This window comes from Anolis sagrei, chromosome X (assembly GCF_037176765.1).
Source record: "Anolis sagrei isolate rAnoSag1 chromosome X, rAnoSag1.mat, whole genome shotgun sequence".
Classification (NCBI taxonomy): Eukaryota; Metazoa; Chordata; class Lepidosauria; order Squamata; family Dactyloidae; genus Anolis; species Anolis sagrei.
This window is the reverse complement of record NC_090034.1, coordinates 64,460,453-64,604,631: the sequence shown is the minus strand read 5'-3', so window position 1 is coordinate 64,604,631 and position 144,179 is coordinate 64,460,453. Positions and strand designations below refer to the sequence as shown.

General features: G+C 43.2%; 1 protein-coding gene across 1 annotated transcript; it reads right to left on the bottom strand.

Moving 5' to 3' along the window:
• Positions 1-39,573: 39,573 nt before the first annotated feature.
• Positions 39,574-136,165, bottom strand: LOC132780836 (lethal(3)malignant brain tumor-like protein 4). The gene is made up of 21 exons (XM_060784652.2): positions 136,082-136,165; positions 132,872-133,010; positions 130,375-130,467; positions 127,273-127,420; positions 126,077-126,131; positions 124,463-124,551; positions 121,962-122,066; positions 115,567-115,702; positions 105,782-105,873; positions 103,123-103,274; positions 100,220-100,296; positions 98,409-98,494; positions 97,029-97,139; positions 94,171-94,285; positions 93,961-94,060; positions 87,991-88,155; positions 81,759-81,893; positions 81,240-81,301; positions 73,181-73,347; positions 50,743-50,805; positions 39,574-43,974 (listed from the first exon to the last, which is right to left on the bottom strand). The coding sequence occupies exons 3-21, from the start codon at positions 130,413-130,415 to the stop codon at positions 43,846-43,848; spliced, it is 2,028 nt and encodes a 675-aa protein (XP_060640635.2). The 5' UTR covers positions 130,416-130,467; positions 132,872-133,010; positions 136,082-136,165; the 3' UTR covers positions 39,574-43,845.
• Positions 136,166-144,179: the final 8,014 nt, after the last annotated feature.

Genomic DNA, 144,179 nt, shown 5'->3' with positions numbered 1-144,179 from the left:
CTTTCTTTCTTCCTTCCTTCCTTCCCTTCCCTTTCTTCCTCCCTTCTTTTCTTTTCTTCCTCCCTCCCTCCCTCCCTCCCTCCCTTCTTCCTTCCTTCCTTCCTTCCTCCCTTCCCCTCCCTTCTTCCTTCCTTCCTTCCCTTCACTTCCTTCTTTCCTTCCTTCCTCCCTCCCTCCCTCCCTTCTTTTCTTCCTTCCTTCCTTTCTTCCTCCCTCCCCTCTTCCTTCCTTCCTTCCCTCCCCTTCACTTCCTTCTTTTCTTCCTTCCTTCCTTTCTCCCTCCTTCCCTTCCTTCCTCCCTCCCTCCCTTCTTTTCTTCCTTCCTTTCTTCCTCCCTTCCTCCCTTCTTTCTTCCTTCCATCCTTCCCTTCCCTTCACTTCACTTCCTTCTTTTCTTCCTTCCTTCCTTCCTTTCTCCCTCCTTCCCTCCCTCCCTTCTTTTCCCTTCTTCCTTCCTTTCTTCCTCCCTCCCTTCTTCCTTCCTTCCTCCCTTCCCTTCCCCTCCCCTCCCCTCCCTCCCTCCTTCCTTCCCAGAGGAGTGTGTCCAGAGGAGGGCAACTAAAATGATCAAGGGTCTGGAGAACAAGCCCTATGAGGAGCAACTTAAAGAGCTGGGCATGTTTCGCATGAAGAAGAGAAGGCTGGGAGGAGACCTGATGGCCATGTATAAATATATGAGAGGAAGTCATAGGGAGGAGGGAGCAAGCTTGTTTTCTGCTGCTCTGGAGACTAGGATGCAGAACAATGGCTTCAAACTACAAGAAAGGAGATTCCATCTGAACATGAGGAAGAACTTCCTGACTGTGAGAGCCGTTCAGCAGTGGAGCTCTCCTTTGGAAGCTTTTAAACAGAGGCTAAATGGCCATCTGTGGGGGGGGGGGGGGGGGGCTTTGAATGCAATTTTCCTGCTTCTTGGCAGAGGGTTGGACTGGATGGCCCATGAGGTGTCTTCTAACTCTATGATTCCCTTTCCTTCCTTCCTTCCTTCCTTCGCAGACCAGAAAAATACATCCCCGCGCTGCCCACCACACACATGCATGCATACATGCAAACATTCACTTTTCTAAGTTCTTGTGGGTTTTTTCGAGCTATATGGCCATGTTCTAGAGGTATTTCTCCTGACGTTTCGCCTGCATCTATGGCAAGCATCCTCAGAGGTGTGGTCTGTTGGAACTGGGAAAAACGGTGGAATGACTAGGGTGAGACAAAGAACTTTTGTCAGTTGGGCTAGGTATGAATGTTTCAACTGACCACCTTGATTAGCATACAATGGGCTGACTGTGCCTGGAGCCAGCTCTTCTTGAAAGGTAATTAGATGTCCCTGTCTGTTTCCTCTCTGCTGTTTTTGCTGTTGCAATTTTAGAATTTTTTAATACTGGTAGCCAGATCTTGTTCATTTTCATGGATCCTCTCACCTCTGCAGGAGTCTACCGTGTACCATGCATCTGTGGAGAAGTCTACATAGGGACCACCAAATGCAGCCCCCAAACAAGAATCAAGGAACATGAAAGGCACTGCAAACTACTTCAGCCAGAGAAATCAGCCATAGCAGAGCACCTGATAAACCAACCTGGACACTGCATTTTATTTGAGAACACAAAAATGCTGGACCAGTCTCACAACCACCATGTCAGACTACACAGAGAAGCCATTGAAATACACAAACATGTGGACAATTTCAACAGAAAGGAGGAAACCATGAAAATGAACAAGATCTGGCTACCAGTATTAAAAAAATTCTAAAATTGCAACAGCAAAAACAGCAGAGAGGAAACAGGCAGGGACATCTAATTACCTTTCAAGAAGAGTTTGCTCCAGGCACAGTCAGCCCATTGTATGCTAATCAAGGTGGTCAGTTGAAACAGTCACACCTAGCTCCAGCAGACAAGAGTTCTTTGTCTCACCCTGGTCATTCCACAGATATATAAACCCTTTTTCCCAGTTCCAACAGACCTCACTACCTCTGAGGATGCTTGCCATAGATGCAGGCGAAACGTCAGGAGAAATGCCTCTAGAACATGGCCATATAGCCCGAAAAAACCCACAAGAACTGAGTGATTCCAGCCATGAAAGCCTTCGACAATACATATTCACTTTTCTTACTACATACCAGTGGTTCCCAACCTTTTTTTGACCAGGGACCATTCACTCTCCAATATTAGTACCAAAAGGGTTACGAATCAGTTGTTGGTCAACTTTAAATTCGGTTTGAGGTTCTGATTCAGAAAGAGGAAGGAGGGTTGCAGACCAGATTTTCATCCTCTCAGCCCACTGCTGGTCTGCGGCCCACAGGTTAAGAACCACTGCTATAGATAGATATAGACCAGATTCACAGGGTGTCCTAGGTGGTGGGTTCATAGGTGATGGAAAGGAGGGGAAGTGTTTGCTAGGATGCTGCAATGCATACATTTTGCTAGTTCATGTAATTTTTGCTTTTGCTTGTCACTTATATAGAATCTATATAAATAAAAATGTAATGTTTGTTTGTGGGATTAACAGAACTCAAAAACCACTGGACAAATTGACACCAAATTTGGACACAAGACACACCTAACAACCCAATGTATGCCTTTCACTCAAAAAAATTGATTTTGTCATTTGGGAGTTGTAGTTGCTGAGATTTATAGTTCACCTACAATCAAAGAGCATTCTGAACCCTATCAATTATCGAATTGAACCAAACTTGGCACACAGAACTCCCATGACCAACAGAAAATACTGGGTTTGGTGGGCAGTGTCCTTTGATTTTGGAGTTGTAGTTCACCTACATCCAGAGATCACTGTGGACTCAAACAATGATGGATCCGTACCAAACTCTACACGAATACTCAATATGCCCAAATGTGAACACTGGTGGAGTTTGGGGAAAATAGAATCTTGACATTTGGGAGTTATAATTGCTGGGATTTATAGTTCACTTACAATCACAGAGCATTCCGAACACCCCAACGATAGAATTGGACCAAACTTCCCACACAGAACCCCCATGTGGGCCACAGCAACACGTGGCAGGGGACAGATAGTGTTAAATAAAATGAATTTTGGTGGATTGTGGGAGTCCAAAACAGCAGGCACGTCCATACAACTTCCCAAAACCCGCCAACTGAAGCTAGATGCCAAAGAGGGGCCAAAGGGGGGGCAGGAGAATAACTTGGCTCTGGGAATGGATGCAAGCAGCCACTAGTTAGACCACACCTGGAATATTGTGTCTAATTCTGGGCACCGCAATTGAAGAGAGATATTGACAAGCTGGAATGTGTCCAGAGGAGGGCGACTAAAATGATCAGGGGTCTGGAGAACAAGCCCTATGAGGAGCAGCTTAAAGAGCTGGGCATGTTTAACCTGAAAAAGAGAAAGCTGAGATGAGTCATGATAGCCTTGTATAAATATGTGCGAGGAAGTCATAGGGAGAAGGGAGCAAGCTTGTTTTCTGCTGCCCTGGAGACTAGGACACGGAACAATGTCTTCAAACTACAAGAAAGGAGATTCCATCTGAACATGAGGAAGAACTTCCTGACTGTGAGAGCCGTTCAGCAGTGGAACTCTGCCCCAGAGTGTGGTGGAGGCTCCTTCTTTGGAAGCTTTTAAACAGAGGCTGGATGGCCATCTGTTGAGGGTGCTTTGAATGCAATGTTCCTTCTTCTTGGCAGGAGGTTGGACTGGATGACCCATGAGGTCTCTTCCAACTCTATGATTCTATGATTCTAAGAAGAAACATGATTGTCATCTTTAAAAACTTGAAATTTACATCAAATGGAACACAGAGACTCCGAGGCAGCAGAGGCAAGATATATTTCTTCATAAACTCCAGCAGAGCATTGTGGACAAGATCTGGCAAATACACTAATGTATAGTGCATGGGAAATAAACAAGCCCTTTATTGCAAGGACAAAACACATGCACAAAAGCTGTTCCCACCATGCTAACTTTCTCGAGATTATTTTCCAGCATGTAGCTTTCCATATGTATTTCCAAAGTGGAGAAATAGAGCAATTTAAAATGGCTGCAGATAGTGAGATCCAAGCCTCAGAAAACGAGTCCGATAAGCGGCAACCGGCACTGGTGATCAGCCGTCCTTGTGAGCCCATGCACCTGGCAAGTGGGAAGAAGCCGATGTTTTGACATAAAGCTCACCAAGTTGAAGAAAAAACCACCTAGGTAGTTTATTCAATCAGTATATTCAATGCCAGCCTGCAGCAATCCATCAAAGTAAGCTGAGATACATTGCAGAGAGAAACAGACATTTTTATACAGTACAGTACAATTTCAAAATTCCCATTCCTGCCCAGGTGGACCCAGCTTGGCTATGATTGGCTAAGCTCCAATGATGTCAGGGAGGATTCCCTGTAGAGGCAGAACTGCGGTGACAGCTGGCCAATGGGAGAGCTTTCCTCGCCTCCAATAGAGATATAGTGCTCTCCAAGAGGAGCCGGATAGAAACTTTAAACAATTGCTACACAGTATTATGAATGAATAGGTAAAGGTAAAGGTTTTCCCCTGACATTAAGTCCAGTCGTGTCCGACTCTGGGGTGTGGTGCTCATCTCCATTTCTAAGGCAAAGAGCCGGCATTGTCCGTAGATACCTCCAAGGTCATGTGGCCAGCATGACTGCATGGAGCGTCGTTACCTTCCCACCAGAGCAGCACCTATTGATCTACTCACATTTGAATGTTTTTGAACTGCTAGGTTGGCAGAAGCTGGGGCTGACAGCAGAAGCTCACGCCACTCCCCGGATTCAAATCTGCGACCTTTCGGTCAACAAGCTTAACAGCTCAGTGGTTTAACCCACTGCACCACTGGAGCAGTGAATATTGAATGAATACTGTCCCCCAATCAGGACAAACAAAGGGAATTAAGACATCCCTGCGGTTTTATTGTCCTGATGATTGCTTTGTGAACCCTGACCTTTTGCAGGCCGGTGATTCTGCACCAACGTCCTTTGTATTTCCAACAGAAAATATTGTCCATGGTGATAGGATTGTGGGAAAAGGGGAAATGGCATTGTGGAGAATAGAGCATGATCCTCTCCTCATCAGGAACTGCCATGCCAGAGGGTGGATATCTTTTGAAATGTCCATGTGGTTGCAGAACAAACAGGTGGTCCAATTCCAACGCCTGTTGTCTTTGCACAGTTGGTGGTATGGGTCACAGGTGATGGTGATTGAGTCCATTGTTTATCAAGATGAAGCCCAGGAATCCAGCTGGAGGGAGTTCCTGGATCAAGAGGTGAAAGCTCACCAAGGTGGCTTGTTTCTCCTGTCATGAAGACCTGGGCACCCATAGGGAAGGAATTTTGAAATACATACAGAAAAAGAACCTGTGGATAGCGAGGGAACCCAATGGATGGGTTAGATTGGAATCCATGGGAAAGGGGTTCCAACACACACAATGAATCCATGGATAGCAGGGGAAACACAGTGGGTTTCCATATCCATGGGGATTAGTGAACATGCAGATTATGGAACTTAGGGTAAGGTGCAAGTAAGGGAATTATGAATACAAGAGCAGATAGGTAAGAAGGAAGGAGTACAGACTGGTGGATAGCGAGGGGAGGCAGGGGACAGTTCCACCTTGTCTCCTGCCTATGTCATCAGTTGGGGACCCCTCCCCCAGCACCAACTGCTGCTCTGGGCCAGAGTGAAGAGAGAGGAGGCTGATATCAAGCAAGAATTTAGGGATCTTTGCCAGGAGGCAAAGACCAATCAGACTCACCAAGGAGAGTCTGGAGCCCTGGCGAGACAAAGAAAGCACCCAAGATTTTTCCTAATTTTTCCCAATAAAAGTCTCACCAAGTTGAAGAAAAGCCACCGAGTAGTCTTTATTTCGACCCAGCTGGTATGGATGTCAAACTGCAATCTCTTGCCAAAGTTGACATGTTTGGCAAGGGAGAAAAGGGTACATTTTATAGAAAATACAGAGTTGTCAGATTCAAACTTCCCGCCCCCCACCCCTCTGCCAGCTTCGCGCTGATTGGTTGGTGTCATCAACTGGAGGGAGGCGTGGCAGGCTTCGGCACGGCTCAACCGATGGGGAAGCCAGCGCCGCTTCGGCTCCTGAGCCAATAGGAGTCGAGGAGGCGGTACAAGCGGGAAAACAATTAACTGAGAGGAAAAATTAGTGGATTATTGTGACTTAATGTGTTGTCCGATGGCCGGCGATAATCTGGAGATTCCTCAAGCTGGCCTTGTATTGTCCTGAGAGGTTGAAATATGCAAAAGTGGCTGCCACGGCTGCCACGGCTGCCAAGCCTAGATATCCTTCTGTCTCAGATATGGGATTAATTGATGCTATCTGTGTGTTGGTTTCAGTCCAAGGGGCAAAGACAATAAGAGAGGAGGATGGGACATCCTGATCTTCCCTGAAGGCAGGATGTCCCATTGTTTGACAAGTGACCAGGTTCACCATGGGGTGCCTTCTTGGGCGGTCATGCTCCGAGACCCAAGATCCACCATTGTTATTATCATGCAATATGTCCTTGTTGGAATCCCTAAATAAATGGGGAATTCACCTCAGGAAATAGGAAAGACTTTCCCAAGGTTTTTTTGTCATGCTGGGGTCATGAAAGGGTGGCTTTCCATATTTTACACATAAGCACATATATGGGACTCATAAAGCATGCACAAGGGAAAAATGGGGGGAAAGGAAATTCATATAAACCCATCCCACCCACCAAAGTCCACAGAGAGTCCAATACTGTGAAATCATACAGCCCCCAAGTTCATGGGGTTCGGGGAAAGAGTTCCATAAAGTTTTCAAAAGTTTTAAAAAGTTGGCAAAATTGTAAAAGTTGTAAAATCCTTGGGAGACAAGTTGGAAAAGGTGTCCCAGAGTCCATAGAGTTCTTATGAGCCGACTGGAGATCAGCGCTGCCAGCACTGGAGATCAAGATCCACGGAGAGAACTACAGATCTTTCCTCACCAAGGTCCAAGGTGGCTCGCCGACATCTTGGGGATCCTATGGGCTGACCGTGACTGTTTCCCAAGAGCGGCAGGCTCCCTGGGCATCCACAAAATGGTGGCAACAAGGCAGTGTCTTCAGAGAAACAGCTGGACTCCAGGTCGAGATTTGAGAGGCAAAAAGGGTTATTCCTGTGGTGGAGGGGTTAGCAGAGCGAAACTGAGATAGCCATTAGCCTTAGAATTCTCTCAGGAGAAGAATGACACCAATTTCGAAGCAATCCGTTGACTTGCGGATATGAGGCCCCTATGGGTTTCTGTATCCGCGGTTTAAGGGAATGCAGTTTTGGACGCGAAAATCGTATCCCGGGCGAGCCGGCAGCCATCTGCAGCCCGGGAGAGGAAAGGTTCATGCAGAGAGAGGTTAGAGGCAATGAAAGGACACAAAGTAAAACTATGGAGAGGAAAAGGGTTACAATTAATTGATACTTTTATTGGGGGGATTAGTTACAATGTTAGGAGGGGGAAGAAAGCAAAGTAATAAGAAGGCTTCTGAGTTGCAGCTGCTGCTGCGGCCACATTCATGCAGGTTGGCCCAAGTGGGGCAATGTAGAACTGAGGAACTCCCTGCTCTCTTTCCTTCCTTCTCTACCTTTCTTTCTTTCCTTCTCTCCTTCTTTCCCTCCTCCTCTCTTTCCTTCCTTCTCTATCTTCCTTTCTTTCTTTCCTTCTCTCCTTCTTTCCCTCCTCTCCCCTTCCTTCCTTCTCTACCCTGCTTTCTTTCTTTCCTTCCCTCCTTCTTTCCCTCTTTCTCTCCCTCCTTTCTTCTCTACCTTTTTTTCTTTCCTTCTCTCCTTCTTTCCCTCCTCCTCTCTTTCCTTTCTTCTCTATCTTCCTTTCTTTCTTTCCTTCTCTCCTTCTTTCCCTCCTCTACCCTTCCTTCCTTCTCTACCCTGCTTTCTTTCTTTCCTTCCCTCCTTCTTTCCCTCTTTCTCTCCCTCCTTTCTTCTCTATCTTTCTTCTTTCCTTCTTTCTCTCATTCCCTCCTTCTTTCCCTCTTTCTCTCCCTCCCGTTTCATGTCGTTTTAGTAGCGGCCCCCCGCAGCTCCCATGCCCTCCCCGAGCGTGAGTGCTTACATCGGTCTGGTGGGCTTTCTCAGGCTAGGCTCATGTAGAGGGAGGCAGGCAGACGGCAGTGTGCATGCGGAGGGAGATTTGGGCACGGGGGAAGCTGGGAAATGGAGTCCTTCCTCATCGTATTCCTCCCGCGGCAGTGCGCATGCGGAGGGAGATTTGGGCGCGGGGAAAGTTGGGAAATGGAGTCCTTCCTCATCGTTTTCCTTCTGAGGCCTCTGCGCATGCTCCGTGTTTATCGGGTATTGTGCGTTTGTGTTGTTGCGTATTGGTGTTTTGAGGGTTGTTAGTCATACCTTGGGGGAAGAGGTATGAGCAGGCCACTATAGTCTATATATATAAAAAGCTTAAGGGCATCCTTAGGCGTTCAAAAACGGAGAAACCACCGGATGAAATCTCACCAATTTTGGCCTGCTAATACCTCTTCCCCCAAGGTATGACCAACAACCCTCAAAACACCAATATGCAACAACACAAATGCACAATACCCTCAAAACACGGAGCATGCGCAGAGGCCTCGGGAGGAATACGATGAGGAGGAAGGACTCCATTTCCCCGCTTCCCCCGCGCCCAAGTCACCCTTCGCATACGCACTGCCGCCTGTGTGCCTCCCTCTACCCCATCGCTCCCGCCGCTGCCTCAGATAGACAGAAGGAAAAAGACCAGGAGAGATTGCGAGCCCAGCCTGAGAAAGCCCACCAGGCCGATGTAAGCACTAACGGCCGGGGAGGGCATGGAAGCTACGGGGGCTGCCGAGGGCAACAAAAACAACATGAGATGGGAGGCCCGCCGTCTTCTCCTAAGCCGGGGCCTCGATTTCTACCACGGCCCGACGCCCCTCTTGCCTTTGGCGGCCTCCAAACCTGCCTGGTGGGAGGTGGGTCTCTCCCAACTGCTTCTCCTGCCCGCTGCTTTTTCACTTTTATAACAATGTACTCCTCATTTCTGGGATTTACGGATTTGAACCACACTTGGCACACTGGACTCCCATGACCAACAGATAATACTGCAAGGGTTTGGTGGGCATTGACCTTTCGTTTCGGAATTGGAGTACACCTACATCCAGAGAGCACTGTGGACTCGAGCAATGATGGATCTGGACCACACTGGGCACGAATATGAAAACAGATGGACTTTGGGGGAAATACACCTTAACATTTGGGAGTTGTAGTCCCTGCAATTCACTGTTCACCTACAATCAAAGAGCATTCTGAACCCTACAAACGACAGAATGGGGGCAAACTTCCCACACAGAACCCTCAGGACCAACACAAAAAACCTTCACCCATCCACTACAACTCCCTTCACCAGGGCAAGATAATGCAATCACACTCCTCCTGACAAAGAGCCATCCACCCATACATATGGATAGATGCATCTATCTATATATAAATGCTCTGTGCATAAGGAGTACCTTAAAAACAAAATAACCAATGCACGAAATCACACCAAATTTGGCAACAAAACGTCTTACAACACAAGGAGTGACCATCACTAAAAAAAAATAGGATTTTGTCATTTGGGAGTTGTAGCTGCTGGGATTTATAGTTCACCCACAGTTCACCTACAATCAAAGAGCATTCTGAACCGCACGAACGACAGAATTGGGGCAAACTTCCCACACAGAACCCCTATGACCATCAGAAAATACTTAAGGCCATCCAATCCAACTCCCTTCATCACCGCAAGAAAACGTTATCAAAGTCCTCGTGACAAAGAGCCATCCAGCCATAGATAAATAGAGATAGATAGATTGATTGATATGATTCACAGACACACAGATATAGTATCATAGATTTTAAAGGCACCCCTAAAGAAGGACAATAATATGTTGCATGTTCCACAGTAGGCAAACCAGACAATCTCCACATCAACACTGACAAAGAAACAGCAAGAAGTACTGTTTACCCACAAGAAGAAAGAAATTACATATATTAAAAACCAACATTTTCTCATTACTTTATTTTCCAGATCAACACACTGGGCCACAGCAACGCATGGCAGGGCACCGCTAGTAATATATAATACTGATATTGTACTATGCTAATAATATATATATACTGTGTGTGTGTGTGTGTGTATGTATATATCCTCAGAACGGAGGGATCTCGGGTTGGTAGGGGGTGAGGCGGTCCCTCAGGTACATCGGCCCCAGACCATGCAAGGCCTTAAAGGTGAGTACCGTCACTTTGAAAGTGATCCGGTGCTCAATTGGTAACCAGTGCAGCTGTAGAAAGATTGGTGTTATGTGGCATCTCATCGGAATTCACGCAAGAAGCCGAGCAGCTGCATTTTGTACTAGCTTGAGCTTCCAGATCGCCAACAGAGGAAGGCCAATGTAGTGGGTGTTACAATAGTCCAGTCTTAAGATGACCATAGCCTGGATCACCGTAGCTAGGTCGTCCCTGGACAGGTAGGGGGCCAGCCGTCTAGCCTGCCGCAGATGAAAAAAAGCGGTTCTGCTAACGGCGGAGACCTGAGCCTCCATCATCAGCAGAGGGTCCAAAAGGACTCCCAGACCCTTTACCGTCTTTGCTGGATTCATCCTCAACCTGCTGGCACGCAGCCATCCAGTAATAGCCTCGAGGCACTGATGGAAACAATCGGGTACAGAGTCCGGTCGGGCCTTCCATCTTCAGCACCAGCTGAGTGTCATCGGCGTACTGATAACACTCAAGCCCAAAGCCTTGAACCAGCTGAGCAAGTGGTCACATATAGATGTTAAACAACAGAGAGGAGAGAATGGCCCCCTGAGGAACCCCACAAGATAGAGGGGACTTCTCAGAGACCAGGCCTCCCCTCTCCACTCGCTGTCCACGGTTGTGAAGAAAGGAGGGCAGCCAGCAAGGCGGTGGGTCAAACAGCAGCAAGGCGGTGGGTCAAAAGATTGTAGTCGTCTGTGTCAAATGCTGCTGTGAGATCCAATAACACAAGCAGCGCTGACACGCCCTGGTCAAGCTGGCATCAAAGGTGATCTGTGGTGGAGACCAGCACAGTCTCTGTCCCGTGCCCTGCACGGAAGCTGGACTGGAAGGGATTTAGTCCGGCTGTGTCGTCTAGGAATTGCTGCAACTGCTCTGACTCCTTTGGGGTGAGAAGGGCAGCATATAAATGTCATAAATAAATAAATAAAATAGTGAGAGTCTCAGGAGAACCTAGGAAGTTGGAAGTTGGATGAGGGGGTTCAGGTGTTCGAGAGGGAGTGAGGGGCAAGGATTCATGGATACCGGGGAGAAATGGCTGAACTTGGTATCTGTAGGGAAGGCAAATGCAGATTCTGGGTTAGTGGAGCAAAGGTCACGTTAATTGAGAACTAGCAATAGGGAGAATGAATGGTGAAGGGAAAACAGAGGAAAATATGGTTTGGGGGCAAATTGGGGCTCCCATAATGGCTGGAAGGTGGTGAAGGGGTCCGGGAAGGCTGATGGTGCGTTAGTGAGGGGAAGGGTTTAGACTCACTGTGCCTCTTAGCCTCCGCAGGGGTGGTGGACCCATTAGAATGGTCCACCCCAGGAAACTTATGGATCTTAATGGCTTCTTGATGGCTCCTGGGGAGTTTCCCACCTCTTTGGCAAGTGACTCTGTCAATGCTCTGGTCTCGCACTGGGACAGTGAGATGACTAGGGCAATTGATTCAATCGCTCCGGAGTGCCCCCTTTCGAGTAACCGAGCTAAACCTGCTCCTTGGTTCACTGAGGAGCTGGCAGCGATGAAGCGAAAGAAGAGGAGGCTAGAGTGCATGTGGCGTCGGAAACCTTCCAAATCAACCCAAACATGTCTGAATACCTTTTAAAGGTCCTATGACATGGCAATAGCGGTGGCACAGAAATAATTTCTTGCTGCCAATATTGCATCTGCAAAGAACCGTCCAGCTGAACTATTCTGAGTCATCAGAGGACTGTTAAATCCGCCGAAGAGCGAGATCCCTGATGACTTGGTGGCTCGCTGTGAAGCATTTGCTCGATTATTTGCTGATAAAGTTGCGCTGATTCGGTCTGAATTCGACGTCATGTTAACAGCAGTCTCTGAGGATGTAACACGAGCACCTGCTTGTCCGGTTTTATTGGATTCATTTCAATTGGTTCAGCTTGAGGATGTGGACAGGATCCTTGGAGAAGTGAGACCTACCACATGCATCCTAAACCCCTGCCCATCCTGGCTGATAAAAGAAGCCAGAGGGTGTTTGGCAGAGTGGGTAAAGGTGGTGGTTAATGCCTTCCTACAGGAGGGAAAGTTTCCAGTGAGCTTAAAACAAGCTATTATAAAACCACTGTTGAAAAAGCCATCACTGGACCCCACTCAATTAGACAACTTTCGGCCAGTTTCCAATCTCCTCTACTTGGGCAAAGTCATGGAACGTGTTGTGGCAACACAGCTCCAGGGATTTCTGGTAGACACCGATTATCTAGATCTGGCACAGTCTGGTTTTAGGCTGGGACATGGAACTGAGACAGCCTTGGGGTTACTGGAGCTCAGATTGACATTCATCATGAAGGAAAGGGAAGGAAAGTACTGTCCCTAGGGCTGGGGAGGTCATGGGGCCATGTGGCCTGGTGGGGGAATGTGGAAGTGAGGGAAAAGAGACACAGAGAGGTGAAAGACATGGAGGCAAAAGCTAAGGATAACATAGTTTATTGAAGGGTTAAGATAATATATAGGGGTTTGTAGCATCTCCTGAGCATTGGTAACTGCTGCTGGGCTCCCTCAGACCTTTGGGTATTTGTGTAATTCATGATTTTTAAAAAAATACAAGCTGTGTTAACCTGTGGAACACTCTGCTGCAGTTCAAACTTTATTAATTTAATATTTAGACCGACGGGGCTGGAGGAGGGGGTGTCCTGTGTTTGACGTCAGTGGTACAAATCCAGGAAACCAAAATAGACAACTCTAACAGTTCAACCTATTCCAATAAGGAATTTAACTCTTTTGCACCTGGGAAATGTGCTGAGCAAAGACTCATTGAAGCCAGTGGCACTCAATTTAGTTATGGCGGGAGTCCAGTTGATTTCCATCAAATTACATCTGGCCTGAACACCACAGTGGCTGGCTGCTTCTTTTGTCATTTATTGGTATTGTGTTGACTTGCGCCAATTAAGAACAAAGGGAAACTCTGAAATATGTGAAAGAAAGAAAGAAAGAAAGAAAGAAAGAAAGAAAGAGAGAGAGAGAGAGAGAGAGAAAGGGGGGGGATGGAACTTGTTCACTGTTGCTTGTGGGTTTTGCTGGAAGGTCTGAATAGTATTCCCAGGTATCCTTTTAACCTGGGTTAAACCTAGACTTCCGGTTTTCCTTCAGGTTAATTGGCAATATCCTAGGGTTGTTTGGATGCTTTAAACAACAGTGTAGAGGGAGCCTCTGGACAAAGTTTTTTGTGGTTGTCCATGCGTTGTTGCCATGTACAGTTTATCTAGATTGATGCTTTCTGCCTCTGAGTATCCAAGCATAGAATCATAGAGTTGGAAGAGAGCTCATGGGCCATCCAGTCCAACCCATACCTTGTGCCCATACCTTGGGAAGTCAGACTTGGCCACAGTAGTCCATGCTCTTGTTGCATCCCATTTCGACTACTACAACACGCTTTGCATGGGGTTGCCTTTGAAGACTGTTTGGAACCTGCAAATAGTCCAACACGCTGCAGCCATGTTGTTAACCAGGGGGTCGCACACGGAGCATGCAACCCCCCCTCCCCCCCCATTGCGGCAACTCTACTGGCTGCCTATTTACCACTGAGCACGATTTAAAGTGAATCGGTATCTCCGGTCCAACTTACCTGTCCAAACATATCTCCCTCTATGAATCAGTTCTTAGATTAAGATCTTCCAGGGAGGTCCTGCTCTCGGCCCCACCGGTCTCACAAGGCCTTCTCGGTGTTGGCTCCATGGCTGTGGAACTCCCTCCCGAGTGAGATCAGGTCAGCCCCTCCCTCCTGACCTTTAGGAGACAGCTCAAGACCTGGCAGTGGCTGTGGAACCAAGTGTTCGGCCCATCATAGGAATATTTAAAGTGAAAGTGAAAGTGCAATGACCTAGGACTGTTTACAGACAACGGCTATGTCTTTGTGTGATAGGTGATGTTATGTGCTGTGTTTAAGAATATTTAATGTTTTATCAGGGGAGAGCCAATTTTAATGTTTTATACTTTTTTATTGATGGCATTGAATTGTTGTCAACACTGGGAACTGCCCTGAATCCCCTTCAGGGTTGAGAAGGGCAGGATACAAATACCGCAAATTAATAAATAATAAATAAATTTGCTTTAGATCTAGTCGGTTGTCATTTCTTGAGTGTGGTTTGAAAAGGGCAAAACTGGACTTTGACTTGCTTCTGCCGCCCTCTCTGACATTTTGAAAACCATTTTTATTTAAATATTAAAAAGTAGAACAACAAAGCAGAATCATGAACAAACTTTTCATGGGAAATGAGTTATATTTTCGTGATTTTGAAATGCAAATGCAATTATTATTTTCTATGGTATGAATCATTTCCAGATGGGCCTGTGGGTCAGTGGAATATGGTTTTCTCTTACTCATTTGGTTTGCATAAGAAATAAATGGAAAGCATGTTTCCACAAGGATATTCCTTTTCTGTTCTTTTGCATGTTTACTTGCCATGTAAAAGCTTTTATAACATCAGTCTAAACGAAATAATGAAAAGTTTATTTATTTATTATTTATTTATTTGCTTTATTTCTATACCGCATTTTTCAGCCCAAACAGGCGACTCAATGCAGTTTACATGGTACAGGTTATCACACCAATGTCAGTGCAATTAAAAATGCAACATATACAACAACAAAATCAACAACAATTAACAAGTCAAAACATAGCGCCTCAGTGAAATCAGATCCATTCTCATAATCCTTGTGCCATTCCTATGTTCAATTTTACCGTCTTCCTATGTTCGGTTGCACTGTTTAGCCAAACGCTTGTTCATAAAGCCAAGTCTTGACCTTTCTCCGAAACGCCAGCAATGAAGGTGCCTGTCTGATGTCTACGGGTAAGGCATTCCATAGCCAAGGGGCCACCACTGAGAAGGCCCTGTCTCTTGTCCCCGCCAGACGCGCCTGTGACGCAGGCGGGACCGAGAGCAGGGCCTCCCCAGACGATCTTAATATCCTAGTCGGTTCATAGGTGGAGATGCGTTCGGAGAGGTAAGTGGGGCCAGAACCGTTTAGGGCTTTATAGGCTAAAGCCAGCACCTTGAATTGTGCCCAGTAGTGGATTGGCAGCCAGTGGAGCTGGCTCAACAGAGGAGTGGTATGCTCCCTGAGTGCCGCTCCCGTTAGCAACCTGGCTGCCGAACGCTGGACCATCTGAAGCTTCCGGACAGTCTTCAAGGGCAACCCCACATAGAGCGCGTTGCAGTAATCAATGCGGGATGTAACCAGAGCGTGGACTACCGTGGCCAAGTCAGTCTTCCCAAGGTACGGGCACAGCTGGCGCACAAGTTTTAGTTGTGCAAATGCTCCCCTGGACACCGCCGAAACCTGGGGTTCCAAGCTTAGCGAAGAATCCAGGATCACACCCAAGCTGCGAACCTGCGTCTTCAGGGGGAGTGTAACCCCGTCTAACACAGGCTGTAACCCTATGCCCTGTTCGGCCTTTCGACTGACCAGGAGTGCCTCTGTCTTGTCTGGATTCAGTTTCAATTTGTTCGCCCTCATCCAGTCCGATACAGCGGCCAAGCACCGGTTCAGGACCTGAACAGCCTCCTTAGTAGTAGGTGGGAAGGAGTGACAGAGTTGGACGTCATCTACGTACAGATAACACCGCACCTCGAAACTCCGGATGATCTCTCCCAGCGGCTTCATGTAGATGTTAAATAACATGGGGGACAATATTGAGCCCTGCGGGACCCCACAAGACAATGGTTGTGAGGTAGAGCAGTTGTCCCCCAGCAACACCTTCTGAGTACGATCCTCTAGGAAGGACTTGAGCCACTGCAGAACAGTGCCACCAAGGCCCATTCCCGCGAGGAGTCTCAGAAGGATACCGTGGTCGACGGTATCGAAGGCCGCTGAGAGGTCCAGCAGAACCAACAGGGACACACTCCCCCTGTCTAGCTCCCTGCACAGATCATCCACTAAGGCGACCAAGGCTGTCTCGGTACCATGTCCCGGCCTGAAGCCAGACTGTGCCGGGTCTAGATAATCAGTGTCTACCAAGAATACCTGGAGTTGTTTCTATATAGTTGATTTTACCCCCTTCATACCTGTATTATATTTCATTCATTTTTTTTTCAAATCAAGGATGTTTTCTAGTTGCTTGGTCCAATCTCTCATTGATGTGTAATGATATATTTGCCACCACAAATTAAGTTCACTTGGTATTTCTCTTTAATTTGTTGGCCTGTAATTTGCATTTCATTTGGGTAAAAATTCAGCAGTCTCTATAAGCCAACAAATTGTTCTAGTTTATGTGGATGATGAAACCACAAGTGAATGAGAATGAGAATTAATAGTGAAATCGGGGAAGGGGAGATAGATATATTTATACCACTAGCTTGGTGTTGCCTGCATTATTTGAAAAAGTATTTTTTTTAATTTTACAAAATGTATACGGTTGTAGGTGAATTACAACTCACATTATGACAGGTTAACCCCCCAGAAACTCCATCAGTACTTAAAGTTTGTTATGTTGGGCAAGTTTGCTCTAGCTGCATCATTGGTGGGGTTCAGTGTGCTCTCTGGCTGCAGGGTAAACTACAACTCCCACCATGGTGAGCCAGTTCCCTCAAAGCCCTCCAGTAGGTTGAATTAGTCATGGGGGTTCTCTGTGCCAAGTTTGATCCAGGTCTATCATCGGTGGTAATCACAGTTTTTCTGGGAGTTGTAGGTCAGTTTCCCCCAAACCCCTCCTGAACTTTGATTTCAGGAGGGGTTTGGGGAAAACTGACCTACAACTCCCAGAAAGGAAGGTCAGTTTCTCCCAAACCCCTCCTGAAATCAAATTTTGGCATATCAGCTATGAGTCCCCATTTGGGAGATGTAAAGCAGGGAATAATAATAATAATAATAATAATAATAATAATAATAATAAGAAGAAGAAGAAGAAGAAGAAGAAGAAGAAGAAGAAGAACAACAACAACAACAACAACAACAACAACCTGTTTATGAGCAAACCATTGCATTTTAAAACTTTTGTTTTTAACTCCTCTCTCATCTTTGCTTATAGTGATCATTATGTAATAGAAATAGATCTTCCGAAGCCAAACGTTTCCCTTCCAAAGGAATTGGTCTTCATGTAGAAAACACCTCAATGATGTCCTTGACTGAAATACATTCTTACATTTATTCTGTACATGCAATAGTGATCTCCTTATGAAGCTGATGTTCTAAGTCAAAAATTGTGAACCCGTCATTTGGCTTTAGTTGTATCAGAGTCCATATCGGTTTTGTCTCATCCGGTTGGATTTCATTATCCTTTGCTGTTTCTTCCTCGTGCATTTGATCCACCTCCTCTTCCCATCTGGTCTGTGCCCAGTCTGTTTCCATATTTCTTCAGAAACTCTGTTGCTTTAGCACTGTGTTTAGTCTAAATCTCTGCATCTCTGCTCTTGTGAAAAGTCTGAGATCCTTCTGTTCCAGGCAGCAAGTTCCCACCAGTCCAAAGACATCAAAGGACAAGTGAGACCATTGCTGGTAACATCTCCCATTTGCTCCCACTTTGCCTTATCATATAATAATAATAATAATAATAATAATAATAATAATAATAATAATAATGCCCTTTATTTCTATTGCGCCCTTCTCCCCTAAGGGACTCAGAGCTGATTGCAGCATTTACATAGACAGGCAAACATTCAGTGCCTTTACAGTCATATACAATGAGACACACAAACACAAACAAAGGCAGAGGCTTCTCCTTTCATTTATGGCTGCTGGAGGCGGTGCTCATCTCTGGCTCTGGGGAGGTGCTTTTCTCCTGGTCGTGTGGCCGGCAAGATTGCTTGGAACCTTTCTTTGCTTTTTTCCTGCCAAAGCCATACCTATTTATTCACATTTGCATGTTTTCAATCTGCTAGTTTGGCAGGAGTGGGAGCTGACAGATAGGAGCTCATTCTGTCTCGAAGATTCGAACTGCCAACCTTCAGGTCAGCAGTTCAGCAGCACAAGGGTTTAATCCACTGCACCACTGTGACTCCTTTTGTTACCATCTTCCTTCTGCCTGTGGTTGGTAGACCTCAGGAATCTAGCAAATGTGCTCAATTTTAAAAGCTAATGCGATTTTAGATTATAGCTAGAATACTGTTGGTAACATGGGTTAGTCTGGCATATGCACGGCTCCTGTGGCACTATATAAACAGCACAAGCCAAGGAAGAGGGATCAGATTGAAGTCGAACATGACCCCCCCCCAATAAAAAAATAGTAACTTATAGTTTTGCTAAGGACAAGGACACCAGACTGGATAATAAGGGTTAAGCCCTTATTATCCATGCTCTTGTTACATCCCGAATAGATTACTGCAACGTGCTCTACGTGGGGTTGCCTTTGAAGACTGTTCAGAAACTTCAATTAGTCCAACGGGCGGGGGCTAGATTACTCACCGGAGCATCATACAGGGAGCATACCACCCCCCCTGTTATGTCAGCTCCACTGGCTGCTGATCCAGTTTCGAGCACAATTCAAAGTGCTGGTTTTGACCTCCAAAACCCTATACGGCTCCAGCCCAGCGTAACTGTCCGAACGTATCTCCTTCTATGTCCCACCTCGGAGTTTAAGATCTTCTGGGGAGGCCCTGCTCTCGGCCCCACCTTTATCACAAGTGAGACTGGTGGGGACGAGGGACGGGGCCTTCTCGGTGGTGGCCCCTCGCCTGTGGAATGCACTCCCCGGGGAAATTAGGTCATCAGCATCCCTCCTCTCTTTCAGAAGGAAGTAAAAAACCTGGATATGGGACCATGCCTTTGGGTAAGCTGGCAGATGGATAAAAGACAATGCCGACCAGAGTAGGAAAGGACAATGACAATGCTGGATGGATTATGGATTTATGAATTGGCGAACGTTGACCACAAGACTACAATAGTTTCCACAATTGGCAGAAGTGTCTTTCTGCTTTCTTCTGCTGCTTTCTTCTTATTTTCTTTCTCATGATGATGGGTTACACCAAGACGTTTTCCACTGTGAATTAGCAACCCTCTCCTTGAGGGGCAGGGTGGAACACCAGCAATGGCTGACGGAAGAGGCACCCTGCCCCAGACCCCCGACCATCCTGGGGGTCTCCTCCTCCCTTCCCATTCCTTCTGTGAGACCTTGATTTTCTCCTTGAGAGGCAGGGTGGAACTCTGTAGTGGCTGACGGAAGAGGCACCCTGCCCCAGACCCAGTAGGATGTTCTCCTACCCTTTATTTTCAGCTGACTCAAAAGCATGGATTGATTTTAGTGTGAAAAGGACTAGATCATATAGATTTTTATAGTAATCTTCATAAGAGACCAATTCCAGTAGACTTGTAGTGTTTCTGGAATGAATCTGTTGGCTTCCCAGATTATTTTTTCTGAGTGGACCACTCAGGGATTGAATCAAGGTCTTACAGAAGGCAAAAGTTGTACCACCACGCCAGGCTGTATTGTCGGTGGATGGTCTTTCCTAGTGGCCACATGGCACCCCCCATTGCCACACTGACAGGACAGCTCCTTCCACCTTGCCCCAGACCCAGTCAGATGTTCTCCTACTCTTCATTTTCAGCTGGCTCAAAAGCATGGATTTATTTGAGAAGGACTACATCATATGTTGTTTGTAGTAATCTTCATAAGAGATTGAGTAGTACCATCATGTTTCTGGAATGAATCTTTTGGCTTCATGCAATCAATTTATTTAGAGGCTGGATACCATGAGTTTTGATGGTGCCCTTCTGCCTGTAAGAAAGGAGTTGGACTAGGTGGTTCTAGGGGAGTCCCCTCCAACTGTATGATTCTATTAAAATGAAGAATTGGTTGCTATTGGTTTCTTCTATAGGTTAAAACAAGAGAGATTCAATGTTATGCCTTTAAAAAAACTGGGGGTTTTTTTTTTGGTCAAAACTTTTAAAAAATTACCATAAATCGGTAGATGTATGAATATTTCTGAAAGTTTGGGGGGGAGTCATTCCCTGTCATTCTATAGTAAATTCAATGAGGTAGCTCTTGTATTTTTTTTAAATGTATTTCATTAAAAAATTAAAAATTGCTTAAAAATCAGTAGGTCATCATAACATTCTGAAATTTGGTGGGCTAAGAGTGGGGAATATGTTTGTACCAGTATAGCAAGTTTCATCATGACAGCCCAAAAAGTGAGGGAGAGAGAAGCCCCTGAACTTTCTCCAGTGACAGTAATGTTTCCCCTATTGCGTAATTGCATCTGCCATTAACAAAGTACTTACGAAGATTAGTAAGTTGTGTTAAGTTCTGAAAATTTCAGCACCCAAAATTCAGAAACATTTTAGAAACGAAGCGCCAGCACCCCCTATTTTTAGAAGGAGTTTAGAACCATTTTTAATGGATCACACATGCCTAATAAACACCCAACATGTTTCTGGTTTGGCTTCTCAATCGTAGTTCGTTGCTTAATGTAAGTTGACAGATGGAACACACAATTGCCCCCAACAACCTGTCCCCCCAAGATACACATAGTTATCATCACAGTACACAGCAACCCAAGGGAGATGTATTAGCTAGGTCAGTTGGGGGGAAATCCAGCAGCAGATATCGCAGTGATAGCTAGGAGGCATGTCACTTCACATCTTGATTTTTCCAGTTATAACTTGGGCCATTTTACTGAAGATTTGTTGCAGTTGGCAAGTTCTGTCGTGGCATTTCTTGCCAAGCTCTGAAAAAAAGAACGCTGCCCAAAGTTTGTGCTAAGGCCAGGATGTTGCTTCAGAACAAAAGTGGTTGGCTCAGGCCTGGATCCAGAAGGTTCAGAATGTTCAATATATTATGCATTGTCCTAAGACAAGGAAATTCCATTTCATTTTAATAGAAAAGGGACAAAATCAGAGCAGAGTAAGGCTCTTTTCTTGCCAAATACTCCTGTGGCTAACATAATGGACTGCAAACTCCAGTCCAGAAACACAAGCAACACTAGGCCCAGAAAATGAAAGTTGATCACAGCACAAAATTGTCAGAACTGAAAACACTTCAGTTCCACAGTATACTTAAGTAACTAAGGAGTTTAAGCAATTGTGTGGGCTTGTCTTTACTTTTTGGCTAGGCCCAAAAGTAGTGGAGGAATTGGAGAAATACTCTCACAGCCAATGGCAATAATGCAGAGAAGTCCAGCAGACTGGAGGAGGGAAAATGTTGCCCCATCTTCAAAAGGGGGAGGGGGGGGAGCCAGTCAGTTACCAACCAGCCAGTTTCATGTGAATAACAGGAAAAGGTTTTCAAACAGACAAAAGTCAATGTGTGCAATTACTTAAAGCCAACATAGGACTTCATCACACACAATAAAACCAGCGTTTCTACACATTTAAGAATCATCAACCCACAGAGCCCATCACATGAAACGAGCTTCAACCGTGCACTTGAGATATTTCACCATTACTAAAGTTTGGGTTTCCTCCTAAGTCTATTGACAATTGGCTTCTTTTTCAATTCCCTGTGTAGAGACATGTAAAAATGCCCCATTTAGCATGTGATGGGAATCCCCCCTTTGCCCATTTGTGATGAAGGCATGATGGAAATACATAATACATATTTTGGAAAATATATATTGGATGTAACCATAATAGAAACAGGAATTAGAAAATATATATGAAATCACAAAGGGATATGTATGCATGAACTTCACTTCACTTGGAAAAAGATTCTCTTCTTAAAAGCTGCAAATTAGATGCCACAAAGAGGCTAGAAAGAGGCCAGGGTCTAGGAAAGGAATGTCTAAGACTTCTGGCAAATATCAAGACCTGCACCAAGCAGGGCTTATCGTAAGATTAATGAGCCTTACTATCAAGAGGCTTCTTCAGGAGGGACTTATCTCAAGATGGATGGAAGCTCTTATCAGTAGCCGGTGCAGACACTCTGGCTATGGGGTATAGGATGGTCCTCTAATGAGCAGCTCGTTAGATAAAGGTGCTTAATGGAAGATTAAAGGTGTTGAAGTTAAAATATGCTATTGAAGTCAATCTAAAAGTGGAATTTTGTGATGCACATTGTGATGCTTGTATGATGCATACATATTATTTTAAAGGGTATATAAACCAAGGCAATTATTTTGTTCGCACCCTTTTTAATAATAATAATAATAATAATAATAATAATAATAAACCTTTATTTGTACCCCGCTACCATCTCCCGAAGGACTCGGTGCAGCTTACAAGAGGCCGAGCCCAAATACAACAATAAAACAGCAGCAGCAGCAACAACAACATAATAACTCAAAAAACAAAGCAATAACAATTAACAACACCCAATGACGCAAATAAAAACAATGGCTGGGCCAATTGTAACAATTAAAATTAAAAAGTGCTGGGCATGACAAGGTGGAGTGTTTGGAGGGGGATGGGCATGCAGATATCCTGAATCTTTGGTAAAGTATGTTGGGACATAGTGCTTGGAGTTTCCTTATTCTGGAAAGGCACACTGGAACAACCACGTTTTCAAGCTCCTCCTAAAGATTGCTAGCGACGGGGCCTGCCTGATGTCCTTAGGGAGAGAGTTCCAGAGTCGAGGGGCCATCACCGAGAAAGCCCTATCCCTCCTCCCCACCAATCGCGCTTGTGATACAGGTGGGATCATGAGCAGGGCCTCTCGAGATGAACGAAGAGATCGTGTGGGATCGTACACAGAGATGCGGTCACGCAGGTAGGCGGGTCCCAAACCGTTTAGGGCTTTGTAGGTAAGCACCTGCACCTTGAATTGGGACCGGAAAATGAATGGCAGCCAGTGGAGCTCCTTAAACAGGAGGGTTGACCTCTCTCTATAAGGAGCACCAGTTAACAACCTGGCCACCGCCCATTGGACCAATTGAAATTTCCAGGCCGTTTTCAAGGGCAGCCCCATGTAGAGTGCATTACAGTAATCCAATCTGGAAGTGACTAAGGCATGGACCACCCTGGCCAGATCCGCCTTCACGAGGTATGGTTGCAGTTGGCGCACGAGTCTCAATTGTGCGAAGGCCCTCCCGGAATACCAGCAGGGTCCATATCCGGTTGGCACCAACCAAGAATAAACCATGCTTTTACAGACCTCAGGAACTCTCTTTTGTCTCTTTTCCTCAAACCTTCTCCCTGCCATTTCATTTGTAAATAAAATGATGACGTCGTCATGGTGGGAGAAGTCGAGGATTGACCACTTTGGGACTGAGGAGGAAGGAATTTCAAACAAAAAATAAATAGATCTCGCTTTTTAATTGAGAGATGTATGTGCTTAATAAATGAAATTTTCCTTATGCTTATAGTATGCTCACAAACAAGAAATTTCATTACTGGAATCTCACATTAGGGACTTAGAAGAAAGGAGATTTTACCTAAACATTAAGAAGCACAGTTCTCATACTAAGCTACTAACAATCAGATGCATTCAATTAACTTTTTAAAATCAAATTCGGCAATAAACAAGTACAAGAACAAGAGAGAGAAAACAAAATGAATTAACAGGCACAATCAAGAAGAACTTTTAAGAAGAAAATATGGAACAAAACAGAAAAAAGAAGAAAGTTCAGGAAGATAAGACACTTAGGCTTAATAGAAGATAATAATATTCCCCTCTCTGATGTGGAGGATATATTGACTTGCAAAACTTTAGTGTAACAAGTAATGAGTATTTGGGTGACAGAAGATGATGAACTCACAAGTCCGCTGCCTTCAGGCTGATCTGAGTTCCGCAGTTCCTGGGAACATGAATTTGCAAGATGACTGCGGCTCCAACAGCAGCTGCAATACAGAGACCTGTTTTCTGCTCTACTAACTTCCCCCTACTTCACTGTAACAATCCCTAATAAAAAGTATCCTTTTCTCCATCTTTCCTCTCTCCACAGTGATACACTGTGTCCCTTTACTGATTCTAACACCAACTAGCATGAACGTTCCTTTTTCAGCTGGCTCACCCAGAATGCTCTTGCAGTGTCCCAGAATGGCTGAAACTGTGTTCCTTTTAAACTGCGGATACGGAAACACACTGGGTCCCCGTATCCACAGGTCAACCAATCAACTACAAACCAGTGCCATCCTTTTCCTGGTCCTATTCTAAGACTAACTGCTATCTCATTTTTTGCTGAACAGACCTTTGTACCCCAGAAATCCACCTCATCATGTGGAACCTCATGTGGGGACCAGAAAGCTTCCTTCCATGGCCTCACACAGCAATGATCGTCGTGTCCTCACCTCATGGAGGCTTACCTGGTAAGGGGCTTACCTGGAAGCCTGCCGGACCCAAGAAGTTCTTTGTGGTCACCACTTGGGACCCCTGGCAGGCCAGTCTGGCCCTTCATGAATTGGATTTATAAATGAACCCCTTCTTTTATTAATGGACTTTGACTACTCAGTGCTTCCATGGACTTCCATGCACCCCCATGAACTCTTATGAGTTCTTATGAACTTTCATGAACTTTATAGGAACTTTTATAAACTCTTGCCAACCTTTATGAAATTTTATGGATTTGGGGGGCTAACATGACTTCCCCTTAGACCCTACATGATTTCCCCTTTTTCCTATGAACTCTATGTATGCTGCCATGCCCCATTCCTCATTCCCTATATGTATGTATGTCTATATAAGAAAATATAAAGCAAAGTGACCTTTTCATAAACCAGTAACTCATGGCTCTTGGAGTTTCCAAACTTCCTGAGCCAATAATTCCCTAACAAAGGGCTCAACCAGACCCATTTGCATGGACAATGAGTAAATGGCTCTATTTGCCTGGACCTCGGAGGGCTGATAGCCAGGCCATCCAGAATAATTGAGTCTATGGACATACTGAATCACCCAACACAAAGGATATCTCCCCATCTACGAGGAACTGGGGATTTGTCATCGCCTGCTGTGTCACATCCCAATCTCTGAAACCAATCTTTACTTCATCAATGAATTCCATATCGCAGGATAGTAAGACATAGGACCTGGCCTCTCGGGCCAGACAAAAATGTTAATTCAAGAGACAAAAACAATAACTCAGGCCGGGCTTGAGAGCCTGAAGCGATTGCCTGGTCATTTGGCAAACACCGGTCATCTTAATCCTATAATTTACTCCTTTCTTTCATTGTTTCCTACCTGGCCCACCTCCGTCCTCCTCATTGGCTGAGCGACCGAAGCAGGGCTAGCACTCTGATTGGACAAAACACACCCTCCCCCGACCACTCCTCCTGGCCAGCTGATGCATAAACCAATCAGCAATAAGCTTGTTCAGGAGGCGGGTGTGGGAGTTTTGAATTTGACAGCTCTATAAATACTGTATTTCTCTGCCCAGTGGGTTATGTTGGCTCCTGGGCAGATTACTTTGGTCGTCATCTGTTCCAGCTGGAATGAAAGAAATGCTTCAGTTGCTTTCCTTCAACTTGGTGAGACTTTATTTGGGAAACTTAGGGGAAAATCCGTCTTGGTGCTTGCTGTCTCGCCAGGTGTTCCGGATCCTCTTTTTGGATCTGTCCAGTCTCTGTCTAGGCAGGGCCTCCCAAATTTGTATTCGACATCACAGAGACCAAGAACTCGATGGAACCCAATGTTACTATATGATGTTTCTTCCCTTGCCTTCTCTACCGCTTTCCACCCCCTCATTGACTTACTAGACATTTGTTAAGATTGAATTTACTAACACGATCACGAGTGCCCTACCCGCTCCCTTTTTCCTCCTCTACCCTCTGGAAAAAAATATTTAGAAATGATTAATAAAAATGGAAGAATAAGGAAGGGAGCATTCTGCCTTTACTTCCTGAAGTGGAATGTAATTGCACCCAAGACTAGAAGGCCCAAAATAACTTTTGGAAAGTTGAGGAATTGATTTGGTTGATTCTATCTATTCCCTCTCTTGTTATTTCGAGTGCTTTTGAGGGTGGCCTGTGGCATGCAGTTGTGTAACAGACAGAATCCCTTCCCCATGTTACTTCCACTCAGATACATTGGTGAGGGTTTATGCTGCTGTCGCTTCGTGTTGGTAAAAGATAGAGATCAGGAGGAAAGGCTTCTGTTTCAATCAGTTAATTAAGTGGAAACAGCATGTTTAATGTAGACATGCACAGATTGCTATTTCCAGAGCATGGCACTCTGATTAGTTCTCATGGTTGGAGACTATCACAGTTTTAGCAGCAACGCTATTGACAGTTTTTTTTAATATCACACCTTCTGAATACATATGTAAACAAAGCATAGCTTGTAACAAATAAATTATAGTAAATGCCATTAACCATATGGGGAGACAACCGGTTGTGAAAACAAAAATGCATTTTTTATTATTGTATTTGGCATGGGTGGTAGAGTGGTTAAAATGTGTGACAGGGAACTTTACCACATTAAGCTGGAAGAGATTGAAAAGGGGGAGAAGAGGAGATTTGTGTAGGACTCAATTTAGATTTTTTTTTTAAATGGGTGTTTTCCCTACCTATTACCATATTGATTTACTTTTCCAGTGCACTCAGCTTTTTTTAGAGATATTAGGCCCCGCCCACTATCCCTCGGTGTTTTTTTTCTTAACGAAACCTCAGTGTGTCCCTTTGGGAGGCTGCCAAGAAGAGAGGAGGGAGGAAGAAAGAGGGATTAGGGATTTCAGTGTCATTTCTGGCATGGGGGAAGGGGGACAAACTCTGCAACTTAGTTGTATGTGTTCTGGGAACAAAGGTGCTTATACACTGTATAATACTTTCATAATAATATACAAACTATTACTAGGGGACAGGGCCGTAGCCAGAAAAAAAAATTAGGAGGGGTTGAAATTTTCGGGGGGGGGGGGGTTGAAAATTTCACGGGGGGGGGGGTTGAAACCTGCCTCACGCTGAAACAAAGAGCACAGCAGGGGGCAGAGCAGCCTTCAATAACCTGCAGCTCCGCCCCGGTCAACCACCTCCACCAAGTCTGGCCTCCTTAATGAGAACATTCAACACATACACCCCCAACTTGGTTGCTTCACTACATCGGCTATTGCTGCAAGTAATGACAGTGTGAATAAATTGTCAATATTTGCCTGAGATAGCGCTTGCAGTTCTGGAGGGACTCTTAATTCTCATAGACTTAGCATGGGGATTTGGTTAACCAGTTAAAATTCACGAGTAAACCAGGTTTTATTAAAAATCTGAAACATTTGGGGGGGGGGTTGAACCCCTAACCCCCCCCCCCCGCCCCCCCCTGCTACAGGCCTGCTAGGGGATACTTGCATAATTGCATAAAGGCAGTCAGGTTTTGAAGCAGCAAGGATATTATTCAATACTAATCAAGCTCACCAATTGCATTATTTCCACTTCCCTCTGATAAGTGAGGGCCCCATCTACACTGCCATATAATCCAGCTTCTGAATCCCAAAGATCTGGATACTTTCATCATTGCATAATGGCAGCCAGGCTTTGAAGCTGTAGGGCTATTCAATGCTAATCAAGGTAAATAATTGCATTACAGTGTTCCCTCACTTATCACGGGTGTTCCGTTCCAGGACCACCCACGATAAATGAAAATCCACGAAGTGGGGACACTCTGCCCACTCAAGTGGGTGGAGTGTAATTACTTCGTGGTGGAATCCTCCTCCTCACCACCTCTGCTGCTCCCTGCCTTGCGAGGAAGGAGCGGGGAGCAGCGGAGGCAGCAAGGAGGAGGAGGAGGCCACTGCTGAGGCCCTCTTCAGTGGTGGCCTCATCCTCCTCCCTGCCTCCGCGGCTCCCTGCCTTGGAGGCCCCTTCCTCGCCAAGCTGGGCACCCAAGGGGCCTCCGAGGCGGGGTAAGGGTGCTCCTCCCACTCAACGGTGGCAGCCTCTTCCTCGCTGCCTCCACTGCTCCCCGTCTCAGAGGCTCCTTGGTTGCCCAGCCTAGAGAGGAAGGCAGCAGCTATACAGTGTTCCCTTGCTGCTCCCCACGAAACAGTGTGTCCACATTAAGCAAACCATAAAGTAGCAAGGGAACACTGTACTCCCACTTGCCTCTGATAAGTGGGGGTCCTATCTACAGTGTAGGGCCCTATCTACCCTGCCATATACTCCAGTTTCTGAATACCAAAGATCAGGATACTTGCATCATTGCATAATGACAGTCAGGCTTTGAAGCTGCAAGGCTATTCAGTGGTAATCAAGGTCACCAATTGCTACCTTCTCACTTCTGACAGAGGATGTATGTGAAACTTCAGGGGATAATGCTTCTGGAACATGGCCAGACAGCCCTGAAAGGTGCTAGAGTTTAACTGAACTCAGTGCTTTTTTAAAAAAAAGAAATTGTTTTGGCAAAGACCTAGGAAATGGCGGCGACAGAACTCTTTGTCCTAACCAGGGTGGGTGTTTTAGCTCCTCCCACAACTTTCTCTCCCACATTTTCAACTGGGAGCAATGAATGCTACTTCATTAGAAATCTGGCAAAACAAATGGAGAATTGAGAAAAATCAATTTCCTCACATCTTCCTGATGTATTGAAAAAGACTGCTGTTCCCTACATTTAAAAGACTGAAAAATTACTCTATAACCCAAACTAATGTAGTAACCCCAGTGGATGCCCAGATTTGAAGTGCAGAATTCAGTGGAATTTAACTAATGTGGTGAAGTCCTAGGGCGCAGATGTGAGTCACACTGCCTCCAGTCCACATATGGAAGTCCTTAGCCATCAAAGCCCTCCCAAAACTTCAGCCAAAATACATTATGAATAACATGAAATGCTGTTTGTGAAGTCTTTCACCCTCAAACATCAATGGCCAAGATGAAAGAAAGCTGAAAGTGATTTGGAATCACTTCTGTCTGCCACAAATCGCAGTTGGGTGCCATGTTAGACCAGGACAGGGAATGGTTTCTGTTGTAGTTTCTGAAAATACACAGGTAGGCTTTCTTTATTCCGTGTCAAAAGCATGGCATAAATAAATAAGTATAAAACTGATCACAAGCGGCTAAATAATTTTAGACCAAAAAAGGGGAACAGTGACTGCTTTGTCTGTAGCTTTAAACAGTTCTTCCTCTGTGCCTGAGGCAGGGCATGGTGGGCAAGCATACAGGTGCTGAGTTGTTTGTCCTGCTCCACAGTCACACAAGGTGGAGGATCATTCCAGGTCATGCCATTTTGCCGGGTTGTCTTTTGATCTGCCCACTCCACTTCTGAGTCTGTTCAGGGACTTCCATGTTGCCCATTCTTGGTTTGTCACTGAAGAAATACCCTCCCTCATGGGGACCATCCTGTTGGGATTTCCTGGTTTAGTTGCCCAGAGGGAGATTCTTGCAGTTGCTCGGTGAACATTTAGAAGAGCGGTAGTTCTCATTGATGTCGAGCAGGAATTTGGAGGTCTTTTCCAGGAGGCGGAGACCTGTCAGACCCACCAAGGAGAGTCCGTTCGCCCTGGCGAGACAGAAAGAAGTACCCAAATAGAGTTTTCTCTGATTTTCCAATAAATAGTCTCACCAAGTTGAAGAAAAGCCACCGAATTGCCTTTATTTCGTCCCAGCTGGTACGGATGTCAAAAACTGACATGTTTTGCAAGGCAGAACAGTACATTTTTATAGAAATACAGAGCTGTCAAATTTGAATTTCCCACTCCTGCCTCCCATTGCTGGCTTCATGCTGATTGGGTGGTGTCATCAGCTGGAGGGGAGGCATAGCCGGCTCAATCATGCCTCAGCCAATCGGCAAGCCAGCGCCGCTTCAGCCTCTTGGCCAATGGGAGAGAAGGAGGTGGTACAGGTGGGAAACAATGAAGAAATTAATGGATTTAAATGGCTTAATGGTTGTCCAATTGCTGGAGATAATCTGAAGATTCCTCAAGCTAGCCTTGTATTGTTTTATGTGGGTGAAATATACAAAAGTGGCTGGTGTGAATGCCAAGCCCTGGTAATTTCAAGTCCTGGATATGGGATCAGTTGATGTTATCTGGTCTTTGGTTTCAGCCAGCAGGGCTGACATAATGGAAGAAGCTATAGTAAAGTCCTAATTCCTTTCAGACAGGAAATCACCTTTGGTGTTGGTGGATCAAGATGCCCAGAGGTCTTATCTCCAGATGGACTAGCCTTGTGCCCTCCGAGATCTGGCTGATAAGAACCATTTGTTTTATTGTCCATGCAAACGGGTGTGGTGAAACCTTTTGTTAGGGAATTAGTAGCTCAGGAAGCATGAGGGGACTTCCTGAGCTAGGTGAGTTGCTGGATTTTGAAAACAGTGGCTTTTCCTTCATATTTCATAAATATAGACATACACACATATAGTGGGGAAAGGGAACATACAAGGAAATCAGAAGGGATAAACCATGCAAGGTCAAGGGAGCCCTGTCAGCCCGCCCTCCCTCCACAGTCCACCAAAGGTTCATATAGATCAGTGAAATATAATAAAAGTTCATAAGGGTTTGCTATAGGGTCCATAAGAGTTCCAAGGTCCATGAAATGTTGATTAAAGATTTCTAAAAGTTCATAGAAAAGTCCATAAAGTGTGGATTACAGGGGCCTTGCCATGTGGGGCCATGGGGCCATGGAAAGTGCCTTAGGTTCCCACATGGGGGAGAGATGGGGGATTATGGGATCACAGAATCACAGAATCAAAGAGTTGGAAGAGACCTCATGGGCCATCCAGTCCAACCCCCTGCCAAGAAGCAGGAATATTGCATTCAAATCACCCCTGACAGATAGCCACCCAGCCTCTGTTTAAAAGCCTCCAAAGAAGGAGCCTCCACCACACTCAAAGAGTTCCACTGCTGAACAATTCTCACAGTCATGAAGTTCTTCCTCATGTTCAGATGGAATCTCCTTTCTTGTAGTTTGAAGCCATTGTTCCACGTCCTAGTCTCCAGGGAAGCAGAAAACAAGCTTGCTCCCTCCTCCCTGTGGTTTCCTCTCACATATTCATACATGGCTATCATATCTCTTCTCGGCCTTCTCTTCTTCAGGCTAAACATGCCCAGCTTCTTAAGCCGCTCCTCATAGGGCTTGTTCTCCAGACGCTTGATCATTTTAGTCGCCCTCCTCTGGACACATTCCAGCTTGTCAATATCTCTCTTCAATTGTGGTGCCCAGAATTGGACACAATATTCCAGGTGTGGTCTAACCAAAGCGGAATAGAGAGGTAGCATTACTTCCCTAGATCTAGACACTATGCTCCTATTGATGCAGGCCAAAATCCAATTGGCTTTTTTTGCCGCCACATCACATTGTTGGCTCATGTTTAACTTGCTGTCCATGAGGACTCCAAGATCTTTTTCACAAGTACTGCTCTCGAGCCAGGCATCATCGTCCCCCATTGTGTATCTTTGCATTTTGTTTTTTCTGCCTAAGTGGAGTATCTTGCATTTGTCACCGTTGAACTTCATTTTGTTAGTTTTGGCCCATCTCTCGAATCTGTCAAGATCGTTTTGAATCCTGCTCCTGTCCTCTGGAGTATTGGCTATCCCTTCCAATTTGGTGTCGTCTTCAAACTTGATGATCATGCCTTCTAGCCCTTCATCTAAGTCATTAATAAAGATGTTGAACAGGACCAGGCCCAGGACGGGACCCTGCGGCACTCCACTTGTCACTTCTTTCCAGGATGAAGAGGAAGCATTGGTGAGCGCCCTCTGGGTTCGTCCATTTAACAAATTACAGATCTACCTCACCGTAGTTTTGCCTAGCCCACATTGGACTAGTTTGTTTGCCAGATGGTCAGGGGGAACTTGTCGAAGGCCTTACTGAAATCCAGGTATGCTACATCCACGGCATTCCCCGCATCTATCCAGCTTGTAACTCTATCGAAAAAAGAGATCAGATTAATCTGGAATGACTTGTTTTTGATAAATCCATGTTGACTATTAGCGATGACCACATTTGTTTCTAAGTGTTTGCAGACCACTTCCTTAACAATCTTTTCCAGAATCTTGCCTGGTATCGACGTGAGGCTGACTGGACGGTAGTTGTTTGGGTCATCCTTTTTTCCCTTCTTGAAGATTGGGACCACATTGGCCCTCCTCCAATCTGTTGGAACTTCTCCTGTTCTCCAAGAACTCAGTAAAGTTAGAAAACATATGAATACTATCGATAGTTTAATCCCATTTTAACACTCACTTTTGGCAGCTATTTTTAAAAACACACTCAGCAGCTAATTTTAAAAACACACTCAGCAGCTAATTTTAAAAACACACTCAGATTCCTAGTGCCCCCTAAGATAAGGCTTACCTGAAGCAGAAGGGAACAAAATGGCTTCTTGCTTCCTCAACTTCTGTGGGAATAGTGTGACCAATTCTGGGCACCACAATTGAAGAGAGATATTGACAACTATGAGGAGCGGCTTAAGGAGCTGGGCATGTTTAGCCTGAAGAAGAGGCTGAGAGGAGGCATGATAGCCATGTATAAATATGTGAGAGGAAGTCATAGGGAGGAGGGTGCAAGCTTGTTTTCTGCTGCCCTGGAAACTAGGATGCGAAACAATGGCTTCAAACTGCAAGAAAGGATATTCCATCTGAACATGAGGAAGAACTTCCTGACTTTGAGAGGTGTACAGCAGTGGAACTCTCTGCAGCAGTGGAGGCTCCTTCTTTGGAAGCTTTTAAATAGAGGCTGGATGGCCATCTGTCGGGGGTGCTTTGAATGCAATATTCCTACTTCTTGGCAGGGGATTGGACTGGATGGTCCATGAGGTCTCTTCCAGCTCTATGATTCTATGATTCTATAAGATACTGTCTTGTTTTCAGGGAAATAGGGAAGAAGGGACCTGGGTGCTTTCAGTCCTCCCATTCTCCACCATAGAATCATAGAGTTGGAAAAGACCACATTATTATTATTATTGTTGTTGTTCTTGTTATTTTACTGACACAAAACACAGTATGACACAGCAAATGAGATCTATATTCTGGATTTCGTATCACAAAATCACAAGTCAAACACTTCCTGAGCATCTAGCACTGTGTGATGTATTTTCGAATGAAGTGCGCAGATCCAAGTAAGGTGGTTTTTTTGCAGTTAACAGATCATGATTTTGTCAATGTTTATGGTTTCCAAATGCCGGCTGAGACCTTTTGGCACGGCACCCAGTGTGCCGATAACCACTGGTACTGCCTATACTGGCTAATGCTAGAGCCTTTGCAGTTCGATTTTGAGGTCCTGATCACGGCTTATTATTATTATTATTATTATTATTATTATTATTATTATTTATACCCTGCTTTATCTCACCCAAAGCAGACTCAGAACGGCTTAACATAAAAGCATCAGCATAACCATTTAAAATATACAGATATACAAAGGTTATAACAGGATTTAATATAAACAGTATTTAATAATTCCCAATTAAAAACCATTCAAACAAATATAAAGTTAAAAACCAGAGCACCCCCTGACTTGATCTTCAATACCTTCATCTTCAAAAGCATGGGCCATCTAGTCCACCCAGTTTGTGCCATGCAGGAAAAATGCACTCAAATACCAAATATACTGTGATGTATAATTGGATTGTTTTAATTGTTTTAATTGCTGTTTATATATGTTTTATTTTTACCTTGTTGTTGTGCTGGCATCGAATTGTGCCTTTTGTAAGCCACCCTGAGTCCCTCCTCAGGGGTTGAGAAGGGCGGGGTAGAAGTGCGAGAAATAAAATAAATAAATAACACCAATGAGGCAAGAGTTGTGCTGGGCAGGGGAGCTGTGGTTGAGAGCTTGGAAAGTAAGAGAGGACATAGTGCCTTAGTCCTGCTCCATGTTATCTCATCATGCGGATCTGCACTGTGGAAAAAGCTTGGAGGCTGTAGAAGAGCTCATTTCATTGACACTCCCACTTGCACACAGCAGATTCTAGGATCTTTATGCCAGAGGCAGGCTGGGGATTGGCAAGCATTCATTCATTCTACACCCACAAGAAGCCTCCTGTCCCCTTTTCTCTATCAATTTTCCCTCACCTCCTTAAGCTGTTTAAAGATGTTCAAGAACTCCCTGGAGGGATTTCAGGCATCTCCTAGGCTAGCAAGATTGATCTAAAGGCATCTAGTGTTGTTAACTGCTTGTCAAGTCAACTGCTGTCAGGTAGATAATTCTGTGTTGGAAAGAAATGTATGTAACTCCAGTAAATGAAAAATACAGTTCTAATGGACATGTGGTCACAACACATTCCACTGAAAGGTTAAGCAGACCTAGAGGGATTGCTGAGTCATGACTATGTGACAGACATGACAAGAATTGTATCATATTCTGTGGTCCCTATGGGCATATAAGGAAGTGGCAGACATGTGTGGATCCTCTTTCCATGATATCTTCTTGCCATGCGGTGCTCTTGCTATAATGCTAATTTGTTATATGTCTCTATCGCCACAATCGTTTGCCACAGTTCGTGCTGTGTTGTGACTATATCTCCGTGTATACTGATAGCAGAAGTGATGTAAACAGCAGTATATAGCAACTAGTGAAGAATAAAGCCTCCAGAGGAGTTTGGATTAAAGCCAGAGCTCAAGTGCCTTATTTAAGCAGGGATGGCAGCCAAGGTCAGAGGCTATACTATAAATCTCTGCTAACTACAGATAAGGACTCTGCAGGGTGTCCCCCACCCCCAAGTTAACTGCTTTCCTTGAGAGACATTTAGTCCCATGTGCAGCTCTGGGAGGATGTGAAAGGAGGGAATAATTCACATACCTACCCAGCGGATGTTTGTTTATTTTAACCCCAGCCAACAACTACCATACATTGTTAGCCCATTAATGAGATACTTCCCAAAAACCCTATCATCAAAACCTGAGCAATAGGAGCCAATAAAAACAGAATATCCAATTTGTCATTTTATTACCCACAAGGAAATGGAGGATGGGGGCCCCCAACCTACAATGTTCTTTTGGAACATGCCAACTAGTGAAACTACTAGAATTAGGGTTTGAAAATGTAAAAGATGGGGAAGAACAGAGGAATCAATAAAGGAATGGGACCACCGTTCGTGCCAAAGGAAAGGCTGAACAATCAAGAAATAGAACTATCCTCAACTTTAGAATGCTGGGGGAAATGGCAAAATAAATTCCCACTGAACAAAATAGAGAGACTCCCCATATGAATATTAGATCATAGAAAGAACAGATATATGGAAAAGTGATAATACATTAAATAAAAATGCTAGGAAATCTTATGAATTTGGATGGATCAACAAAAGACTAAGAGGAGTTAAGAGACAAATGTGGATCAAGCATTATGTTGTTATGGCACAGAATGTCACAAAAGATGACAGAGTGGAAGAAGGAAGGACCCAAGACAGATCTAGATGAAATATTACAATGGAAAGCTGAGAAAGGAATTATGGATTCATATATAACAAATTGCCCACTGAGTACAAGAGCTTGGACTATGAAAATGAACCTTTGGTTAAAAACAATGGTATTCAAACTGGAAACAAGTTTACTATATCACCTTCCTAATGAAGCCTCCAAACCACTCTGGGTCAAAGAGGATTGAAGGGAAAGAGGCCTGAATTGGACTAATTGCATCCATGTTGCTCCATATGGAATTTAAAATGGCACAAGAATACCTGAAGCAAACGTTGTGGGATATTGCCCCGGGAGAGTTAAGAGCCTGCTCAAACTCACCATGCTCCCTCAGAGTCCTTAATTTACCATACAGAGAGTCATTTAAGATACGCGAATACCTAAAAGATCTCACAGTAATCAAATACTCCAGACTCTTTACAAGGTGAGACTAAACATATTTTCCTCAGAGCTGTTAAGAGGCAAGACTATCTGGAATTCCCTACTCCCAAAGACTATGCCCCTGTGAAGGAAATGAAGTAGAAACAATAGAACACATTTTATTGCAATGTCACTACTACAAAGTGCAACGTAGCCACGTTCTATATCCAGTTGTGTCCTGCATGACCAGTCATCCAGCATATGCAGGGGATTGTGAGATATCTTTGAGAGGATAAGTGCCACAGGGTGACTTTCACAATGGCAAAATTCCTCGCAGTGGCAACAACACTGAGAAAGAAACAAACCGGTATTACTTGAAACCATGCAGATGTATTTGTTATTTGGTAGAATGAACTTCTCCTGATATGGTAGAATTTATAAACGATTGTCTATTTCACGGATGGGTCTAATAAATGTTGGGTTGTTGTAGTTTTTTCCGGGCTATATGGCCATGTTCTAGAGGCATTTTCTCCTGACGTTTTGCCTGCATCTATGGCAAGCATCCTCAGAGGACCTCAGACATCAGAAGAGCTGAAAGACCAAGAACAAGCCACGAGAGTAAAGATGAAGATCCACCCCGAGGAAAAGTGTTCTTGCCATACATCAAGGGAACCACTGATCGCATAGGGAAGCTGATGAGGAAACACAACATACAAACCACCTACAGACCCACCAAGAAAATCCAACAAATGCTACATTCAGCAAAGGACAAGAGGGATCCTCTCACCTCTGGAGTCTACCGTATTCCATGCAGCTGTGGACAAGTCTACATAGGGACCACCAAACGCAGCGCCCAAACATGAATCAAGGAACATGAAAGGCACTGCAGACTACTTCAACCAGAGAAGTCAGCCATAGCAGAGCACTTGATGAACCAACCTGGACACAGCATATTATTTGAGAACACAGAAATGCTGGACCACTCTCACAACCACCATGTCAGACTACACAGAGAAGCCATTGAAATCCACAAGCATGTGGACAATTTCAACAGAAAGGAAGAAACCATGAAAATGAACAAAATCTGGCTACCAGTATTAAAAAACTCTAAAATTACAATAGCAAAACAACAGAGAGGAAACAATCAGGCACATCAAATCACCTCTCAACAAAACATTCCCCCAGGCACTTCCAAGCCATTAAATGCTAATCAAGGTGGTCAGTTGAAACATTCACACCTAGCTCCAGCAGACAAAAGTCCTTTATCCCACCATGGTCATTCCACAGATATATAAACCCATTTTCCTACTTCCAACAGATCTCACTACCTCTGAGGATGCTTGCCATAGAAGCAGGCGAAACGCCAGGAAAAATGCCTCTAGAATATGGCCATATAGCCCGGAAAAACCTACAACAACCCAGTGATTCCGGCCATGAAAGCCTTTGACTAATAAATTTTGTTATTGTTGTTGTATGTAACAAATGGAAACCAATGCCCTCACTGCGGAAGAAGATGCAGAGCAAGAATAGGGCTCCACAGCCACATATGGACCCACAAGAATACTGGAAGACAATCCTCCTCGGAATACGAAGGATCGCCTAAGTAAGTAAGTAAGTAAGTAAGTGAGTAAGTAATGTAACAAATTCATCGATAAACAATACAATTTGAAACCCATCCTGTTAGAAGAATGGCTCTAGACCATGGCCATATAGCCCGAAAAAACCTACAACAACCCAATGTAGGCTGTCACCAGAAGGACTTGGAACTGGATGAACTCAATAAAAATGTAAACATCCAAAGATCACAGATATACAATGGAAAATACTGACAAAATGGCAAAGGACCCCCCAGCAATTAACACACATGGCAAAAAGGACATCTAAATTCTGTTGGCAAAAATGTGGGGAAATTAGCTATTCAGGTTCTGTCTGGTTGGAACAAATGTCTGCCAGAGGACCTTGGTGCCCTATTGATCTCATGGGTGGCAAGTGTCCCAAAAGCACCACAGGAAAGACTGTTCCACGTAGCCAAAGCTTCTTCTGAAAAGTGACTTATTTATGCTGAACAAACATACCAATCAAGGAAAATGTGGTTTGAGAGAAATCTCCAGTGATGTTCATCCACCAAGCCAATTCTCAACAACAATAATGCCTATTTCATTCTCTCTTGTCCTACTTCTATGCTGCAGAGTTGAAGGCAGAACCTGCCACTTGGGAGGTCATCGTGTGACACTGTTATATCACAATCCCATCGAGTTTATCCTGTCTTTGCCTGGAGCTTCTCACATGACATTATGGCTGTCCTGGTTTGGTACGGCTGTTGGATTGTTTGGAAATCAATCGTTTCCTCACTGGAAATAATTAATTAATGATAGCCCATGACTACATCTGATAATTGGGCTGGAAGGAGTGGGCTTCCAAAGAGATCCCCAGAAAACTACGATATGTTTTCCAGCTTGTTTTTATGTTATTCTAAATTATATGTTTTTACTGAGTGGAGGAATGCAAGTTATTTCAGAATAACTTGTGAAGGATTCGTAATTTTAAAAACTCAGTTCTGGAAAAGTTTAAAAAGTACAAAAAGCAGGACAGAAGTTTTGAATTGTATAAAAAGCAGCCATTCTGGAGGCCTTGCATGGTCTGGGGCCAATGTATCTGAGGGATCGTCTCACCCCCTACCAACCCCAGAGATCCCTCCGTTCTGAGGACCAAGATCTATTGGAGGTCCCCAGTGTCAAGACCTTGCGTCTAGCGGCCACCAGACGCAGAGCCTTCACAGCAGTGGCACCATCAGTCTGGAATGCTTTGCTACCTGAGGTTCGTGCCCTGCGGGACTTACCAGCTTTCCGCAGGGCATGTAAGACATACCTGTTCCGATAGGCTTTTAATGTTTGATACTGTTGTTTTTAAATTGTTTTAAATTGCTTTTAAACTTTGTTAGATTTTAGCTATTCTTGTAAGCCGCTCCGAGCCCCAGGGGAGTGGCGGCATATAAGTTTAAATAATAAATAAATAAATAAAATAAAGCGGGGTAGACATAACATAATGACAACAATAAAGAATGGATAATAATACAACAACAACAATTTTTATTGATTAGCCAGTTGGCCAGTTGGCCTTATCAAATAATAATACACTTTATTTATATTCCGCTTTATCTCCCTGGGGAGATTTAGACCAGATTATAGTACACATAAGGCAAATATTCTATACCTTTTACATGAATGACGACATACATCTCTGGCTTCTGGAGGCGATGCTCAACTCCAGCCATGAGGTGCTCTTCTTCTATTTTCCATGCCAAAGGAGACTGCTGTCCATAGACAACTCTGATCTTTTTGCCAGCATGTCTGAATGGGGTGCCCTTTTATCTTTCTGCTGAGGCAGTACCTATTGATCTACTCACATTGCAAGCTTTCAAACTGCTAGGTTGGCAGAAGCTAGGAATGAACAGTTGGGAGCTCACCTTGACTCGTAGCTTTGAACTGCTGACCTTTGGGTCAGCAGCTTTTTCTGCAGCTTGGGGCTTTAACCATGTTGCTACTGTGGTCATATTATTATTATTATTATTATTATTATTATTATTATTATTATTAGTGTCAGGAGCGACTTGAGAAACTGCAAGACGGTTCTGGTGTGAGAGAGTTGGCAGTCTGCAAGGACGTTGCCCAGGGGACATTGTCCGGATGTTTTACCATCCTGTGGGAAGCTGGAGCTGACAGACGGGAGCTCATCCCACTCCCTGGATTCAAACTGCCTACCTTTTAGTCAGCAGTTCTTCTGGCACAATAGTTTAACCCATTGCGCCACCGGGTTATCCTAAATTATTACTGAAGAATGATGTGAACACTGTGAAGCCTAGTCTTGAAAAAGAAAGGATAAACGGGTGAATATAGCAAACCGAGTCAAAACTGGAACTTTAAAACAACACCTTTATTAATATCTCCAAAGCAAAGCACTGAGAAAACATTTTCAAGACTTAAAAAAAAGGTAGGAAAATACAAGTAAAATATTAATTTCAGAGACTGAAATCCAATTTCACTTCCCTGTTTTCTACATACCTCTCATTGAAATAATAGGGCATTTCTAAAATAAACTCACCCATTGTCACATGATGGTAGGACATCAAAAACTTTAAAGCTTTCTCTGGCACAAAGCTTTGACCAGAGAATGGAAGCAGCGTCTCGCGGCCAAATGTGCTTCTCCCCAGGCTGATTTTTTCCTTTGCTTGTAATAATTTAGCAATCACTGCCAGTGAGTGCTTCTGTGCAGCTCCTAAAATAATTCATTACCCGGAGCTGAAACATACTACTGTCGGATTATGAGATGGAGAGTTCGTGATGGCATGGAAAATTATAATATTCCTTGCTGAGAGGGGAGAAGGAAGCAAGATATGGGGGGGCGGGGGATCCAAATTAGTCTTTCTAAAAGAAGAACGAGGGAGGCTGATACATAAAATGTATTCAGAATGGAGATTTGTTTGCTTCAGCGGTTTATAAAGAAAATAACTTAAATGATGTAACTGACGGAACAGCAGATACTATGGGTAATACATACAGAAAGAACAATAAAGCATGTTTTCTTTAAGACAGAGATTTAATGTGACTGACATGGAAAATCTTTGGATCAAGCAGCATCAACTTTCTCAAAGAGCCTTTTCAGGTCCCTTTCCCACATGTCCATTCTTTAAACAGACAATGAGTTTGAACAGTAACTGGAAAACACTCTCAACATATCCTTCAAGACGTTGCAAGAAATGGCAATATTTTACATACAATTAATATAATATCAAAAATAAGCAAGAATAGATACTCGCTTTTTAATACAGTAGGAAATTCTGACTAATAGGTCAAAAGTGTCATTTGGGTATCGGTCTTACTAACAGACTGCAGGTTTCTATCTTGCATTGTGACTCTTACTCTATGTTTTACAGTGCAGGATACACACTTTGTGATTAATGTGCTGGCAGAAACTATATCAAAACTAAAATACTGTAGAGCAAACATTTTAGTTAATTCTATATATGTATGGAAGATATCAGAACTAAGTAAAAGGCTGGAAGCATACATTGGCAAAATCAATAACATCTTTGTCATTTTGCTACCTCCCATTTTTGTGCAAATGTTTAGCTTTGTTTTGCTTGCTGTATTCACTCTTTAAATCATCCATGCCTTCAAAGATTAATAGTATGTTGGTTTTCTATTCAAATTAAGTGTATGCTAACTTTTAGGATTCGGAGACTAAAATATGGTAATAAGAAACAAGTTGCATATGCCATTTGCAACATGTGACTAGCTCAGTCTGGTTGCAAAAGGGAGACAAGTGTGTTCCTGTGTTGCTCCATGCACTTTCTTACAGCAAATACATTTGGTGCATGGCGTGATGAAAGCAAACCTGGATTGAAATTTAAAGAAACGAAACAACTTCCATGCACCGAGATAATAAAATATAATCATGAGCATGAGAAAGTACCCACTATATTATTACCTCAACATCTGATTGGGTTCTCCATACATGATGCAGGTGGAAGGATATCAATGTTACCTTCTTGCATTGCAATGTAGGAACGTTCGGTCAGAACACCCTCAAATGCAAAAGTTTAAAATGCAGGAGCGATCCATAAAGACTAAATTCGGAAGCATAGGAGAAAATCCTAAGAAGTCTCTTTCTACATGCCTTGCATTTCACAGAAGAATCGTTTTGAACAGATACATGCATAAATGTGACTGTCATTGCTTGAGAAAACTTCAGCCGATAAAAAGTATTTTTACCACACTTGCAAGCATTTGCAGGGAAATTAAGAAGATGCCCTTCTGTGGTTCTGATACTGCATTGGAAATGTATTTTTAAATCCTTCTTTTACCAAGCACCATAAAGCTTTAGGATATGCGATGTGACACTACCATATCTGCTGACCCTCCAAATGCGTTAATGCTCCTTCAGTGAATGGCTCTTATGTGCAAAAGGCTTAAGCGCCTTAACTTCTTATACAAAAATAGAAAGCTATAAGACACGTTGCCTTAGTAAATGTATTCAATAGTGTTCAGACTCAACAGCCTGGATTGCACACTATTTACAAGTTTCCTATCAACTTGGCAAAGTTATGAAGACTCTTTAAATAAAACAGTGAAGGAACATAGTTGTTCAGGAGATATAAACAGAAGCCTAGCAGCATTCCAGAGAGAATTCAGGAAAACCAGACTTTCAAGGGCAGTGGTTCTCAACATGGGGTCCCCAGATGTTTTTGGCCTACAACTCCCAGAAATCCCAGCCGGTTTACCAGCTGTTAGGATTTCTGGGAGTTGAAGGCCAAAAACATCTGGGGACCCGAGGTTGAGAACCACTGTTCAAGAGGAAAAGGCCACAGATCAGCTCATGCTGCTTCATCAGCTCTAGATCTATATCCCAGTGGCTGGATAATACTGGCTGGATAATAATACTGACAGAACTCAGAAAATGCCATTTAAAAACTGACTTAAATTTAAGCATTGCTAATGGCTTTAGATTAAATAAATAGACACCTTATTTTGGTCTGGTCTGGATGGAACACTGAACCATAAATCTATTAGGTCGATTACATCAGGAAAGTGTATGAAGAGTCACACTGATGGGCTTGCAAGAAGAAGGGACATTACCGATGAAGTCCACAAGCTCCTTTGTAATTGAGCAAAATAATATAAGTGAGTCTTCCTTTGAAATGTCATACAGTATTAATATGGAAAGTGGTAGTAGTCATACCTGCCTGCACTCTAATCTTGCAAGTGGCTGCAGTTGAGTGTAAAAAAAGGTATGAAATCCTTAGTCATCACCTGCTGCAGGCATAAGGAGATCATTTTCAGAGAGAAACAATTTCTGTTTCCAGATGCCTTGTCTTTTTTCTCTCTTTTACATTCTTTCGCCACACTTTTCTCCCCTTATTTCCAAATGCAGCCAAACAGACCAACGTGTTTCAAAATCCCACACAGAGTGGACTCATGTGCAACAGAGATCAGAAAAGACTATAGTAATTTTGGGCTGAAACCTTCCATTCTCTTTCAAAACAAGAGTATAGGCCAGGCATTGGGCAAACTTGGGCCTCCAGGTGTTTTGGACTGTAACTCCCACCATTCCTAACACTCAGGCCCCTTCCTTTCTCCCCTCAGTCGCTTAAGTGGAAAAGGAAAGGGAAATGGAAAAGGAAGGGGCCTGAGGCTGTGAGGAATTGCGGGAGTTGCAGTCCAAAACACCTGGAGGGAGCGCCCAGTTGGCCCACTCCTGGAGTGCTCCAAGCCGAGTAAGACAGCAGTCCCTTCAAAACAAAGTATCCTCTGAATAGAAGCTCAACTTTTTTAGAAGGATTCTTTCAGGGGGGAAACCATGACAGAACTGGATGTTACCTCATCTCTAGAATACTTCTCTTTTGCACTGAACCACAAGGAGATGGAAGCATTTTAAAACAACAACACATCATCTTGTTTCTCATGGCTCCATTGATATGTTACTTTAGCGACCCTCTGACCCCCCCCCCCCCACCCATAGCTCTCATGAAACACATTATAATTTCACTTATTAAAATTTTACATCAGCTCACAACACAGAAGTAACAACTGTAAAATGGAGATAGACGGAGATGGGCTGCAATTCTACTCCTGCCTCAAAGTGCTGCTAAACAAAAACATTCCCAGGATGTGGACAGCTAGGGGGCGGAAATCCATCAAGCCTGAAAACTAGCCTGGAAAAAATATTTTTCATGAGGAATTTGTAGCTGAATTCCCTTTCCTTGTTCTCTTATACCTCACCTCTAAATTCTGGACACATAGATAGACTCTATTATCAAGCATGTCAGTAACAGCTCCAGCTCTGCTTTAGGCACTGTCAACAGGGTGAAGTGAGTTGGCTTAGGCTTGACTCCCTGCCTAAAACAACACCCAGAATTCCTCTTAGAAGCCAAAGGTATGTATGTCTCATCAAGATCTTCACAAAAGATCAATATACCCAAATTCAATACGAAAAGATATCTCTTCCTAGAAGGGAAGCCACCAAATCTATTCCCAGTGGCAGAAGGGACTGTTTTAACCAGAATCCGTCGCTCAAGACGGCTTGAAATGTGATTTGGACAAGGCTCCGAGAGGCCAGTCTTTGCGATAACAGGAACGATGGGTGCTCTTCTCTCTCTGTTGCCACCGTGTTCCCATCCCTGGCCCCTCAGTCCTCTTCGGCCGTCTTGAACATCAGGATGGCATTGTAGATTTTTAAGGCAGGTCCCAGCTTGATACTAAGAATTTTGACAATGTCCGTCTGGTTCAGGAGAAGGAAAGCCTCGCCATCGATCTGCTAAAAGACAGAAGCAGTGAAAAGTCAGTCTTGTTTGATGGCTGAGGCGATGCCATAAAGGATAAAACACTCAAACTGACAATTATCACCACATCCAGGGACACACTTTTTTCCTTTGGTAGTTTCAAAGATGCTGCCTTTCAATAGGATGTGAAGGGATCTTGTAGAACAGGCCTGGGCAACCTTTGGCTCTCCGTCCAGGTGTTTTGGACTCCAACTCCCACAATTCCTAACAGCCTACTGGAATTGTGGGAGTTGGAGTCCAAAACACGTGGACGGAGAGCCGAAGTATGCTTATGCATGGCCTATAGCAGTGGTTCTCAACCTGGGGTCCCCAGAAGCTTTTGGCTTTCAACTCCCAAAAATCCTAAAAGCTGGTAAACTGGCTGGGATTTTTGGGAGTTGTAGGCCAAAAACATCTGGGGACCCCAGGTTGAGAACCACTGGCCTATAGCATGACCTCAGTTGGGAGCTGTATGCAACCATTAGTAGGATTCTGCCATTCCCTGTGATAAATTAAGCCTTAGAGTACAGGCCTTGCTTAATTTTTTGAAGTTCCTGAGTTGGGCACTGCATCTTGAGGAACGCTATTGAAATCAATCCCATGAGTGTGGCAGATGAGATTCTCCTGGAGGATTAGGCTGATACACCATGAATTTGGCAGAGCATTTGGGAGACATGTAAGTCGATGTAGCCAATATCAATGGGTTTGTGACATAGTGTGGTGCTTATATGACCATTGTGTGTAGCTAGCTGTGTAGTGGGGTGTCCAGAAAGTCAAATTGCTCTGTGGATACATCTATGGGTTCTTTAAAGAATCAATACTGCTTCTTTTTCTTTGCAAAATTAAAGAGGGGACAGTCCTCCTGAACAAAAGTGTGTGAATTGTGGGTTCTGGCAGAGATGGCATAATCCAAAAGTTCATATTCTGGCCATAAAAGATAACATGTGTAGAAGAATAACAGTAACAATAATGGGCTCACATTCCTTCATGAATATCAACAACCTCCCCTCCTTTCGTAAGAGCCTGAAGACCTGGTGGTTTAAATAAACCTTTGAGAATGACTCGTTCTAGCTCTGCCCCAGAGACTGTTGAAATTGGCCATATCTTCTTCTACCAATTACCCAGGTCACTCTCTTCTGTTAGGTCCTGGAAATGTACAGCCATAGACTCTACCTAATTTCCCAGGCCCTCTAAAATCGCAGTAGCCCGGCCCAGCCTTTTAAACTGCCTTGATCAGGCATGATTATTTTAAATATATATGCTATTGTGGTTTTAATGCTTATATTTTCTTGCTAATTTTATGTGTATGCTGTTTTTTCTTGTATGTATTGGTTATGTTACTTGGAAACCGCTATGAGTCCCCTTTATATAAATTAAGTTTTGTTGTTGTTGTTGTTGTTGTTGTTGGCTTGGTGGGTATATATAGCAGGTCTTTTTCTATAGCAGCACTTTTAACTTTGAATATGGTTTAATGGTTTTTAACTGGGAATGTTTTAATACTGTTTATATTTAATTCTGTTTTAATATTTTGCATATTGGTATATTTTAAATTGTATGCTAATGCTTGTTACATTTTTTTTTAATTGTATGCTAATGCTTGTTACTCCAGCAAAGGATCACCGCCTTGTTGTGGCGCTGGAGCTTGAGCACCTCAATGATGTCATGAGCGAAACCGTGAAGGGTCACCCAAGACAGGACAGTCGTGGCAGAGAGGTCAGACCAAGCGTGATCCCTGGGGAAGGCAATGGCAAACCACCCCAGTATCCTTGCGAAGAAGACTAAATGGACCAGTACAACCAGAGATATGTCGGTATGCCATTGGAAGATGGGACTCCCAGGTCGGAAGATGGCCAAAATGCTACTGGGGAGGAGCAGAGGATAAGTTCAACTAGCCCCAGATGTGATGACGCAGCTAGCTCAAAGCCGAAAGGAAGGCTAGCGGCCGACGGTACTGGAGGTGAACGACGAATCCGATGCTCTAAAGATCAACACACCATAGGAACCTGAAATGTAAGATCTATGAGCCAGGGCAAATTGGATGTTGTTATTGGCAAGATGTCAAGACTAAAGATAGACATTCTGGGGGTCAGCGAACTGAAATGGACTGGAATGGGCCACTTCACATCAGATGACCACCAGATCTACTACTGCGGACAAGAGGAACATCGAAGAAATGGAGTAGCCTTCATAATTAATAAGAAATTTGCTAAAGCAGTGCTTGGATACAACCCAAAAAATGACAGAATGATCTCAATTCGAGTGCAAGGAAAGCCTTTCAACATCACAGTGATCCAAATATAAGCCCCAACCACAGCTGCTGAAGAAGCAGAAGTAGATCAGTTCTATGAGGATCTGCAGGACCTACTGGATAATACACCAAAAAGAGACATTATTTTCATTACAGGAGACTGGAATGCCAAGGTGGGAAGTCAAATGACAACTGGGATCACAGGCAAGCATGGTTTGGGAGAACAAAATGAAGCAGGACGTAGGCTGATAGAATTTTGCCAGGAAAACCCGCTGTGTATAACAAACACTCTCTTCCAACAACCTAAAAGACGGCTTTATACATGGACTTCACCAGATGGTCAGCACCGAAATCAGATTGACTACATCCTTTGCAGCCAAAGGTGGCGGACATCCATCCAGTCAGTGAAAACAAGACCTGGGGCTGACTGTAGCTCAGATCACGAACTTCTTATTGCACAATTTAGAATAAAACTAAAGAGATCAGGGAAAATACACAGACCAGTTAGATATGATCTCACTAACATTCCTAGCGAATATACAGTGGAAGTGAAGAACAGATTTGAAGGACTAGATTTGGTAAACAGAGTCCCAGAAGAACTATGGACAGAAGTCCGAGACATTGTTCAAGAGGCGGCAACAAAGTACGTCCCAAAGAAAAAGAAAACCAAGAAGGCAAAATGGTTGTCTGCTGAGACACTGGAAGTAGCCCAAGAAAGGAGGAAAGCAAAAGGAAACAGTGAAAAGGGGAGATATGCCCAGTTAAATGCGCAATTCCAGAGGTTAGCCAGAAGAGATAAGGAACTATTTTTAAATAAGCAATGCATGAAAGTGGAAGAAGACAACAGAATAGGAAGGACAAGAGACCTCTTCCAGAAAATTAGAAACATTGGAGGTAAATTTCAGGCAAAAATTGGTATGATAAGAAACAAAGATGGCAGGGACCTAACAGAAGCTGAAGAGATCAAGAGAAGGTGGCGAGACTGTACAGAAGATCTGTATAGGAAGGATAATAATATTGAGGATAGCTTTGACAGTGTGGTGAATGAATTAGAACCAGACATCCTGAGGAGTGAGGTTGAATGGGCCTTAAGAAGCATTGCTAACAACAAGGCAGCAGGAGACGACGGGATCCCAGCTGAACTGTTTAAAATCTTAAAAAAGATGATGCTGTCAAGGTGATGCATGCCATATGCCAGCAAATATGGAAAACACAAGAATGGCCATCAGACTGGAAAAAATCAACTTATATCCCCATACCAAAAAAGGGAATTGCGAAAGACTGCTCCAACTTCCGTACAGTGGCCCTTATTTCTCATGCCAGTAAGGTAATGCTCAAGATCCTGCAAGGAAGACTCCAGCAATACATGGAACGAGAGTTGCCAGATGTTCAAGCTGGGTTTAGAAAAGGCAGAGGAACGAGAGACCAGATTGCCAATATCCGCTGGATAATGGAGAAAGGCAGGGAGTTTCAGAAGAACATCTATTTCTGTTTCATTGACTATTCTAAAGCCTTTGACTGTGTGGATCATAATAAATTGTGGCAAGTTCTTGGTGGGATGGGCATCCCAAGCCACCTTGTCTCTCTCCTGAGGAATCTGTACAAGGACCAAGTAGCAACAGTAAGAACTGACCACGGAACAACAGACTGGTTCAAGATTGGGAAAGGCGTACGGCAAGGCTGCATCCTCTCACCCAACCTTTTTAACTTGTATGCAGAACACATCATACGATGTGCGGGGCTTGATGAATGCAAAGCTGGGGTGAAAATTGCTGGAAGAAACATTAACAACCTCAAATATGCAGATGACACCACTCTGATGGCCGAAAGCGAGGAGGAGCTGAGGAGCCTTCTAATCAAGGTGAAAGAAGAAAGCACAAAAGCTGGGTTGCAGCTAAACATCAAAAAAACCAAGATTATGGCAACAAGAATGATTGACAACTGGGAAATAGAGGGAGAAAATGTGGAGGCCGTGACAGACTTTGTATTTCTAGGTGCAAAGATTACTGCAGATGCAGACTGTGGCCAGGAAATCAGAAGACGCTTACTCCTTGGGAGGAGAGCAATGTCCAGTCTCGATAAAATAGTAAAGAGTAGAGACATCAGACTGGCAACAAAGATCCGCCTAGTCAAAGCCATGGTATTCCCTGTAGTAACCTACGGATGTGAGAGCTGGACCTTAGGGAAGGCTGAGCAAAGGAAGAGAGATGCTTTTGAGCTGTGGTGTTGGAGGAAAGTTCTGAGAGTGCCTTGGACTGCGAGAAGATCCAACCAGTCCATCCTCCAGGAAATAAAGCCCGACTGCTCACTGGAGGGAAGGATACTAGAGACAAAGTTGAAGTACTTTGGCCACATCATGAGGAGACAGCAAAGCCTAGAGAAGACAATTATGCTGGGGAAAGTGGAAGGCAAAAGGAAGAGGGGCCGACCAAGGGCAAGATGGATGGATGGCATCCTTGAAGTGACTGGACTGACCTTGAAGGAGCTGGGGGTGGTGACGGCCGACAGGGAGCTCTGGCGTGGACTGGTCCATGAGGTCACGAAGAGTCGGAGACGACTGAATGAACAAAATGCTTGTTAAGCTGCTTTAAGTCTCCTTCAGGACAACAACATAGTGATCTTGTTTGCTGTGTACCAATCTTGTTGTGTATCAAATAACAACAACAGACTGTGGAACTCTCTGCCCAGGGAAATTAGCCCTGCCCACTTTTTTGAGCTTCTGGTGAGTAATCAAAATGGTGTATGTCTGTATGGCATTCAGTGCTTGAAACTACTGTTTTAATTGTAAATCAGATTCCAGGATTGTTTCCTGACTGCTTTTAGAAGTTTAAAAAAAAATTCAGTTTGTAAAGAAATGTTTTTAGCTTTTTATTGCTTTTTATCTGTTTGTTGCAACAGGGGCCTTGCGGGCTGAAAGGAAATACAACACATACAACCAACCAACCAACCAACCAATCAATCAATCCACTCTAAGACTGCAGATATTAAACTGGTTACAATGGGTTAAGCAGGACCACCTATCAACATATTTTTTAAGCTGCTACTTCAAGTGTTCCATTTACAAAGGGGTACTGAGCGAATGGAAAATGTGGTGAAAGTTCACTGTGCACAAATTTATATAAAATTCTAAATAAAAACACCAGCACCACTGTCCAATAGAGATCCAGTTGGGATTGACTGCAGCTGAAATATACTGAAGATGAAGTGCTTAATAGCCACCGCCACTTGAAGGCTTAACGAGGATTAAAGCTTTGCTGAAGTCAACAAATAAGTCTGACATGTATTAAAAAGTTGGCATTTAGCAACTAGCTAAATAGAATGCTCATGTAGGCAGGGCAGCAGGGCAGCAAAGTTCTGTTTCCACATCGTATTTTGCAAACTCAACTTTCCCAGCGACTTGGTTTCCAGAAATGGGAAGAATGTGTAACCAAGTCTCTTCCATAGACAAAGGGGTTGCAAAGCGTTTGAATCTTAAAAATGCTTTAGGTGAAGGTGGAAGCGCCTACAGATGTAATGAGACTGCAGGTCCCAGCAGCCATTGTCAACAAAAAAAATCATTCCAACATCTCAGGGGCCACAGGGTCTTCATCCCTGTTTTCAGTGTTCAAAATACATGTTATATGGCACCGGCCCAGCGTACCTGTCTCCTACATCTTGCCTAGGAATTTAAGATCTTCTGGAGGGGCCCTGCACTCGACCCCGCCCTTGTCACAGATGAGATTGGCGGGGACGAGGGACAGGGCTTTCTCGGTGGTGCCCCCCGCCTGTGGAATTCACTCCCTGGGGAAATTAGAGGAGAGAGGAGGGAAATCGTCATCCCTCCTCTCTTTCAGAAGGAAATTAAAAACATGGATGTGGGACCAGGCCTTTGGGTAATCTGCCAGACTGACAAGGACAATGACGACTAAAGCTTTGGAAACGGACTATGATAAACGGAATGAATTTATTAATTACGGACTTGGCGAAACGATGGCCACCAGGCTGGCTTTTTATTGTATTAATGTAATGTTTTAACTGTTTATAATTATTGTTACTATGCATTTTATTGTGTTGAATTGTAGGCATCGAACGTATGCCAGCTGGAAGCCGCCCTGAGTCCCCCTTAGGGAGTTGAGAAGGGCGGGGTAGAAGTACCCGAAATAATAATAATAATAATAATAATAATAATAATGATAATAATAAAACTAATGCCATTCATACTGATAAAATACTACAGGCAGGTTTTTGGATTTTGACGTGTAACCTTTAATTCTCTTCCATTCTGTTAACCAGGAAGACCAACTATTTTAGAAGGACCACTTCAGAATATGGTCCAAGCATCAAACTTTATTCAGCTTCCTTGCGGTCTGGTCTGTTTCTCCTGTTTCCTTTTGACACTTTCAAATCCATTGAAGTCCAATGTTCAAATCGCGATGTTCCACTGACTCTTAAACTGAAAACATGGCTCAACTTTTCTTCATTTCTGCTCACTGACTAGTTCCCCTGCGAGACTTATACAGAGAGAGAGCCGACTTACCTCTTGTCGGAAGAGAGCGGCCTGATCCTTACAGCCAGGCAAGCGCTGGATAAAACTAGCCACCTAGACAATATGAGAAACAAAAGAGGGGAATGTCAAAGGAATGACCGGAAATATAGCTATAAATATACCATCCCCCCATTTAGACAATATGTTTATTTTGTTTTAAATGTGTCTCTATTTGGCTATCTATTTGTATTATTCCAGAACTAAGAAAGACATCAAGAGTAAACACAGTAATTGTCTCCAGGACACAGATTCAACAGAGATCAAATGCAGGAAAGAAAGATGCTAACTAAAGAAAATAATCCCAATGCTTAGCTGGTGTAATGGAATTAACCCTTTGACTGTAAATCCTAAATAATTTAAAAGGTCAATGTAGAAAGTGATGAAAGGCAATTTCTGAAACGTTGCTTGAATCTAAATGTGATGTGCAACAAGTAAGGTAAAGGTAAAGGTTTCCCCTGACATTAAGTCTAGTCATGTCCGATGTTGGGACTCTGGGGCTCATCTCCATTTCTAAGCCAAAGAGCCGGCATTGTCCATAGACGGCTCCAAGATCATGTGGTCACTGGCATGGCTGCATGGAGCACTGTTACCTTCCCGCAGAAGAGGTACCTATTGATCTACTCACATTTGCATGTTTTCAAACTGCTAGGTTGGCAGAAGCTGGGCCTAACAGCAGGAGCTCACCCCGCTCCCCAGATTCGAACTGCTGAGCTTCCGGTCAGCAAGTTCTACAGATTAGTGGTTTAACCCGCTGCACCACTGCGGCCCCAATGTAGTAGTAGTAGTAGTAGTAATAATAATAATAATAATAATACTTTATTTATATCTGGCCATCATCTCCCAAAAGGCAGCATACAAAAGCACATAGTTGTGCAACAGAAGACACAAGGTACAGTAAAATACATATAACAGTGTCAATTTACACAAACAATATATATGAAAACAGCACACAAACCCCTTCTAGTTTAAATAAACATAATAAAACGCAGGAATAGTTGCGGATTAAAATATGGCCGTATCAATGTCAGTCACATAAAGTGCAGGAGTCAAACAATTTGCTTCGTCCTCAACTATTAACTGATGTTACAAAGCATTGTAAAAAGTATATTTGTATATTTCCAGAACAGGATTAGTAACACCTTATGATAATGTCTCCATACATATTAAATGTCATTTGCAGCTGATATGAAATTTGGCATAAATAAATAGATACAAGACAGACAAGTATGTGATACTAAAGGAAGAGAACACTTCATTGGGCTCAGCTCGAACTGTACAAGCATTACACTATGTCACATGATTTTTGTTCCTGGGTTATAAAGGTCATTTATTTATTTATTTATTTATTTATTCATTCTTTATTGGTTTATGTATTAAGGTAAAACAGGTAGGGAAAAAAGAAGAAGAGAGAAAACGAAAAAAAAGGGGGGGTTACAAAGAAAGTGTGGGAACAAATGTCTCAAAGGAAAGTAGGAAAGTGTCTATAGAGTTTAAAGGGGGTGAATTAAAAAAGTTCCGACTTCCAATCTTCTATCCTTCCGTAGTCCTTTCTTAAGTGTTTCTTTGCCTCAGTCGGCAATTGTTGATGTTTTTCCTTTGTCTGCTCCTGATTGTTATAGTTCAGATCCGTTAATGGTAAGACCTCTGCCATCCAGGACCTGATTCTGGATGAGAGAGCGGATCTGGCATGCATCACAGAGACCTGGTTGGACGAGCTGGGGGGAGTAAATCTCACCCAGCTGTGCCCGCCAGGCTTCGGGGTGCATCAGCAGGCCAGACAGGGGGGGTGGGGAGGAGGGGTCGCAGTGGTCTTTCGGCAATCCATCGCCGTGACCAGATGCGCTGTTCCGCAAGCACCTGGGTTCGAGTGTGTCCACCTGAAGGTGGGGAACCGTGACAGTGTGGGGTTTCTGCTGGTGTACCGCCCACCCCGTGACCCAGCTGTTTCCCTGCCTGAGCTGGCAGAAGTGGTCTCTAATTCGGCCCTGGCCTCCCAGCGCTTGGTGGTGCTGGGAGACTTTAACATCCATGCTGAGATCTCTTTGTCAGGTGCTGCTCAGGACTTTATGGCCGCCATGACGACCATAGGACTGTCACAAATTATATCAGGACCCACCCATCAGGCTGGACATACACTCGACCTAGTTTTTGTGGTAGACAGTGGAATGATCAGAGTGGAAGAACAAAACATCGTTCCAGTGTCATGGTCTGATCACTATCTGGTCAGCTTTAGACTTGCTGCGACCCCCAACCTTCGCAGGGGTGGAGGACAAATTAAGATGGTCCGCCCCAGGAGACTGATGGATCCAGATGGATTCCTGAGGAATCTTGGGGTTCTTCCTGCCATGGAACCTGGCGATCCTGTTGACGCCTTGGTCGATCTTTACAACAAGGAGATGTCCAGGGCGATAAATACGATCGCTCCCGAACGCCCCATCTTGCTGCGTCATGACAGGCCGTCTCCTTGGTTCACCGGGGAGTTGGTCGTGATGAAGCACACGAGAAGGGGGCTAGAGTGCAAGCGGAGGAAATCTCGGGACGTGTCTGATCAAGCATGGGCTAGGGCCTCTCTTAGGGCATACTCCGTGGCTATACGGGTGGCCAGGGAATCTTTCACGACCACCCGTATAGCGTCTGCAGCAAATAGGTCATCAGAGCTGTTTCGGGTTGTCGGGGAACTCCTTCACCCACCTGTGGTGGAGGAGGTCTCGGACGACCCAGCAGCTCGGTGTTGCGATTTCGCACACCATTTTGCAGGCAAAGTTGCCCAGATACGTCTTGAGCTTGACTCCAATCTCATCGCAGTGCCAGAGGAGGTGACTGAGGCATCTGCTTGTCCAATTTTGTGGGATTCTTTTCAGCTTGTCCTTCCTGAGACCATGGAGGAGGTCCTTGGGGCTGTGAGGGCGACCACTTCGGCCCTAGACCCTTGCCCATCCTGGCTTATTAAATCTGCCAAGGAGGGGTTGGTTGGTTGGTTTGTGTTGATCATTAACGCATCGTTGGAGCAAGGGATTTTTCCATCTAACTTAAAACAGGCTGTGGTTCGTCCACTCCTTAAGAAGTCCTCCCTTGACTCTACGGTGCTGAGCAATTACAGACAGATCTCCAACCTCCCTTTTTTGGGTAAGGTGCTGGAGCGGGTGGTCGCCCTTCAGCTCCAGGGTTTCCTGGATGACATCAATTACCTAGACCAGTCACAGTCTGGTTTCAGGCCTGGTCACGGCACCGAGACAGCCTTGGTCGCCTTGGTGGATGACCTCCGTAGAGGACTGGACAGGGGGAGTGTGACCCTGCTGGTTCTCTTGGACATCTCAGCGGCTTTCGATACCATTGATCATGGTATCCTTCTGGGTCGCCTCTCTGGGATGGGCCTCGGGGGCACGGTTCTATCGTGGCTCCGGTCCTTCCTAGAGGGTCGAACCCAGATGGTGAAGCTGGGAGATGCCTGCTCAGATCCCTGGCCTTTGACCTGTGGGGTCCCGCAAGGCTCTATTCTATCTCCCATGCTTTTTAACATCTACATGAAACCGCTGGGAGAGGTCATCCAGAGTTTTGGAGTTGGGTGCCATCTCTATGCAGATGACGCACAACTCTACTACTCTTTTCCACCTAATTCCAAGGAGGCCTCTCGGGTGCTAGACGAGTGCCTGGCTGCTGTGTCTATCTGGATGAGGACGAACAAGCTGAAGATCAATCCCGACAAGACAGAGGTCCTCCTGGTCGATCGTAAACCTGACCGGGGTATAGGGTGGCAACCTGTGTTGGACGGGGTTACACTCCCCCTGAAGCCACAGGTCCACAGCTTGGGAGTCCTCCTGGACTCATCGCTCACGCTTGAGGCTCAGGCGTCGGCGGTTGCCGGGAGGGCTTTTGCACAACTGAGACTTGTGCGCCAGCTGCGACCGTACCTCGCTAAGGCTGATCTGGCTGGGGTGGTCCATGCCTTAGTCACCTCTAGACTGGACTACTGCAATGCGCTCTACGTGGGGCTACCCTTGAAAACGGCCCGGAAACTCCAATTGGTCCAGCGGGCAGCAGCCAGAATGTTAACTGGGGCCCATTACAGAGAGAGGTCAACCCTCCTGTTTAAGGAGCTCCACTGGCTGCCGTTTATTTTCCGGGCCCAATTCAAGGTGCAGGTGCTTACCTACAAAGCCCTGAATGGTTTGGGACCACCCTACCTGCGTGACCGCATAGCTGTCTACGAACCCACACGCTCACTCCGGTCATCTGGAGAGACCCTGCTCGTGATCCCGCCCGCGTCACAAGCGCGCTTGGTGGGGACACGGGACAGGGCCTTCTCCGTGGTGGCCCCCCGCCTCTGGAACGCCCTTCCGAAAGACCTCAGACAAGCCCCTACACTGGCAGTCTTCAGAAAGAATTTGAAAACCTGGCTGTTCAAATGTGCCTTCTCAGACTAGGAACCCCATGTGCCTTCTCAGACTAGGAATCCCAGGACCAAATCCTAGAAGCACTTTAGTCAGAACCAAGACCACCTCACATTGCACATCGCACTTATATTATAATCCCATATCCCTCCGACACATCAGCACTTTTTAATCCTGTACCCCTACTCCGGCCGGCTCAGTTTTTAACAATGTCTTGTTTATTGCTATTGTATTGTTCTTTCTGCTTAATCTGTTTTATTTGCTAGGTATTGTACTGTTGTATTGTGTGGGCTTCGGCCTGTTGTAAGTCGCATCGAATCCTTCGGGAGATGCTAGCGGGGTACAAATAAAGTTAATAAATAAATAATAAATAAATTTATTTATCCTCCCCCCCCCTTTATTTTAAATATTCCTCAAAGTTTGACCAATCTGTTTGACTCATAGGTCTGCCAGTGTTCCTTTCTAGCAAATAGGTTAATTTGTCCATATCCTTTATTTCCAGTGTTTTGTCCAGCCATTCCTCTTTTGTGGGGATGGTCTCTATCTTCCAATATTTGGCGAACGTTATTTTAGCCGCGGTGGTGCAAAAAATGAAAAGTTTCTCCATATTTGGTTCTGGTTACCGGACACTTTCGGTTAGCCCTAGTAGGTACAGTACAGGCTTCATTAGGAATTTGATTTTTAATATCTTCTGGATGTCTTCATGTATCATTTTCCAGAACTGAATTGTTTTGTTACAGCTCCACCACATATGGTAGAAGGAGCCTGTGCATATTTTACATTTCCAGCACTTGTTCTCTCTGTTTTTGTACTTTCCCCCCAGTTTTACTGGTGTTATATACCACCTATGGATCATTTTCAGATAATTTCCCTTCATGGCTATGGTGTATGTATATCTTAATTTCTTTGTCCAGATGTTCTGCCATTCTTCAAGTTTTATTGGCCTGCCTATGTTTCTTGCCCACTTGATCACTGAACTTTTATTTCTTCGGTCTCAGTTGCCCAGTCTATTCATCTGTTATATATTTTGGTTATTATTTTTCCCCCTGAGTCCTTTAGTTTGCACCAGAAATCATCCTTTGGGCTGGTGTTTTTATCTCCTTTGTAGGACTGTTTAACTTGAAGGTATTGAAACCATCCCACATTTTATAAGTTTTAGATATTACCTCTTGTGGTTTTAGCTCTAATTCGTTCTTTGCATTTTTATATAGTAGATTCTTGTATACAGGCCATTCAGTCCACCCTAGGAGTCTTTTTTGGTTGGCCTCAATTTGTCGACAGCCACATTGAAGTTTTGGTGTAGAAATAGTCTTTATATTTGTTCCAGATCTTCATTAGGGAAGTTCTAACAAAATGGTTTCCAAAGTTCTTTTCCACTCTATATTTCCCATACCATATGTAAGCATGCCATCCCCGCCTCAGATCATGCCCATCTAGGGTTAGGGTTTTGATGTTCTTTAGCTCAATCCAATCTTTGACCCAAGACCACGCTGTGGCTTCATGGTAGATTTTTAGGTCAGGTAAGTTTATTAAATTGCAAAAACTCTGTTGTTGCAGGACATTCTGCAGCACATTTTGCTGTAGATTTTCAATGAATATCTCATAAAGGATGGTTCCAGACAGTGGTAAAGTCTGCGCCGACCTGGGTTGAAAAAACCTGGGTTGGGACAGACTGTAGTCTCCACACCAGTCTGGAAAATGCGTGGTTTTGAGGCTGGGTGTCCAGATGCCCTCCCTGAAACTTCTGGGAGGACAGTGAGACACTCAGACCCCTCCCCCCAAATCCCCCCAAACCCTATAAAAATAAAAGAATGTACCTGACTGCCATTAGTGTGGTGCCTGAGTTCTCCTGGTGCTTAGGAATGATGCATCAGGAGGAGAGGTTGACAGATTAGAGAGATGGGCCAAAACTAACAAAATGAAGTTCAACAGTGACAAATGCAAGATACTCCACTTTGGCAGGAAAAACGAAATGCAAAGATATAGAATGGGGGGGGGGGGGGTGCCTGGCTCGAGAGCAGTACGTGTGAAAAAGATCTTGGAGTCCTCGTGGACAACAAGTTAAACATGAGCCAACAATGTGATGTGGCGGCAAAAAAAGCCCTTGGGATTTTGGCCTGCATCAATAGGAGCATAGTGTCTAGATCTAGGGAAGTAATGCTACCCCTCTATTCTGTTTTGGTTAGACCACATCTGGAATCTTGTGTCCAGTTCTGGGCACCACAATTCAAGAGAGATATTGACAAGCTGGAAAGTGTCCAGAGGAGGGCGACTAAAATGATAAAAGGTCTGGAGAACAAGCCCTATGAGGAGCGGCTTAAGGAGCTGGGCATGTTTAGCCTGAAGAAGAGAAGGCTGAGAGGGGATATGATAGCCATGTATAAATATGTGAGAGGAAGCCACAGGGAGGAGGGATCAAGCTTGTTTTCTGCTTCCCTGGAGACTAGGACGCGGAACAATGGCTTCAAACTACAAGAGAGGAGATTCCATCTGAACATGAGGAAGAACTTCCTGACTGTGAGAGCCGTTCAGCAGTGGAACTCTCTGCCCCGGAGTGTGGTGGAGGCTCCTTCTTTGGAAGCTTTTAAACAGAGGCTGGATGGCTATCTGTCAGGGGTGATTTGAATGCAATATTCCTGCTTCTCGGCAGGGGGTTGGACTGGATGGCCCATGAGGTCTCTTCCAACTCTTTGATTCTATGATTCTATGATTCTATGAGGGAGCCAAGAGCAATTTTCCTCCTCATGCCTTCTCCTGGTGCATCATTCCTAAGTGCCAGGAGAGCTCAGGCACCATACTAATGGCAGCTGGATAAGTTCTTTTATTTTTCAAAGGATTTTTTTTGGGGGGGAGGGGCATGGAAAGGGCGTTGGAGCCCTCTCGGATATTCTGGCCTCATGAAGGCTGGGAAATGTAAGAGGAATGTGCGGGTGGTCCCAGGACTTCTGAGGGGGAAGTCCAGACTCCGCCCACAGTGGGAAGACACAGGTCTTTCAATAAGGCTCATGTCTTTCCTGCTTACAAATCATCTCAGCACTAAGCAGGGTTTTCTGCTTTGTGCTGAATGCACTTGCATTTACATAAGGCATCATCTGGACGTCCCCATGGGAAAACACGGGAGGGTGTGTGTTTTAGGGCCTGTCTGGATAGGCCCAGAGTCTCAACCAATTCAACCTAGTTTATGGTACAAAAATGAAGTTTCTCAAGTTTATTTATTTATTGTGTCAGGAGCAAACCAAACAGCTGTATTGCATTTTTAACAAACAAACCACAAAGTTTGCAAGCTTGGTAGTTGTTTAAATGTCCTTTGACCAGTAGCTGGCCACTTGGAGTGCCTCTGGTGTTGCTGCAAAAGGGTCCTCCATTGTGCATGTGGCAGGGCTCAGGGTGCATTGCACTAGGTGGTCTGCAGTTTGCTCTTTTCCACCCTCGCATGTCGTGGATTCCACTTTGTATCCCCATTTCTTAAGGTTGGCTCTGCATCCCGTGGTGCCAGAGCGCAGTCTGTTCGGCACCTTCAAGTCGCCCAGTTTTCTGTGTGCCCAGGGAGAGTCTCTCATTTGGTATCAGCCAATGATTGAGGTTCTGGGTTTGAGCCTGCTACTTTTGGACTCTCACTTGCTGAGTTGTTCCAGCGAGTGTCTCTGTAAATCTTAGAAAACTATTTCTTGATTTAAGTCGTTGATGTGCTGGCTGATACCCAAACAGGGGATGAGCTGGAGATGTCACTGCCTTGGTCCTTTCACTATTGGCTGCTACTTCCCAGCGGATGTCAGGTGTAATTTCTCCAGTGGTGTAGGGTGCAAACGTCCCATGATAATGCAGCATGTCTCATTAAGAGCCATGTGTACTGTTTTAGCGTGGTGAGATGTGTTCCACACTGGGTATGCATACTCAGCAGCAGAGTAGCATAGCGCAAGGGCAGATGTCTTCACTGTGTCTGGTTGTGATCCCCAGGTTGTGCCAGTCAGCTTTTATATGATATTATTCTAACACCCACTATTTGTTTGATAGATAGGGCAGTGCTTCTTGTAGGTCAGGGCACGGTCCAGAGTGACTCCAGGTATTTGGGTGTGCTGCAATGCTCCAATGGGATTCCTTCCCAGATAATCCTCAGAGCTTGGGATGCTTGTCTGTTCTTAAGGTGAAAAGCACATGTCTGTGATTTAGATGGATTAGGAGTCAGCTGGTTTTTCCTGTAATAGACAGTAAGAACACCTAGAGCTTTGGAGAGCTTCTGTTCAACCATCTCAAAGCTCAAAGTAGTTTCTCAAGTAGAACAACTATTTTCAAAGTAAGGACTGCACAATTAAATAGGAAACAGCAGCCGAGGAACAGAAATTTTTTTTTCTTACATATTATTATTATTATTATTATTATTATTATTATTTGCTCCTTTTTCTCTCTTAACAGACTCTAAGCAGCAAATAGTGCTAAAAACAATATAACATACAATATAAAACCTAAAGACTATAACTAAAATGGAATTAAAGCAAGCATTATTTAAAATTAGTATTTGAAATTATTAAATCTATATATATATAAATGCTCTGTGCATAATGAGTACCATAAGAACAAAAGAACCAATGAACGAAATCACACCAAATTTGGCAACAAAACATCTCACAACACAAGGAGTGACCATCACTCAAAAATTATGATTTTGTCATTTGGGAGTTATAGTTGCTGGGATTTATAGTTCACCTACAATCAAAGAGCATTCTGAACTCCATCAATTGAACCACACAGAACTCCCATGACTAACAGAAAATACTGGAAGTGTTTGGTGGACATTGACCTTGAGTTTGTGAGTTGTAGTTCACCTACATTCAGAGAGCACTGTGGACTCAAACAATGATGGATCTGGACCAAACTTGGAACAAGCACTCAATACGCCCAAATATGAACACAGATGGAGTTTGGGGAAAATAGACCTTGACATTTGGGAGTTGTAGTCACTGGAATTCACAGTTCACCTACAATCAAAGAGCATTCTGAACCCCACAAACAACAGAATCGGGGCAAACTTCTCACACTGAACCCCCATGACCAACAGAAAATACTTAAGGCCATCCAATCCAACTCCCTTCATCAGGGCAAGAAAACATAATCAAAGTCCTCCTGACAAAGAGCCATCCAGCCATAGATATAGATAGATAGATATGATTCACACACACACAGAGATATAGTATCATAGATTTGAAAGGGACCCTTAAAGAAGGACCATGATATGTTGCATGTTCCAGGGTGGGCAAACCAGACACTCTCCTCATCAACACTGACAAAGAAACAGCAAGAAATACTGTTTACCCACAAGCATAAAGAAATTACATATATTAGAAACCAACACTTTCTCATTACTTTATTTTCCAGATCAACATACTGGGCCACAGCAACGCGTGGCAGGGGACAGCTAGTCCTATATAAAATACATAAAAACCTTGACTGTTCTCATGAGCCAAGTGTCGACTATCTGAGGTATTGGGGCCTGCAAATGTTTGAAGCAGTGGAATGATTGGGGCAATTACAGCACAATAAAGAAAAAGCATGGAAAGATGAGTTTGAAAGGAATTAAAAGAGAGAGAGAAACAACGCCTTCTAAGCTGAGGGACAACTGGCATGGCCTACAGAGGGCACGATGAACTTGGCCTACAGAGGGCACGATGAACAAATCAAGCTGATAAGGAGGAGGGCATTTTTAATCTTCTATCATCATTACAATAACAAATAAGTATTTTATAAAGCATGTTCCCATGTCCCTGGGACAAAGAGTTACACAACGGCCACAGTCGGAAAAATGATCTTCCTTCTGAAACACTAAGTTAGACTACCTTCCTCCTTTTCCTTTTTCCATCCCCAAATGAATCTTTCATCTTGCTTTGGCACCCTGAGAAGCTTGGGTTGAGTGGGCAGCAGCAACAGCAGCAGTGCAAGCAAGGAGCCAAGCTGTTGTAGAAGGAGGAGGAGGAAGTCAAGAGAGAGGAAGAGATTGTTGTACATTTCCAGGACAGGACAGGACAAGCAGCCTTCCTTTTGCCAGGCAAATGACATCTAATTAGGAGAGATGGCTAATGCCCAGAGGATAAGATCAGAATCCAAAACGATCTTACATGCCTTCCCCACAGACCACAGAATAACACCCCCATCCCTCCACCCCCCACACCCATTGCACAGCCACAGAGTTCAACTTAGCCACAGCTCTAGGACAAAAGCTCTCTCTCATTCCATTTGTCTTTGTCTTTGTCACCCTGTAACGTCTGTCAGGTGGCAATAACTAAAAAAAAGATGGATCCCCAACAAAACTTTGAGCTTCTTAAGGAAGCAGGAATTATAAAGTTCTTCCAAAGAGGGGAGAAAGAGCCAATGATTCTCTCTGCAGAAGTGGGGGCCCTTTGCAGCACCTTCCTATCTGCAGCCACTGTGCAGCTACCAAACTATGTGCAGATGCAGTAGATCAGGACACACTCGATAGCACAGTGGTAGAAAATCACCAGAAGTTTTCCATTCAGTTGTTGGTTCCTCAGGAGACTCAGGCAGTACAGTCTCTGCTGGGCCCTCTTCACCAACGCTGCTGTTGTACAAACGCTGCCCCAGGTCAGATCCTCCTTCACAGGGACACCCAGGAACCTGAAACTGGCCTCCTGATCCACTTCGTTGTCATTTATTAGATTGGGTTGTTGTAGGTTTTTTCAGGCTATATGGCCATGTTCTAGAGGCATTCTCTCCTGACGTTTCGCCTGCATCTATGGCAAGCATCCTCACTACCTCTGAGGATGCTTGCCATAGATGCAGGCGAAACGTCAGGAGAGAATGCCTCTAGAACATGGCTCTATAGCCCAAAAAAACCTACAACAACCCAATGATTCCGGCCATGAAAGCCTTTGACAATACATTTATTAGATTTATTAGATAATTTCCTTGACAGATGGCCCCAACTATGGCCTAAAATTTTGTCCTTGCACCTTACTACTGTTCTATCCAAAGTCTTACTTATCTAGTTGAAATTGTTCTTATCCTTTTGCTACTATATGACCTATGCACTTCACTTATTAGATCTACCTTTAAATTGCCGTACAACAGTCTGCCTCCTACAACGAGATTTGAAATATACTACTGGATGCTGTTTCTGATACTTGTTTTATTGTTGTTTTAATGTTGATTATGTTGTTTTTATACTGATGATTGCGTTTTGCACATGTTATGTTTTAACTGTTGATTGGGCTTGGCCCCATGTAAGCCGCCCCAAGTCCCTTTGGGGAGATGGAGGCGGGGTATAAAAATAAAGCTATTATTATTATTATTATTATTATTATTATTATTATTATTAACTAGCTGTCCCCTGTCATGCATTGTTGTGGCCCAATCTGGAAAATAAAGTAATGAGAAAGTGTTTGTTTCTAATATATGTAATGTCTTTATGCTTGTGGGTAAACAGTATTTCTTGTTGTTTTTTTGTCAGTGTTGATGTAGAGATTGTCTGAGTTGCCTGCTCTGGAACACATTATTGTCTTTCTTTAGGGTTCCCTTTCAAATCTATGATATTATATATACATGTGTGTGTGTGTGAATCATATATATCTATCTATATCTATGGCTGGATGGCTCTTTGTCAGGAGGGCTTTGATTATGTTTTCTTGCCCTGGTGAAGGGAGTTGGACTGGATGGTCTTAAGGCAGCATTTTTCAACCTGGGGGTTGGGACCCCTGGGGGTGTCACCAGGGGGTGTCAGAAGGGTTACCAAAGGCCACCAGAAAACACAGTATTTTCTGTTGGTCATGGACGTTTCTCTGTGGGAAGTTTGGCCCAATTCTATTGTTGGTGGGGTTCGGAATGCTCTAGTGCACTATGAATCCCAGTACCTACAACTCCAAAATGTCAAGGTGTATTTCCCCCAAACTCCATCTGTGTTCATTTTTGGGCATATGGAATATTCATGCCAAGTTTGGTCCAGACCCATCATTGTTTGAGTTCACAGTGCTTTCTGGATGGAGGTGAACTACAACTCCAAAACTCAAGTTCAATGCCCACCTGAACCTTCTAGTGTTTTCTGTTGGTCATGGGAGTTCTGCATGGGAAGTTTGGCTCAATTCCATCATTGGTGGAGTTCAGAATGCTCTTTGATTGTAGGTTAACTATAAATCCCAGCATCTACAACTCCCAAATGACAAGGTCTATTTCCCCCAGTGGTTTTTGAGTTGTTAACCCCACAAATGAACATTACATTTTTATTTATATAGATGACCAAGGGCTGGATTTCTGATCTGTTCTTCCTATAGTCCACTATGAGCTTCATGGTAATTATGAACCAGATTGTTGTCCCTGCCCCACAAGAGAAGCCGACCCACCTCATCCCAATAGGCAGACTCTAAGACAAGAAGCCCCACCATGGTAGTAGCCCCACCATGGTTGCATCATCCACAGATTTGTTAATGATATTGCTATGGTGGACGGGGGTACAGTCATGTGTGTACAAAGTATAAAGCAGAGGGCTCAACACACAGTCCTGTGGCGTCCCAGTGGAAAGTGAGAGCTGAGGAGGTATAGTGACCTAATCTTACCTTCTGGGAACATCCAGACAAGAAGTTCATACTCCAGGAACAGAATGAATATGACAATCGAAGATGAATTTAGACATATTAGAGAACTGAGCCAGAAAAGTCAGCAATAGCAAAACACATGATAAACCAAGCTGGGCATAGAATTTGAAAACATAGAAATTTTGGACCACTTGGATAACCATTTTGTCAGACTATGCAGAGATGCCACTGAACTCCACAAGTGCATGGGCAATTTCAACAGAAAGGAAGAAACCATGAAAATGAAAAAATATGGCTACCAGTATTGAGAAACACCAGCATCAAGACTGTGAGTAATGAACGCCACCCACAAGGCCTCCAGGCAGGAAGAAATTACGGGCCAGTGAATGCCACCCAGGCTAAGGATGCCTCCAGGCAATATACACTCCAAGGGAACAAAACCCTGGCTACTTCCAGACAGATGCCCTCACTATTGACTATGCCATCTTCTCAGTTACTCACGTGCTAGAAGCAGGCAAAACGTTAGGAGAAAATGTTGCCAGAACACATTGGCCGTACTTCCCAGAAACTACACAACACCCCAGTGATTCCAGCTGTGAAAGCTTTCAACAATACATAGAGCCCAAACTAACAAAATGAATTTTAAGAGGATAAAATGTTAAGTACGGTATTACAGTTTGGCAGGAAAAAAAATGAAATGCAGGGTAAGGGATGAGTGACACAATGCATGTGAAAAGGAAAAGCGGAACATAACAGTGTGCAGCAGCTAAAAAGCCAATGTGATTCTAGCTCCATCAATAAGACTAGTCTAGATCAGTGGTTCACAGCCTTTGGGCCTCCAGGTGTTTTGGACTTCAACTCCCAGAAATCCCAGCCAGCTTACTAGCTGTTAGGAACTGTGGGAGCTGAAATCCAACCAAAACACCCGGAGGCCCAAAGGTTGGGAACCACTGGTCTAGATTGAGAGAGTAACTACTCTAGTCTACCTTGGGCAGACTTCACCTGGAATACTGTGTCCAGTTCTGGACACCACAATTCAAGAAAGACATTAGCAAGCTTGAACATGTGCAGAGGAGGGAAACCAAAATGGTAAAAGATCTGAATACCATGCTTTACGAGGAGAGTTTTAGGGAGCTGAGTGTGTTTAGCCTGGAGAGGTAAAGGTTAAAACGTAGCATGATAGCCACTTTTAATTTCTGAAAGGCTGTCACGTGGAAGAAACAGTCCAGAAGGTAAGAGTTTTACATCAGCCTTCCTGTGCCTGCCTTCTGGACTACAAAACCACCAAGGACTGCTACTGAGCAAGCCTTTGCAAACTGGGCATGGCTCCCTGCACCTGCTATGACTACCACTCGAAGCAGTTGCTGTTGGGAGTGGGTCATGCTGGATCTGGTCTTCTGCCAGGGATGGGAAGAAGGTGGCGGGGTGGAGGAGCTGACTATCGCTCCGTTGCCATGGACCACCTGATCAGGTTTTGACTTATTGTGCCTACCTACCTCCACAGGGGTGGTGGACCCATCAAAATGGTCTGTCCCAGGAGACTTATGGATCCAAATGGTTTTCTGACGGCTCTTGGGGATTTTCCCGCCTCCTGTCAAGGCTCTGGTCTCTTTCTGGGACAGGGAGATGACCAGGGCTATAGACACTCTGGTATAGTAACTGAGCTCAACCAGCTCCTTGGTTCACTGAGGAGCTGGCAGCGATGAAACGAAAAAGAGGTGGCTAGAGCGCGTGGCGACGGAAGCGTAGCGGGTCAGTCCAAGCACGTGTAGTTTCCTTTTTAAGGAACTATAACGCGACAATAAAGGCTGCACAAAAAACATTCCTTGCAGCCAATATTGCGTCCGCTAAAAACCATCCAGCTGAGCTGTTCTGAGTTGTCAGAGGACTATTAAATCACAGAAATGGGACTTGGAGGTACTGCTCTGCAGTGGCTTCAGTTCTTCCTGGAGGGTCAGTCTCAGGTGTTACTGGGTGACACCTGTTCAGCTCCACAACCATTGTCTTGTGGAGTCCCTCAGGATTCAGTGCTGTCCCCGATGTTATTTAACATCTACATGAAGCCACTGGGGAGATCATCTGGAGTTTCGGAGTAAGGTGTTATCTGTACTCAGATAACGTCCAAATCTGTCACTCCTTCCCACCTGTTACTAAGGAGGCTGTTCAGACCTTGAACCGGTGCTTGGTCGCTGTGTTTGACTGGATGAGGACTAATAAATTGAAATTGAATCCAGACAAGACACAGGTCCTCTTGGTCAGTCGAAAGGCCGAACAAGGCATAGGGTTACAGCCTGTGTTGGATGGGGTTACATTCCCCTGAAGACGCAGGTTCGCAGCTTGGGAGTGATGCTGGATTCATCGCAGAGCCTGGAACCCCAGGTTTCGGCGGTGGCCAGGGGAGCTTTTGCACAGTTAAAGCTCATGCACCAGCTGCACCCGTACCTTGGGAAGTCTGATCTGGCCACGGTCGTCCACGCTCTGGTTACATCCCAAATAATTACTGCAACACGCTCTACGTGGGGCTGCCTTTGAAGACGGTTCAGAAACTTCAGCTAGTCCAAGGGCGGCAGCCAGATTACTAACTGGAGCAACATACAGGGAGCATACCACCCCCTTGTGCCAGCTCCACTGGCTGCCAGTCCATCTCCAAACCCAATTCAAAGTGCTGGTTTTGACCGATAAAGCTCTATATGGTTCTGGTCCAAACACATCCACCCCTACATCCCATCTCGTAATCTAAGATCATCCGGGGAGGCCCTGCTCTCGCTCCCATCAATTGCGCAAATGCGTCAGGCGAGGACGAGAGACAGGGCCTTCTCGGCGGTGTCTCCTCGCCTATGGAACACACTCCCAAATGAGGTAAGATCTGCTCCCTCCCTCCTGGCTTTTAGAAAGAAATTAAAATCATGGCTTTGGGATCAGGCCTTTGGACAGTAGATGTTTGTAGAGTTTAAAGGAGGAGATTCCATCTGAACATGAGGAAGAACTTCCTGACTGTGAGAGCCGTTCAGCAGTGGAACTCTCTGCCCCGGAGTGTGGTGGAGGCTCCTTCTTTGGAAGCTTTTAAGCAGAGGCTGGATGGCCATTTGTCAGGGGTGATTTGAATGCAATATTCCTGCTTCTTGGCAGGGGGTTGGACTGGATGGCCCATGAGGTCTCTTCCAACTCTTTGATTCTATGATTCTATGAAAGGACATGGACTAGAATGACAATACAACTGCCGAGACTGTTTTTATTATTTATTGTTTTAATGATTGCTTATGTACTGTCTAATTATAATTTATGTTTAAATGTGATTTTATTATTGTGGTTGTTATGGTTTGGCATCTCGTCAGTGTCCAATGTATGGCACTGAAGTTTTGTCAGTTATGTGTAAACCGCTTTGAGTCCCCCTAGGGGTGAGAAAAGCAGTATAGAAATACTGTAAATAAATAAATAAGAAGGAAACAGCTTGTTTTCTTCTGATCCAGAGACTAGAACAATACATTGAAACCTTAGGAAAAGATATCCCACCTTAAACATTTGGAAGAACCCTCTGATAGTTAAGAGGTGTTTGACACTGGCTGTCTGGAATAATAATAATAATAATACTTTATTTATACCCTGCTACCATCTCCCAAGGGACTTGGTGCGGCTTACATGAGGCCGAGCCCGCAATACATGAATAATAAAAGCAATAAACAACAAATAATACAAAACCATAAAATAAAAACTCGTAACAAAAAATAAGGAATAAACATTAACAGTAACACAATGCCATTTAAAAACCTATGGCTGGGCCAAATGTAATAGTTAAAATTTAAAAATAATGCTGAGCATGAACAGATGAAATATGAACTAAGATAGAGTTTTCAGAGAAGGATGGGGCATGCAGACACTCCTAGATCAATAGTGCATTTAGAGGACATATTGTTGGGAGTTTCCTTATTCTGGGAAGGCACACTAGAACAACCACGTTTTCAGGCTCCTCCTAAAGACTGCCAGAGTTGGGGCATGCCTGATGTCCTTGGAGAGTGAGTTTCAGAGTCGAGGGGCCACCACCGAGAAGGCCCTCTCCCTCATCCCCACCATTCACGCCTGCGATGGAGGTGGGAGCGTGAGCAGGGCCTCTCCAGATGATCGAAGGGGTCGTGTGGGTTCGTACACAGAAATTCGGTCACGCAGGTAGGAGGGTCCCAAATCGTTCAGGGCTTTATAGGTAAGAACCTGCACCTTGAATTGGGACCAGAAAATGAACGGCAGCCAGTGGAGCTCCTTAAACAGAAGGATTGACCGCTCCCTGTAAGGAGCACCAGTTAACAACCTGGCCGCCGCCCGTTGAACCAACTGAAATTTCCGGGCTGTTTTCAAGGGCAGCTCCACGTAGAGTGCATTACAGTAGTCCAATCTGGAAGTGACTAAGGCATGGACCGCCCTGGCCAGATCCGCCTTCACGAGGTATGGTCGCAGTTGGCACACGAGTCTTAATTGTGCAAAGGCCCTCCCGGCCACCGGCCATGCCTGAGCCTCAAGCATGAGTGATGAGTCCAGGAGGACACCCAGATTGCGGACCTGTGACTTCAGGGGGAGTGCAACCCCGTCCAACACAGGTTGCCACCCTATACCCCAATCCGGTTTACGATCGACCAGGAGGACCTCTGTCTTGACGGAATTAATCTTCAGCCTGTTCCTCCTCATCCAGACAGCCACAGCAGCAAGACACTCATCCAGCACCCAAGGGGCTTCCTTGGAATTGGGTGGAAAAGAGTAGCAGAGTTGCGTGTCATCTGCATAGAGATGGCACCCAACTCCAAAACTCCAGATGACCTCTTCCACCGGTTTCATGTAGATGTTAAAAACCATGGGAGACAGAATGGAACCTTGCGGGACCCCACAGGTCAAAAGCCAGGGGTCCGAACAGGTGTCTCCCAGCTTCACCATCTGGGAGCAACCCTCCAGGAAGGATCGGAGCCACGACAAAGCCGTGCCTCCAAGGCCCATCCTGGAGAGTCGTCCTAGAAGGATACCATGATCGATGGTATCGAAAGCCGCTGAGATGTCCAAGAGAACCAACAGGGTCACACTCCCCCTGTCCAGCTCCCTGAGGAGGTCATCCACCAAGGCGACCAAAGCTGTCTCGGTGCCGTGGCCAGGTCTGAAGCCAGACTGTGACTGGTCCAGATAGTTGATGTCATCAAGGAAACCCTGGAGCTGAGAGGCGACCACCTGCTCCAGCACCTTGCCCAAAAAAGGGAGGTTGGAGATTGGTCTGTAATTGCTCCTTACAGGGAGCGGTCAATCCTTCTGTTTAAGGAGATCCACTGGCTGCAGTCAAGGGAGGTCTTTTTCAGGAGTGATCTGACCACAGCCTGTTTTAGTCCAGATGGAAAAATCCCTTGCTCCAACAATGCATTAATGATCAACACAAACCAATCAATCAAACCACCTCTGGCCGATTTAATTAGCCAAGACGGGCAAGGGTCCAGAGCCGATGTGGTCACCCTCACAACCAAGGACCTCCTCCACGCCCTCAGGATGAACAAGTTGGAAAGAATCCCACAAAACCGGACAAGCAGATGCCTCGGTCACCTCCCCTGGCACTGTGTTTAAACTGGAATCCAACTCAAGGCGTATATGAGCGACTTTATCTGCAAAGTGGTGCGCAAACTCGCAGCACCGAGTTGTCGGGTCATCAAAGGCCTCCTCCACCTGGGGGGGGGGGGGTGAAGGAGTTCCCCGACGACCCGAAACAACTCTGAAGATCTACTAGATGCAGATGCTATATGGGCAGTCGTGAAGGTCTCCCTGGCTACCCGTATAGTCGCGGTATAGGCCCTAAGTGAGGTTCTAGCCCGTGTTCAGTCAGAGACATCCTGAGATTGCCTCCATTTGCACTCTAGCCTCCTTCTTGTGCGTTTCATCACAGCCAACTCCCCAGTGAACCAAGGAGATGGAGTGTCTCTACGCAACAAGAGGGGGCGTTTGGGAGCTATCACGTCTATCATCCTGGCCATCTCACTGTTATAGCGATCAATCGGGGTGTCGACAGGATCGCCAGGCTCCATGACAGGAAAAGTCCCAAGATTCCTCAGGAATCCATCCGGATCCATCAGTCTCCTGGGGTGGACCGTCTTAATTGGTCTTCCACCCCTGCGAAGGTTAGAGATCACAGCAAGTCTAAAACTGATCAGATGATGGTCAGACCATGACAATGGAAGAATATTTTGCTCTTCCATGCTATCCCTCTATTCCGCCTTGGTGAGACCACACCTGGAATACTGTGTCCAATTCTGGGCACCACAACTCAAGAGAGATATTGACAAGCTGGAATGTGTCCAGAGGAGGGTGACTAAAATGATCAAGGGTCTGGAGAACAAGCCCTATGAGGAGCAGCTTAAGGAGCTGGGCATGTTTAGCCTGAAGAAGAGAAGGATGAGAGAAGATATGATAGCCATGTATAAATATGTGAGAGGAAGCCACAGGGAGGAGGGAGCAAGCTTGTTTACTGCTTCCATGGAGATTAGGACAAGGAACAATGGCTTCAAACTACAAGAAAGGAGATTCCATCTGAACATGAGGAAGAACTTCCTGACTGTGAGAGCCGTTCAGCAGTGGAACTCTCTGCCCTGGAGTGTGGTGGAGGCTCCTTCTTTGGAAGCTTTTAAACAGAGGCTGATTTGAATGCAATATTCCTGCTTCTTGGCAGGGGGTTGGACTGGATGGCCCATGAGGTCTCTTCCAACTCTTTGATTCTATGATTAAGCCCTATCAAACTGCGGTTACATTAAAATGTAAATAAAAACTTTGTGTAACTCCTACACATTGGCATACCAGGAGAGGAAAACATGAGCTTGTTTAGGCAACACCAGATTTACAATCCTTTTGTTGAGATCCTTTGAAATAATAATAATAATAATAATAATAATAATAATAATAATAATAATAGAAAAGTCAATGACAGATCCTAAATGTAGACTCTGCAAGGAAGCAGATGGAACAATAGATCAAATCAGCTGCTGCAAGAAGATAGAGCAGACAGACTACAAGCAGAAGACAAATTGGACAATATTGGACAAATACTCGACAGTGGCACTGAAGAAGGGAAAAATCATTGAAAGTGAGGGTTTAAATATGCCCAATGGCCAAGTGATAAAGTGTCACCATCCAGAGGCCTATAATTATCTGGGCATACTACAGCTGGACAACATCAAACATGAACATGTAAAAACTGTGGTCAGCAAAGAATACATTCAAAGGGTCAGAAAAATTCTCAAAAGCAAGCTCAATGGAGGCAACAACATCAAGGCCATAAACCACTTGGCCATACCTGTCATAAGATATACTGCTGGCATCATAAACTGGACACAGGCAGAAATTGACAATTTGGACAGAAAAACTAGAAAACTCGTGACCATTCATAATTCATTGAATCCTCTCAGTGATGTTGACCGGCTCTATCTACCTAGAAAGTCTGGTGGCAGAGGACTTTTACAAGTCAAACAAGCAGTCGAAGAAGAAAAAAATGTCCTGACAGAATATGTCAAGGAAAGCCAAGAACCTTCTTTAATTGAAGTCAATAATCAGAAACTTCTCAAAGCATAGCAGACAAAGAACCAGTACAAGAAAACTGCACTCCAAACCAGAGCTGACAGCTGGCACAACAAAGCATTGCATGGGCAGTTCCTTGAGAAGATTGAAGGAAAAGTTGACAAGGAGAAGACCTGGTTATGGCTCATGAATGGAACCCTGAAGAAGGAGACAGAAGGCCTGATTCTTGCAGCCCAGGAGCAAGCCATCAGAACCAGTGCAATTAAGGCCAGGATTGAAAAATCAGTGGATGACCCAAAATGCAGACTGTGCAAGGAAGTGGATGAAACCATGGACCATCTCCTCAGCTGCTGCTAGAAAATCGCACAGACGGACTACAAACAAAGACACAATTCTGTGGCTCAGATGATTCACTGGAACTTATGTCACAAGTACCACCTGCCAGCAGTAAAGAATTGGTGGGATCATAAACTTGCAAAGGTCGTGGGAAATGAACATGCAAAAATACTGTGGGACTTTCGAATCCAGACTGACAAAGTTTTGGAACACAATACACCAGACATCACGATTATGGAAAAGAAAAGAAGTCTGGATTATTGATGTTGCCATACCAGGTGACAGCCACATTGAGGAAAAACAACAGAAAAACTCAGCCACTATCAAGACCTCAAAATCAAACTGCAAAGGCTCTGGCATAAACCAGCACAGGTGGTCCCAGTGGTCATTGGCACACTGGGTGCCTTGCCAAAAGATTTCAGCCGGCATTTGGAAACAATAAACATTGACAAAATCGCGATCTGTCAATTCCAAAAGGCCACCTTACTTGGTTCTGCGCGCATCAATCGAAAATACATCACACAGTCCTAGATGCTTGGGAAATGTTTGACTTGTGATTTTGTGATATGAAATACAGCATATAGATCTTGTTTGCTGTGACATACTGTGCTTTTGTGTCAGTAAAATAATAATAATAATAATAATCATCATCATCATCATCAACTCTCTGCAAAAAACATTCAGCACATTCGTTTTTACATTATTATGAAAATTATGGGCTTTCATAATAATAATCAGACCGTCCGGCATGTCAAGGTTTCTAAAACTAAATTTTAAAATGCACTATATCTAATTTGACAAAGACACACACCCTCTGTTATGTTTGAGATGTGCCTTCAAGTTGACTCTAAAGCATGCTGATGTTATCAGAGGTTTTCTTGGTATGAGAAAATTCTGAGAAAATTCCTCCCTCCTTTCCTCTTGGATTAAGATCATGTGACTTGTCACCCAGAAGATTCCTGTGACTGACCATGGATGAAGGGGAAAAGCAGTACTTTTGAGAGAGAGAAAAAGAGTGCGCCAAAACAGAAGCAACGGCAGGACAAACCCACTAGACATTTACCCACCTCCATGCCTCATGCACCTCAGATAGAATCATGTACTGTTGCTTTCCATGTATGATGTAACAGCCAACTTTCCATTTCTACGACAGTTAAAAGTAAAGGCCAAAGTAAAGTATGCTCTGCAGAGACACTGTGTCGCTCAGCCTAGGCTGCTGGGGGAAACCTTGGCTTGCAGAAAAGAACATGCGCTTTGACTGTGAAATCGCAGCCTTGGCAGAATAAGCCTGCCTGCCAGCAATCCTGCCACGCTGTGGGGATGTTTTGTGACACAGTCATGCAAGCATGCGCAAGGCCATTCTAATGTAAAATGAGTCAGCAGTAGAAACAAGCACGGAAAACGCTTTCTGTCAGTAGGGACCCAAATAGGGAAGCCGGTGCAATGGCTGCATGCAGCAAGATCTGTGCGTATTTGTCTATTCGAGATCTTTGGCTAACTTCAAACTGAGTTAATCCCCCACCCCCACCCCCAATTCCAAAAACCAGCCACAACTGCAAAGCAGAGGGGGGAAAGAACCACAGTCACTATATTAAATGAACACTTTAGAATGAGAAAAAAGCAGGAAGCAGAACTCACCTCTTCAACACTCCATTTGGCCACATTCTTGGCAGTGAGGCCTGAGACCTCTGGCAGCAGCTTACAGTGTTGCTCCCAGCAAAGATGGAGGCGGTGCATAGGGTTTGCAGAAAGGGAAGGCATGAAGATAGATTGGTGAAGGGCCTGCTGCAGAGCAAATGTTGTGCCTGAGGCAGGGAAGAAAGATGAAGGAAGCGTTATTCAGGTACAGTTTGGAAGTGCAGGCATTTTATTCCCTGTGCTGTGTGCTCAGAGCCAGCCACTCCTCAGTGGTAAAGAATGCCTGTATTGTTGCAGCTGCTCTGGGGCTAGAGATGCCCTAATGCTAATACAAGAGGAGCTGCCAGAATTCTATGGCAAAGGAAGAGGAGGAGGCTGGTTAACTGCATCTTCAGATGGAAATTAATGGCACCCTTCCAGCTTATTTTCTGTTTTCAGCCTGCTACAAGATCACTCTGCACGCCAGATAATGACAGGCATGGACGGGCCCCCCTCCTCCCAGGAGAGAAGATTCCAAGGTCAGGAGACGGTCATTTTCCTCCAGATATTAGTATCAGTCTCGACTTGTGAAACAATTGAGGCATTAAGAAGCTGTCTCCTTCCTCCCTGTCTCACAGCTCCTCATGCATATGCACGAGATCAGAGTTACTGCTGTGTCATGATGCAGTAAGATTACGTGGCTGGTGAGACTGCAAGATCATTATGCCAATATTTATGACAGCATAGCAAAATTTCTGTGAGGAACAACACTGGTGATGCTTGTGCCTGAATAATGTTTGGTGCTTCCCTCATCTACCAGGGTACACATAGACAAAAAGAAAGTACACTGTGATCTGAACGCTGGACCTTTCAAGTCAGAAGGATTGGAAAGTTCTCTAGTGACATCTGGTGATAATAACAAAAACTGGAGTTTGTATCTCTTACGGAATAACGACAAAGCAGCAAACTATACTAAAGTATAAACTATACTAAAGTATAAGCCGACCGGAATATAAGCCGAGACACTTAATTTTGCCACAAAAAACTGGGAAAACTTATTGACTCGAATATAAGCCAAGGGTGGGAAATGCAGCAGCTTTGGGTAAATTTCAAATTAAAATAGATATCAATAAAATTACACTAACTGAGGCATCGGTAGGTTAAATGCTTTTGAATATTTACTGTATTTCAAAGAAAATCAGTAAACTAGCTCTCTAAGTGGAAAAGGAGAGTCAACAAAAACAATATGGTATCAACAATAACTTAACAACAACAACAACATTTCATTTGTATCCCAAGCTATCTACCCATGGGGACTCAGACCGGCTTCCAACATAATAACGGGCAAACATTCAGAGCTGGATATAGATCTATAATTAATTATATATACTAATTTCACATATGCATTCCCCCTGGAAAGTTTGCAAATCCTCTCTCTCTATATTTTATTTATTTATTTATTTATTTATTTATTTATTATTTCTGGTACTTCTACCCCGCCCTTCTCAACTCCCTAAGGGGGACTCAGGGCGGATTCCAACCGGCATACATTTGATGCCTACAATTCAACACAAAATAAATACATGGTAACAATAATTATAAACAGTTAAAACATTACATTGATACAATAAAAAGCCAGCCTGGTGGCCATCATTTTGCCAAGTCCGTAATTAATCAATTCATTCCACTTATCATAGTCATATGTAGGAGACCCCGGTGGCGCAGTGGGTTTAAACCCCTGTGCCAGCAGGACTGAAGACCGACAGGTCACAGGTTCAAATCCGGGGAGAGGCGGATGAGCTCCCTCTATCAGCTCCCGCTCCTCATTCGGGGACATGAGAGAAGCCTCCCACAAGGATGATAAAAACATCAAATCATCCAGGCGTCCCCTGGGCAACGTCCTTGCAGACGGCCAATTCTCTCACACCAGAAGCGACTTGCAGTTTCTCAAGTCACGCCTGACACGACAAAAAAAATAGTCATATGTGCATTTCCCTACTGCAATATTTACAAGCCCTATATATCTATATTCAAATATATCTATCTAGACACCTCTCTATATATAGATAATTATATCTATATAGGATTTGCAAAAACTTGCAAACATGTGAGAGGAAAATTCATATATAAAGTTCTTTTTATATATACACATATGCATACACACAGAGAGATATACAGGTACCTCTATATATTTATCAATATCTATATCTATATAGGATTTGCAGAGACTTGCAAACATGTGAGGAGAAAATTTATATAAAAAACAATGACTACATGTAAATACATAAATACAGGTACATGGAAATCTCTAGATATCTATATGTATATAGGATTTGCAAAGACCTGCAAACATATGAGGGGGAAACTTCCAAGGGAACAAAAATACACATATAAAGTTAATACATTTCGATACACACTGTCAGGACATGATTCCAAGCTTGAAGAACCACTACTCACACTTTACTACTTATCCTGAATGGCAGTGAGAGAAACAGCAAACTATATCTCCCAGGGAGAGTGAGAAGGAGGAAATAGAGATCACTCCAGCTGGGACGGAGACGCTGTTATCCCCATATGGTGAGACGGTGTTTGACAGAGCAGCTGCTGGCACGCAGTGGACATCTAGTCAGTTCCCTGCTACCGGTGCAGCGGTGGTAACTGTGAGACGGAGGGATGGAGCACCACCTCAGTAGCAAAGAGATGAGACCCCACAGCACCTTCGCGTTTTGGAATCCAAGGTTGACTCAATAGAAACCTTCATTTGAAAGGGTTGCAGACTGAGGCTGTAATGGGGAAGTTAGATGCAAGTGCCAGCTTTGAATCTTCGGCAGGAGCGGAAGGAGGGGCTCTTAGAAGCACAGGGCCTACGGGTGAACCAAGTGAAGATGCACAGAAGGGAATAATTTGCCCCCCACTGATGCTGCCGGCAGTGATAGGAGCTCTCCTCATCCCTCTTGGGCAAGGATTTGCCAGAGGGGAGCTGCAGGTAAAGTTTAAAGGGAACCCGCAGGAGCTCTCTTACTTCCTGACCAATGTGAGGAATTATATGATGGACTGGGGACATACTTTTTCCTCAGAAACAGCCCGGGTGCATGCATTGGGAGCAAAGTTGAGGGGAGAAGCAGCAGATTGGATGGTGCAACTTTATGAGACTCAAGTCCCAGAACTTAACCCGTTGGGAAATTTCTGGAGGCTTTAAAGCTGAGGTTCCAAGACCCTCCAGTGAATATAAGGGCAAAGTCTCAGCTTAAGCAATTGAACGAAGGGACTAAATCGGTTGTGGAGTATGTATTGAAGTTCAAGTCGTTGGCAGGTAAAGTTCCAGAATGGTTAGCCACCACTAAACTGGAGCTCTTTAAAGGAGGATTGAGACTGGATCTTCTAGAATGGGCACTTTACTGTGATTTAGAGTCCTGGATTTTATTAGCTGGAAAAGTGGAAGGAATAAAACAGCAAGTCAAAAAGCAGCCAAGGATTTTATAGAGGGTAGAAACATGGATGCACCTGGGGCAGGTGCCGGAGGGTTCTGGCATCCTCCCAGGCAACACATGAATAGCCAGGAATGGAGAGGAAGGAATTATGCATGTTTTGTGTGTGGAATGGAAAGACACCAAACAAGGAGTTGTCTGAAGAATCCAGCAAGGAGAAGTGGATCAGAACACTCTGACAAAGGGAAGGAGAAGGCATCATCCCGATGGGCTGGAAAGAAGAGGGTGAATGTGGCCAGAGAGAAGGACAACTGGATAGCAGATCCTAGTCCTGGAGTGGAGTTGGGTGAGGACGATGGAGAGCTGAGACAGCTGGCAGAAACCTCCCACGATCTGCAGTGAAGACGCCCCAGCCACAGATCCAGAACTCTTGGGGTGCAGAGCCACTGGTGAGTAAGAGCCGTTGGTGCCCCTGGCGTATTTATGCAATTAATAAATGAAACATTACACCCCTTTCTGTATAAGAGAGTTCTAGTTTACTTGGATGACATTCTTATAATTTCTGAAAATTTGGAAGACCACGTTAAATTGAATCAGAGGAGTGGAGCTACAAGAACGATGAAAGTGATGCATTGATAACTGGCCGGGGCAATGATATGCTACATAACAGTGCAATATTTCATTGTCGGGATGTGAAGAACGGGGGTGGGAGGGAGGGGGAGAGTTCCAGTCCTCGGGGGGGGGGGCCCACAGAGGTGATTATGGGGAGGGGGAGATACGGGAAAGGGAGAGTTAAGAAACTAATTCGGCCAATTCGTGAACAAACTCTGAGGAAAATTCCAAAATGTTCTCCTGACTTGGTAAACGTGGGTTCCAAGGTAGACGGTCCGCCTGGATTGAAGGTGGTGCTGTTGAACGCCAGGTCTGTCAATGGTAAAACATCAACCATTCAGGATCTAATACTTGAGGAAAAGGCAGATCTGGCGTGCATCATGGAGACCTGGTTGGACGAGGCTGGAGGGGTTAATCTCACCCAGCTTTGCCCACCAGGTTATGCCGTGCAGCACCAACCGAGATCCGGGGGGCGGGGAGGCGGAGTTGCAATAGTCTATAAAGATTCCATCTCCTTGATTAGGTGCCCAGCCTTACAGTCGACCTTGTTTGAATGTGTCCACCTGAGGTTAGGAGACCGGGACAGAATAGGGCTGTTGTTGGTGTACCGACCACCCTGCTGCACCACGGCCGCCCTACCTGAGCTTGCAGAGTTGGTCTCGGGCCTGGCATTGGAGGCTTGTAGTGCTGGGGGACTTCAATGTCCATGCAGAGAACACTCTTTCAGGAGCAGCTCAGGAATTCATGGCCGCCATGGCAACTATGGGGCTGTCCCAGCTAGTATCTTGCCCTACCCACTGTGCTGGACACACACTTGACTTGGTCTTCTGTCAGGGCTGGGAAGAAGGTGGCGGTGTGGAGGAGCTGTCAATCTCTCCTTTGCCGTGGACTGACCACCACCTGATCAGGTTTAGACTTGCCGCAACTTCTAACCTTCGCAGGGGTGGTGGACCCATTAAGATGGTCCGCCCCAGGAGGCTTATGGATCCAGAAGGACTCCTGATGGCTCTTGGGGATGTTTCTGTTGCTTTGGATGGTGATTCTGTCGATGCCCTGGTCGCTCACTGGAATAGGGAGTTGACTAGGGCAATAGACATGATTGCTCCGGAGCGCCCCCTCTTAAGTCGCCGAGCTAAACCATCTCCTTGGTTTAACGAGGAGTTGGTGGAGTTGAAGCAAACAAAGAGGTGGCTAGAGAGCGTGTGGCGGAAAGAGCCCAGTGAGCCAAATCGAACACGCCTATGCCTTTGTCTAAGGACATATGGCGCGGCAATAGAGGCCGCACAAAATGCTTTCTATTCGGCCAATATTGCGTCCGCAAGGAACCGTCCGGCACAGCTGTTTCGAGTAGTCAGAGGGTTGTTGAATCCCACCTCGAGTGGGTCCCCTGACGACTCGGCAGCGCGCTGTGAAGCATTTGCTCAGTACTTTGCGGACAAAGTCGCTTTGATCCATTTGGGCTTTGACACCACATTAACGGAAGTCTCTGAGGATGTAACTCAAGCATCTGCTTGACCAGTTTTGTTGGATTCATTTTGATCTGTTCAACTCGACGAGGTCACCAGGGTTCTTGGAGAGGCGAGGCCTAGACCCCTGCCCTTCCTGGCTGGTGAAAGAAGCCAGAGGGGGTTTGGCAGAGTGGGTAAAGGTGGTGGTTAATGCCTCCCTTCGGGAAGGCAATATTCCAGCCAGCTTAAAACAAGCTGTTATTAAACCGCTGTTGAAAAAACCATCACTAGACCCCACTCAATTTGTCAACTTTTGCCCAGTTTCCAATCTCCTCTATTTGGGCAAAGTCCTGGAACATGTGGTGGCCTCGCAACTCCAGGAGTTCCCGGTAGACACGGACTATCTAGATCCGGCACAGTCTGGCTTTAGGCCGGGACATGGTACTGAAACAGCCTTGGTCGCCTCAGTGGATGATCTTCGCCGGGAACTGGACAGGGGGAGTGTGTCCCTGTTGGTTCTGCTGGACCTCTCTTCGGCCTTCGATACTGTCGACCACGATATCCTTCTGGGATGCCTCGCAGGAATGGGTCTTGGGGGTACTGCTTTGCAGTGGCTCCGGTCCTTCCTCGAGGGTCGCTCCCAGAAGGTGTCACTAGGGGACTCCTGCTCGACTCCTCGGCCGTTGTACTGTGGAGTCCCGCAGGGTTCAGTACTGTCCCCTATGTTGTTTAACATATACATGAAGCCGTTGGGAGAGATCATCCGGAGTTTTGGGGTGCGGTGTCATCTGTACGCAGATGATGTCCAACTCTATCACTCCTTTCCATCTGCTACTAAGGAGGCTGTCCAGGTCCTGAACTGGTGCTTGGCCGCTGTAACGGACTGGATGAGGGACAACAGATTGAAACTAAATCCAGACAAGACAGAGGTACTCCTGGTCAGTCGTAAGGCCGAACAGGGTACGGGGTTACAGCCTGTGCTGGACAGGGTCACACTCCCCCTAAAGGCGCAGGTTCGAGGTCTGGGAGTTCTCCTGGACTCATCGCTGAGTCTGGAGCCCCAGGTCTCAGCGGTGGTCAGGGGAGCTTTTGCACTACTAAAACTTGTGCACCAGCTGCGCCCATACCTTGGGAAGTCTGACTTGGCCATGGTAGTCCACGCTTTGGTTACATCCCGCTTAGATTACTGCAACGCTCTCTACGTGGGGTTGCCTCTGAAGACTGCCCGGAAGCTGCAGCAAGTCCAACGCTCGGCAGCCAGATTACTAACGGGTGCTGGGTACAGGGAGCACACCACTCCGCTGTTACACCAGCTCCACTGGCTGCCAATTAGCTTCCGAGCACAATTCAAAGTGCTGGTGTTAACCTATAAAGCCCGAAACGGCTCCGGCCCTGTTTACCTCTCTGAACGTATTCTCCCCTACGTACCATCAAGATTACTAAGATCGTCTGGAGAGGCCCTGCTCTCGGTCCCACCGGCCTCACAAGCGCGCCTGGTGGGGACTAGGGACAGGGCCTTCTCGGTGGTGGCCCCGCGACTCTGGAACTCTCTCCCACTGGAGGTCAGAACCGCCCCGTCTATCCTGACATTCAGGAAATGGGTGAAGACGTGGTTGTGGAGACAGGCTTTCGATGAATGAGACAGCACCCTAGGATTGTGGATGGAAGATGAGGTATACTTGTTTTTAATATGACGACTGACCACCGTAGTTTTAAATATAGTTGTTATTTTAAATGTGTTATTGTAATTATGAACTATGATATTTTACTGATTGTATGTTTTTATGGTTGTAAACCGGGCTGAGTCCCTCTAAGAGTTGAGAAGCTCGGTATAGAAAACTTTGAAATAAATAAATAATATTAAATTGGTCCGTCAAATGTTGCAAAAGAAAACAACCACTCAAAGCCTAATAATGTCATCATCCTATTTGCTGCAAACATAGTAATATTTTTGTAGAATACGTTGGTGGTGGGCAAATCCATGGCTTATTTAAACTACGTATGTCGGAACAGAAGTCTAAGAGGTTATCTCAACAATCTGATTTCAGCAGCAACAAGGAACAGCTGAAAGGAATGGAAGGACTGTGAGAAAAAAGCAACAATACGCCTTCTCAGGCATATTGTTAACTGTATGGGAGGCATTATGTAGTGCCATACGTTGGCTGGAGCATTGAACAGGCATGGGCAAACTTGGGCTCTCCCTCCTGGTGTTTTGGACTTCAACTCCCCTCAGCCGCTTAAGCAGAAAAGGAAAGGAAAAAGGAAGGGGCCTGAGGCTGTTAGGAATGGTGGGAGTTGAAGTCCAAAACACCTGGAGGGAGGGCCCAAGTTTGCCCATGCCTGGTGTAGATGCTGCAGATCTTTTAACTTCTCCAAAAATCAATTTGATTTCTGGAACCTCACTTAAAACTAAATTTATCAGAGCTCCATTGTAAGAGAAAAGAAACAGAAAGGATTCTTAATTGAAGCAAATACATATAATAATGGAATTCATCTTATTACCGGAAAGAAAACGGCAACATACTCTTCATGTAACAAAATGGAAAAAAGCTAAGAAATCTGCAATAGTTTATAAACAAACATGTGACAAACCTCTTCCATCGACATCTTGCTTTATGACCTGGAGCTTTATATAGCCATGTGAGCAATCAGTCCTGAAAAGACAAATTTGGATGGTAAAGAAACAACTTATAGGAGGGGGGAAAAAGAGAGAGAACTGAATTTTTGGAGATGAACTGATTTTTTTTTAAAAGAGAAAAATGACAGAAATATCTGCGTGCGGAAGCCAAACATTTCATATTTAGCCAGTGTCTGTAAAAGTAGATAGCAAAGCACAAAGGTTTATGCAACAATAATCTGCTGATATTGAAAGGGCTTGCACTGTACTGCAACAAGCACCACTGCTCAACAACAACAACAACAACAAAACATTTTCATGGATTTGCCTATGAACATGGAGAAACACAGATTTGCCCACCCAGAACAAAACTTCATGAATTGTTTGATCTGTTTCGAAAGTCATGTTCCATCTGTAACCAACATCTCTTACCAAACTTTCTTTTTTCCACTTCAAATGTTGCTGTTCCAGGGAATAAACTGTATTCTGCTTACCCTTTGGATTTGACTTTGATATCAACAGAGGATTCCCCTTCAGCCCAGTCCTTCTGTTGGCTGGCCTCAGACTGCTCTAATAGATTGTGGGCATTGCTTTGTCCTGACAGATCTCCATTTTCTGTGGATGACTTTCTGTTTGGGAAATAATTCAAACATTCAGCTGAGTAAGGCAAACACAGCCCAAAGCAGGTCTATGGACATGAGCTGCCTCCTGTATTTGCAGCTCTTGATAAACACTGTGAAAGAAGGTAAAGTGACACCTGCAATGGTTGTTCTTTGAGTGTTCATCTGCAACTTCACACAACTGCGCACACGCTGATCAATCCATGCAATGTTCCAGAGCTGGGCAGTTTTCTGGCAGTGGCCCTGTACTATATGTGTAGTGCCAAAAGCTGATCCCCCCATTTCTGATGTTCCTCAGAGAGATCAGTGGGCCTGCAAAACAAGAGGGAAGGAGAGCAGATTTGTGTGAAAGCACAGACATCCACTCAAAGAACTACAATTACAGGTGAGAAACCTGTCCCTCTTCGTGGTCTCTGTGCCTCACACATTTGGGAAATTAGTCAGTAGAGAAGGGGCAGGTCAGGCAATGATGGATAATAACAAATTCAGCATCAGCTCACATGCTACAATCCAGGCATTAGTGTCATAGGAAAGCAGATGAGACCACTAAGTGACCCTGTACTATGCAGCCAGTCATGAAATGGTGGGTGGCAGCAAGGGGGGAGTGGAAATGAAGTCATGACAATTGCAGCTTACACCAGGATCATGAGAGTGGTGACCCATCTGGATGGTCTTTGTGGTGACACAGGAGAGCCAGCCTTCCTTCCACCACAATAAAGGAACTATCTAGGATTTTCTGATTTCAGAGATATGGCACATGTAGAATGCAAGGGCCCTGCAGACATCCAGGACATGTAGGGTAATGATGAGAAGGGGCTTGGGCAGATTAACTAAGATGGAAGACAGTAAGAAGGAGAGGAAGTGGAGCCTCATGTAAGGTGTGACTATCATGGTGGATGCTTGGAGTCTGAAACAGTTGAATAACAAGCCTCACTGAGAACAGGGGACAGTCCCAACTCTGGAGGATGACCAAAGAAAGCAGGACAACTCTGTCAAGGGAAGGAGAAAGGGCTGGACAGAGGTGGACTCAAGGATTGTTATAATGACTGGGAGGATGCAAGAGAGGAAGAGCTGGGACTTCAGCTGAAGGAAAATAATTGCAAGGACATGTTGGTGAGGGAGGAATGAGAAAGATTGAACCTGAGAGGCTTGTAGTAGGCAAGCACACAAAGTCAGAGACATCAATCTTCCACTGTGCTGAGAGTGGTAATGGCCCCAAGGGTTGCAGTGGGGCCTGTCTCTGGATCACGACTGAATGTGATCCGGATTGAGAGGGTGATCTGCTTTCCAGCTCATGGAACCAATGTGAGGTAGATCGGGATTAGACCCAAAGAACTTGGGGCCAAGGACGGTATGAACAGGACTGGGAGTGCCATGTCAACAAGTCGGCCCATATACCAGGTGACAATCTCAGGGCCTGAAGTGGAGATTGTTTATGGTCAGAGATGGAGGCCTATGCAACCTGTGGTGTGGGCATCTGTTCCCAACAGAGTCAGGAGTGGTGGTGGTTAGAAGCTGGCTGCCTTGGAAGATTTGCCAAGTTAAGCTAGACTCTGACCTTGAAAGGCTTGGAATGGATACTACGTCAGTCTATCATAAAGGAGCATCCCTCAGGTCGATCAGTACTACGAATGAGCCTGTTAGTTGAACCTTATCAAGGGCTGGATGAAGTTGATCGACATGATTGTATCGGAAATGACAGTGAGGTCAACAGATCCTCATGTGCTCACTCATCAGGCTTGTTAATTTCTTCTTCTTCTAAAGGCCTGGACCAGGTCTCATAGGCTCTTTGCTCAATTTGTGAGGGCACTGAATGTCACAGAGTTGGGGGAGGTGTAACATCTGAGTCTGTCCTGAAATGTTTGAGGTTGCAGAGATGGATCTGACTCAGTTTTGGTTCCTGGAGAAAGTATATATCTTGCCAAAATGGAGGGATCATATCAACCGTTGCATGCAAATACATTGCTGTGAAGTCAGTTCTTTGCTGCTGTATCCACAGTTTTGAGGGATTGCTCTGAAATTAGCTTGCAAAGGGAGACTCAGAGCTAGAAAATCTTATTCTTTAGGGACAGGTTCATGAGATTATGACAAATGGTGTAGAATTTTTTCTGGTGATCTTCCACAAGACAGAAAATGCATTCCATGTATGGATCAGGATGAGGAATCTTTCCCCCAACATGCATTACAGTGTTTGAAGAAGGTGACCAAGAACACACAAAGAGGCATGAAGACATCACCAATGTAGCAGAGGTATCAGGGAAGGGGATCGGAAAGCAAAAGCAAATCAGCTACTAGTTAATCGTGCGATGCATGAAAAGGAACTTAGGGAACACCTTTCAATGTTATACCTGTAGTGTTGCCTGGGAAGTTGGGACTACTGCCAGTCAGCTATTCAGTCCTGGAACATTCGGTGGATTGATCTGTGCCTGCCTAGGAGCCTAACTGTGTGAGACATGGAGATTACAAGGACGAGAAGCTGCTATCTCAGGCTGTGCTTGCTTTTACCTTCCCCATAGAAAATGCAAAATGAGTATCATCATTTCAATTTGGGAAAAAATACTGCATTTCACAGCAGCATGAAGTCAGTACACAGGTCACTAAGAGTAACGACTCATACGGGGAGAGTGAAAACACTCCACATTGTGAGCTCATGCATTTCCAGTCTACACTCTGTTCTCAAAACGAGAAAAAGCCAACGGCAGTATTATAGGGGCTGGGGAAGAGACTCTGGATTGGACCTTTTCCTCCTTTCTTGAATATAATTTGTGGGTCAGGGAGAATGGGAAATGTTCTGGAGGCCATGAAGCCTTTGGAGAACAGAATGCCAGGCCTGGTTGGGTCAAGCAGATGTATCACTGCTCTTTGATGTGCCTGAAGTGAAGGGAATAAAAAAGAACATGTAGATGACCCGAGGGCTGGTCACTACTGGAAATATGTGTTTCCAGGATCTCCAGGACCAAGCTCATTCTTCTTGTTCAAGACTCGCTGTAGAATCATAGAATCATAGAATCATAGAATCAAAGAGTTGGAAGAGACCTCATGGGCCATCCAGTCCAACCCCCTGCCAAGAAGCAGGAATACTGCATTCAAATCACCCCTGACAGATGGCCATCCAGCCTCTGTTTAAAAGCTTCCAAAGAAGGAGCCTCCACCACACTCCGGGGCAGAGAGTTCCACTGCTGAACGGCTCTCACAGTCAGGAAGTTCTTCCTCATGTTCAGATGGAATCTCCTCTCTTGTAGTTTGAAGCCATTGTTCCGCGTCCTAGTCTCCAAGGAAGCAGAAAACAAGCTTGCTCCCTCCTCCCTGTCGCTTCCTCTCACTTATTTATACATGGCTATCATATCCCCTCTCAGCCTTCTCTTCTTCAGGCTAAACATGCCCAGCTCCTTAAGCCGCTCCTCATAGGGCTTGTTCTCCAGGAGGGATGAAAAACAGATTGGAATCTCACATCCATCACTGCTCTCCTTCTAATGTTTGCTGGTCGTTCAGGTGACAGCTACAAAATAACAGGTGCAAAATAACAGCTTCAGCATTCTCCAACATAGCGCTCTCTGGACATTTGGCACTCCCTTAATCTCTATCCACTTGTAATGCTGGTTTGGGTCAACGTGATTCTAAATGTCTCGAGATCAAAAGAGTGGCGGAAACTGGTCTGGTCCTTTTCTTACATAGAGGAGTTGATGCTGTCTATTGCTTTTTTGTTTTTGTTTTCTGCTTTTCCCCACGGCATGAAGTATTGGGAATTCCATAACCTATTGGAAATAAGTGCACCATAACCTTATTGAAAAGGTAAAAATGATGTCACATCCGTTTGGCAAATGTGAATCTCCATGAACATGTGGAGACCACCTTTTGAAAACCAATAGCCAAGAAAAGCATGACCTTGTTAGAAGTTGAACAAGTGATATTCATAAGCATTCATGCAAGGATGCTTTGAATGCAATATTCTTGCTTCTTAGCAGGGGGTTGGACTGGATGGCCCATGAGGTCTCTTCCAACTCTTTGATTCTATGATTCCATGACACACAGGTAACTCAGCTGTTAAACTGAAGAACCATTTGTTTAAATTGCCAAGGATAAAGACATGCCACTACAAAAATATATTTGGTTAGCAGAGGATGGTTGTTTCTTTGAAGCAGAATTTGCAGTTACAATTCATCATCATCATCATCATTACTTTATTTCTTAATTAGTTACTCTCCACCAAGGTGCTCCAAGCAACTTACAATTTAAAACAGTTTATACACAATATAAAACATTCGATATAAAAACATTCAATATAAAAACATTCAACATAAAAACATTCAACATAAAAACATTCAGCAGTGACTATGACAAAATTTGATCCGGTTACTTAAATGCACAGCCAAACAGCCAAGTCTTGAGCGCCTTTGCAAAAGGTCGCAACTCCGACATTGCTCTAATATATGGAGGCAATGAGTTCCACAGAATCGGAGCATTGATCGAAAAAGCTCTACGCCTTGTAGCTTCCAAATGTGCCTCCCTAGGACCCGGTATGTATAGGAGATTTTCCTGGGTGGATAGAGGTGACCACTGATGGAGAAAAGGAATGAGGTGGTCCCTAAGATATAAAGGTCCTTGGCCATTTTGAGCTCTAAATGTCAGGATCAGTATCTTGTAAGAGATCCGATGTTCTATTGGTAGCCAATGCAGTTGTTGCAGAATCGGTGTAATATGGGATCTTATAGATGATCCCGCTAGCAGCCTGGCTGCCGCATTTTGGGCAATTGCCCAAAAGATATACATTCCCTTAAAACCTTTTAGTTAAAATATGCACTCAAGAGCCAAAACAAAGTAGTCTCAGGTTTACTAACAAACGTCTTGTATATATTCAGCATACTAGTCTATAGTCCAATGTCTTTAAGCATACAGATATACTCCAAATTGTATAACTGTATTCACTGAAGTCTGAAAGGAGACAAACTGCATCCACCTCCATTGAGGTCTAAAAAGATACTATTCTACTAAATCTACTAAATTCTACTACACTACTAAAGTCCAAACAGCAGCATGCATCCACCTCCACTGAGGTCTGATGCAAACTGAATACAGAATGGAGTCATGTGACTGAAGCCCCTACCACACCAAAGGGGTACAGTCAAACTGACAAACCAAAATGTACATATACACATTTACAAACAGTTAGTGGAGGCTTGGAAGGTTGCTATTTCCAACATAAAGCCCAAGGTGTCTTACAATAATGACAAAATAAAAATGTACACTTCTGGTCGCAAGCATTTTGGATAAGAAACACTCAACCCTGTACATTTGGATTTCAGATTTTGGAATACCTGTATTTGCATATATGTACAATATGAAATATCTTGGGAGAGGGGACCCAAGTCTAAACTTGAAATTCATTCATGTGCCCTATATACTCATTGGCTGAAGATAACGTTATGCAATATTTGAAATAGTTTTGTGCATTAAACAATATTTGTTTAATCGGAATACAAATGTATTCATCAGAATACCGAGGTATCAATACCTCAGCCACTCATGTGGAGGACTTTGGCTTTTGGAGGATTTCAGCATTCCAGGCAATGAATGCTCAATGCATAGAGTTCTACTTTATATGCTATGTTGTTTGAAGTCTGCTGAAAATGCTTTTGATAAATGCCATGTCCATCCCGTTAGATCAGGCATGAGTAAACTTTGGCTCTCCATCCAGGTGTTTTGGACTTTAACTCCCAAAATTCCTGGCTTCGGCCCTTTCCTTTCCCCTCAGGCCCTTTCCTTAAGCAGCTGAGAGGGGAAAGGAAAGGGCCTGAGGCCAGGAATTGTGGGAGTTGAAGTCCAAAACACCTGGAGAGAGGGCCAAAGTTTGCCCATACCTGTGTTAGATGAACGTGACATCCCAAAAGACTTCCCAAAATCTAAATGAACCTGGAAAATTCTATTTTCTGAATGGCTTTGAAGTCATAAGGATAAAAGGGAATATCCCTATTACACCTTCTTTTAAGAAAGTCATCATGCACTCATGCACATATATCTTCTTGCCTCCAGACACTGAGGCATTTCTTGGCTCCAGTTGACAAACATTGCCCAAGACTAAAACGTAAAGTTAAATTTAAAGGTTCACCTAGACTGCGGAGAGTCTTCCTCCAGATCTGTAAGTGATACAGAAGTTTCGGATTTCTTGAGTTTGTGAAGAATGGAAATAGGTAAAGGTTTTTCTCCCCCAAGGCGATCCTGTAAAGGGCTTTCTCGGTTGCGATTGATTTCAGAATACGGGCAGCCAACCAATCTGCATAAAAAAATGTTTCCAGAAGAAAAATATGTCACCTAGCTATTCCATCTTTCCCTTCAGAAGACTAGCCATACTAATTAGGTAAACTTATATAATACAGCAATAAGTGACAGGTTGTTGGATTCACAAGACTGATTACATTTTTCATAGAGCAAACTCACACATTTGGGCTATTGGGAAAATAATAATAATAATAATAATAATAATCATCATCATCATCATCATCATCATCTTTGTTTATATCCCACCACCACCTCCCCGAAGAGACTCAGGGTGGCTTTCAAGGCACTCCAGGGTGCATATATTACCTACAACCCGTAAAAATGGTACAAAAGTATAAAACACATAAAATTATAACAACAATCGTCATCAACACATGTAGCATAAATCAAAATAATACAATTTCAAAACAACAGTGGATAAAACTAACTGCCATCAATTCACAAGGTGCCAAGTGTCAGCTTCCTATGAGCCCATTCAGCCTGTCTGAACATCCATGTTTTCAGGTTGGAACAGAAGGACTGAAGGGTAGGGCGAATCTAACCTCTTTTAGGAAGATATTCCAGAGCCGGGGGGCCACCACAGAGAAGGCCCTCTCTTTTGTCCCCAACAACCACGCTTGAAGCGGTGGAGGGACAGAGCGAAGGACCACCCCTGTCGATCTCAGAACCCATGCCGGTTCATAGAAAGAGATGCGATCTCAAAGATAGGTTGGACCCAAAGCATATAGGACTTTGTAGGTAATAACCTGCTCCTTGAATTGAGCATAGTTATAGATCTGGAAGCCAAGCCCTAAGAGGAGCGGCTGAAGGCAAAGGCAATGCGAGTAGATCAATAGGTCAACTTGGCGGGAAGGTAAAAGGACACCCCATGCAGATATGCAGACATGTCAGCAACACAATCGGAGATGTCTACAGATAGCAGGCTCGTTTGGCATGGAAAATGGAACGAGAGCACCTCCCCATGGCCAGAGTTGAACACTGCCTCCAGACGCCAGAGATGGAAAAAAGGGGAAGGCCTCTCCCTTTGTCTGAGTTGTATGTCGATGTTCACTGTGTGTAAATGCCATTGAATGTTTGCCTCATATGTGTATATTGTAATCCGCTCTGAGTCCATCCGGAGAAGTAAAACAGAATATAAATAAAGTGTTATTATGGCCCCTGGTGGTGCAGCGGATTAAACTGCTGAGCTGCTCAACTTGCTGACTGAAAGGTCGGCAGTTTGAATCCAGGGAGCGGGGTGAGCTCCCGCTGTTAGACCCAGCTTCTGCCAACCTAGTACCTTGAATATATACAAATGTGAGTAGATCAATAGATACTGCTTCTGTGGGAAGGTAACAGTGCTCCATGCAGTCATGCCAGCGGCTACATGACCTTGGAGGTGTCTATGGACAATACAGCTCTTCGGCTTAGAAATGGAGATAAGCACCAACCCCCAGAGTCGGACTCAACTAGATTTCATGTCAAGGGGAAACCTTTACCATTATTATTATTATTATTATTATTATTATTATTATTATTATTAAAGCTTCTTGGTGGGGGTTCTGGCCCCAGTTGGGGTCCCATTAATTGAATGTGGGGGTTGCAAGAAATTTTTGTATCGAGCCATCATTTTGCTTCACGGCTATCTTTTTAGTTTATGAAATACTTCCGTTTAAATGTTGATTCTACGTTGGATTCCTAAGCCAAATTCAACAGAAATTAAAAACATCATCAGTCACCTGCCACTAAAAATTCAAGAAGTATTTGCCTGTAGTATGTTTATTTATTTATTATTTATTATTTATTTATTTACTTCATACTGCTCTCTCTCAGCCCGTAGGCGACTCAGAGCGGTTTACAACCAAATCAGTATACAAAGTGCAAAACATTAGCATTTAAAACAGTAACCATGGCAATTACATCAATATAACAATACATCAATACATCAATATAACAACAATACATCCATATAACTAATCCATCACGTCTCATCAGGAAAGTCATAATCCGATCTCCTTGTCCATTATTCCATGTTCCATGATCAATCAATTGATTGCACTGCTTAATTAAACGCCTGTTCAAAGAGCCAGGTCTTCACTCTTCTCCTGAACGCCAGCAGGGAGGGGGCCGATCTAATGTCTGCAGGAAGGGCGTTCCACAGCCGAGGGGCCACCACTGAGAAGGTCCTGTCTCTCGTCCCCGCCACCCGTGCTTGTGAGGCTGGCGGGATCGAGAGCAGGGCCTCCCCGGACGATCTTAATGTCCTGACTGGTTCATAGGGAGCGATGCATTCGGACAGATAGGTCGGGCCAGAACCGTTTAGGGCTTTAAAGGCTAAAGCCAGCACTTTGAATTGTGCCCGGTAGCAGATTGGCAGCCAGTGGAGCTGGCGCAACAGAGGAGTGGTGTGCTCCCTGAGTGCCGCTCCTGTTAACAACCTGGCTGCCGATCATTGGACCATTTGTAGCTTCCGAGCAGTCTTCATAGGCAACCCCACGTAGAGAGCGTTGCAGTAGTCTATACGGGATGTAACCAGCGAGTGGACTACTGTGGCCAAGTCAGACTTCCCAAGGTATGGGCGCAGCTGGCGCACAAGTTTTAATTGTGCGAATGCTCCCCTGGTCACCGCCGAAACCTGGCGTTCCAGGCTCAGCGATGAGTCCAAGATCACACCCAAGCTGCGAACCTGCGTCTTCAGGGGGAGTGTAACCCCGTCCAACACAGGCTGTAACCCTATGCCCTGTTCGGCCTTACGACTGACCAGGAGTACCTCTGTCTTGCCTGGATTCAATTTCAATTTGCTCGCCCTCATCCAGACCGTTACAGCGGCCAAGCACCGGTTCAGGACCTCGACAGCCTCCTTAGTAGCAGGTGGAAAGGAGTGACAGAGTTGGACATCATCTGCGTACAGATGACACCGTACCCCGAAACTCCGGATGATCTCCCCCAACAGCTTCATGTAGATGTTAAACAACATAGAAGACAAGATTGAACCCTGAGGAACCCCACAAGACAATGGTTGTAGGGTAGAATAACACCTTCTGAGACCTTCTGAGATCGACCCTCTAGGAAGGACCGGAGCCACTATGTGCAGGGAGAGACAGATTAAAACCTTCTGCATACATGCATGTGAACAGATTCTGATGTTTCCCAGAGGTGGGGATGGGCCCATTTCAGCACATGGCTCACTCTGCAATCTGGGACCTTTTAAGTTGAAGGTACAAACCCTTTCTCCAAACATCCCACTGTGGTCCCTTTCTAACTCAAGAGGAAAAAGGTGAGCCATCAGAGTATGGCTCCTTCTACACTGCCATATAAAACCCAGATAATCTGCTTTGAACTGGATTATATAGCAGTGTAGACTCAGATCATCCAGTTCAAAGCAGATAATGTGGATGATCTGCTTTGATAATATGAATAATATGAAGAAGGGGTCTAGATTCTGTCACTTGAGACTGCAAAGTAAACATGTCATGACAAAAAAAGTTGAAGCCTTATCTCCTGCAGTATCAAATATGCAGCCAAGATTTAATTCTTTATGTAAAAATAAACATGCATATCCATCTTATTAGTATGCAAAATAGCTTCTGCCTTTGAGAAATGGTAAAATTATGTGTACACCAAAGAATTCCCCAACTTCTAGATTTAGTTATGGCACCTCAATTTTGGGTTGGGATCCCAGGTCTCAGAAGCTTTGATCTAAGTCACTGACAAATAAATGCCCAATCCCACAGGACTGGCATTGTTGCATGCAAGATTCTAAGGGCCAGTATCCTGCTCCTCCACATAAAGATGTCTACAAACGGTAAGATCACATGTTTGATGAAAAGGGAGACGAGGCCTTTGCCATTGCAGGGATAATGCCAGCTTTATATCTACACCACAAAACATCATAAAGACATTTATTATTATTTATTATTATTTAAAACTTTGGAGCCCCAGGTGGTGCAGTGGGTTAAACCCCTGTGCCGGCAGGACTGAAGATCGACAGGTCACAGGTTCGAATCTGGGGAGAGGTGGATGAGCTCCCTCTATCAACTCCAGCTTCTCATGTGGGGACATGAGAGAAGCCTCCCACAAGAATGATAAAAACATCAAATCATCTGGGTGACCCCTGGGCAACGTCCTTGCAGACGGCCAATTCTCTCACACCAGAAGCAACTTGTCTTGACACGACAAAAAAAATAAATTAAAACTTTTACATCCCGATCTTCTCTACCTCCACGAAGGGACTCAGACCGGCTAACAGCAAGGATTCAATGCCACAATACAGTCTAAAACATCATACAGCAATAAAAGATTAAAATACATATAAAATAAAATACATATAAGCAAGTTCGCCAAGATAAAATCATGTCCAACTCAGTCCGCATATGTCAGTAACTTTAGTCTATTGCTGATCTCAGCCATTATTCCGGAAATGCTTCGTTCCATAGCCAGGATTTCACTAGCTTCCTGAAGGTCAGGAGGGAGGGGGCAGATCTAATCTCATTTTGGAGAGAATTCCATAGCCAAGGGGCCACCACAAAAAAGGCCCTGTCTCTCGTTCCCACCAGACACAATTGCAAAAGTGGTGGGACCGAGAGCAGGGCCCCTCCAGAAGATCTTAAAAGCCTTGATGGTTCATAGGTTGTGAACACCATGATCATTTTTCCCCTCAATAGGCAGGATGGGAAAAGCTGCACACCCCCTTTGCACATTATGCACCCCCTTTTAAATCTATGCACTCATTCTGAGTGATTGGGGAAATAATATGCAGCTAGATATTCCAATAATTTCAGAGCCTGGTGACATCTTCTAGCCTGTTGCACTGCTGATTCTTTATGAATAAAAACAGCACAATTTTTCATAGCGGAGGAGCAAATTCAGTTAATGTGTCTTCTGCAAGAACACTGGAAGAACACTGGAATATATATTTCAAATGCTGTTGTGTGTGTTCAAGATGTTTCTGAATTATCATGACCCTAAGGCCCTGTGTCTTGGGATTTCTTGGGAGGAGTTATTCCAAGGCGGTTTGCCTTTCCTTACCAGTGAAGCCCATATCAAGAAAAAGATTTCAGAATGGATTTTGACTTTGAATTTGTTTTAATGGTTTTGTATTGGGAATTTTTAAAATCCTGTTTTAATGTTCAGATATTTGTATATTTTTAAATAGTGATGCTGATGCTTTTATGTTAAGCCACTTTGCGTCCCTTTTGGGGGAGATCAAGCAGGGTATAAATAAATATAATAATAAAAATATTTATTTATTTACTGTATTTATATACTGCCTTTCTCACCCCTGGGGGCACTCAAGGTGGTTTACATTTTAATGCCAAAAATTCAGTGCCAACATTCATGTAAAACAAATCATATTAAATGAAGCCTCCAACAAGCAAAGATTGAAGAGAAATCTGAAATGTCAGTCCAGCATGGCACATCTGAGTTCTACTGTATCACCAACCCAGTATTTCACCAAGTGTGAAGTATAAACATTGTAAGTGAGGTAATCTGGCAGCATTTCTATAATTTTTAAAGATACAACCCAACATTGTCACTTGGAGGTTTCCTCAACATATGAACATTCTATGCAAGTTATAGAATAAATTAATGGCACCCCATCTTTGCGCTTTGTTGCATGTCTGGCAATAAGCATCTCTTTAGCTATAGCTTATTTGCAGCAGTTAAAGTGATTAAGCTAAAATGATAATAACTTGCTACTTTACTCAAAGCAGGATCAGAACACCTTGAAGCTGCATTATTTTTTAAAAAATAGGCACTTGGCAACACGACGACTTTACAATCCCCTGTAAATTACTCCATAACCCTCAGATACACATACGTGTAATGTGTTCCATATCGGGGGCCCCTAACGTGACCCAATCCCTGACAGCCTGGAGTAGGGCATCCTTGTCCCGATGTCCCAGGTGGATCTGAACGACCTGAAAAAAGCACAACAAGTTAAGGAGCAGGTTTCACTTCCAAATCTTGCTTCAAATTATCATGTCAAGAGAGCAGGAAAAACAGCCTGCACCCTTTCTCCTCTTCTCACCTGGTGGGAGCTGCAGGTCATGCCCGGCTTTGGCACACCAACCCACAGGGTGAATATCTGAACTATAGGCATCAACCCAGAAGTCAAAGTAAGGGTCCCAACCATCAAAGTGTATCTAATCAAGAAAGAAAACAAATGAAGGAAGGGTAAGGATATGGGATGCAACTTGCCATGAAAAAGTCTTGCCATTCCTTGTAATATTTGGCATTTAATCGATGTGTTGGAGTTTGTTTTTGTTCTTTGCTCTCAGTCATAGAATCATAGAATCATAGAGTTGGAAGAGACTTCATGGGCCATCCAGTCCAACCCCCTGCCAAGAAGCAGGAATATTGCATTCAAAGCACCCCTGACAGATGGCCATCTAGCCTCTGTTTAAAAATCTCCAAAGAAGGAGCCTCCACCACACTCCAGGGCAGAGAGTTCCACAGCTGAACAGCTCTCACCGTCAGGAAGTTCTTCCTCATGTTCAGATGGAATCTCCTTTCTTGTAGTTTGAAGCCATTGTTCCGTGTCCTAGTCTCCAGTTTTAGCAGAAAATAAGCTTGCTCCCTCCTCCCTATGAGTTCCTCTCACATATTTATACATGACTATCATATCTCCTCTCATCCTTCTCTTCTTCAGGCTAAACATGCCCAGCTCCTTAAGTCGCTCCTCATAGGGCTTGTTCTCCAGACCCTTGATCATTTTAGTCGCCCTCCTCTGGACACATTCCAGCTTGTCAATATCTCCCTTCAATTGTGGTGCCCAGAATTGGACACAATATTCCAGGTGTGGTCTAACCAAGGCGGAATAGAGGGGTAGCATCACTTCCCTACATAGAATCATAGAATCAAAGAGTTGCAAGAGACCTCATGGGCCACCCAGTCCAACCCCCTGCCAAGAAGCAGGAATATTGCATTCAAATCACCCCTGACAGATGGCCATCCAGCCTCTGTTTAAAAGCTTCCAAAGAAGGAGCCTCCACCACACTCCGGGGCAGAGAGTTCCACTGCTGAACGGCTCTCAAAGTCAGGAAGGTCTTCCTCGTGTTCAGATGGAATCTCCTCTCTTGTAGTTTGAAGCCATTGTTCCGCGTCCTAGTCTCCAAGGAAGCAGAAAACAAGCTTGCTCCCTCCTCCCTGTGGCTTCCTCTCACATATTTATACATGGCTATCATATCTCCTCTCAGCCTTCTCTTCTTCAGGCTAAACATGCCCAGCTCCTTAAGCCGCTCTTCGTAGGGCTTGTTCTCCAGACCCTTGATCATTTTAGTCGCCCTCCTCTGGACACATTCCAGCTTGTCAATGTCTATCTTGAATTGTGGTGCCCAGAATTGGACACAATATCCCAGGTGTGGTCTAACCAAAGCGGAATAGAGGGGTAGCATTACTTCCCTAGATCTAGACACTATACTCCTATTGATGCAGGACAAAATCCCATTCGCTTTTTTTTGCCGCCACATCACATTGTTGGCTCATGTTTACTTTTTGTCCACGAGGACTCCAAGACCTTTTTCATACGTACTGCTCTCGAGCCAGGCATCACCCATTCTGTATCTTTGCATTTCGTTTTTCCTGCCAAAGTGGAGTATCTTGCATTTGTCACTGTTGAACATCATTTTGTTAGTTTTGGCCCATCTCTCTAATCTGTCAAGATCGTTTTGAATTCTGCTCCTGTCCTCTGGAGTATTGGCTATCCCTCCCAATTTGCTGTCATCTGCAAATTTGATGATCATGCCTTCTAGCCCTTCATCTAAGTCATTAATAAAGATGTTGAACAGTCCACTCAATGTGCTGTTTTTCTCTTTTTCAGGTGACTTGGTGTCATCTGGTGTTTATTCTTGAATTGGCAAGACTAAGAAAAGACTGGGTTCTATTGCTCTTTTTCAAAAATATATTTTTGATAAATGAAACTCCCCCCTATTCTCATGGATACGTCAAGGGCAGGTTTTAGGGGCAGAATGATGGGTTCTGATATGACCTGTGGATAAATCATGTCATGGAGAGGTCTTCAGCAGTGGAATCTGCTGCTTTGGCGTGTAGTTGTGGAGCCTCCTTCTCTGGAGGTTTTCAAGAAGGGACTGGATAGCCATCTGTTGGGAGTATTTTGATTGTTTTCCTGCATGGAAGAATGGGGCTTGGACTGGATGCTCCTTGTGGTTTCTTCCCATTCTATGATTCTATTATTCGATTTTATACAGAAAGTGGAACAAAATTTGATGTGATCATTACAGATCAAGTCCTGATGCTGAGGTCCTCTGCAAATAACTGCCTAGGTATGATGGCTCCAGTATAGCAAATTTACATTAGTCACAGAGAAATCATCTCTCAAGGGGGAAAAATCCATTCAATAAATGTGTAAAGGTAAAGGTTTCCCCTGACATTGTCTAGTCATGTCCAACTCTGGGGGGGTGGAGGGTGCTCATCTTCATTTCTAAGCTGAAGAGCCGGCATTGTCCATAGACACCTCCAAAGTCGTGTGGCCAGCATGACTGCATGGCACACCGTTACCTTCCCACCTGAGTGGTACCTACTGATCTACTCACATTTGCATGTTTTCAAACTGCTAGTTTGGCAGAAGCTGGAGGTAACAGCAGGAGCTCACCCTGCTCCCTGGATTTGAACCGTTGACCTTTCGGTCAGCAAGTTCAGCAGCTCAGTGGTTTAACCCGCTGAACCACCAGAGGGCCCTGATTGATTTACATACTAAGCAACATTAAATCATCTAGCAACGCTAAGCACAAGCGCTGTAATTCATAATGGAGAATAAAATCAAGTTGCTATATTATAGCTCAAAGTGGATTCTCTCTCTCTCTTGAAAGCTTGAATGCAAGGACTAAATTGAAATGGAGCTATGCCTTGCTTGAATAAAACACATACCTTCAAATGATGGTCATCTGTTGAAACGATAGTTGCCACTCTAATTAACATCGGATTTCTTTTGTCTACAGCTTCCAGTTTCATATTAGCCTGAAATCTATGAGCTGGGTGCTAAAATATAATATATTGCAAAATGGAGACAGACTGAAATTATAATGCACATTATATTCACAATGCACACAATGATAAACTATAAGCTAATACTGGGCTTATGTTCCATTATTGAACAACCAGAGTATGAAATTGGAAGAATCTGCTTCTGCTTTAAATTATCTACTAAATGTGGCTGCAATTTTGATTCAAACAACAAAGAGCAATTAGTTTAAGCCAAGAAGTGTGTATTTCAAATCTCCTATGATGTTAAATGATGGAAGAGGAAGAAGCACTCATTTTGCCTTGTCTCTGTAACACTACACTATGATTTAGTGCAGTGTTTCTCAACCTGGGTGTCAGGACCCCTGGAGGGGGTCACCAAAGACCATCAGAAAACACAGTCATTTCTGTTGTTCATTGGGAAATGTGGCCCAGTTCTATCGCTGGTGGCATTCAGAATTCTCTTTTATTGTAAGTGAACTATAAATCCCAGCAACAACAACTCCCAAATGTCAAGCTCTATTTTCCTCAAACTCCACCAGTGTTCACATTTGGGCATATTGAGTATTTGTACCAAGTTTGGTCCAGATGTATCATTGTTTGAGTCCACAGTGCTCTCTGGATGTAGGTGAACTACAACTCCAAAACTCAAGGTCAGTGCCCACCATCCAGTATTTTCTGTGGGTCGTGGGAGTTCTGTGTGCCAAATTTGCTTCAGTTCCATCATGAGTGGAGTTCAAAATGCTCCTTGGCTGTAGGTTAACTACAAATCCCAGCAACTACTACTCTCAAATGACAAAATCAACCCCACAAGTATTCAAATTTGGGCGTATCGGGTATTTGTGCCAAATTAGGTCCAATGAATGAAAATACATCCTGCACACCAGATATTTACATGATGATTCATAACAGTTGTGAAGTAGAAACAAAAATAATGTTATGGTTGGGGGTCACCACAACATGAGGAACTGTATTAAGAGGTTGCAGCATTAGGGAGGTAATGCTAAATTACAATTCAGTGTTTTATCGGAGAGGGGCAAAGCACATCATTTTACTCCAAGCTAACCAGTCTACACTACTAGTGTGCTCACAATCATTAACAAGCACGATCACACACCCCTTTCGATAGTTAAACAGTAAGGTCATGTCCTCTTTGCATTGTCCGTTGAGTTCTAACATTACACAATCACTTCCCCATAAAATACTAACTACGGTAATTTGATTGTAGTAACAAAGGCTTTAAAATTGTAGTTTATCAATAACAAACTCAGGAAAATACTGACGAACCGGTTTAAATGCTCTTGCTGGGGCTGCCTGCGAACCCGTTTCTTCCAAGTATTTTTCCCATGAGAAGGTTTTGGAATCTTTGTACTCTGCAAAGAGATTCAGGAACAGGATCAGACTTCAGAAACACTTGCAAGCCAGTAACAAAACAATGGACATTAAGCCACTTATTTATCTTACTGAATGCATATACAAATTATAGCCTTCCCCAGAGGGGGTTCGGTTTATTTGTAATACTAAATTATGATTCCCAAACTATGATTCATGACTGTTGGTGGAGTTAGCTAGGGCTTCCCATGAAAAAAACCTTTAACTGGTAAACTGGGTCTTCAGGATTTCAGAAGCATGATTTGCCTTAGATTTTTATTCTCTCCAGGAGCCTTTAGGTGAATTTGGAGGCTTAGAGGGGATAATAATAATAATAATAATAATAATAATAATAATAATAATACTTTATTTATACCCCGCTCCATCTCCCCCAGGGGGACTCGATGCGGCTTACATGAGGCCAAGGCCATCAGTGCAGTACATACATTGTAATACAAAAACATAACAATACCAGAACATAAATATATCAAATGCAAAGAAATGTACTCAACGACACAAACAATATAAAACATGCATTTAAAAACAGAGAATTTCACTAGGCAGGGCCACATTCAAGGCTAAAAAATTTAAAAACTGGGAGATAGGACAATATAAATCATCAGGATGAGGATCCGAGAATGAGGGAGGATTCAATTGCACAAACCATAAATAAAGTGCTTCTAAGGACATTTAGTGCAAAGTTTGGCCAGGGAGTTCTTACATTCAATCACTGAAGGCATATTGGAATAGCCAGGTTTTCAGGTTCCTCCTGAAGATTGCTAGCATGGGGACTTGCCTAATATCTCTGAGGAGTGAGTTCCAGAGCCGGGGGGCCACCACAGAGAAGGCCCACTCTCTCGTCCCTGCAAGTCACACTTGAGACGCGGGCGGGAAGATCGAAGAGATTGTGTGGGTTCGTAAATGGAGAAACGGTCGATCTATTATTATTATTAGCTGTCAGGGTTTGGCCTTGGAAAAGGACCTGGGAGGCTCCTAATCTCGCAATCTAGTTGGTGATCTAGTCACAGTTGCACCAAAATGGTCTCTCTAATAAGGAATTTGCAATTGTGCTATTCACCCAAGTGAGGAACATCCTGCACTCTATACACTCACCAGACTTAGCTGGAGGGGGAAGCCTCATTAGACTGCACATGATGCTCAGTCTAACAGTAAAAGCAAAAGTGCTGATTAGTTTTCCAAACATTTAGGATATTCCTTCTCTCCCCTGGGAAAACCAGAAGAGGTCATTTGAGGCCCCTCAAGAAAGTTCAACCACCCTATTAAATCCTCCACTGCCTCATCTGAAGTTTGGGGCTTTGGTTTGACGTGGGCATTAGGTTCCATGTGAAGGTGTAACTGTCAGGGAAGGTTTCAATTTTTTAAGGTGACCATCTTGCACTCCCTATCAATCGCAGGGAATCTATCCACAGTGCTCTAGTTTTGTCAACTCTGTTGATCAAACTTGGACTTTATTGCTGCATCTGATACTCTTTATTAGTTTCCTTAGATTTTGCCCAAAATATATAACCTTGTTGGAACATGAAAGACTCAATTTTCTTACAGTTTTCTTTATTCGTAGCACAACAAACATTGGGCACTCTCCCAACTCCTTCCCAGAACATATGCAACCTCCTTGAAGTAGGTCTCATATAACATTTCAGCACTAAATCAAAGAAGAGGTCAAAATAAATGTTTTTACCAGAATGTAAATAGTTTTTGCAACATACCAGCTGGTGTTATTAAAGGAGTTCCAGTTTCTTGGCAATAACCAACAGGACGAATATATGGGCTCCCGGAATCACACCTGGATCAGAACAGAAGACGAGTTCCAGTTATAGTCTTTTAACTGCTAAAACTGGAGACTAGGACGCAATGGAACAATGGCTTCAAACTACAAGAAAGGAGATTCCATCTGAACATTAGGAAGAACTTCCTGACTGTGAGAGCTGTTCAGCAGTGGAACTCTCTTCCCCGGAGTGTGGTGGAGGCTCCTTCTTTGGAAGCTTTTAAACAGAGGCTGGATGGCCATCTGTCAGGGGTGCTTTGAATACAATATTCCTGCTTCTTGGCAGGGGGTTGGACTGGATGGCCCATGCAGTCTCTTCCAACTATGATTCTATTTCCAGAACAAGAAGAAATATGACTGTGCAAATGGTGGGCTTACCATTCCCCAAAAAGTGTTGATACTCTGAACTGATGGCATTTACTTATATTTTGATTCACTATTCAACCATTCATTCAATAGGCTAGTTGAAGGACGCAGCTTAGGAAAGGAGAGAAGAATAGTGGAAGTGAACGAACAGGATGGTGCCTCCAGGAAGGATTCGGCTTCTTGGATATTAAATGGTGTGTGGTTTTACAATGTTGGACTTCTAGTAAGGGATGGGCTGTACCTTCCCCCAGTGTGGCCAAAATGTTCTTGCAAAGAATCTCACAAATCTGATCATGAGAGCTTTAAACTCAGTTATATGGGGCAAGAAGACAGGTGTTCAAGTTCAAGTTCACTTTATTACAATCAATGACCACCTCATGAGAAGAGGGACACAGTCCTGCACAAGCACATCAGGTCTAAGGGTCGAGAGATTTAAAACTTTAAAACTTCTATACTTTAAAACTCTAACACTTTAAAAACAAGTGCATCATTTCCAGAACATCAAAACAAGAGTATATCAAAATTAATGGATTTAAAAGGGAGGGAGTCTGAAAGGAGGGGATTGGGGTGCTCATGTAGCACAGGGAAGGGAAGTCCAGTCAGAAGAGGGAGCAACATCCATTACTATAATTAAAGACTATAATTAAAAGACTATAATCCCAATTTTCTGCTAATATGAAATCTTGACTTGTACTAGCTGGTGCTATTCATCATTGACTGCTGGATTTTAATCTCTGCTGTGCAGAACTTGGCAACATTATAGGTTATAGCCGAGTCGTATCTGAAAGCAGCAAGGAGATGTAAAATTGTCCAGAGCATCTAGGGCGTTTGAGTAGCCATGGCGTAGTAAGACGGAATTGAATATCTCTATAGAACAGGCACTGTAGAAGAACGTGTTCTGTTGAGAAGACAGGAGTTGTGAGGTAGGAGTTCATCAGGTGCTGGAGATAATAGTCTGGCTGTTATAGAGAGATGGACAAAGCAGGAGAGGGGATACTCTTTAAAAAAACACCTGAGGGGTATTGGCCCATGATCTTAAGATGTCTCTACACCAGCGGTTCTCAAACTGTGCTCCACAGAGCCCTTTGGTTTTGTTTTTCCTGAATGGGTTTCTGCTATTATTATTATTGTTGTTGTTGTTGTTACTACTACTACTACTACTACAACTACTACTTCAAAGGCACCCAGCTATTGGGGGTGCTTTGATTGTGTTTTTCCTGGAAGGCAGAAAGGAAGGGATTGGATTGGGTGGCCCCGGGGGTGGGTCTTAGATACTGTTAAGTTTGTGTTGGTTAAAAATGTTCTTCGTTTTAAATATTTTTGTTTTTTGTTTTTGTGGCCCTGTGTGAATTAGTTCCTACAAACACTGCCCATTCATCTGCCACTGGCCCAGCCCATGCCTGATATAGATACATTATATATAATATAATAGACAAATAGGTATTTGAGCTCCATGAGAAACCTTTGTTTCAAAAAGGGCCCCATAGCTGAAAAAGTTGGAGAACCCTGCTCTACACTAATATACAGAGCACAGGAAAAGAAGATGAACTTAAAACTCTTAACACAGCAAAGCAAATATGATACATTGGCATTATGAAAATTTGGCAGAATTAATCTCATAACTGATTTCAGAAATAGAGAGGTATAACCCATTTCAGAGAAACAGAGCAAATAGGAAAAGAGGAGGATTCGCCTAATTTGTCAAGGTTTTTGATGCATGAGAAGAGTCCAGGGCTTAAATCCTGGAGCACCTGGTTGCATAAGGGGGAAAGAAACACCTCGGCTGTCATTGTGGGATCTGCTGCAAAACTCCAAACCAGACTGAGGACTTACACGGTGCCTTCCAGGAACAGATGGCCCCACATTCAGAAAGGAGTTGCAATGGTTCAGGATGAGGATCCCTTATCCAAAATGCTTTGGACCAAAAGTATTTTGGAATTTGATTTCTTTGAAATGTTTGAATACTTTTATTTGCACATAATGAGATATTTGGGATACTATTCTAAACACGAAATTCATTTATGTTTCATATACACCTTATTTTGACTTTGGCCAGAAATGGCAAAGAAAAGCACAGGAACGTGTATTTTGGCAAAGGGTAGATTTGCCTGAAGCTCAAGGGAGTGCATTAATAACAAATTGGATAGGATAGGATACACCTTATACAAGTAGCTTGAAGGTTATTTTATACACAATATTTTTTTAAAATGTGCATGAAGCCAAGTTTGTCTACACTGAACAAACAGAAGGCAAAAGTGTGGTTATCTCAAACACCCAAGGTCATGATTTCTGAGTATTTTAGATTTCAGAATTCCAGGCAAGAGAAACACAACCTTAATGGGAAATTTCAAATTTTCTGATATTTATTGGAAATCAAACTCTGCCAAGAATATAAGATTCAATAAGAATGGTGTTCAAAAGGACCTCACAGACTAGAGAGTTGGATTCACACGAGAAGCATTCATTTTTTTTCCTTACCAGTAACCATAGCTTTCATTCCAGTTGTCAAAATGAACCAGCAGCCGATTATCTAACATGTCTGCAATGGTTGCAACACGCATCAAGGATGGATTCTTTTTGTCTACAGCCTCTAACTTCATTCCCACTCGAAAGCCAGAAGGGGTAATGGGCTGAGGAAAATTTAGGAAACAATGTTATTAGCCAGAACCATTAATATTCTTCTGCCTTACAATGGTCTGGAACTCAAGCCCATGAAGAGAGGCTTAGTTTTCTCTTGGTAGAAGACAACCGTTGTATTCTGTCTTTGGATCCTAGTTCTGATAGGTCCTGGATTGGCTTCAAGGTTTTCTGACATTTGTGACTTGTGGGCTCTAACCTTGGCTCTGTATTGTATCCTTTTTCTGGACCCTATCTCTGCTACCCTGCCCTTTGCTTTGTCTTGAACTCCTGGCATTCCTGACTTTGTGGCTCTGACCTTGGTTTCAATCTGTTTGTTTTGATCTTAAAATCCTTGGCACTGACTTCCTGGTGTGAAATGTATGGACTTTGGTTTTGACATTTGACTTTTGGACCGTGCCCTTTGTTTGCAAGAGGCCCTGGCCTTTGATCTTGGAACCCAGACTACAAATCCACCATGTTTGTTTTTTGGACTCTGACTCCAGTTTGTTTGATACAACACAAGTACCACTTATGCAGAAAATAAACAATAATAGAATTCATCATGCAGTTATATAAACATGTTATACTGTTCAATTTCACAGTGATGTCAAACAATATTGTGTAAATTTTGGTACAGTCTCTTTAAAATAAAATCAATGTCGTATCTTCTTTATGTTGAGTTGCATATGGATCAGCCACCCACAACTGTTTGAAATTGAACAGTATAACATGTTTATATAACTGCATGCTGAATTCTATTATTATTTACTTTCTGCATAAGTGGTACTCGTGTTGTATTTACATATTCAGGAACCCATTTATATTATCCAGTTTGTTTAAGTCAGGGCTCCTCAGACATTTTAAGCCCAGGCTGGTTCTCGGTCCCCCAGAATGTTGGGGAGCTGAAGTACAGTTTGAAAAAAACACAAACGAATTCCTATGCACATGGCATAGATCTTATTTGTTGTGAAAAAAATCCCCCCCAAAACAAAACAAAACAACCCCAAAAGGACAAGATAATATTGTAAATAAAGAATAATATTAACCAACATACATTTTCCAGTCTTTCAATGGAAAGAGTGAACCTGCTTTTGGCTAGGGAGAGAGTCAAGTTAATGAGAATTGTTGCAGTTGTGTGCCTTCAAGGCATTTCAGACTTAGGGCAAGCCTCAGTCTAAAGTTCAGAGTGGGGCCAGGTAAAGGGCCTTAGAGGGCTGCTTCCAGGCTGTGGGCCTTAGCTCAGGGACTCCTGGTTTAAGATACCAATTGACTCTGGGATTTTGACTTTTGTTCATCCCACTCTGAGATTTATATTTTTTTTCCAGCAGAACTCTAAAGGACTCGGTGGTTGAGCTGTTCTGCTCATAAAATCTTGATTCTGGTCCGACTGTTCATGTGTTCAAGTGTTATGCCTTGATGAACAGGACCTTGACCAAACACGGCACTTAGATTGAGTGTTCCCACTTAGCAAGAGGTTGGGATAATATTAATAATAATAATAATAATAATAATAATAAACTTTATTTGTACCCCGCCACCATCTTCCCAATGGGGACTTGGTGCGGCTTACATGAGCCCAAGCCCAAACAACAATTACATAAAATAAAACCGAAAACGCAAATAATAAACAATAATAACATAATTACATAAAACAAATGAAAACATACCAATATAAGATTACAATAAGCACAATCACAATAACCACGGGCAAGCTACATATAATGGATAAAAGAAAGGCTAATTAAAAGCAGAATAAAAAGGCGAGATAAAACAGATGGATGGCCCTTGTGTTCTCTTCCAACTCTGTGATTCCAAGATTTAATTTCTGTGGGTCACCCATCCCTAAATAATGTATTTCTTGCTCCTGGAATAATTCATTACATTTATTTGGTTATAAAAATGAAAATGTCCAAATTCATGGGTGCCCTTTCCACCAAAGGAGATGCTGCCCTGTAAGTAGACTGACTCCCTTATTTGTTAATGTAAATCACTCAATTGAAAGCATGTGGTTGAACATGGGCTGTTTCTAGATTTCCAGTCCACATGTTTCTCAGAAAAGCTAACATGAGGGCTGGTTAATTTGCTCTTCTGCTGCTCAGCCACTTTTGTCCTTGCCAATTCCCTGTCATTTGACATATGTGTTTATTGGAATGTTTATTTTATGATTTTTTTTCTCTTTTAATGTCATTTTGATAATGTTGTTGTTGTTTGTTGTATATGCTTTGATTTTATTGCTGTATTATGTTGTCTGGGCTTGGCCCCATGTAAGCCGCTCCAAGTCCCCATCGGGGAGATGGTGGCGGGGTAGAAATAAAGTTTATTATTATATTATTATTATTTAAAACACATATACCTACACGGGGGACTACACTTGGGGACTGCCAGTATACTACACGTAGATTTACTATCTGATAGAGGTTTTAGCCCATGCAAAGGGCACAATGACATGTTGCCATATAAAGAGTTGAACAAAATACAAAGTAAGTCAAGAGAACAAAAGGGCAGGACAGTGCCTCACTGTGTTTGTGGCCTTGAAAAGAGTCTTTGGGGCAGCTGAAGCCTTGCAGTTTTTCAAGTATGACGTCCAATTAAACTCCCTCTCTTTGTAACCTGTTTTTTTGGGGGGGTGGGGGGAGAAAAGAAAAACAAGTGAGATTGGTTAATGAAATAATTGTTTCATACATTGTTTCATACATTTCATACATTGTAGCTCAGATCACGAACTTCTTATTGCTCAATTTAGAATAAAACTAAAGAGATCAGGGAAAATACACAGACCAGTTAGATATGATCTCACTAACATTCCTAGCGAATATACAGTGGAAGTGAAGAACAGATTTGAAGGACTAGATTTAGTAAACAGAGTCCCAGAAGAACTATGGACAGAAGTCCGCGACATTGTTCAGGAGGCGGCAACAAAGTACATCCCAAAGAAAAAGAAAACCAAGAAGGCAAAATGGTTGTCTGCTGAGACACTGGAAGTAGCCCAAGAAAGGAGGAAAGCAAAAGGAAACAGTGAAAAGGGGAGATATGCCCAGTTAAATGCGCAATTCCAGAGGCTAGCCAGAAGAGATAAGGAACTATTTTTAAATAAGCAATGCATGGAAGTGGAAGAAGACAACAGAATAGGAAGGACAAGAGACCTCTTCCAGAAAATTAGAAACATTGGAGGTCAATTTCAGGTAAAAATTGGTATGATAAGAAACAAAGATGGCAGGGACCTAACAGAAGCTGAAGAGATCAAGAGAAGGTGGCGAGACTATACAGAAGATCTGTATAGGAAGGATAATAATATCGAGGATAGTTTTGACGGTGTGGTGAATGAATTAGAACCAGACATCCTGAGGAGTGAGGTTGAATGGGCCTTAAGAAGCATTGCTAACAACAAGGCAGCAGGAGACGACGGGATCCCAGCTGAACTGTTTAAAATCTTAAAAGATGATGCTGTCAAGGTGATGCATGCCATATGCCAGCAAATATGGAAAACACAAGAATGGCCATCAGACTGGAAAAAAACAACTTATATCCCCATACCAAAAAAGGGAAATGCAAAAGACTGCTCAAACTTCCGTACAGTGGCCCTTATTTCTCATGCCAGTAAGGTAATGCTCAAGATCCTGCAAGGAAGACTCCAGCAATACATGGAGCGAGAGTTGCCAGATGTTCAAGCTGGGTTTAGAAAAGGCAGAGGAATGAGAGACCAGATTGCCAATATCCGCTGGATAATGGAGAAAGGCAGGGAGTTTCAGAAAAACATCTACTTCTGCTTCATTGACTATTCTAAAGCCTTTGACTGTGTGGATCATAATAAATTGTGGCAAGTTCTTGGTGGGATGGGCATCCCAAGCCACCTTGTCTCTCTCCTGAGGAATCTGTACAAGGACCAAGTAGCAACAGTAAGAACTGACCACGGAACAACAGACTGGTTCAAGATTGGGAAAGGCGTACGGCAAGGCTGCATACTCTCAACTAACCTTTTCAACTTGTATGCAGAACACATCATGCGATGTGCGGGGCTTGATTAATGCAAAGTTGGGGTGAAAATTGCTAGAAGAAACATCAACAACCTCAGATATGCAGATGACACCACTCTGATGGCCAAAAGCGAGGAGGAGCTGAGGAGCCTTCTAATCAAGGTGAAAGAAGAAAGCGCAAAAGCTCGGTTGCAGCTAAACGTCAAAAAAACAAACAAAAAAAAAACCAAGATTATGGGAACAAGAATGATTGACAACTGGAAAATAGAGGGAGAAAATGTGGAGGCCGTGACAGGCTTTGTATTTCTAGGTGCAAAGATTACTGCAGATGCAGACTGTGGCCAGGAAATCAGAAGACGCTTACTTCTCGGGAGGAGAGCAATGTCCAGTCTCGATAAAATAGTAAAGAGTAGAGACATCACACTGGCAACAAAGATCCGCCTAGTCAAAGCCATGGTATTCCCTGTAGTAACCTACGGATGTGAGAGCTGAACCTTAGGGAAGGCTGAGCTTTTGAACTGTGGTGTTGGAGGAAAGTTCTGAGAGTGCCTTGGACTGCGAGAAGATCCAACCAGTCCATCCTCCAGGAAATAAAGCCCGGCTGCTCATTGGAGGGAAGGATACTAGAGACAAAGTTGAAGTACTTTGGCCACATCATGAGGAGACAGCAAAGCCTAGAAAGACAATTATGCTGGGGAAAGTGGAAGGTAAAAGGAAGAGGGGCTGACCAAGGCCAAGATGGATGGATGGCATCCTTGAAGTGACTGGACTGACCTTGAAGGAGCTGGGGGTGGTGACGGCCGACAGGGAGCTCTGGCGTGGGCTGGTCCATGAGGTCACGAAGAGTCGGAGACGACTGAACGAATGAACAACAACAACACATTGGTACAAACAGAGTGCTTTTCAGACATGGTGAGGGGAGAAGTTTGAATTTGTATGACAGTGACCCTTATGGAACAGGCAGGACTTATATATCGTTATAATACTACTGATGTTTAATACTGTTTTAGGATTTTTTTCCGTGTCAGGAGCAACTTGAGAAGCTGCAAGTCGCTTCTGGTGTGAGAGAACTGGCCATCTGCAAGGACGTTTCCCAAGGGACGTTGACCAGATATGTTACCATCCTATGGGAAGCTCCTCTCATGTCCCCACATGGGGAGCTGGAGCTGACAGATGGGAGCTCACTCTGCTCCCCGGATTCAAACGACTGACATTTTAGTCAGCAGCCCTGCTGGCACAAGAGTTTAACCCATTGCACCACTGGGGCAATGTACAAGTATTTGCATATTTGAAATGGTATTGTAATGTTTTAAATTTTAACCACTTGGGAGTTTCCTTATGGAAAAAAGGGGATATAAACAAACATCATAATAATATGTGGGTTTCAGTTAATACCACTCTCCTTTTCTCCTATATTTTCAAAAGCCATTGTAGTTGGTAGTAATTAATCTGAAACTTCATTGCAATTCAGAAGGTAGTGAACATTTCTAATTCCTATTATGAATTTCAATTTCTTTTAAAAGTTCCAATGCCTGGCTCCAGTCAAAGTTTTCTCTTTTGTCTTGCAAAACCTTTTCTGAAATTATAAACTACAATGGCCCTTGGGATCCATGGGGTTTTTGTTCCAGGGCCCCAGTGAATACCAAAATCTGTGATGGTTGAAGTCCCATTATAGACAGTGGCATCATAAAACAGCATCCCTTATACCAACGTTTCTCAACCTAGGGGCCGCGACACAATGTTTTCTGTTGGTCATGTGGGTTCTGTGTGGGATGTTTGGCCCAATTCTATCATTGGTGGGGTTCAGAATGCTCTTTGTAGGTGAACTATAAATCCAAGCAACTACAACTCCCAAATTTCAAGGTCTATTTTCCGCAAACTCCACTAGTGCTCACATTTGGGCATGTTGAGTATTTGCGTCAAGTTTGGTGCAAATCCATCATTGTTTGAGTCCACAGTGCTCTCTGGATGTTGGTGAACTACAACTCCGAAACTCAAGATCAATGCCCACCAGACCCTTCCAGAATTTTCTGTTGGTCGTGGGAGTTCTGTGTGCCAAGTTTGGTTCAACTCCACTGTCGGTGGAGTTCAAAATGCTCTTTGATTGTAGGTTAACTATAAATCCCAAAAGCTACAACTCCCAAATGGCAAAATCAACCCACCCCAAACCCCACCAGTATTCAAATTTGGGCATATGGGTATTTGTGCCAAATTTGAGCCAGTGAATGAAAATCCATCCTGCAAATCAGATATTTACATTATGATTCATAACAGGAGCAAAATTATAGTTATGAAGTAGCAATGGAAATAATTTTATGGTTGGGGATCAACACAGCATGAGGAACTGTATTAAGGGGTCACAGCATTAGGAAGGTTGAGAACCACTGGTCTAGATCTAGGGAAGTAAAACTGTCACAAGAAATTCAATGTGCAAATTTGATAAATGTGTTTTGACCCTTGAAATGTAGAAAAAGAGATCTAAATGTATTTTAAGTTTTGGTACAGGAGGAGTCTTGGTGATTATAAAGGAAAATAAGGTGCTTGTTACAAAATGGTATTATTATATTATCTAGAGGGGGTACTTTATGGTTGAAATAAAAAGGTAATTGGAGATATGAATTTGCAAATTGGTAAAGGCAGATGAGCTGCATTTTGGTTTAGAAGTAGATTGATCAGCCTAGTAAATAGGGTTTTGTGTTATTTTGGAAAGGTTTTGTTTGGAAATCCAACTCATTTGAATTTCCTAGAAAATATAATAAATTAGTTGGAGTTTTGTTATTGCAAAAGAGGAAAATGAAATAGATACAGAGAGATTTTGTTTAAAGGAATTTGTTACAACCAATTTGGGAGCTTTATCAGAAAGTGTTAACTTTTGTTAATTCTGTCTGTTTATCTAAGTTACTGATTACAGGAGAGCTGGAGTGATGAAATCAAGTCTAAGCCTTTCAAACCTGGCGCAAGCGATTAATTAAAATGATGTGTTTAAGTTTACAGGAATCTAAATGTACTAGCTACCAACTCAAAAGAAGACCTGATGAAGAAATTGCCATGAGTTTGATAATTTTAAATTTTGAACAGTGCATATTTATTGTTGTGATTTATAAGATTTAAGAAGTTTCAAAGAGGAACAGAAAATAAACATTCAGCTAAAGGTTTCTTAAAGGTGTTAACGGGGTTAAGCAATGCTGCAAGTTATTTCAGAGGCCAGAGCTACAAGTCTCAGACTTCTGGAACAACAAAGCAGTTTGGGAATTTGGGGATGTTGAGTCACAGAATGTGCTCATTTCAAGAGAATTGATGTTATGGGGGAAAGGAATTGCAAACATTGCTTTTCAGCATGGACAAGTTGGAAATGGGTTCAAAACACACACACACACACACACACGGTTAATCTAAGATTGAAATAAGTTCTACTATTAAATAGAGGTTTTAGATTTGAAAGGTTTATATTGATGTCGGGGAAACATATACATGGGAAAATGTGGTTTGTTTATGGTTTTTATTAAATAATTCATGAAAATATAAGGGAAATGTGATACAGTGGTGGTTTAGTAAATGAAACATTTTGGATACCTTAATTTGGGTTCAGATACATAGATTTTTACAGGAAATAAAACAATAAATGGTATATGGGTTACAAACATGGGCAGTCAAAAGAAATGTGATATATTTGAAAGTTTGTTGATGAGAAATAAAGTTAAATAAAGTTTTGCTATGGAAATATAATGAAAATGAACAAAGAAGGAAACAAACATTTGGGAACAACATGGTTTTAGATGTTGTGCATATGAAGAAAGGTTCTTACATAAGTGATCAAATGGTTTGAAGGTTTATATGCAAAAGTTCAGTTTATATGAAATCGTGCATTCGATTGTAATGATGATGATATTGTTACTTGTAATTGTAATTGTGAAAATGTATTTCTGTTTCAAGAAAATGAGATTTTGATTCAACTGAAATTTAGAAGTTACTTTACTATATGTTGCATATAGATTTAAAAATGAAATCTATATGCAAGAGGGGGAATATGTAATAAGAAATTCAATGTGCAAATTTGATAAATGTGAATTTAATATGATGTGTGGGAATGAATGGAAGAATGGAAGTTGTATGGATGGAGCTAATAATTTTGGGAACACCAGTATAATACAGGGTTAGTCAAAATGCATAGGCCAATAAGCCATTCAATTGAATGGCTTATTGGCCTATGCATTTTGACTAACCCTGTATTAAGGCCTGCAATGACTAACTACCTGCTTGCTACTTTGTGATTAAAACCTGTTAATGAGACCTGAAGAGTAAACTGTGATAAGAATGGGACAGTGATAAAGGAAATGTTTGCAACCTTCCTTATGTTAAGAAGGAAGTCAACATAAGATCAACACCAATCAAGAAGATCAACATCTGGTCAGGAAACTGGGATGGATCCAGGATGGAAGATGTCTATCATTAATTTACAACTTTGGGACTACATCAACAGAATTTTCCTATAAAAGACTCAGGCTAATAATGCTCAAATTGTGGCAGACCGAGGAGTCTGTTCCACCCACCATGCTCTGCTCCATGGGAAGGACAGAGGTGGTGTATTCAGAGAGTGTCAGATATGCTATGGGAAAGCATGATTCTGGACACTTTGGGGCTTCTTTCTCAAGGGAAGAGGAAGAAGTGCGCTTTTGGAGTCTTGGATTTTGTGCAGGGAATCAGGTTCTGCTGTATGGAAAACAGAGATCTGGTGCATGGCATTGTGCTTAGGGAAAGAAGTTTTGGTATTTCAGCGTTTTGAAGTTATGGCGTTATGGAAGTTTTGGAACTCTGCTTTGGCAGGCTGCAGGAAATCAGGGTCTGGCCTAACAGGTGCTTCTCCAAGGAGGAAGAAAATGATATGGTAATATTTGGATGCATGTGGATGAATGCGTGTACATGTGTGTGAATGCTGAGTGAAAATGTAATTCCCCTATGTTTGTTTGTTAACCAATGTAATTGTGAATCCAATGTAGTTGCATAGAATCTATATGTCTGTATGTCCAATGTCATTCTTTGTCTAAATGTTTTCTGTAATCTGATATACCTTCTCACACTGGAAATTGCAATAAAAAGAACCTATGCTTCAAAGTTATTGAAAAGTCATTCATGACATAATTTCCCAAACTACTTTATCTTTTCCAAACTTTATCAATAAAAATAGAATATAAACAATTAAAAGACTGGGACAACACTTTGAGAGAATGGATATATGGGAAAAAGAGAAACAGAATAATGAAAAAGATTCAATATACCCCAAGGAGAACTCTCGGATCGGGGTTTCCAAATCTACAATGTTATTATGAGGCTTTCCAAATAAGAGCACTACTAGAGTTTAAAGGGAGAATATAAATGGATAAAAGTAGAGAATGAAATAAATGTAGGATGGGGAAAATACGGGTCATACACCAGAGATATTAACAAAATAAAGGAAAATCTAAAAGGACAGAGAAAGGTAGCATATGACTGTTGGCAAAAATGGCAAAAACTATGGGCATATAAAATATCGGGAAAGACCCCAATTAAGAGCATGGGACTCCCCGAAAGGTTAGCAAATAACTTAGAAGAAAAGGGATTAAGGAGGGTAAAAGATATGTGGGAACAAGATGGAGAGATTAATTGGCCAGAGTTTTTAGAAAAGGGGGAGGGGAGAAAATTGGTTAAAATTAAGAGGGATTTGGGAAAAAGTAAAAAAGAGGGTGCACAGCCCACTGAAGAATTAAAGGTAGATAAATTGCTAAATGCAAGAGAAAAGACAAGTAAAGGAACAGTGGCAAAATATATAATTTAATGGTAGAAGATAAAGAGTTTATGATTAGAGCAATAAGTAACAAATGGAATGGAGTTAAATCATTACAGACAAAAGACTGTAAAAAGAAATAGAGGAAATAATTAGGAACATGAATAAAATAAAAATAGAAAAATATAATGAATTAGAAAAAAGATGATATTAAGATGGTATAGAACTCCTGAACAATTGGCTTATATGGTAAAAGGAAAGAATTCGAAGTGTTGGCATTGTAATAAAGAAAAAGGTACTCACACACGTGGTGGGAGTGTTCTGAAATAAAAAAAATCTGGCAAATGATACAAGGAAAAATTCAGGAGATATTCCAGGTAAAAATTCAAATTAATAATTATTTGCTACTTTGGGGAGTATTGGATCATCCGAGTATAATAACTAATTGCCAGGAGTTATTTAAGGTAACAATAAGAGCAGCCCATGCGGTGATTGCTAGAGGATGGAAAGACAAATCGAAATGGACGTTAAGTAATTGGAATGATTATATGTATGACCAAGTGCTGTTAGATATTACGGGAATTATGACTAAGCAAACACCAAGAATGGACAAAGAAAAGATCATTACAAATAGATGGAAGGTCTACTTCAACTGGGTGAAAAATGGAGGAGCCAACGATCACATCAAAGAAAAAATACAAAGACTCTACCAGTGGCTGGATCTGCAAGATTAGCTAGAAATATACTGTGGTTGAAGAGGGAGGGTGAGGGAGGGAGGGTGAGGGAAATAATGTAATATACACCAGTGTAAATTAGCATAATGTCTTTAATATTTGTTGAATTACTCAGGATTTATATGTGTAACACTTGGAATTTGGCTTATTGATCTGTGTGTATAACATAATAAAAATATCTTTTAAAAATGTAAAAAAAAAAATGAAGTAGCAACAAAATAATTTAATGGTTGGGGGTCACCACAAGATGAGGAACTGTATTAAGGGGTCGCGACATTAGAAAGGTTGAGAACCACTGCCTTATACTAAATCACTCAAACGAGGACCAAAGAGAGCCTAAGCGCCTGTACAATGGTGGGGGGCTAAAGCAGGATAGAGCAACACATTAATGCTCAACAAGATTTGCTATTTGGGTTTTCCACCCAAATATTTTCAAGTTAAGGTTGGTTGAATCTGTGATGAAGAACCCATGGACATGGAGGGCCAACTGTGTGTGAGTGTATACACACACGTGCGCGCACACAGACACAAGCTATTTTCTGTCCTATAAGATTTCCTTGAGAACATATATGTATGGATTTAATCCAGTTGTGGATCCCAAGTACAGTGGAAGTGTTTAATCAATAAGAACCTGGTAAATTAACAATTAGCATATATTTCCACAATATTAAGTATTCTCAGATGCTGGGAATAATAGCTGGTTTTAAGGTATTGCATGAGTTATAATTATTATGTTTATTTATTTATACCCCACTTTATTTCTCATGAAGGAGACTCAAAGCAGCTTACATCACAAGTATGGCCATACAATTTAAAATATACAAATATGCAAACATTGAAACACAATTAAACAGAACAGTATTAAACATTCACAGGTAAAATCCATTAAAACATATTCAAAGTTAAAAACCACACACCCCCCCCCCCAAAACTCCCAATAGCTAATTTCAATTGTACACGTATTGTAAAAGAAAGATATTGATCCATCTCAGATACTAAGACAGCAGAACTCTTCCTAGTATTAATATGTCTATGTTTCTGTTTGCATGGTGTTCTGTTTTGCGCAGTTGGCTTATTAAATACACAAAAGCCACTTTGAGTGTCTTTTTGGAAGAAAAGAAGGACATATATACTGTATATACTCGAGTATAAGCCGACTCAAATATAAACCGAGGCACCTAATTTTACCACTGGGAAAATGTATTGACTCGAGTCTAAGCTAAGGGAGGGAAATGCACCAGCTATGGGTAAATTTCAAAATTAAAATAGATACCAATAAAATTACATTAATTGAAGCATCAGTGGCTTAAATGCTTTTGAATATTCACATAAAACTGCAATTTAAGATAAGTCTGTTCAACTCTAATTAAACCATTATTCTAACCTCCTTTAGTGTAAGTGTGCTTATATAGCCTTCCAATAATCATAAAAGAGAGTAAAATAACAACAACCAGCGGAGTGACCTTGTTTGCTGTGTACTAATCTTGTGTTTCAAATTATAATAATAACAGAGTCAAATAATGTAAATGTAATAATAACAATAATAAATAGGGTAATATAATAAATAGTAATAATAGAGTAAATAATAAATGTAATAATAATAAATAGAGTAAATAATAAATGTAATAATTTAATAAACAATTTAAGGCCGATTTCGGATAAAATGCTGTGCCCTAGTTTGCCATGCAAGTATTTCATGTATTTTACATATATATTTGGACAGACGTAGTCTTGTAAACTCTTTCCTCCACTTTACTTGGCTAGTGTAGCCATGCTGCCACGCTTACAGGCTTTGCATCTAGGAAAGGTGATGATTATATAGGTAGGTAAATACCTTTAGGAGGGAGCAGCTTATGGCCTGTTTTTTCACACCATCCAACAGGATGAATGTCCGGAGAGTCCGCATTAACCCAGAAATCATAGCACTCAGAATAACCATCAAAATGTAACCTCATTCTGTACCCCTGCACCTGCAAATGGAAGGCAACACATTATTATCCCTTTTGAAAGCCCTCTCGTTTGGAAATAAAGAACAATACAGTTAAAATATTCTCATTTTGGACTGAATCCTTTTGAACTTGCGACAATTAACATTAGATATTAAATGTCTATAATGTCAGTGTCATGTATAATTCTTTTCTCTTTCTCTCGCTGTTTTCTTTTCAATCTTTACACTTTCTTCTTTTGATGTTCTCCTACTTTCACTGTATCAAAATCAATATCTTAGGAATGTATATGATATTTTAACTATTGTGTGTACAAAGTCATTTTTGTTTAATGTCTTTTATGTTATTTATCAATAAAATTATATTAAAAAACATTAGATATTAAATGTTTAAAAGAGAGAAATAACTATTAGATAATATATGCTGATGATAAGATAGTCTGTGTGCATTCAGAAGACCTACAAGCCACTCTCAACACCTTTGCAGAAGAATACCAGAAGCTCAGCCTCTCATTGAACCTCGAGAAAACCAAAGTGTTCTTTAAGCAAAAGGTACAAGCCAATCCCTCTGCCTTGCCAGAAATACCGCTTCATGGTGTAACATTAGAAAATGTTGACCATTTCAGCTACCCTGGCCACCACCTCTCCACAAAAGTCAACATTGTCACTGAAATACAACAACGCCTGAGCTCTGCAAGCGCAGCATTTTTCCGAATGAAGCAGAGAGTGTTTGAGGACAGGGACATCCATAGGGAGACCAACGCACTTGTTTATAAAGCTATTATTCTCCCAACCCAGCTATACACCTGCAAAATGTAGACTGTCTAGAGACGTCACACTGAACTCCTGGAACAATTCCATCAGTGTTGCCGCCGAAAACTCCTGAAAATCTCTTGGGAAGAAGAGAGGCAGGCAAATGTCAGCGTGCTGGAAGAAGCAAATACCACCAGCATTGAAGCGATACTCCTATGTCATCAACTCTGCTGGACTGAAGGCCATGTTGTCCAAATGCCCAAAGACCGTCGTCTCCCAAAGCAGTTCCTCTACTCCCAATACAAGAACGGAAAATGTAATGTTGGTGGCAGAAAAAGAGATTGAAAGATGGGCTTGAATCTAATCTTACAAACGGTGGCATAGACACCGAGAGAGAACTCAGAAGCCCTGGCCCTTGTGTGCTCTAATTGGAGGACAGCTGTGACCAGCAGTTCTGTGGAATTTGAAGAGACACGAATGGAGGGCAAAAGGGAGAAACCTGTCAAGAGGAAGGCACGTCAAGCCAACCCTGACTGGAACCGCCTTCCACCTGGAAACCAATGTCCTCACTGCAGAAGCACATGCGGGTCAAGAATAGGGCTCCACTGTCAGGATGTGTCTGTTCGAGCTTAAGTCCAAAATACTATGTACCGGCATGCATCCGGGATAAAGTGCTGGCACACAGCCATGATTCCAAGCTGGCAGGCCACTTTGGGTTTACAAAGACTCTAAAACTAATAGCCTGTCAATTTTGGTGGCCCACATTGCATAAAGATGTAAAAGATTACTTACAGGAGTGCTTGGTTTGTGCAAAGACCAAACAAAAAGTGGGTAAGCTGCTTCAAATGGTGGCGAACCCTACACAGCCATGAACTGAGATTGCTATGGACTTTGTAGTGGATTTACCTGAAAGTAATGGATACAACACCATTTGGACTGTGATTGATCTGTTTTCCAAACAGGCACACTTCATACACCTCAAAAGGCTCCCCTCTGTCCCTGAGTTTGCTAAGTTGTTCACACACCATGTCTTCAGGTTACATGAGTGTCCATAGAGAATTGTGACAGACAGGGGCCCTCAATTTACATCACAGTTCTGGAAGTCTTTTCTTAATATGCTGGGGACAGAAAGGGCTTTGAGCACAGCATTTCACCCTGAAACAGATGGGGAGACCAAGTGGGTTCAAAAGACTTTACAACAGTTCCTGAGATGTTATTCTACCTACTAGCAGGACCAGTGGGTCTCCCTGTTGGATGTGGCAGAATATTGCTACAATAATTCAGATCATGCCTCAACTGGGATTTCCCCTTTTAAGGCAGTGGGGGCAGAGATTTTTCCCCCATTCCCTGCACTCAGCCAACAGACTTTGGGGGAGGAAACCCCAAAAGAGTGGGGTGCTAAAGTGGCAGCCTCATGGTGTCTGATCAAAGATGCTTTAGACCTGGCAAAACAAGACTACAAAAAATTTGCTGACCGAAAAAGAGCCATTTAGCCAGACTTTAAAGTAGGAGACATGGTATACCTGTCCAGAAAATACCCAAGGTCTACACAGCTGTCCCAGAAATTGGGACCCAGATACATGGGGCTCTTCGCTGTCTCCGGACTGATTAACCATGTAGCAGTGCGGTTGCAACTGCCTCACACCTGGAAAAAGGTCCACCCTGTTTTTTATGTCAGTCTGCTAAAAAAAGCATGCACTACACACAAGTGGACTAAGCCTGACTCAGATCCAGTGCCTATCATAGTTGGGGCCCACACCCACTTTGAGATTAAAGACATCTTAGACTCTTGGAGGTCCTGTGTAAAGTTACATTACTTGGTCCAATGGACATCTCGGGCCATACATCCAGACTGGGTAGCTGCTGAACATGTCAGGACCCCCAGATTGATGAAACTGTTTCACAAGTCCTTTCCCCACAAACTGGGTCCTTGACTTGATTACTTGTATCGCTTTTCTCTCTCTGCAGGACCATCTTTTTCAGAGGGGGAGTCATGTCAGGATGTGTCCGTTCGAGCTTAAGTCAACAAAAAGCTGCCGTCCCCTTCCTGACACTTAGGAGTGAATTATTGAAGGCTGATAAGGGCCATCTGGACAAAAGTGGGAGGGGGGGCTGAGAAGATGCTGCATGTTCTGTGGGAATGGAATGTAACCGTTAGAATAGATAAGGAAGGGGTGTGTAGGGTAGTTAGGTGAAATACTTCAGCTTTGGCGGGAAAGGGTCAGAACTAGCTTTTGTTTTGCTTGGTGAGACTGAATAATAAATGTGTGTCCAAGGAACCTTCCTTGTGAGCTCATTTTTTTATTCTAAAATCTGCCAGGTACTGACATCCACAGCTACCTATCCACCGCCAGGACACTACACTTGGAAGGCCATCATCCACAGGCTACGAAGGATCGCCTAAGTAAGTAAGTAATACAAATTTTAAAAACATATGTAACTTTTCAGAATCCTACTGGATCTCGTACTACAGCTTAAAGAGTGGTAAAGAGTGCTTGAATCCTAGGAACAAGACAAGGGTGCCCATTGTCACCCCTTCTATTTATATTGGCATTAGAAATACTACTAAACAGTATAAGAGCTGACACTAACCTAAGAGGCATCAAAATCAATAAGGAAAACTACAAAATAAGAGCCTTTGCAGATGATATAATCTGTATTTAAAAAAAACCAATTGAAAATTGCCTGCTAAAATTTGAACAATATGGAAAAGTAGCAGGTTTGAAAATCATTAAGAAAAAGACGATGTTATTAACAAAAAATGTATCGAAGAAGAAAAAAGATGAACTTGCAGAACTAACCGCATTTCAAATAACAGAGAAAATACAATACCTGGGCATAATACTGACAGCCAAAAACTCTCAACTGATGAAAAATAATTACGAACAAAAATGGAAGGAAATTAAGATTTAGATAATTGTAAGAATTTGAAAATATCTCTATTAGGCCAAATCTCGGCGATTGAAATGAATATCTTGCCAAAAATGTCATTTTTATTTCAATCTCTACCAATAATCTGAAACTTTAACATCTTTAATACTTGGAATACAGACATTGCCAAATTTAGATGGCAAGGAAAAAAGCCAAGAATAAAGCGTCTAATATTAATTGATGAAAAAAAAGGGGTGGACTTGATCTTCCAGACTTAAGAACTTATTATGAAGCTTGTGGAATGAGCTGGATGAAAGACTGGACTACCCTAAAAAAAAAAAGAAATTTACTGACATTAGAAGGCTCTGACTTAAGGAGGGGTGGCATGCCTATTTGTGGTATGATAAAACTAAGATAGAAAGAAAATTCAACAACCATTATATAAGAGTGGGACTAATTAAAATTTGGGAAAGATACAAAAAAAGACTATATAACAACACACCACTTTGGCTGTCACCCCTCGAAGCATTTCATAGGAATTAGGCTGGGAGTCCTGGCCTGTGTACAGAGATGTTCTAAAGAAAGTAAGAGAGAACTATGTGTTAAAAGAAGAAATATAGGTGAAAGAAAACTTTGCCAATCTATCGTGGCTAAACTACAGACAACTGATAGACTGCTACAAAACAGATAGGGAATTAAATTTTGTGGACAAAGATAGCTTCTGGGACAGTATCATGAAGACGAACAATAAAATAATTACAAAAATGTATAAAAAACTTCTAGAATGCGCTATGGAAACAGAACAGATTAAAGAATCAATGATTAAGTGGGCACAAAATGTAGGCCACCAAATAAATCTCAATCAGTGGGAGAAAATTTGGAATCAAAAAATTAAGTATACCTACTCTTACAATTTAAAAGAAAACCTACTCAAAATGATCCACAGATGGTACATCACACCACAAAAATTTTCCAAATTTTATAAAAATTGCTCTAACAAATGTTGGAAATGCGAACAGCACATAGGGTCCTTCTTCCATACTTGGTGGTCTTGCCCAAAAGCTAAAGAATTCTGGAGTATGGTATATAATGATATACAAAAAATCTTGAAAATACAAATAAAAACGGAACCAGAGTTCATCCTGCTCGGAATGCTCGATTTTGAAGGAGACAAAAACATGGATATAATTTTCAATTACTTGCCCACCGCAGCTAGAATTGTGTATGCTAAGAACTGGAGACAGAAGGAAATACCCCAAAGAGAAGACTGGCAAAACAAATATTGGAAATAATGAATATGGACAAATTAACATATTGGTTGTCGCCGAATGAAGGAATCCCAAAGAAGCGTACAAACTGGGATTTGATAAAAAGTTATTTCAAAAAACAAAAAATAGAGATTATTTTTTGAAAGGTATTAAATAATATTAGAGAAGAAACAGAATAAGGAAGCTATTTTTTTATTACTGTATCTGTGAAAATTGGTGAAAGATCTTCAAAGAATAGATGGAAGTCCAACAAAAACTTTTCCTATATACTTTTTTTCTTTTTATTGTTTATTCTCTCCCCCCCCCCCCCCCCCCAGGTTTTTCTGGATGGGGGCATTTTCTTTTTGTTCTAACTTTACTTCCTACTTTTCTATCTCCTTTGAAATATTCCCCCACTTTCTATGTAACTACACACTATACCAATAAAAATTAACTTTGAAAACAAAAAGAGTGCTTGAATCTTGTAGCTGCCTCATGCGGAATTCCGGGGTTTGTAGTATCAAAATTTGCTAACAAAATTTAACAATTGTTCCTATGAAAATACAACAATAATGGGAGACTGAATGGAGTGATATCAATACAACTGGACAAATTATTTTAGAAAAAAAGATTGGAGACCAAAGGAAACTTCCAAAATCCTTCTTCGAATGACAGGCAATCCCTGAGTTACAAACATCCAACTCATAAGCAGAACAGAGTTACCATGCAGAAAGGTGTCTCCACTGAAGCCATATCAATATATTTGTCTGCAGTTACACTAAGGAAATGTACCTGTTCCAATCTGCATACAATTTCAACTTAAAAACAAATATACACAACCTATCTTGTTTGTAACTTGGGGGCTGCCTGCAATTGACAATCTTGCACTTCAGGGTGCTTGGAGATACAAATACAGTCAAGCAAAGGAATATTTTTTCTAGCTGCAATTCTAGGAAAGAGGTCTCACCAGACTTTAAAATGTAAGGACCAAGCCAGATTTCTATCAAAGAGGAACCAAAGTGACAATATTAGGCATGTTTGGACATTTTAGAATATTACGAGGCTCATAATGAGATTTTTTAAATGCTGAAAAAACATTTGACAATGTATAGTGGCTGTCATGGAGAACAAGCATTTTGGACCAAATTTTCAAGAATAGATAAAGCAGATCCAAGACAAGCAAAGTGTTCACATCCTGATTAATGCAGATCTGACAAACCCGTGTAAAATAGAGAAAGAAACCAGGTAAGGATGTTCTCTTTCACCACGATTGTTTCTATTAGTGATAGAGGTACTGCACAGAGCAAGAACAGCTGGAAAAGACATTAAAGGAATAACAATAAAACAGGCATGGACAAACTTTGGCCCATGCCTTTAAACAGGGTTAGTTAAATTACAAAGACAGGCAAATACCTCATCAACAGAAAGGACACAAAATAAAGATGGATGTTCAGGATCGAGGCCCTCCAATTTCATTCCAACTCTAAATCCATTTTTGTTTTGTGGGAATGATTGAGACTGCAACAAAAAGAATAAAAAAAGAAATGTTTATTTTTATACAAATATAACCTTGTTACAATGTCAACAGTCTACATAAGTAAAAGACCAATTGTTATCATATAGATCAGGCCTGGACCAACTTAAGCAGCTGAGGGGGAAAAGGAAAGGGCCTAAAGCCAGGAATTGTGGGAGTTGAAGTCCAAAACACCTGGAGGGAGGGGCAAAGTTGGCCCAGGCCTGATATAGATTCCTTTTTCATAAGGTCGCTTGACACTCACTGATAGAAACCCCATGGGTGAACTTGGGTAAGGACAGATTGCCTCCTTGTAACTGTACTTCTGTGAATTCACACAACTGGGTTTTACTACACCTGCGTAGTGCCTCTTCAGAAACTTCTAGAATCACTAGGCAAAGATTCTTGTAGGTTTTTTCGGGCTATAGGGCCATGTTCCAGAGGCATTTCTCCTGATGTTTCGCCTGCATCTATGGCAAGCATCCTCAGAGGTAGTGAGGCAAAGATTTCTTTGGAGGTAACCCCACCAACCCTCCCACGGCTATAAATGTCTTGGCTGCATCACATATAACATTCATCTTAAGCCTTTTTCCATCAGGAAAAAGTTGAGAAGTCTGACTTGACCATGGTGGTCCATGCCTTAGTTACTTCAAGATTGGACTACTGTAATGCACTCTACGTTGGACTGCCCTTGAAGACAGTTCGGAAACTACAGCTGGAGCAAAGTCGGCGGCCAGATTGTTAACTGGAGCAAGTTACAGGGAGTGGTCAACCCCCCTGTTTAAACAGCTCCACTGGCTACCGATAAGTTTCCGGTCCCAATTCAAGGTGCAGGTTATCTATATATATAAAAATGGCGTCGAACGGAGCAGCAAAACTCAAAAAACCCCCAACGAAACTTAACCAAAATTTCCATGCCCATAACACAACCCACTAGGTACAAACAATCCGAATCAAAATGAAAAACAACACAACAGCACACTCACAAAACGACAAAACAACTGAGCATGCGCAATGGCACCCAGCCGCAAGTTCCCTGGCGCGCGCACACGGCCTGCCGGCCAACGTTCCCTCCGCGGAAGCCACGCCCACTCCAAGCCCCGCCGCGCCGTTTCCCGGCCTGTCAAAACCATCCCTCCTCCCCCTCCTTCATCTTACCCTGGTCACGCCGCCTCCACACACACACACAACACACCTTCACTCCTCCCCCCGCCGCCCACACACACACCCCGCCACACACACACACTCAAGCCGGTAAGACACGCCCCCTTCCTTCCTCCCCACCCCTTCCCTCCCTGACTTACTCCTCCCCCGCCGCAAACACACACACACACACAAAACACACCTTCACTCCTCCCCCCGCCGCCCACACACACCTTCCGCCACACACACACACTCACGCCGGTAAGACATGCCCCCTTCCTTCCCCCCCACCCCTTCCCTCCCTGACTCACTCCTCCCCCGCCGCAAACACACACACAATGCACCTTCACTCCTCCCCCCGCCGCCCACATACACCTTCCACCACACACACACACTCACGCCGGTAAGACACGCCCCCTTCCTTCCCCCCCACCCCTTCCTTCCCTGACTCACTCCTCCCCCGCCGCAAACACACACACACACACAACGCACCTTCACTCCTCCCCCCGAATCCCTATGCACACTGCACATATCTTATTTGTAGTGCAAAAAAAACCACTTTAAAACAATACAATAATTAAAATGAAGAACCATTTTAACAAATATAAATTATTAGTATTTCAATGGGAAGTGTGGGTTTGCTTTTGGCTGATGAGATAGGATTGTTGTTGTTGTTGTTGTGTGCTTTCAAGTCATTTCAGACTTAGGTTGACCCTGAGCGAGGACCGGGTAAATGACCTTGGAGGGTCGTATCCGGCCCCCGGGCCTTAGTTTGAGGACCCCTGTCTTAGAGGATGGTCTTGATGTTGGAGAGGCTGAAGAGACTGGCTCGAACCTGACAGGAGCTTTGCAGAGATCATAGTTGCCCGAGATGACAGTACCAGACACTCTTAGTTGGTGGCTGCTGCTCTCCCCAGCTCCCATCACTAAGCCTGGGTCAGGACAAAGATCTCATATGTAATGAGGGCAGGAACTCTGATTTAATTACAAAAAAACCTCCCCCAAAAACCTACAATAAGTTTTACCCACAGTTTGTTTGGGGCAAAAAAGTAAAACTATTCCAATTCATTATTGCAAAAAAACCACAACTATTAGCTACCAAAAGAACACATGAAAAGTAACAGGGTCCTGGTCAGTTCTAGCCTACTATTGATGAGATTAACACTGAATATAGGCCACATGTGTCAGGATGTCCAAAAGTAGTTACCAATTCAAGGGATCAAAATAAAGAAAAACTTTCAACAGGACACCAACCAACCTCTCTGAAAAGTTTCAGTGGAGCAGCTGGCATGTGTTCTTCTTCTAGATAGGACACCCAGTTCCATACACAGCTCTTCCCAGGAAAATCTGAGAAACCACAGACAAAATGAAGTGAACTAAATGGCAGAGTAAAAACAGCATGTCTATAGAGCTATTGTGGCAGAAAACAATGGCTATCCCTTGCCAATTTTTCTTTGATGATATGGATAGATAGACAATATCTGGACTTTTTTTTGTGTCAGGTGCAACTTGAGAAACTGCAAGTCCCTTCTGGTGCGAGAGAATTGGCTGTCTGCAAGGATGATGCCCAAGGGACATTGCCTGGATGTTTTGCCAGCCTTGTGGGAAGCTCATGCCCCCACATGGGGAGCTGGAGCTAACAGAGGGAGCTCATCTGCACTCTACCCAGATTCAAATCCCCGACCTGTTGGTCTTCAGTCCTGCCAGCACATGGGTTTAACCCATTGTGCCACCGAGAGCTCAATAATTCTAATGCCATTTGTTGGGAAACTAAATTGATAGAGAGAACCATTTATGTAAAGTAAAATAATACACAAATAGAAAGGAGGAACTAACTTGTGTTTTTTAAATTTCAAATTATAATAGTACAAAATGTAGTTTTATACATGTACAAGTTTGTAAACAGCAAAAAAGATAGCAAAGCCAAATAAGCATGTTAAACAAACTACACACCAAGTATTGATGCCTATTTTGCAATGTCTGCTAAATGTGCCAAACCTCTTACAATGGGATTCTCACTGTTCCTTTTTACTCAGATTTTAAAGATTATTTAAATGTAGCTTAATGTGTTCTATATGATGGAAAATGTTGAAGTAGTACAACAGAACTTGCACATCCAGTGGAAAAGAAGGCACAGGCAGTTCCTGAGTTACAAATATTCGGCTTGACTACAATTTAGGGCAGCTTTTCAGACCCTACGGGGAGCGAGGTGCGGGTTGGAAATACATCATTATTATTATTATTGACACAAAAGCACAGCATGTCACAGCAAACGAGATCTATATGCTGGATTTCGTATCACAAAATCACAAGTCAAACACTTCCCAAACGTCTAGGACTGTGTGATGTATTATTATTATTATTATTATTATCATCATTATTATTTGAGACATAACAAGATGAGTCCACAGCAGACACTCTGCTGACTGTTGTATTGGATCACATGTTGGATACTTCCCAAGTGTCTAGAACTGTGTGATGTATTGGCGAATAATGCATGCAGATCCCAGTAAGGTGGCCTTCTGCAGCTGGCAGATGGTAATTTTGTCAGCGCCGATTGTGTTTAAGTGCAGGCCAAGGTCTTTAGGCACTGCATCCAGTGTGCCGATCACCACTGGGACCACCTTGACTAGCTTGTGCCAGAGTCTTTGCGGTTCGATCTTTAAATCCTCATATCATGTCAGTTGTTTCTCTTCAATCCTGCTGTCACCTGGGATTACAACATCGACAATCCATACTTTGTTTTTTAACATGATTGTGAGGTCAGGAGGATTGTGCTTCAAAACTCTGTCTGTCTGAATTCGGAAGTCCCAAAGTAGCTTATTATTATTATTATTATTATAGATTACTAAAAATAAGACCCTGAACTTACCTTGTTTAATTGGTTTAGGATTCCTAGGATTTTTCAAATTAAATTTGCTCTTTTCCTAGACACAAATATATAACATTTTAATTTCTTACACAAACATATCTTTCACAGATATATGTTAACAAGTGAATATAAACGCATCAAAAACATAAGAAAACCAAATATTATTGCAACCGGACTGACTGATAACTGGCAAATAGAGGGAGAAAACATGGAGGCAGTGACAGACTTTGCATTTCTAGGCGCAAAAATTACTGCAGATGCACACTGCGACAAGGAAATCAGAAGAATGGGTTGTTGTAGGTTTTTTCGGGCTATATGGCCATGTTCTAGAGGCATTTTCTACCAAGCAATGTCTTGGGAGGAGAGCAATGTCCAATTTTGATAAAATAATGTAGAGTAGAGACATCACATTGGCCACGAAGATCCGCATAGTTAAAGCAATGGTATTCCCCGTAGTAACCTACGGATGTGACCATAAAGAAGATTGAGTGAAGGAAGATAGATGTTTTTGAGTTGTGATGTTGGAGGAAAATTCTGAAAGTGCCTTGGACTGCAAGAAGACCCAGTCAATCCATACTTCAGGAAATAAAGCCTGACTGCTCATTGGAGGGAAGGATATTAGAGGCAAAGATGAAGTACTTTGGCCACATCATGAGAAGACAAGAAAGCTTAGAGAAAACAATGATGTTGGGGAAAACGGAAGGAAAAAGGAAGAGGGGCCGACCAAGGGCAAGATGGATGGATGGTATCCTTGAAGTGACTGGCTTGACTCTGAAGGAGCTGTGGGTGGCCACGGCTGACAGAGAGCTATGGTGTGGGCTGGTCCATGAGGTCACGAAGAGTCGGAAATGACTGAACGAATAAACAACAGAAACACAGAAACGCATCATGATTTTCAAACTTATGAATGACATTATCATTATTTTAGTGGGAGTTTTGTTGTTGTTGTTAACCTTGGGAGAATTGGCAGAAGTCCTATGTAAATATGTAAATATGTAAATATAATACATAAATTCGGACAGTTAGAACGTTTCTCAGGCATTTCATTTGAAGCTTTTCAGCTTGAAAGCATTTTCCAAATTTCAAGTTGTTTTTAATTCCAAAAGTTCATAAAATATATAGTTACTTTGATAACTTCCAAGATGCAACACAGTTTCTTGACCACCATTTCAATTAAAAGCAATGTAATCTATTACCTCTTCATCATCGGCATTTTCTTCCTCATCGTCAGAATCCAACAGCAGTTTTCTCTTCCTTCGAAGGCGTTTTGATTTTCTGTCAGTTTCATTAATCTGGTTACTACCTGTCTGTTTCCCATAGTCACTTCGAATATCCTTAGAGACTCTACCAAACAGATAAAACTAAAGGTTAATGCAAAGCATCTAGGCGTATTTCTGAATATTTATCTTTCTATCTGATTCTCATTATATTATTATTATTATTATTATTATTATTATTATTAATAACAATAATAATAATAATAATATCCCGCTTTATCTCTCCTGAAGAAGACTCAAAGCAGCTTGAGATAAATGCATTAGAATGCAATTTATTATTATTATTATTATTATTATTATTATTATTATTATTATTAGCCTTCCCCTGCTACGCATTGCTGCGGCCCAGTCTATGTATATAAGTTTTTTATGTATATATGTGTGTTTGCATATATATGTGTGTGTGTGTGGTTTTGCGCATGCGTTGTAATGTGGGGGGGGGGGGGGGGTTTGTTTGTTTTTTTTTTTTTTTGGTTTTTTAAGATGGCTCTTTGTCAGGAGGGCTTTGGTTATGTTTTCTTGCCCTGGTGAAGAGAGTTGGACTGGATGGGCTTAAGGCAGCATTTCTCAACCTGGCCATCAGAAAACAGAGTCTTTTCTGTTGGTCATGAGGGTTTTGTGTGGGAAGTTTGGCCCAATTCTATAACTGGTGGGGTTCAGAATGCTCTTTGATTGTATGTAGGTGAACTATAAATTCCGGTAACTACAACTCCCAAATGTCAGGGTCTATTTCTCCCATACTCCATCTGAGGTCACATTTGGACACATGGAGTATTTGTGCCAAGTTTGGTACAGACCCATCATTGTTTGAGTCCACAGTGCTCTCTGGATGTCGATGAACTACAACTCCCAAACTCAAGGTCAACGCCCACCAAACCCTTCCAGTATTTTCTGTTGGTCATGGGAGTTCTGTGTAGCCAAGTTTGGGTCAATTCTATCATTGGTGGAGTTCTGAATACTCTTTAATATTAGGTGAACTATCAATCCCAGCAACTACAACTCTCAAATGACAAAATCAATACCCACCCCCACCCCCCCACCCACCAACCGCACCAGTATTCAAATTTGAGCACATCAGGTATTTGTGCCAAATGTGTCCATTGAATGAAAAAACATCCGCATATCAGATATTTACATTACAATCCAAAACAGAAGCAAAATTACAGTTCTGAAGTAGCAACGGAAATAATGTTATGGTTGGGGGTCACCACAACATGAGGAACTGTATTAAGGGACCGCAGCATTAGGAAGATTGAGAAACACTGTGTTACTATGTAATGTTTTCTAGTATGAAAGTTGTTTATAGTTGAAACTGTGTGGTTTCAGAAATGCATGGGTTAAAACATAGAGACGTGTAGTATTGGTGGAGTGTCACTTTTGGAGCTTCCTGTGCTCTAGTATGAGAGAAATGTGCTTCTTGCAGTGTGGTGAGATGTCAGTGGACATGATTGAAGGTTGTCTTGTATATTTGTTGAAATAAAGATAAAATGCCGCTTTTAAGGAGTCTTTACCAGTTCACGCCTTCAAATAGAAACTTGGAAGGTCAAAGCAGCTGAGATAAGGAAGGTGATTTATCTCAATTTATCAACAGAAGATACCACAAGGGCTAACCAATCCAAATCACTGCAATGCAGGAACACCCAATCAAAGCACTTCCAGTACATGACCCATCTGGTCTCTGTTTAAAAGCCCCTAGAGAAGGACGTGCCACCATGCTCCGAGGAAGCATATTCCACTATTGAACAGCTCAGAATCTTTTTTCCTGCTATTTGAATCCATTGTTCAATGTGCTAGCTTCTAAGGCAGCAGAAAACAAGCCTGCCCCTTCCTCAATAAGGCATCCTTCCAAATACTTAAGCAAGGCTATCACGTCCCTTCTCAGCCTTTCCTTTAAGCTAAACCAAGCCAGCTCCTCAGCCATCTCTCATAGGCCTTGGTTTCCAAAGCTTTGATCACTTTGGTTGACCTTGTCTGGACATGTTCTAGCTTGATAATATATTTTTTATTGAATTGGAAGAAATCGACTAATAAGGAATATACAAGGGTCATTCAAGTCAAACCGGGACTTCTGAGTTGATAAAATAAAAGGGCCATCTGTTGGGGGTGCTTTGAATGTGATTTTCCTGCTTCTTGGCAGGGAGTTGGACTGGATGGCCAACTCTATGATTCTGCATGTATGTGTGCCACTCATAAAACACAAGGCACATTATTTAACTACCGCAGCCCGGATTGTATATGCTAGAAAATGGAGACAGAAAGAAGTACCCCAAAGAGAAGACTGGCGCAATAAAATACTGGAAATAATGAACATGGATGAACTAACCTACTGGATAACACCTAACCATGGAATCCCAAAAAAACCCACAAACTGGGACCAAGTCAAAGAGCATCTTAGGCAATGGAAAATAGATATTATCTACTAAAAAGAGCAAATCACAGCTAAGTATATATAAAGATATATATATAGGGAAGGAACATCACATAAGTAATTTTGGAAAGGTTTATAAAGATCCTCAAAGACTAGATGGAAGTCATTTTAATCAATTTTTTCTAGCCCCCCTTTTTTTCTCTTTCTTTTTTCTTTTTCTTTTATCCCCCCCCCCCCCCCATCATCTGGAGGAGACCAGCATACCCCAGGAACAAGTTATGCTCTTTGTGTGTGTGTGTGTGTGGTCCCCTCCCCCCCCCTCCGTTTTGATATTTTTTGTGCTCTAAGATATTTCCTACTTTGCTATCTTCTTTATATTATTCCCCCACTTTCTATGTATTTATATACTGCATCAATAAAAATTATTTAATAAATAAAAAAATAAAACACAAGGCACACATGCCACTTGCCAAGGTGGGAAGGACCACTACGGTAGCATCCATTTCTACACCTGTAAAATTAGAAGTTCCAGTTTAACCTGAACACCCCTCCTGTATGCAGAGTCCATCTAAACCATAGGAGAATATTTGCAAATGACAATGTGGTAACATGGTACTTGAAATAAACTGAAACAAAGGGAGCAAAGTTATCACCTTTCTTTATGCTCTTGCAGAAAATTCTCAAAGTGGTCCATTTGTTCAAAACATCCGTTATCTTCACTGGCTTCAAGTTTGGATCTGGAAACCCTGTTTGGGTGCAATACAAAAAGAGGTGCCTGGTTATTAGTATTACTATTTTTAAAAACCTCACCATTTCATAGAATCTTAGAGTTGGAAGATACCTGGTGGGCTATCCAGTCCAACCACATTCTGCCAAGAAGCAGGAAAATCGCCCTCAAAGCCCCTCCCCCCCCCCCCACTCCAACAGATGGCCATCTAGCCCCTGTTTAAAAGCCTGCAAAGGAGCCTCCACCACACTCCAGGGCAGAGAGAGTGTTCCACTGCTGAACGCTCTCTCCATTAGGAAGTTCTTCCTCATGTTCAGGTAGAATCTCCTTTCCCGTAGTTTGAAGCTATTGCTCCATTGAGTTCTAGTCTCCAGGGCAGCAGAAAACAAGCCTGTTCCTTCCTCCCTAGCACTTTCCCTTCCTCCCCTCTTGATCCCTGCCTCATCATGTTTCCTCTCTCTCAGCCTTCTCTTCTGCAGGTTAAACACGCCCAGCTCTTTCAGCCACTTCTCATAGGGCTTTTCTCCAGACCTTTGATCCTTTGAGTCTCCCTCTTCCTCTGGATGCATCCCAGCTTAGAGTCAACACTGCCCTTCAATTGCGATGCCCGGAATGGGACACATTGTGATTCCAGGTAACGTGGTCTGAACAAGGCAGAATAAAATGACTTCCCTGGATCTAGGCACTAGACTTCTATTGATGCAGGCCAAAATCCCATTGGCTTTTTTTTGGCCTCCAAATGACATTCCTGGCTCATGTTCCCCTTCCTCCCCACGAGGTCTCCAAGATCTTTTCCACACATCCTGCTCCTGAGCCAGGCGTCGTCCCCCATTCTGTATCCTCGCAGTAGAGACTTTTGCATTTGTCCCTGTTAAACTTCATTGTGCCACTTTTAGCCCATTGATGTGAGGTGCTCCCTGTGGAGCAATGTCTCACAAACAACTGATACTTTTTATAATTTTAAAACATATGAGTCTAGCTAATCTAGGCTGTATTTGCCTTGGCAAGCTCCAAAGATGGAACTGATCTGGTAATGTATCTGCAATTAGGGATCATAGAAATATAGCATTGGGCCAGCCAGTCCAATCCTGCCAGACAGAAATAGGAAAGAATGTGTGAATCATTCTGGTGCCTTAACCAAACAATATGGCTCCATCATTCCCAACAGAAATATGTTGTCCTTGTGCAAAATTTGCTAGAACTACACCGAAACCGAGTATGATGGCTCAACTGTGACTCTTCAAAGCTCAAAAACGGCTCTTTAAAGTTATTGATTTCATTCCTCACATAAAATATACTGAGTGAGATCATAACTCAAAAACCGCTGGACGAATTGCCAGCAAATTTGGCCACAAGACACCTACTAGCTCAAGAAGTGACCATCACTAAAAAAAAAACATGATTTGTGTCATTTGGGAACAGTAGTTGCTGGGATTCATAGTTAACCTACAATCACAGGGCATTCTGAACTCCACCAACGATGGAGTTGAACCAACCTTGGCACACAGGACTTCCATGACCAACAGAAAACACTAGAAGGGTTTGTTGGGCATTGACGTTGAGTTTGGGAGTTGTAGTTCACCTACATCCAGAGAGCACTGTGGAATCAAACAATAAAGGATCTTGACCAAACTTGGCATGGATACTCCATATGCCCAAATATGAACAAAGATGGAGTTTGGGGAAAATACACCTTGACATTTGGGAGTTGAAGTTACTGGGATTTATAGTTCACTTACAATCAAAGAGCAATCTGAAGCCCACCAATGACAGAATTGGGCCAAACTTCCCACACAGAACCCCCATGACCAACAGAAAATGTTGTTTTCTGGTGGCCTTTGGCGACCCTTCAGACACCCCCTCGCTACACCCCCAGGGGTCCTGACCCCCAGGCTGAGAAATGATACCTTAAGGCTATCCAGTCCAACTCACTTCACCAGGGCAAGAAAACATAATCAAAGCCCTCCTGACAAAGAGCCATCCAGCCATAGATATAGATAGATATATATGATTCACACACACACACACGTATATATAATATCATAGATTTGAAAGGGACCCCTAAAGACCCCCAATTATATGTCGAATGTTCCAGAGTAGGCAAACCAGACAATCTCTCCATCAACACTGACAAAGAAACAAGAAGAAATACTGTTTACCCGCAAGCAGAAAGAAATTACATATATTAGAAACCAACACTTTCTCATTATTTTATTTTCCAGATAACCAGTGGGCCACAGCAATGCGTGGCAGGGGATGGCTCAAAAAAAGATAAATAGTCCAGACATTTCTTCATATTGCAAGCTTCTGCACAGATGAATGCAGCTGCTATTGATGGTTGGTTGGTCATATTTTTCTTTTGTTTAAGTCACATCACAGGTTCCGATACTATTATATATTTTACCCATCGCTCTCAGGCTCACCTTCAGGATGATTGATGGACACGGATTTGGAAGCAGAAAAGGCAGACAAGTTAAGGATGGGTAAATCGGTATTTAACAAGAAGGCTTTCACTCCAACTTCTGCAATGAGTTCCAGGGTTCCAAACTCACTTAAATGAAACTGTACAGGGAGGAAAAAAAGGAATGAAGTAAACAAAATCTGGAAGACAAATTATATGGGTTTTAGCAAAAAAATAAACCGAACTGATGTCAAAAGGTCCCACTAACAGAGGAAACAGCATGGTCAGATATGAAAAGGGTATTCAATTACTGTCATTTAAGTGTTCATATTGAAGGCTATCATGGGTACAACATGAAGCAAACTGATTGACCTTAAGAGATGAGCAAGGAAAATAAATACAATTAAAGATCTTACGTAATTAAGAGCAACTGTTTTATTGGGGTGCCAAGCGCCTGAAATCAAAATTCAAGAAGAGAAAAAAAATATAATGGCCAATATATGACTGAACAAGAAGAATGCCTTCCAAAATCTTGCTGGCACTGGTTCCCTGCTATAGATTTCCTGTCTTCTTCATACCACAAAGAATAAATAGAATGATAAAGTGCAATGATAAAATGGAAAACAAAGCAATTGTACATTCGTTGATAGAAAATCAGCATATACATGCTAGCAGAAGTTTCATTTTCATGAATTATCCAAGGCCCACTTATATCATAACTACTAGTACATTGAACCATTACCTCTTCTTCCTCATACAACACAAGCCAGGACAGAAAGTTAGGAAATAACAACATTGATCACCCAGGGACAAAAATCAGTGTTACAAAGTTATTCATTATATTACTATTATTTGAAACACAACAAGATGAGTCCACAGCAGACAAGATCACTCTGCTGGCTGTTGTATTGGATCACATGTCGGACACTTCCCAAGTGTCTAGGACTGTGTGATATATCGGCAAATAATGCGTGTAGATTCCAGTAAGGTGGCCTTCTGCAGTTGGCAGATGGTAATTTTGTCTGTGCCAATTGTGTTTAAGTGCATGCCAAGGTCTTTAGGCACTGCACCCAGTGTGCTGATCAACACTAGGACCACCTTAACTGGCTTGTGACACAATTGTTGTTGTTGTTGTTGTTGTTGTTGTTAGGTTCAGACTCAATTCATTGAAAAACTAGAGCAAAACATGCCATATAGCAGGATGCCCCCCCTTCAAAATCAAAGTTTTGGCAGTTTAATAAATAAACTTTTTTATGACAGAACCAATTACAAAATGACATTGATAACCCAGGAACAAATATCACAGTGTTACATAGTTATTCACTATTATTATTATTATTATTATTATTATTAAATGGTTCAGACTCAATGATGAGATGTTCATTGAAAAACTAGATGTTCATTGAAAAACTAGAGCAAAACATGCCATATAGCCTTCAAAATCAAAGTTTTGGTAGTTTAATAAATAAACTTTTTATGACAGAACCAATTACAAAATGACATTGATAACCCAGGAACAAATATCACAATGTTACACAGTTATTCACTATTATTATTATTATTATTATTATTATTATTATTAAATGGTTCAGACTCAATGATGAGGTGTTCATTGAAAAACTAGAGCAAAACATGGCATATAGCCTTCAAAATCAAAGTTTTGGTAGTTTAATAAATAAACTTTTTATGACAGAACCAATTACAAAATGACATTGATAACCCAGGAACAAATATCACAATGTTACACAGTTATTCACTATTATTATTATTATTATTATTATTATTATTAAATGGTTCAGACTCAATGATGAGGTGTTCATTGAAAAACTAGAGCAAAACATGGCATATAGCCTTCAAAATCAAAGTTTTGGTAGTTTAATAAATAAACTTTTTATGACAGAACCAATTACAAAATGACATCGATAACCCAGGAACAAATATCACAGTGTTACATAGTTATTCACTATTATTATTATTATTATTATTATTATTAAATGGTTCAGACTCAATGATGAGATATTCATTGAAAAACTAGAGCAAAACATGGCATATAGCAGGATGCCCCTCCTTCAAAATCAAAGTTTTGGCAGTTTAATAAATAAACTTTTTTTTATGACAGAACCAATTAGGAAATGACATTGATAACCCAGGAACAAATATCACAGTGTTACATAGTTATTCTTCATCATCTTCATCATCATCATCATCATCATCATCATCATCGTTATTCCTTCTCCAGTGTGGTCCCCTTGCTGGATGAGATAGACCCTTATTCATTATTATTATTATTATTATTATCATTATTAATTGGTATTAACACCATGAGATTGGTGCCCCCGGTGGCGCAGTGGGTTAAACCCTTGTGCCGGCAGAACCGAAGACTGGCAGGTTGGAGGTTCGAATCCGGGGAAAGTGCGGATGAGCTCCCTCTATCTGCTCCAGCTCTCTATATGAGGACATGAGAGATGCCTTCCACAAGGGTGGTAAAACATTAAAACATCCGGGCGTCCCCTGGGCAACATCCTTGCAGATGGCCAATTCTCTCACACCAGAAGCGACTTGCAGTTTCTCAAGTCACTCCTGACACGACAAAAAACAAAACAAAACAAAAACCACGAGATATTCATTGCAACAGGAGAGCCAAGTGTGCTCTAGCAGGATGTCCCTCCCTCCCACAAATGTCAAGTTTGTGCAATTTAATAAACTTTCCCCTCAGTTTTGATGACAGAACCAATGAGAAAATAATGACATTGATAACCCAGGGACAAAAATTGTATCACATAGTTATTCATCATCATCATCATCAATTGGTTGAGAGTATGATGCGATCCTCATTGCAAAACTAGAGCAAAACGTGCTCTATCAGGATGTCCCTCACGCCCGCAAAAGCCAAGTTTGTGCGGTTTAATAAACTTTTCCCCATGTTTTGAAGATGCTAGAACAGCCTGGGCCAACCTGGGTCCTCCTCCCACCATTTCTAACGGCGGTTAGGAACTGTGGGAGTTGGAGTGCAAAACACCTGGAGGGAAGGAAGGAGGGAGGGAAGGAAGGGTGGAGGGAGCCCAAGGCATGGCTCCTGGGCGTGGTAGGCCCAACCAGCCCGAAAGGAAGGAGGGCCGCAGTTTGCCCAGGCCTGGCCGAGAAGCTGGGCTGGCTCATAGGGCGGGGGGCGGAGGGTCGAGGAAAGAAGCCCCCTCCCTCCCTCCCTCGGCCCGGCCTGGCCTCGCCTCACCTGGCTGCCCCTCTGGCTGGACCTGCCTCCTTAGCACTCCCAAACAAGACTTTGGGTTTATGGAGCGGGCAAGGCGCATGCGCGGAAGAGCCGGTTTGCGAGGAGGAGGGAGGAAAGGAAGGAAGCACGGAAAAGTAGGGAGGAAGGGAGGAGAAGGAGGGAAAGAGAGAAGGGAGGGAAGGGGGAGAGAAGGAAAGAAGAAAAAGGGAGGAAAGAAGGTAGGAAGAAGACATGGAAGGAAGGAAAAAAGGAAGCAAAAGGAAGGAGAAGGAAGGAATGAGAGGAGGAAGTAAAGAAGGAGAGAAGGAAGGAAGAAGACATGGAAGGAAGGGAAAAAGGAAGCAAAAGGAAGGAGAAGGAAGGAATGAGAGGAGGAAGGAAGTAAAGAAGGAGAGAAGGAAGGAAGAAGACATGGAAGGAAGGGAAAAAGGAAGCAAAAGGAAGGAGAAGGAAGGAATGAGAGGGGGAAGGAAGTAAAGAAGGAGAGAAGGAAGGAAGAAGACATGGAAGGAAGGGAAAAGGGAAGCAAAAGGAAGGAGAAGGAAGGAATGAGAGGAGGAAGTAAAGAAGGAGAGAAGGAAGGAAGAAGACATGGAAGGAAGAGGAAAGGGAAGCAAAAGGAAGGAATGAGAGGAGGAAGGAAGTAAAGAAGGAGAGAAGGAAGGAAGAAGACATGGAAGGAAGGGAAAAAGGAAGCAAAAGGAAGGAGAAGGAAAGAATGAGAGGAGGAAGGAAGTAAAGAAGGAGAGAAGGAAGGAAGAAGACATGGAAGGAAGGTAAAAAGGAAGCAAAAGGAAGGAGAAGGAAGGAATGAGAGGAGGAAGGAAGTAAAGAAGGAGAGAAGGAAGGAAGAAGACATGGAAGGAAGGGAAAAAGGAAGCAAAAGGAAGGAGAAGGAAGGAATGAGAGGAGGAAGGAAGTAAAGAAGGAGAGAAGGAAGGAAGAAGACATGGAAGGAAGGGAAAAGGGAAGCAAAAGGAAGGAGAAGGAAGGAATGAGAGGAGGAAGTAAAGAAGGAGAGAAGGAAGGAAGAAGACATGGAAGGAAGGGAAAAAGGAAGCAAAAGGAAGGAGAAGGAAGGAAGGAGAGGAGGAAGGAAGTAAAGAAGGAGAGAAGGAAGGAAGAAGACATGGAAGGAAGGGAAAAAGGAAGCAAAAGGAAGGAGAAGGAAGGAATGAGAGGAGGAAGGAGAGGAGGAAGGAAGGAAGGGGAGAAGAAAGGAAGAAGACATGGAAGGAAGGGAGAAAAGGAAGCAAAAGGAATTAAGTAAAGAAGGAGAAGGAAGGAATGAGAGGAAGAAGGAAGGAAGGGGAGAAGGAAGGAAGGAGACATGGAAGGAAGGAAAAAGGAAGCAAAAGGAAGGAAGGAAGGAAGGGGAGAAGGAAGGAAGAAGACATGGAAGGAAGGAAAAAGGAAGCAAAAGGAAGGAAGGAAAGAAGGAGGAAGGAAGTAAAGAAGGAAGGAAGAAGACATGGAAAGAAGGGAGAAAAGGAAGCAAAAGGAATGAAGGAAAGAAGGAAAAGGAAGGAATGAGAGGAGGAAGAAAGGAAGGGGAAAAGGAAGGAAGGAAGGAGACATGGAAGGAAGGAAAAAGGAAGCAAAAGGAAAGAAGGAGGAAGGAAATAAAGAAGGAAGGGGAGAAGGAAGGAAGAAGACATGGAAGGAAGGGAGAAAAGGAAGCAAAAGGAATGAAGGAAAGAAGGAAAAGGAAGGAATGAGAGGAGGAAGGAAGGAAGGGGAGAAGGAAGGAAGGAAAAAAGGAAGCAAAAGGACGGAAGGAAAGAAAGAAGAAGGAATGAGAGGAGGAAAGAAGTAAAGAAGGGGCGCAGGAGTCCTGGGCCAGCTTGGGCTCTCCTTCCCTCCTGGTGTTTTGGACTTCAACTCCCATAACTCCGAACAGCCAGGCCTGATACAGGCTTCACTAAAAGCCAACAACAATTCAAGAGTAATGTTATCTATTTTTCTATAGAGTTACAAACTGGGTAGATGCTGTGAATATTATGGGTGGAGCAGATCTGGATTTCAGGAAGGCCTTCCTTTGACAAAGTCTCCCATGACCTTGCAAGCAAACTAGTCCAAGGTGGGCCAGGCAGGGCTATGGTGAGGTAGATCTGTCATTGGTTAAGTGACCAAACGCAAAGGGAGCTTCTCTCCAGTGGTTCCTTCTCTTCATCCTGGAAAGAATGTGACTATTTGTGTGCCATCAAGAGGGCTCCATCCTGGGACCAGTGCTGTTCAACATCTTCATTCATGACTTGGATGAAGGTTTAGAGGGCGTGCTGATCAAGTGTGCAGATGGGACCAAATGAGGAGGGAGAGTGAATACTCCAGAGGACAGGATCAGAACTTAAAAGGACATCAACAGATTAGAGAGCTGATTGGCCAAAACGAACAAAATGCATTTTCAACAAGGTCATATGAAAGCTACTACACATTTTGAGCTGCATCCAAAGGATTCGAGTGTTGATGGAGGGAAGTCCTGTTCTGCTTTGGTCAGACTTCACTTGGAAGAAAGTGTCAAATTTTCAGCACCACAATTAACTCTAAGCTGGAAGAAGTCCAGAGGAAGAGGGTAACTAAAAGGGTCAAAGGTCTGGAAGCTAAGCCCTATGAGGAAGTGCTTAGGGAACTAGGTATGTGGAGAGGCCATAATAGCCGCCATGTTGAAATACAAGGGTTGAATGAAATGTGGTGCCTCTACCTTCGTTACTTGGGTTTGGATGGGAATATTTTAATAAATCAAACGCAGAAATAATCCTTAGAATGTGCTCTTTAACTACCACTATTCCCTTTTCCACATAATCACCCGACAAATAGATGCATTTCTGCCAACAGTGAACAAGTTTTCTGAAACCGTCACGGAAGAAGTGGACACTCTGTTTCCGCAACCCATCACGCACAGATCTTCCGATAGCCAAATAAAGCAATAATGTGATCCACACATTCTTGTGAAATCCCGATTATGCTTGAAATTTCTCTCTGAGTGATATGATGATCGTCCTGAATCAATCTGTCAACCTTTTACTTGTGAAACTCGGTGGATGCTGTCACCAGGACGTCCAACTCTTTGTTTGTCATGCAAGTCAGATGTTTCCACCTCAACATCTTTAAACTTACTCGCCCAACGATGCACAGCACTCACATCAACACATTCACCATAAACAGCTTGCATTCTCTGATGAATCTCCTTTGGGGTGACACCTTCTGCTGTCAAGAATTCAATGACTGCACATTGCTTAAGTCGGATTGACCGACTGTCTGTGCAGCGTTCCATACTTCGCACTTTAACAACACAACCGTTCAATGCTAAGGCTTCCCACCAAAATGGAACTGTAAAGGAGAGTCTACTGAATAAGCCAGGACTTGCCGCATACCAGTACTGGAGGAGTTACGAAGGTGGAGGCATTACTTTTAAATCGCCTAGAGCATCTTGGATGGAGGGCTATTAATAAGTAATTAAATGATGATGAATGATTATGATGAACGACTTTTCATTCAACCCTCATACTTGAAAGGATGTCACATTGAGGAGGGGTCCAGCTTCCTTTATGCTGCCCCAGAGACTAGGGTGCAAGGGAGACTGATTCAAATTGCAGGAAAAGGGATCTCACCTGTACATTAGGAATAACTCCGTGACCCTAAAAAAAGTTGTTCAGCAGTGGAACTCACTGTACAGGGATGGACCAGATGGCCCACGTAGTCTCTTCCAACTCTGTGATTCCATGACTACAAGCCCCTTTGGGATATTCGACTTTTATTACATGGCTGCAAGAATGTGAGGAATGTTGAGGGTTCTGCCCCTTGCCTCCATGGAAAGATCTGCAAACTGAGGCTGGAAACAGTGTTGATGGCAGGCAGCTGAGTAATTGTGAGGAAGGCTCAAGGGATAAAAGGAAAAACAGGTAGGGAGGAGGAAGTGTGCCGCTTTGGAGTCCAATGGAAGCTCCTTCCTTGGAGGCTTTTAAGCAGAGGCTGGGTGGTCATCTGTCAGGGGTGCTTTGATTGTGCTTTTCCTGCATAAAGACAGGAGGGGGTTGGACTAGATCAGGGGTCCTCAAACTTTTTAAGCAGAAGGCCAGGTCACCGTCCCTCAAACTGTCGGAGGGCCGGATTATAATTTGAAAAAAAATGAATGAATTCCTATGCACACTGCACATATCTTATTTGTAGTGCAAAAAACTTCAAAACAATACAATAATTAAAATGAAAAACAATTTTAACAATAATTAAAATGAAAAACAATTTTAAAATATAAACTTATTAGTATTTTAATGGGAAGTGTTGGCCTGCTTTTGGCTGATGAGATAGGATTGTTGTTGTTGTTGCTGTGCTTTCGAGTCATTTCAGACTTAGGTTGACCCTGAGCGAGGGCCAGGTAAATGACCTTGGAGGGCCGTATCTGGCCCCGGGCCTTAGTTTGAGGGCCCCTGGACTAGCTGGCCCACAGGGGCTCCTCCAACTCTTCTTCTTCTTCTTCTTCTTCTTCTTCTTCTTATTATTATTATTATTACTGAGTATCTTTAATATTATTGAGACTTGATGCCCATCTGTTAGGGGTGCTTTGATTGTGCTTTTCCTGCATGAAGACATGTCATTCCTGACATTAAAAATAGCCCTCCAGGTGTTTTGGACTTCAACTCCCACAATTCCTAACAGCCTACCGGTCTGAAACACATGGAGGGAGAGCCCAAGTTAGCCCATGCCTGACATATACTGCACGTGTGTGTCTTTGGTATGTGCTTTTTGTGAACTGCAAGCACTTCATCAAATGCAGCTCATGGCAGCACAAGCACCTTTGTTTTTTCTTCTTCACTAAGATGGCTAATCCCTTGGAACTGTTTTAACTGAGAAGATTGCAGAGACTGTATGATGCAGACCAGCTGGGTTTGCAAACTTTATGAAACTTTAGAGGGGGGGCACTGTGTGTCCCAATAGAGGGAAACATTGCCAAGCATGTGCATGGGCCCATGCCTGATCTACACCATCATGTTTCCTGATACCATTTTCAACATTTTTCATGATAGTTTCTGTTCATAATGCTTAGCCTTCTCAGTGTTAAATACCACTTCCAAATTAATTCATAATAATTTTCTTTTATTCTGATTGACATGCTTTTTAATTGTCTTGCTTTCCATGTCTTCCCATTTTTTCTCAGTAATTTTTATTCCTACTTCCTCTTCCCATCATTCTCGTAATGTTAATCTCTCCCCCACCCCCGTATTCTTAATTAATATATTTCAAACGACCCCCTCCTTATAACAATTAAGAGCGTCCAGGCAACAGCTCCAACTACTTATGGGCCAAAAACATAAATCCTGCATCTTAGCTGATTAGAAGCAGCTGCTGGAAGCATCACAATCAAATGATACAAAGAAATTTTGGTTGATGGTAAACAGAACAAATTATCCCCAGGGTCCACATATGGCAGATATCTCCCTGAAGAGATGTGGTGAATACTTCTCGAAAGTGTTTACTGAAAATACCCCTTCCCAAGAAAACCATGATAGTGAAGTTTCAGTGGTACCAAGCTGGGAGCGGTTACATGCCAAGAAATCATCCACTTGATACACAACCTAAAGCCAAATAAGGCCCCTGGCAACAATGCCGTTATTCCTGAAATACTATGGTGGGCAAACCTGCTAGCAAACCTTTTTACACGGATCAATGAAACTGGATCTGCCAATTTCTCTTGAGAGTCTGTTCAGGGATTTCCACGTTGCCCATTCTTGGTTTGCCCCTGGAGGCAGACCCTCGTGGGGGGGCATCCAGTTGGGATTGCCCGATTTTACTATTGCTGGAGGAACATTTAGGTGAATTATGGTTCTCATGAAGTTTTCCCTTGACTTGAGACTACTGAGAGGAGGCTGATAGCCATGAAGTGGGTGGCTTTCGGTGTTCAACCTTATTTCTCTCACAATTGGCAACAACTTCCCGTCACACATTGGGGTGGGGGGCAATGCCAACTAGCTTATAGTCTATCAACAGGTGGAGGTTTGGGACATCCAGTGATTATTGTGCATGATTTGTTCAGTGCTATATTCACCTGCTTTGCGTGCCATTACTGCTCAAGCAGAGTGCTTTGAGATGGTTGAACAGAAGCTCTCCAAAACTCTAGGTGCCCTTACCGCCTACTACTGGGGAAACCAGCTGATCCCTAATCCATCTAAAACACAGACATGTGCTTTTCACCTCAAGAACAGACAAGCATCCTGAGCTCTGAGGATGACCTGGGAAGGAATCCCACTGGAGCATTGCAGCACACCCAAATACCTGGGAGTCACTCTGGACCGTGCCCTGACCTACAAGAAGCACTGCCTGAATATCAAGCAAAAAGTGGGTGCTAGAAACAATATAATACGAAAGCTGACCGGCACAACCTGGGGATCACAACCAGACACAGCGAAGACGACTGCCCTTGCGCTATGCTACTCTGCTGGCGAGTATGCATGACCAGTGTGGAACACATCTCACCACGCTAAAACAGTGGATGTGGCTCTTAATGAGACATGCCACATTATCATGGGGTGTCTGTGCCCTACACCACTGAAGAAATTACACCGTCTAGCCGGTATTGCACCACCTGACATCCGCTGGTAAGTAGCAGCCAGTAGTGAAAGGACCGAGGCAGAGACATCTCCGGCCCACCCCGTTTGGGTATCAGCCGGCACGTCAATGACTTAAATCAAGAAATAGTTTTCTAAGATCTACAGAGACACTCGCTGGAACACCCCAGCAAGCAAGAGTCCAAAAGTGGCAGGCTCAAACCCAGAACTTCAATCAATGGCTGATTCCAAATGAGACTCCCCCCTGGGCACACAGAAAACTGGGCGACTTGGAATGCGCTGAACAGACCGAGCTCTGGCACCACGAGATGCAGAGCCAATCTTAAGAAATGGGGCTACAAAGTGGAATCCACGACATGCGAGTGTGGAGAAGAGCAAACCACTGACCATCTGCTACAATGCAACCTCAGCCCTGCTACATGCACAATGGAGGACCTTCTTGCGGCAACACCAGAGGCACTCCAAGTGGCCAGATACTGGTCAAAGGACATTTAATCAACTACCAAGCTTGCAAATTTTGTGTTTTGTCTGTTTGTTTTGTTAAAAATGTAACACAACTGTCTAGCTACTCCTGACACAATAAATAAACCTGCTTTGCGTGGGCAGACTTGTGACAGACAGGGCAAGCATACTCAACAGTTGAGTAAGACAAGAGCAGGGCAGATGTTCTTATTAATTTTGGATCTGCAACCCCATGTGTTGCCAGTACGTTTCCGCAAGATGTTATTGCGTGCAGCTACTTTGTGCTTGGTGTCCAAACAGTGTTTCCTAAATGGTAGCGTTTGATCTAAGGCAGTGGTTCTCAACCTGGGGTCCCCAGATGTTTCTGGCCTACAACTCCAAGAAATCCCAGCCAGTTTACCAGCTGTTAGGATTTCTGGGAGTTGAAGGCCAAAAACATCTGGGGACCCCAGGCTGAGAACCACTGATCTAAGGTGACACCAAGATATTTTGGGTGGGAAAAGTGTTCGAGCTATTGGCCTTCCCAGATAGCTTTCATGTCCTATTGGCTTTATGGTTATGTAGGTGGAGAACACATGCTCGTGTCTTGGCAGGGTTAGGCTTCAGGTAGTTATCTTTATATTAGCTGGAGAGATCTTTCAGGGCATCAGTAAGTTGATTTTCAACTGTTTCAAAGTCTTTTGCTTGTGTTGTTAGGCCAAGGTCATCAGGGTATATAAAGCTCTTTGTGAGTGGTGGTTGTGGCTGATTGTTAGTAAAGATGTTAAACAAGGTTGCTACAAGAAAGCTGCCTGGGGGGTAGACCATTCTTCTGCCTCCTCCATCTACTTTTCCTGCCCTGAAGCTCCACATAGAAGCTGCAGTTTTCTAGGAGTGTCTGGACAGTTTTTGTAAAATCATAGTCCCAAGTAATACGGTAGACTTTGTGTAACATTTTTCTATGTTGCACCATGTCATGGGCTGCCACGAGGTCCACAAAAACTGTTCCCGTAATGCAACCTTTATCATATCCTTCCTTCTCATATCCTTTCCTTGGCAGCAAGGCTAGATAGAAAGTGACTTATACAAGTGTC

Bases quoted from the DNA above. Each gene is read 5' to 3' on its own strand.
- LOC132780836 (XM_060784652.2), bottom strand. From the start codon at position 130,415: ATGGACCACTTTGAGAATTTTCTGCAAGAGCATAAAGAAAG. The intron at 81,894-87,990 runs GTGAACCTTTAA...TTTCCCAAACAG, and splicing joins GAAGACTCTCCGCAGTCTAG to AAAGTCATCCACAGAAAATG. The intron at 73,348-81,239 runs GTTTGTCACATG...TCCCTGCCTCAG, and splicing joins GCAAGATGTCGATGGAAGAG to GCACAACATTTGCTCTGCAG.